The 144179-nt window shown below is 39.4% G+C and overlaps 4 protein-coding genes across 4 annotated transcripts; 1 reads left to right on the top strand and 3 right to left on the bottom strand.

Moving 5' to 3' along the window:
* Positions 1 to 4401: 4401 nt before the first annotated feature.
* Positions 4402 to 26574, bottom strand: LOC124880460 (fibronectin-like). Its single transcript, XM_047385582.1, has 26 exons — positions 26396 to 26574; positions 24376 to 24633; positions 23915 to 24172; positions 23365 to 23622; positions 22912 to 23163; positions 22351 to 22608; positions 21890 to 22147; positions 19870 to 20127; positions 19409 to 19666; positions 18859 to 19116; positions 18406 to 18657; positions 17845 to 18102; positions 17384 to 17641; positions 13574 to 13831; positions 13113 to 13370; positions 12563 to 12820; positions 12102 to 12359; positions 8305 to 8562; positions 7844 to 8101; positions 7283 to 7540; positions 6827 to 7084; positions 6056 to 6310; positions 5459 to 5716; positions 5109 to 5114; positions 4826 to 4905; positions 4402 to 4731 (listed from the first exon to the last, which is right to left on the bottom strand). Exons 1-26 carry the CDS (start codon positions 26436 to 26438, stop codon positions 4669 to 4671), a joined length of 5853 nt encoding a protein of 1950 aa, XP_047241538.1. The 5' UTR covers positions 26439 to 26574; the 3' UTR covers positions 4402 to 4668.
* On the bottom strand, positions 26549 to 44405 carry LOC124880308 (receptor-type tyrosine-protein phosphatase H-like). Its single transcript, XM_047385354.1, has 8 exons — positions 44402 to 44405; positions 37808 to 37978; positions 32624 to 32881; positions 31627 to 31884; positions 31102 to 31359; positions 30641 to 30898; positions 26966 to 27114; positions 26549 to 26653 (listed from the first exon to the last, which is right to left on the bottom strand). The coding sequence occupies exons 1-8, from the start codon at positions 44403 to 44405 to the stop codon at positions 26549 to 26551; spliced, it is 1461 nt and encodes a 486-aa protein (XP_047241310.1).
* Positions 44406 to 48352: 3947 nt separating this feature from the next.
* si:dkey-183c6.8 (protein O-GlcNAcase) lies at positions 48353 to 80013 on the top strand. Its single transcript, XM_047386817.1, has 18 exons — positions 48353 to 48473; positions 48542 to 48610; positions 52925 to 52976; positions 59672 to 59769; positions 60960 to 61090; positions 61176 to 61347; positions 61437 to 61535; positions 65256 to 65525; positions 67181 to 67267; positions 67440 to 67906; positions 67994 to 68168; positions 68902 to 68958; positions 70064 to 70149; positions 70277 to 70381; positions 71480 to 71571; positions 72424 to 72613; positions 73985 to 74144; positions 75263 to 80013. The coding sequence occupies exons 1-18, from the start codon at positions 48467 to 48469 to the stop codon at positions 75397 to 75399; spliced, it is 2454 nt and encodes an 817-aa protein (XP_047242773.1). The 5' UTR covers positions 48353 to 48466; the 3' UTR covers positions 75400 to 80013.
* A 987-nt stretch (positions 80014 to 81000) lies between these two features.
* Positions 81001 to 120836, bottom strand: si:dkey-183c6.7 (urea transporter 2). Its single transcript, XM_047386818.1, has 8 exons — positions 120566 to 120836; positions 120019 to 120208; positions 119451 to 119579; positions 118552 to 118741; positions 104640 to 104787; positions 85345 to 85479; positions 82146 to 82195; positions 81001 to 81669 (listed from the first exon to the last, which is right to left on the bottom strand). The coding sequence occupies exons 1-8, from the start codon at positions 120690 to 120692 to the stop codon at positions 81487 to 81489; spliced, it is 1152 nt and encodes a 383-aa protein (XP_047242774.1). The 5' UTR covers positions 120693 to 120836; the 3' UTR covers positions 81001 to 81486.
* Between the last annotated feature and the right edge of the window lie 23343 nt (positions 120837 to 144179).

Below are 144179 nucleotides of genomic sequence, written 5' to 3' on the forward strand. Positions count from 1 at the left end.
TTAACAAGTTAAAAGATGTATGATTGAAATGTGGTTAAGAACTGAGAATTAGAGGAAAAACATTAAGGTTTGACATTCTCAATCAGCTATATATGAAAATAAATATAACATTAATCATTTGTGAAGCATGAATACAAAGAATGAAGTGATGGTTTTGTAACTGTGTTTTAAAGTAAATGCTGAAAGCTGAAGAATGGAAAGTGTAATACTGTGTAAAGTTTAAAACTGAGCAGATTAGGGAAAGAACTGGAGGATGACTAGGAGAGACGAGAGCCAGCTGCATGCTGACAGCGACGCGAGGATGCGACTACAGACCAGCGTGGCTATTATTGGCATCTCCAAGGCTGAGAAACAGAATCGGTTGGTCACAGTGACCATGACTAAAGTATTGAGCAATAATCAAGAAGCTGAGCTGAATGGGTTGAATAACTAAGAAGCCTAATAAGGGCCTGAAGAGAAGAGCAGAAACGCTGCAGAATCAAAATTGGAAGAAGAGATAGTTGGAGATGTTCTTTAATGAGGTAGATTTTTAAATATATTTGTTAGAATTATGATTATTGATTAATTAATCTTTATCAATAATTATAAATAAAAATCATAATTTGACTAAATTAATTTCTTAACCAAAAATCCTCATTTATGAATCAAAACCAGAGATGTCTTCTGGTGAGGTAATTGTGGCTCAACGCCTTTGATAATTACAACCGTTAAATACTCGGTAATAATTGATAACTATTACCAGATATGTCACTGTTTAATCAACCGTTTCTGCCGAAATGTGTGGAACTTCAACCTTATCTTGACTGATGAATCACTCTTGCACAAAATGAACACAAAACTCCTTCTGTTTATCTATGTGAACATTTATTAAATCACAGCCCTGATACAATCCGTTCTTCCGATTTAATAATCTTCACCTACTCAAACATGCAAAGTTCTACACAGAAGGAGTAAAATATCTAACTAAACAAAATAAAGCAAACCAGCAGTTATGGCAAAAATGATAATATGACAAAGGGGTGTGGTGGTGAGTGGAGGTGGGGGCGCAGCTCAAACTGTAACTCAGTTATACTCAGTCATAAAACATCCCCCAACGCTGGGCGAGGTGAGCAGACAAAGAGTTATAAAACTTTTGGCAGCAAGCTAGTAAGCAGTAAGGTTAAAGACAAAGAAAATGGTGAATTTCACCATGAGGTTATTATAGCAGTCCAGTTACACAGCGCACCTGCGTGCAGGTGTTTGCACAGTAAAGAGACACTTGCGAGACACGGCGGCCTCCGAAAGTACCAGCAAGTTTCAAAACAATGGCATGCACATACAATACAGAACACATTAGACTCTAAATGGCGAATCTCATCGCACTAAAACCTCCTGTACCCTGCCCAGACTTTCTAAGAAAGAAAGAAAAATAAAGGAGGGGTTTTACTTGTCGTTGTCTTCCTTCTGAGCAGAGTTGAAGAGAGGGAAAAAAGGTTGGAAGTTAATGTGCGTACACAGTTAACTTCGGGAAGGGCGGTTAATTTCGTCCTTTGTCCTCCTTGGCGAAAAGGAAAAATATGATCTGACCGTCAGAGTTGACTAGAACCAGACAAGGAGGGAAAGTTGCGTCCCCTTGAAACTCCGTGGTTTTGGTTACGTGTTAAACTCACGTCTTCGATCGGCAAAGTGAAATTTCTGGCCTTCTTATTCCAGAAACCTCATTCATGAATTTTTTTCCTAGGCCAACGAAGGAGAATAAATGAAATCCACTCGGGACTCTTCTCCAGATGATGCTTCAGATGTTGGTAACCGTGTCACGGTCTCCAGCTGAAGGCGAGTGTTCAAAATGGGCGCCTTCCTATATAGCGTCCTGTGACGTCAGACTTGGGACGCCCCGTCATATCAGTCGTAGTGTCCGATGGGTTCTGTAGGAACGGACTGTCCTGGATACAAAATGGCCGATGACGTTGGAAAAGCATAGTGGGGTCCAGCAACGTGCAAATGGTCCAATATTCAGCAAACAAGTGGTCCAACATATTTCTATTGACATGAAATTCACAGCAGATATTGGTAACAACTCAAGTAATCCACCCATAAAAGGATTTCAAAACAAATGGATCAACAAGGGATAAGTATTGAACATATAAAGGAATATACAACAGGGCTTAGAAGGCCAAGAAACCAGCTGAAATCTGAGATAGAGGCAGAGAGTGACATGGGAACCAGGTGAGTCTATTCAGTGGAATGTTGAACAACAAAAATGTACAACACAGAGAAATGAATTGAATCCAGCATGCCCTTACAGGCAATAATAAATCCAGAAACATCAGAAAACAAACAAAGTACAAACACCAGTGGATAATGTGTGAGCCAAAACAAAGGGGCCTAACCTACTTTATTTTAAACAAGCAACAACAAAAGCAAGTTTCAACCACCATGACATTAGCTCATTCATCGACATATTGATTTTATGTTTTACATTTTATGAAGTAACCATCAACACCATCTTTATAAAAGATATATTATATTTTCTTGGAGAGATCAATTCAAAAAATGCAACAGCAAATCAATGACTCGAAAAACTTATTAACCTGTAAATATGTACAAAATCCCTCACTTAGGTGCATTTTATAGTGTATTCTTATTCTGAGCTCAGCTGTCAAAGATTACTGTTATTAGTTAAATTGAATAACAATTAACTTTTACTGGTTCAGATTAATGGTGTAAGTTTTATACATATTATACAGTTCATTGCAGCTGCCTCAGGCTGTGTGTTATGTGACGCAAATGGGGAGGGTTTTAAAATGGAACAGGTTTGAACAGGTGAAATCATTTTTTGACTGATTCCTTTGTGAGACAACACGAATGTTTGTTTACACCCATTTTCAAGAGCTTTAAAAGTTTACAATGTGCTTTGTCAAAAGAGCCCATGGATTACTGACTGGTTGTATTTCTTCTTGCAGGTTGAAGATTGACTTCACATATTTAGAGCAAAAACAAATACAAAGCCGTGCCAAAAATATCTTCCAGTCCTTGCCTACAGCCATGAACCTGTAAGTAGAGACTGACTAAATCTGACTGTCCATAGAAACAGCTGAGATGAGCTTCCTTCAAAGTGTAAGTTGGTTGGTTATCAGGGCCAAAAGGTAGAGACTTGGACTATTCAAGAGAAGCTCAAATAGCCAGACTATTTAGGAATAGCTCAGAGCGTAGTCACTGCTGTTCTTTGTTACAATTGATAATGAGCATGAGAACACCACAGAGTGGCCCTGGAACACTTTATTTCTTCTTTTGTGGTAATTATTCAGTTCTTTTTGTATCCCTAATGTCCTTTCTTTTATAATATTCTTCTCTGGCAGAGGGGACATGATTTCTTTATCCTTTTTCCTCTGCATGCATCAAGATGATTCATACATTTGCCAAGTAAATTTTTGTTTCCATTATCAATATAACAGGCCTACTTTTTGTCCCCAGTAACATGAGTATTTGTTATATTTGGCTGTAAAGCTGTACTTATTAACAAATGTTACTAACTGGGAAGGGACATGGAGTTTTGTATCTTCATATTTTTATTTTGCTTAGGACTTGGAGTATGCAGCACATAATGTGGCACATTAGTTTACAGGTTTTCTTTAAGCTATAGTTAGGATAGAGAAAGAAAGGTGGACCGAACCAAGGCTTTTTGTCAACATTTTCCAAGAGATTTAATCTACAATGCTCGCCCTACACTGAATTTAATTACTCAGATGAATGTAAACATCTGTGGTTTGATCGAAATTCAGCTAAGGTGTAAATCCAACTGCCTAAAGCATTCAACCAGCCTCAAATACCTCAGGAGTTTTGGTAACAGTAAAAATGCAACCACACACCAGCTCTGGTCAAGAGGGGGTGTCCATCTGTGTTTTCACCCTCAAGTGTGCTGGTGCATTGCAATCAAGTACAACTCATACACCAGATAGACTGTTCATTAAAACAACTCCAAAATAATGAAAGCACTTATTTTATAATCAAATGTTGGGACAGTTATATTCTAATATTCAAGAACAAATGTGGCCATTTTCAAGAGGTTTTATAGTTGTGAAATGTTTTCATTAATTAACAATATTAAACCAAATGTTCTCTCAGTTCAGGCCACTTTTTAATTGCTAGAAAATATTGTTAAAGTCAAATTGTTGTCTGAGAAGTTAAGGATTCTTGGTTTACTGTTGAACAAATGAAACAAATGTCAATATTTGTTTGTTTCTTTTGATTGAAATATACCAAAAGTATACCATAAACTGACTTCAAAACCGAGGTGCATTCCGCCCTGTGATTTGTGTGTACCATCACACAGCGAGTCTTTTCTTCACATGTTTTTTCAGGCTTTTGCATCTAGATTTTCAGTATTTCCTCTGGTCATTTTTTCCAGCACAAAGCAAACAATTCATATTTCCCAAAACTTTATTTAAAGGCAACAAAATCACAAAACATATGTACATACTTGACCTATGACAATCCAACAAGATCTTAAGTGAAGTTGTGATTAACAAAAACAATTAAAAATGTCCCACCAGAGAAAAACTGTAAATGACAAGCTACATCAATTTCAAAATTTGTACATAATCTAAACCAGTTCAGATTTTATATTAGGGAAAAGAAACACAATAATGTTGATGATGAATTCTCTGTCATTTTACTTTTCCAGTGGTTTCATGGTTTTGAAGAAACAATTTTCATTGAAAACTGTGGCGGCAAATTATATTTTCTGAAGAGCTGGATTTAAAAACACAAATATACATGGGTCAAAGGGTAATAAAGACATAAACATCAAATAAAGTCAAAAAGTTGAAAGTGATACTGGTCTCACCTCTACCAAAGCATCTTCAACCTCTGATTCTGACATTGTGCTGCGACGCCTTAACCTCAAGTTCACTGACAAAACATAGTCTGTTGACAAGAAAATACACAATTCTAAGTAAAATAAAATTTTATAACATGATAGAAATCAAATAAATTGCATCAAGCATAATACAATAATTTCTTTTACATAAAATGTAAATGTTTGCAAATCAAATATTTCTAAATAAAAATATAATTATTTAAATAAGAAAAAGAAAAAGCAAGAAAAAACAACAAATTAATTTACTCACTTGGACCTGTTTGTTGGTCAAAGGAATGTCATGTTTTTTTGTTGACATAAAAACAAAGAAAAACATTTGAGTTTGATATCAGGTCCTTTTCCTTAATTTAAATCCCAAAATACAAAAATGTAAACTAATCCAAATTAAAATGAGAATCAATTGAGGAACAACGGAAAGATACTGCTCAGCACATAATGATTGATGGTGCTACAAAGAAGACTTTAAACAACAGTTTCCAGGGTCACAAATCATTCACAAAGAGCTACAATGAAATTCAAGCCATTAAAACCACTGAAACTTTCAATTCATGACAAATAATAAGTAGATCTGTTGCATTATGATGAGGTTAACGTTCTTACCAGTAGCTGCAAGGGTGCTGAATCCACTGCTTCTGACGTTCTCAAACACAGAGAAGAGAGTGAATGTGTAGTTTGTACGAGCAGTGAGTAATGAGACTGTGTGAGTTACTGGTCCATCTCCATCTGGTGAACTGATGAATGTTTCTGTGCCATTAAACTGGAGAACAAAACTGGTGGTGTTGTTGACTTTATTCCACTGCAGAGTGATACTGGTCTCATTTTGTGCTGATGGTCTGAAACCTTTTGCATTTGAAGGAGCTGAAAAATGATACCCAAATTATAAACAGATAACCACCATACCTATATTTCAAGTTATACCATAATTTCATTTTGCTCTAGATTGTTTTTAGCTTTTTTCTTTTTTTTTTTTACCATCGCCATATTAAAACCATCCCAGTTGTTAACTAAACTCAAAGGCCATTACAACATGTCGAGATACCTTTAGAACATAGTGCCTTGAAACTACTTATGAAATAAAGGTATGGAGCTAAACCACATGTTTATTGGCTTTGCATGTTGTAAGCAAATGTAAAAGATTACAAATTAAAAAATTAAAATATGGACAGATTTATGACACGGTGATCAGGAGGATCTTACCAGTGACTGTGATGATTCTGACTCCACTGCTTCTGACGTTCTCAAACACAGAGAAAAGAGTAAACGTGTATCTAGTTCCAGCAGTGAGAGATGAGACTGTGTATGTTACTGGTCCATCTCCATCTGGTGAACTGATGTCTCTCTCTATACCATTAAACCGGAGAACAAAGCCGACGTTGTTGATTTTATTCCACTGCAGAGTGATGCTAGTTTCATTTTGTCCTGATGTTCTGAAGTTTTCCGTATTTTGAGGAACTGTCAGAGAAAGGAATAAAACCTGGGATAGTTATTTAAACAACGCTGAAAAAAATATCCTGAATCCATTATAATTTAATAACAAACAAGTCGCTGCCATTAAAATCAAAAGTAAATTTACAATTACTAAAGAAACTTTTATACACATTTTTCATATGTGTGATGTGCATGAACCCTTGGAATGCAAGTTCTCTTATGAATGACTGCTGCATTAGGTGTGTGTATTATCCATGTGTCAATATTTGTGTGAACTGAATGTATACACAATATGTTGTTGAATATATAAAGCATGTGCTGATTGATAATGATTGTACTCGTACTCTTACTCATACTCGTCTTGTTCTGCTTGTCTGCGAACTCAGATTCTAATTAGAGAAATTATTTTGATCTTTGGAGTGTTGAGATTAATGGATGTAACAGTCTCTCCAAGGTGAAACATTAAGATTTCAAGTAAGAACTCTCCAACATCACTAACTGTGAAACATTTCAAAGCTTTAATGAAAGTAAATATCTTACCAGTCACCACAGCAATGCTGACTCCACTGCTTCTGACGTTCTCAAACACAGAGAAGAGAGTAAATGTGTATCTAGTTCCAGCAGTGAGAGATGAGACTGTGTGAGTTACTGGTCCATCTCCATCTGGTTCACTGATTAATGTCTCTGTGTCGTTAAACTGGAGAACAAAGCTGGTGTTGTTGTTGACTTTATTCCACTGCAGAGTGATGCTGGTCTCATCTTGTTTTGATGCCCTAAAGCCTTCAGCATTTTCAAGAGCTAAGAAGAACAATAAGATTAGAAATTATTCAACATAGAGTCTCAGATTCTGACTACAGAAATTATTTTCTTCCTTTGACTGTTGAGATTAATGCAAGCAACAGTTTCTCCAAGGTGAGCCATTCAGATTTCAGAACTCTCCAACAACATCACTAACTGTGAAACATTTCAAAGCTTTAATGAAAGTAAATATCTTACCAGTCACTGCAGCAATGCTGACTCCACTGCTTCTGATGTTCTCAAACACAGAGAAAAGAGTGAATGTGTATCTAGATCCAGCAATGAGAGATGGGACTGTCAGAGCTAGTGATCCATTTCCAGTTGGTGCCGCTACATTCAACTCTGTTCCATTATATCGGAGGATGAAGCTGACATTGTTATTGACTGGATCCCACTGTAGAGTGATACTGGTCTCATCCTGTCTCAACGATCTGAAGCCTTTTGCATTTTGAGGGGCTGAAAGAAATCAAAATGAGCCAAGTTTTCTCTTCAATTCATTCAACTTTTAGTGTTCCATTACATCGTAACATGTTTTATCTTAAAATCTGGGGTCATCAGCTTTCAATCCCTGCTGGTTGAAGCCTCTATTTTCTGGTTGTTTTTTCTCTCTCACCATTATGAAACTCTTTCAACATCTATTAACAATTTGGTAATAAATTCCCTATTTATGACCAAGGTGCCTCAAAGGACGGTTAATGATTCGGGAGGTAACACATTTTGCCTCGTTTGTTGACATATTAATGTGCTGAACATTCTTACCAGTGACAGCTGGGAGCTGAACTCCACTGCTTCTGACGTTCTCAAACACAGAGAAGAGAGTAAATGTGTATCTAGTTCCAGCAGTGAGAGATGAGACTGTATAGTTCACTGGTCCATCTCCATCTGGTCCACTGATGTTTGTCTCTGTGCCGTTAAACTGGAGAACAAAGCTGATGTTGTTGTTGACTTTATTCCACTGCAGAGTGATGCTGGTCTCATCTTGTTTTGATGCCCTAAAGCCTTCAGCATTTTCAAGAGCTAAGAAGAACAATAAGATTAGAAATTATTCAACATAGAGTCTCAGATTCTGACTACAGAAATTATTTTCTTCCTTTGACTGTTGAGATTAATGCAAGCAACAGCGTCTCCAAGGTGAGCCATTCAGATTTCAAGTCAGATCTCTCCAACAACATCACTAACTGTGAAACATGTCAAAGCTTTAATGAAAGTAAATATCTTACCAGTCACTGCAGCAATGCTGATTCCACTGCTTCTGATGCTCTCAAACACAGAGAAGAGAGTAAATGTGTATCTACTTCCAGCAGTGAGAGATGAGACTGTGTGAGTTACTGGTCCATCTCCATCTGGTGAACTGATGAATGTCTCTGTGCCGTTAAACTGGAGAACAAAGCTGGTGTTGTTGTTGACTTTATTCCACTGCAGAGTGATGCTGGTCTTATCTTGTGCTAATGGTCTAAAGCCTTTAGCATTTTCAGGAGCTGAGAGAAAAGAAGAACAAATAATTCATGCAATTTCCCTAAAATACCTTACGTCCTCATAAAATAAAAAATATTAAAATAGCCACTCCTTGATCCGCCACCTTAACGTGGTGGAGGGGTTAGAGTGCTCGAATGATCCTAGAGGCTATGTTGTCTGGGGCTTAAATGCCCCTGGTAGGGTCTCCAAACTTCAACAGGCCCGAGGTGACGGATCAGAAAAAGAGCTGTTCAAGACATCCTCTTTAGGACCATTATATCGAGGCATGCGAGGTCGTCTAGTACAACAGAAGCGGGTCCCACCCTGGAACCAAACATGGGGTCGGGACTTGTCGGAGAGCGCCTGGTGGCTGGGTTGCTCCTCGCGAGACCCGGCCGGGCAAAGCACGAACAAGAGACGCGAGGCCATCCCCCAGTGGGCCCAACACCTGCAGGTGGAACCATGAGGGATCAGTGCAAAGAGGATTGGGTGGCGGACGAAGGTGGAGACCTCGGCGGCCCGATTCCCAGATGCATATTGGCTCTAGGGACGTGGAATGTCACCTCGCTGGGGGGAAGGAGCCTGAGCTTTTGCGGGAGGTCGAGAGATATCAACTAGAAATAGTCAGGCTCAACTTCATGCACAGCGTGGACTCTGGAACCCATCTCCTTGAGAGGGGTTGGACTCTCTTCTACTCTTGAGTGACCCAAGGGTAGAGGCGGCCGGCTTAGGTGGGTTTGCTTGATGCCCCCAGCTCAGATGTCTCCTGTTGAGGTTTACCCCAGTGAATGAAAGGGTCGCATCCCTGCGCCTTCGGGTTAGGGACAGGTCTCTGACTGTCGTTTTGGCCTACGGGCCGAGCAGTAGTGCAGAGTACCCTGCAAACTTGGCGTCGCTGTCGGGGGTGCCGAATAGTGCCCTTCTCAGGGACTCCATTATTCTGCTGGGGGACTTCAACGCCCACGTGGGAAACGACAGGGACATCTGGAGAGGCGTGATCGGATGGAATGGCCTCCCCGATCTGAATTTGAGAAGTGTTTCATTATTGGACTTTTGTGCTAGTCACGGATTGTCCATAATAAACACCATTTTCAGCATAAGGGCGTCCATCAGTGCATTTGGCACCAGGACACACTAGGTAGGAGGTCAAGGATCGACTTTGTTGTTGTGTCGTCAGACCTATGGTGACATGTGCTGGACACTCGGGTGAAGAGAGGGGCTGAACTGTCCACTGATCACTACCTGGTGGTGTGTTGGATCCACTGGAGGAGGGGATAGACGGACAGACTTGGCAGGCCCAAGCGCATAGTGAGGGTCTGCTGGGAATGTCTGGCAGAGCCATCGGCCAGGGATGTATTTAACTCCCACCTTTGGGAGAGCTTTGACCAGATTCTGAGGGATGTTGGAGACATAGAGTCCGAGTGAACCATGTTCTCCGCATCTATCGTCGACGCTGTTGCCTGAATCTGCGGCTCTAAGGTGTACGGTGCCTGTCGCCGCAGCAATCCCCGAACCCGGTGGTGGACACACCACCCGGCAGTAAGGGACGCTGTCAAGCTGAAGAAGGAGTCCTATCGGCTGTGGTTGGCTTGTGGGACTCCTTAGGTGGCTGACGGGTACTGTGAGGTCAAGCATGCCGTGGTCCGGGCTGTGGCTGAGGCAAAAACACGGGCCTGGAATTAGTACGGTGAGGCCATGGAGAAGGACTACCGGTTTGCCTTGAAGCGATTCTGGCAAACCGTTCGGCGACTCAGGAGGGGGAAGCAGTGCTTCACCAACATTGTTTACAGTGGGGGTGGGAGGCTGCTGACCTCAACTGGGGACATTATCGGGCGGTGGAAGGAGTACTTCGAGTATCTCCTCAATCACGCATTCCTTGGCGGAAACAGACTGGGGACTCGGGGTTAGACTCTTTCATCACCCAGGCTGCAGTCACCGAGGTAGTTAAAAAGCTCCATGGAGGCAGGACTTCGGGGGTGGATAAGATCCGCCCTGAGTACCTCAAGTATCTGGATGTTGTGGAGCTGTCGTGGGTGACACGCCTCTTCAACATTGGGTGGCGGTCAGGGACAGTGCCTCTGGACTGGCAGACGTGGTGGTGGTCCCCCTTCATAAGAAGGGTAACCGGAGGGTGTGTTCCAACTACAGGGGGAATCACACTTCTCAGCTTCCCTGGTAAGGCCTAGGGTAGGGTTTTGGAAAAGGGAGTCCGGCCGATAGTCAAACCTCGGCTTCAGGAGGAGCAGTGTGGTTTTTTTAACACTGGACCAGCTGTATACCCTCTACAGGGTACTCGAGGGTTCATGAGAGTTTTTCCAACCGGTCCACATGTGTTTTGTGGACCTGGAGAAGGCATTCAACTGTGTCCTTCGTAGTGCTTTGTGGGGAGTCCTCCAGGAGTATGGAATTGGGGGCCATCTGGTCTCTGTACAAGCAGAGCAGGAGTTTGGTCTGGATTGCTGGCACTAAGTCAGACCTGTTCCCAGTGCATGTTGGACTCCGCCAGGGCTGCCCTTTGTCACCGGTCCTGTTCATAACTTTTATGGACAGGATTTCTAGACGCAGCCAAGGGCTGGAGGGAGTCTGGTTTAGGGACCAGTGGATTTTGTCTCTTCTATTGCAGATGACGTGGTCCTGCTGGCCCCCTCTAGCCAATACCCACAGCATGTGCTAGGGCGGTTCGCAGCCGAGTGTGAAGCGGCTGGGATGAAGATCAGCTCCTCCAATGCCGAGGCCATGGTTCTCGACGGGAAAAAGTTGGCTTGTCCTCTTCAGGTTGGAGGGGAGTTCCTGCCTCAAGTGGAGGAGTTCAAGTATCTCAAGGTCTTGTTCACGATTGAAGGAAGAATGGAGCAGGAGATCGACAGATGGATCGGTGTGGCTGGAGGAGGTGTCTAGGGAAAGGGACGTCTGGGGGTCTCTGGTGAGTCTGCTGCCCCCACGACCCGGTCCCGGATAAAGCGGAAGACAACGAGTACGAGTACTATTAACATAGATATATAAATATCTATTTACATGAACTGTCATTCTATCTTTATCCATATAACATTTCACTTAAATACAAATCTTCTGCAACTAACATATTTTCATTAAATTCTAATATAGGCAAACAAATCTGGCAACAAAACACGCTAAGTTCAAAATTTAAACAATGCAGGTATTTAAGATTACAGAGATTTTCATTTTTTTTAATCTGCTACCAGAAAGTAAAGAGGTTGATTTTCAGACACAAGAGGTATTTGCATAATGATATAAAAAGCCATATAATAATGGAGCATGAAGTCTCTTACTAAATAACTTGATAAAATACCCAAAGAATATGTATAACTATCAACGGTATACAGACGCTTTCTATCTTTTAAACCTGAATGTTTCCATTTTGCATCTAAACACAATTTTATTAATGCACAAAGATGAGTTCTTCAAGACTGAATCAAAGTGTTGCTGTCAATATGAATATCTGTGGCTCACTGGATTTTATCAAAAGGAGAAAGGAACTGGACAATTAACAATAATGTACATAGAAAATATGTGTTTAGTGTAAAGCTAAGAGTTATCTCACCAGTAGCAATGGTGATGTTTACAGCACTGCTTCTAACATTCATAAACACATGGTAGAGTATGAATGTATATTTAGTTCCAGCAGTGAGATATAAGACTGTGTGAGCTACTGGTCCATCTCCATCTGGTGCACTGATGTTTGTCTCTGTGCCGTTCAACTGGAGAACAAAGCTGATGTTGTTGTTGACTTTATTCCACTGCAGAGTGATGCTGGTCTCATCTTGTTTTGATGCTCTGAAGCCTTCAGCATTTTCAGGAGCTAAGACAATTAATAAGATTAGAAATTATTCAACATAGAGTCTCAGATTCTGACTACAGAAATTATTTTCCTCCTTTGACTGTTGAGATTAATGCATGCAGCAGTTTCTCCAAGCAGAGACGTTCAGATTTCAAGTCAGAAATCTCCAACAACATCACTAACTGTGAAACATTTCAAAGTTTTAATTAAATCAAATATCTTACCAGTCACTGCAGCAATGCTGACTCCACTGCTTCTGATGTTCTCAAACACAGAGAAGAGAGTGAATGTGTATCTAGATCCAGCAGTGAGAGATGAGACTGTCAGAGCTAGTGGTCCATTTCCAGTTGGTGCCGCTACATTCAACTCTGTTCCATTATATCGGAGGATGAAGCTGACATTGTTATTGACTGGATCCCACTGTAGAGTGATACTGGTCTCATCCTGTCTCAACGATATGAAGCCTTCGGCATTTTGAGGGGCTGAAAGAAATCAAAATGGGCTAAGTTTTCTCTTCAATTTATTCAACTTTTATTGTTCCATTACATCGTAACATGTTTTATCTTAAAATCTGAGGTCATCCCTGCTGGTTGAAGCCTCTATTTTCTGGTTGTTTTTTCTCTCTCACCATTATGAAACTCTTTCAACATCTATTAACAATTTGGGAATGAATTCCCTGTTTATGACCAAGGTGCCTCAAAGGACGGTTAATGATTAGGGAGGTAACACATTTTGCCTCGGTTGTTGACATATTAATGTGCTGAACATTCTTACCAGTGACAGCTGGGAGCTGAACTCCACTGCTTCTGACGTTCTCAAACACAGAGAAGAGAGTAAATGTGTATCTAGTTCCAGCAGTGAGAGATGAGACTGTGTGAGTTACTGGTCCATCTCCATCTGGTTCACTGATGTTTGTCTCTGTGCCGTTAAACTGGAGAACAAAGCTGATGTTGTTGTTGACTTTATTCCAATGCAGAGTGATGCTGGTCTCATCTTGTTTTGATGCCCTAAAGCCTTCAGCATTTTCAGGAGCTAAGAAGAACAATAAGATTAGAAATTATTCAACATAGAGTCTCAGATTCTGACTACAGAAGTTATTTTCTTCCTTTGACTGTTGAGATTAATGCATGCCACAGTTTCGCCAAGGTGAGCCATTCAGATTTCAAGTCAGATCTCTCCAACAACATCACTAACTGTGAAACATTTCAAAACTTTAATGAAAGTAAATATCTTACCAGTCACTGCAGCAATGCTGACTCCACTGCTTCTGACGTTCTCAAACACAGAGAAGAGAGTGAATGTGTATCTACTTCCAGCAGTGAGAGATGAGACTGTGTGAGTTACTGGTCCATCTCCATCTGGTGAACTGATGAATGTCTCTGTGCCGTTAAACTGGAGAACAAAGCTGGTGTTGTTGTTGACTTTATTCCACTGTAGAGTGATGCTGGTCTCATCTTGTGCTGATGGTCTAAAGCCTTTAGCATTTTCAGGAGCTGAGAGAAAAGAAGAACAAATAATTCATGCAATTTCCCTAAAATACCTTACTTCCTCATAAAATAAAAAATATTAAAATAGCCACTCCTTGATCCGCCACCTTAACATGGTGGAGGGGTTAGAGTGCTCGAATGATCCTAGAGGCTATGTTGTCTGGGGCTTAAATGCCCCTGGTAGGGTCTCCAAACGTCAACAGGCTCGAGTTGACGGATCAGAAAAAGAGCAGTTCAAGACATCCTCATTAGGACCATTATATCGAGGCATGCGAGGTCATCTAGTACGACGGAGGCGGGTCCCACCCTGGAACCAAACATGGGGTCGGGACTTGTCGGAGAGCGCCTGGTGGCTGGGTTGCTCCTCGCGAGACCCGGCCGGGCAAAGCACGAACAAGAGATGCGAGGCCATCCCCCAGTGGGCCCAACACCTGCAGGTGGAACCATGAGGGATCAGTGCAAAGAGTATTGGATGGCGGACGAAGGTGGAGACCTCGGCGGCCCGATCCCCAGATGCATAGGTTGGCTCTAGGGACGTGGAATGTCACCTCGCTGGGGGGAAGGAGCCTGAGCTTGTGCGGGAGGTCGAGAGATATTGACTAGAAATAGTCGGGCTCAACTTCATGCACAGCGTGGACTCTGGAACCCATATCCTTGAGAGGGGTTGGACTCCCTTCTACTCTGGAGTGACCCAAGGGTAGAGGCGGCCGGCTTAGGTGGGTTTGCTTGATGCCCCCAGCTCAGCTGTCTCGTGTTTAGGTTTACCCCAGTGAATGAAAGGGTCGCATCCCTGCGCCTTCGGGTTAGGGACAGGTCTCTGACTGTTGTTTTGGCCTACGGGCCGAGCAGTAGTGCAGAGTACCCTGCAAACTTGGCGTCGCTGTCAGGGGTGCCGGATAGTGCCCCTCTCAGGGACTCCATTATTCTGCTGGGGGACTTCAACGCCCACGTGGGAAACGACAGGGACATCTGGAGAGGCGTAATCGGATGGAATGGCCTCCCCGATCTGAATTTGAGAAGTGTTTCATTATTGGACTTTTGTGCTAGTCACGGATTGTCCATAATAAACACCATTTTCAGCATAAGGGCGTCCATCAGTGCATTTGGCACCAGGACCCACTAGGCAGGAGGTCGACGATCGACTTTGTTGTTGTGTCGTCAGACCTATGGCCACATGTGCTGGACACTCGGGTGAAGAGAGGGGCTGAACTGTCCACTGATCACCACCTGGTGGTGTGTTGTATCCACTGGAGGAGGGGAAAGACAGACAGACTTGGCAGGCCCAAGCGCATAGTGAGGGTCTGCTGGGAACGTCTGGCAGAGCCATCGGCCAGGGATGTATTTAACTCCCACCTTTGAGAGAGCTTTGACCAGATTCTGAGGGATGTTGGAGACATAGAGTCCGAGTGAACCATGTTCTCCACATCTATCGTCGACGCTGTTGCCTGTAGTTGCGGCTCTATGGTGTACGGTGCCTGTCGCCGCAGCAATCCCTGAACCCGGTGGTGGACACACCACCCGGCAGTAAGGGACGCTGTCAAGCTGAAGAAGGAGTCCTATCGGCTGTGGTTGGCTTGTGGAACTCCTTAGGTGGCTGACGGGTACTGTGAGTTCAAGCATGCCGTGGCCCGGGCTGTGGCTGAGGCAAAAACTCGGGCCTGGAATTAGTACGGTGAGGCCATGGAGAAGGACTACCGGTTTGCCTCGAAGCGATTCTGGCAAACCATCCGGCGCCTCAGGAGGGGGAAGGAGTGCTTCGCCAACACTGTTTACAGTGGTGGTGGGAGGCTGCTGACCTCGACTGGGGACATTATTGGGCGGTGGAAGGAGTACTTCGAGTATCTCCTCAATCACGCATTCCTTGGCGGAAACAGACTGGGGACTTGGGGTTAGACTCTTTCATCACCCAGGCTGCAGTCACCGAGGTAGTTAAAAAGCTTCATGGAGGCAGGACTTCGGGGGTGGATAAGATCAGCCCTGAGTACCTCAAGTATCTGGTTGTTGTGGAGCTGTCGTGGTTGACATGCCTCTTCAACATTGGGTGGCGGTCAGGGACAGTGCCTCTGGACTGGCAGACGTGGTGGTGGTCCCACTTCGTAAGAAGGGTAACCGGAGAGTGTGTTTCAACTACAGGGGGATCACACTTCTCAGCCTCCCTGGTAAGGCCTAGGGTAGGGTATTGGAAAAGGGAGTCCGGCCGATAGTCGAACCTCGGCTTCAGGAGGAGCAGTGTGGTTTTCGTCCCGGCCGTATAACACTGGACCAGCTGTATACCCTCTACAGGGTACTCGAGGGTTCATGAGAGTTTTTCCAATCGGTCCACATGTGTTTTGTGGACCTGGAGAAGGCATTCGACTGTGTCCTTCGTAGTGCCTTGTGGGGAGTCCTCCAGGAGTATGGAATTCGGGGCCATCTGGTCTCTGTACAAGCATAGCAGGAGTTTGGTCTGGATTGCTGGCACTAAGTCAGACCTGTTCCCAGTGCATGTTGGACTCCGCCAGGGCTGCCCTTTGTCACCGGTCCTGTTCATAACTTTTATGGACAGGATTTCTAGACGCAGCCAAGGGCCGGAGGGGGTCTGGTTTGGGAACCAGTGGATTTTGTCTCTTCTATTGCAGATGACGTGGTCCTGCTGGCCCCCTCTAGCCAATACCCACAGCATGTGCTAGGGCGGTTCGCAGTTGAGTGTGAAGCGGCTGGGATGAAGATCAGCTCCTCCAATGCCGAGGCCATGGTTCTCGACGGGAAAAAGGTGGCTTGTCCTCTTCAGGTTGGAGGGGAGTTCCTGCCTCAAGTGGAGGAGTTCAAGTATCTCAAGGTCTTGTTCACGATTGAAGGAAGAATGGAGCAGGAGATCGACAGATGGATCGGTGTGGCTGGAGGAGGTGTCTTGGGAAAGGGACGTCTGGGGGTCTCTGGTGAGTCTGCTGCCCCCACGACCCGGTCCCGGATAAAGCGGAAGACAACGACTACGAGTACTATTAACATAGATATATAAATATCTATTTACATGAACTGTCATTCTATCTTTATCCGTATAACATTTCACTTAAATACAAATCTTCTGCAACTAACATATTTTCATTAAATTCTAATATAGGCAAACAAATCTGGCAACAAAACACGCTAAGTTCAAAATTTAAACAATGCAGGTATTTAAGATTACAGAGATTTTCATTTTTTTTTATCTGCTACCAGAAAGAAAAGAGGTTGATTTTCAGACACAAGAGGTATTTGCAGAATGATATAAAAAGCCATATAATAATGGAGCATGAAGTCTCTTACTAAATAACTTGATAAAATACCCAAAGAATATGTATAACTATCAACTGTATACAGATGCTTTCTATCTTTTAACCCTGAATGTTTCCATTTTGCATCTAAACACAAATTCTATTAATGCACAAAGATGAGTTCTTCAAGACTGAATCAAAGTGTTGCTGTCAATATGAATATCTGTGGCTCACTGAATTTTATCAAAAGGAGAAAGGAACTGGACAATTAACTATAATGTACATAGAAAATATGTGTTTAGTGTAAAGCTAAGAGTTATCTCACCAGTAGCAACGGTGATGTTTACAGCACTGCTTCTAACATTCATAAACACATGGTAGAGTATGAATGTATATTTAGTTCCAGCAGTGAGATATAAGACTGTGTGAGGTACTGGTCCATCTCCATCTGGTGCACTGATGTTTGTCTCTGTGCCGTTAAACTGGAGAACAAAGCTGACGTTGTTGTTGACTTTATTCCACTGCAGAGTGATGCTGGTCTCATCTTGTTTTGATGCTCTGAAGCCTTCAGCATTTTCAGGAGCTAAGACAAACAATAAGATTAGAAATTATTCAACATAGAGTCTCAGATTCTGACTACAGAAATTATTTTCTTCCTTTGACTGTTGAGATTAATGCATGCAGCAGTTTCTCCAAGCGGAGACGTTCAGATTTCAAGTCAGAACTCTCCAACAACATTAGTAAATGTGAAACATTTCAAAGCTTTAATGAAAGTAAATATCCTACCAGTCACTGCAGCAATGCTGGCTCCACTGCTTCTGATGTTCTCAAACACAGAGAAGAGAGTGAATGTGTATCTAGATCCAGCAGTGAGAGATGGGACTGTCAGAGCTAGTGGTCCATTCCCAGTTGGTGCCGCTACATTCAACTCTGTTCCATCATATCGGAGGATGAAGCTGACATTGTTATTGACTGGATCCCACTGTAGAGTGATACTGGTCTCATCCTGTCTCAACGATATGAAGCCTTCGGCATTTTGAGGGGCTGAAAGAAATCAAAATGAGCTAAATTTTCTCTTCAATTCATTCCACTTTAAGTGTTCCATTACATCGTAACATGTTTTATCTTAAAATCTGAGGTCATCAGCTTTCAATCCCTGCTGGTTGAAGCCTCTATTTTCTGGTTGTTGTTTCCCTCTCAGCATTATGAAACTCTTTCAACATCTATGAACAATTTGGTAATAAATTCCCTGTTTATGACCAAGGAGCCTCAAAGGACGGTTAATGATTAGGGAGGTAACAAATTTTGCCTCGGTTGTTGACATATTAATGTGCTGAACATTCTTACCAGTGACAGCTGGGAGCTGAACTCCACTGCTTCTGACGTTCTCAAACACAGAGAAGAGAGTAAATGTGTATCTAGTTCCAGCAATGAGAGATGAGACTGTATAGTTCACTGGTCCATCTCCATCTGGTGCACTGATGTTTGTCTCTGTGCCGTTAAACTGGAGAAAAAAGCTGACGTTGACTTTATTCCACTGCAGAGTGATGCTCGTCTCATCTTGTTTTGATGCCTTGAAGCCTTCAGCATTTTCAGGAGCTAAGAAGAACAATAAGATTAGACATTTTTCAACAGAGTCTCAGATTCTGACTACAGAAATTATTTTCTTCCTTTGACTGTTGAGATTAATGCATGCCAAAGTTTCCCCACGGTGAGCCGTTCAGATTTTAAGTCGGAACTCTCCAACAACATCACTAACTGTGAAACATTTCAAAGCTTTAATGAAAGTAAATATCTTACCAGTCACTGCAGCAATGCTGACTCCACTGCTTCTGACGTTCTCAAACACAGAGAAGAGAGTGAATGTGTATCTAGATCCAGCAATGAGAGATGGGACTGTCAGAGCTAGTGATCCATTCCCAGTTGGTGCCGCTACATTCAACTCTGTTCCATTATATTGGAGGATGAAGCTGACATTGTTATTGACTGGATCCCACTGTAGAGTGATACTGGTCTCATCCTGTCTCAACGATCTGAAGCCTTCTGCATTTTGGGGGGCTGAAAGAAATCAAAATGGGCTAAGTTTTCTCTTCAATTTATTCAACTTTTATTGTTCCATTACATCGTAACATGTTTTATCTTAAAATCTGAGGTAATCCCTGCTGGTTGAAGCCTCTATTTTCTGGTTGTTTTTTCTCTCTCACCATTATGAAACTCTCTCAACATCTATTAACAATTTGGGAATAAATTCCCTATTTATGACCAAGGTGCCTCAAAGGACGGTTAATGATTAGGGAGGTAACAAGTTTTGCCTCGGTTGTTGACATATTAATGTGCTGAATATTCTTACCAGTAACAGCTGGGAGCTGAACTCCACTGCTTCTGACGTTCTCAAACACAGAGAAGAGAGTAAATGTATATCTAGTTCCAGCAGTGAGAGATGAGACTGTATAGTTCACTGGTCCATCTCCATCTGGTGCACTGATGTTTGTCTCTGTGCCGTTAAACTGGAGAACAAAGCTGATGTTGTTGTTGACTTTATTCCACTGCAGAGTGATGCTGGTCTCATCTTGTTTTGATGCCTTGAAGCCTTCAGCATTTTCAGGAGCTAAGAAGAACAATAAGATTAGACAATTTTAAACATAGAGTCTCAGATTCTGACTACAGAAGTTATTTTCTTCCTTTGACTGTTGAGATTAATGCATGCCACAGTTTCGCCAAGGCGAGTCATTCAGATTTTAAGTCAGAACTCTCCAACAACATCACTAACTGTGAAACATTTCAAAGCTTTAATGAAAGTAAATATCTTACCAGTCACTGCAGCAATGCTGACTCCACTGCTTCTGACGTTCTCAAACACAGAGAAGAGAGTAAATGTGTATCTAGTTCCAGCAGTGAGAGATGAGACTGTGTGAGTTACTGGTCCATCTCCATCTGGTGAACTGATGAATGTCTCTGTGCCGTTAAACTGGAGAACAAAGCTGGTGTTGTTGTTGACTTTATTCCACTGCAGAGTGATGCTGGTCTCATCTTGTGCTGATGGTCTAAAGCCTTTAGCATTTTCAGGAGCTGAGAGAAAAGAAGAACAAATAATTCATGCAATTTCCCTAAAATACCTTACTTCCTCATAAAATAAAAAATATTAAAATAACCACTCCTTGATCCGCCACCTTAACGTGGTGGAGGGGTTAGAGTGCTCGAATGATCCTAGAGGCTATGTTGTCTGGGGCTTAAATGCCCCTGGTAGGGTCTCCAAACGTCAACTGGTTCGAGGTGACGGATCAGAAAAAGAGCAGTTCAAGACATCCTGATTAGGACCATTATATCGAGGCATGCGAGGTCGTCTAGTACGGCGGAGGCGGGTACCACCCTGGAACCAAACATGGGGTCGGGACTTGTCGGAGAGCGCCTGGTGGCTGGGTTGCTCCTCGCGAGACCCGGCCGGGCAAAGCACGAACAAGAGACGTGAGGCCATCCCCCAGTGGGGCCAACACCTGCAGGTGGAACCATGAGGGATCAGTGCAAAGAGGATTGGGTGGCGGACGAAGGTGGAGACCTCGGCGGCCCGATCCCCAGATGCATAGGTTTGCTCTAGGGACGTGGAATGTCACCTCGCTGGGGGGAAGGAGCCTGAGCTTGTGCGGTAGGTCGAGAGATATCGACTAGAAATAGTCTGGCTCAACTTCATGCACAGTGTGGACTCTGGAACCCATCTCCTTGAGAGGGGTTGGACTCTCTTCTACTCTGGAGTGACCCAAGGGTAGAGGCGGCCGGCTTAGGTGGGTTTGCTTGATGCCCCCAGTTCAGCTGTCTCGTGTTGAGGTTTACCCCAGCCAAGGGCCGGAGAGGGTCTGGTTTGGGGACCAGTGGATTTTGTCTCTTCTATTGCAGATGACGTGGTCCTGCTGGCCCCCTCTAGCCAATACCCACAGCATGTGCTAGGGCGGTTCGCAGTCGAGTGTGAAGCGGCTGGGATGAAGATCAGCTCCTCCAATGCCGAGGCCATGGTTCTCGACGGGAAAAAGGTGGCTTGTCCTCTTCAGGTTGGAGGGGAGTTCCTGCCTCAAGTGGAGGAGTTCAAGTATCTCAAGGTCTTGTTCACGATTGAAGGAAGAATGGAGCAGGAGATCGACAGATGGATCGGTGTGGCTGGAGGAGGTGTCTTGGGAAAGGGATGTCTGGGGGTCTCTGGTGAGTCTGCTGCCCCCATGACCCGGTCCCGGATAAAGCGGAAGACAACGACTACGAGTACTATTAACATAGATATATAAATATCTATTTACATGAACTGTCATTCTATCTTTATCCATATAACATTTCACTTAAATACAAATCTTCTGCAACTAACATATTTTCATTCAATTCTAATATAGGCAAATAAATCTGGCAACAAAACACGCTAAGTTCAAAATGTAAACAATGCAGGTATTTAAGATTACAGAGATTTTCATTTTTTTTTATCTGCTACCAGAAAGAAAAGAGGTTGATTTTCAGACACAAGAGGTATTTGCAGAATGATATAAAAAGCCATATAATAATGGAGCATGAAGTCTCTTACTAAATAACTTGATAAAATACCCAAAGAATATGTATAACTATCAACTGTATACAGATGCTTTCTATCTTTTAACCCTGAATGTTTCCATTTTGCATCTAAACACAAATTCTATTAATGCACAAAGATGAGTTCTTCAAGACTGAATCAAAGTGTTGCTGTCAATATGAATATCTGTGGCTCACTGGATTTTATCAAAAGGAGAAAGGAACTGGACAATTAACTATAATGTACATAGAAAATATGTGTTTAGTGTAAAGCTAACAGTTATCTCACCAGTAGCAACGGTGATGTTTACAGCACTGCTTCTAACATTCATAAACACATGGTAGAGTATGAATGTATATTTAGTTCCAGCAGTGAGATATAAGACTGTGTGAGCTACTGGTCCATCTCCATCTGGTGCACTGATGTTTGTCTCTGTGCCGTTCAACTGGAGAACAAAGCTGATGTTGTTGTCGACTTTATTCCACTGCAGAGTGATGCTCGTCTCATCTTGTTTTGATGCCTTGAAGCCTTCAGCATTTTCAGGAGCTAAGAAGAACAATAAGATTAGACAATTTTAAACATAGAGTCTCAGATTCTGACTACAGAAGGTATTTTCTTCCTTTGACTGTTGAGATTAATGCATGCCACAGTTTCGCCAAGGTGAGTCGTTCAGATTTTAAGTCAGAACTCTCCAACAACATTAGTAAATGTGAAACATTTCAAAGCTTTAATGAAAGTAAATATCCTACCAGTCACTGCAGCAATGCTGGCTCCACTGCTTCTGATGTTCTCAAACACAGAGAAGAGAGTGAATGTGTATCTAGATCCAGCAGTGAGAGATGGGACTGTCAGAGCTAGTGGTCCATTCCCAGTTGGTGCCGCTACATTCAACTCTGTTCCATCATATCGGAGGATGAAGCTGACATTGTTATTGACTGGATCCCACTGTAGAGTGATACTGGTCTCATCCTGTCTCAACGATATGAAGCCTTCGGCATTTTGAGGGGCTGAAAGAAATCAAAATGAGCTAAATTTTCTCTTCAATTCATTCCACTTTAAGTGTTCCATTACATCGTAACATGTTTTATCTTAAAATCTGAGGTCATCAGCTTTCAATCCCTGCTGGTTGAAGCCTCTATTTTCTGGTTGTTGTTTCCCTCTCAGCATTATGAAACTCTTTCAACATCTATTAACAATTTGGTAATAAATTCCCTGTTTATGACCAAGGAGCCTCAAAGGACGGTTAATGATTAGGGAGGTAACAAATTTTGCCTCGGTTGTTGACATATTAATGTGCTGAACATTCTTACCAGTGACAGCTGGGAGCTGAACTCCACTGCTTCTGACGTTCTCAAACACAGAGAAGAGAGTAAATGTGTATCTAGTTCCAGCAATGAGAGATGAGACTGTATAGTTCACTGGTCCATCTCCATCTGGTGCACTGATGTTTGTCTCTGTGCCGTTAAACTGGAGAAAAAAGCTGACGTTGACTTTATTCCACTGCAGAGTGATGCTCGTCTCATCTTGTTTTGATGCCTTGAAGCCTTCAGCATTTTCAGGAGCTAAGAAGAACAATAAGATTAGACATTTTTCAACAGAGTCTCAGATTCTGACTACAGAAATTATTTTCTTCCTTTGACTGTTGAGATTAATGCATGCAGCAGTTTCTCCAAGCGGAGACGTTCAGATTTCAAGTCAGAAATCTCCAACAACATCACTAACTGTGAAACATTTCAAAGTTTTAATGAAATCAAATATCTTACCAGTCACTGCAGCAATGCTGACTCCACTGCTTCTGACGTTCTCAAACACAGAGAAGAGAGTGAATGTGTATCTAGATCCAGCAATGAGAGATGGGACTGTCAGAGCTAGTGATCCATTCCCAGTTGGTGCCGCTACATTCAACTCTGTTCCATTATATTGGAGGATGAAGCTGACATTGTTATTGACTGGATCCCACTGTAGAGTGATACTGGTCTCATCCTGTCTCAACGATCTGAAGCCTTCTGCATTTTGGGGGGCTGAAAGAAATCAAAATGGGCTAAGTTTTCTCTTCAATTTATTCAACTTTTATTGTTCCATTACATCGTAACATGTTTTATCTTAAAATCTGAGGTAATCCCTGCTGGTTGAAGCCTCTATTTTCTGGTTGTTTTTTCTCTCTCACCATTATGAAACTCTTTCAACATCTATTAACAATTTGGGAATAAATTCCCTATTTATGACCAAGGTGCCTCAAAGGACGGTTAATGATTAGGGAGGTAACAAATTTTGCCTCGGTTGTTGACATATTAATGTGCTGAACATTCTTACCAGTGACAGCTGGGAGCTGAACTCCACTGCTTCTGACGTTCTCAAACACAGAGAAGAGAGTAAATGTATATCTAGTTCCAGCAGTGAGAGATGAGACTGTATAGTTCACTGGTCCATCTCCATCTGGTTCACTGATGTTTGTCTCTGTGCCGTTAAACTGGAGAACAAAGCTGATGTTGTTGTTGACTTTATTCCACTGCAGAGTGATGCTCGTCTCATCTTGTTTTGATGCCTTGAAGCCTTCAGCATTTTCAGGAGCTAAGAAGAACAATAAGATTAGACAATTTTAAACATAGAGTCTCAGATTCTGACTACAGAAGTTATTTTCTTCCTTTGACTGTTGAGATTAATGCATGCCACAGTTTCGCCAAGGCGAGTCATTCAGATTTTAAGTCAGAACTCTCCAACAACATCACTAACTGTGAAACATTTCAAAGCTTTAATGAAAGTAAATATCTTACCAGTCACTGCAGCAATGCTGACTCCACTGCTTCTGACGTTCTCAAACACAGAGAAGAGAGTAAATGTGTATCTAGTTCCAGCAGTGAGAGATGAGACTGTGTGAGTTACTGGTCCATCTCCATCTGGTGAACTGATGAATGTCTCTGTGCCGTTAAACTGGAGAACAAAGCTGGTGTTGTTGTTGACTTTATTCCACTGCAGAGTGATGCTGGTCTCATCTTGTGCTGATGGTCTAAAGCCTTTAGCATTTTCAGGAGCTGAGAGAAAAGAAGAACAAATAATTCATGCAATTTCCCTAAAATACCTTACTTCCTCATAAAATAAAAAATATTAAAATAACCACTCCTTGATCCGCCACCTTAACGTGGTGGAGGGGTTAGAGTGCTCGAATGATCCTAGAGGCTATGTTGTCTCGGGCTTAAATGCCCCTGGTAGGGTCTCCAAACGTCAACTGGTTCGAGGTGACGGATCAGAAAAAGAGCAGTTCAAGACATCCTGATTAGGACCATTATATCGAGGCATGCGAGGTCGTCTAGTACGGCGGAGGCGGGTACCACCCTGGAACCAAACATGGGGTCGGGACTTGTCGGAGAGCGCCTGGTGGCTGGGTTGCTCCTCGCGAGACCCGGCCGGGCAAAGCACGAACAAGAGACGTGAGGCCATCCCCCAGTGGGGCCAACACCTGCAGGTGGAACCATGAGGGATCAGTGCAAAGAGGATTGGGTGGCGGACGAAGGTGGAGACCTCGGCGGCCCGATCCCCAGATGCATAGGTTTGCTCTAGGGACGTGGAATGTCACCTCGCTGGGGGGAAGGAGCCTGAGCTTGTGCGGGAGGTCGAGAGATATCGACTAGAAATAGTCTGGCTCAACTTCATGCACAGTGTGGACTCTGGAACCCATCTCCTTGAGAGGGGTTGGACTCTCTTCTACTCTGGAGTGACCCAAGGGTAGAGGCGGCCGGCTTAGGTGGGTTTGCTTGATGCCCCCAGTTCAGCTGTCTCGTGTTGAGGTTTACCCCAGCCAAGGGCCGGAGGGGGTCTGGTTTGGGGACCAGTGGATTTTGTCTCTTCTATTGCAGATGACGTGGTCCTGCTGGCCCCCTCTAGCCAATACCCACAGCATGTGCTAGGGCGGTTCGCAGTCGAGTGTGAAGCGGCTGGGATGAAGATCAGCTCCTCCAATGCCGAGACCATGGTTCTCGACGGGAAAAAGGTGGCTTGTCCTCTTCAGGTTGCAGGGGAGTTCCTGCCTCAAGTGGAGGAGTTCAAGTATCTCAAGGTCTTGTTCACGATTGAAGGAAGAATGGAGCAGGAGATCGACAGATGGATCGGTGTGGCTGGAGGAGGTGTCTTGGGAAAGGGATGTCTGGGGGTCTCTGGTGAGTCTGCTGCCCCCATGACCCGGTCCCGGATAAAGCGGAAGACAACGACTACGAGTACTATTAACATAGATATATAAATATCTATTTACATGAACTGTCATTCTATCTTTTTCCATATAACATTTCACTTAAATACAAATCTTCTGCAACTAACATATTTTCATTCAATTCTAATATAGGCAAATAAATCTGGCAACAAAACACGCTAAGTTCAAAATGTAAACAATGCAGGTATTTAAGATTACAGAGATTTTCATTTTTTTTAATCTGCTACCAGAAAGAAAAGAGGTTGATTTTCAGACACAAGAGGTATTTGCAGAATGATATAAAAAGCCATATAATAATGGAGCATGAAGTCTCTTACTAAATAACTTGATAAAATACCCAAAGAATATGTATAACTATCAACTGTATACAGATGCTTTCTATCTTTTAACCCTGAATGTTTCCATTTTGCATCTAAACACAAATTCTATTAATGCACAAAGATGAGTTCTTCAAGACTGAATCAAAGTGTTGCTGTCAATATGAATATCTGTGGCTCACTGGATTTTATCAAAAGGAGAAAGGAACTGGACAATTAACTATAATGTACATAGAAAATATGTGTTTAGTGTAAAGCTAAGAGTTATCTCACCAGTAGCAACGGTGATGTTTACAGCACTGCTTCTAACATTCATAAACACATGGTAGAGTATGAATGTATATTTAGTTCCAGCAGTGAGATATAAGACTGTGTGAGCTACTGGTCCATCTCCATCTGGTGCACTGATGTTTGTCTCTGTGCCGTTCAACTGGAGAACAAAGCTGATGTTGTTGTCGACTTTATTCCACTGCAGAGTGATGCTCGTCTCATCTTGTTTTGATGCCTTGAAGCCTTCAGCATTTTCAGGAGCTAAGAAGAACAATAAGATTAGACAATTTTAAACATAGAGTCTCAGATTCTGACTACAGAAGGTATTTTCTTCCTTTGACTGTTGAGATTAATGCATGCCACAGTTTCGCCAAGGTGAGTCGTTCAGATTTTAAGTCAGAACTCTCCAACAACATCACTAACTGTGAAACATTTCAAAGCTTTAATGAAAGTAAATATCTTACCAGTCACTGCAGCAATGCTGACTCCATTGCTTCTGACGTTCTCAAACACAGAGAAGAGAGTAAATGTGTATCTAGTTCCAGCAGTGAGAGATGAGACTGTGTGAGTTACTGGTCCATCTCCGTCTGGTGAACTGATGAATGTCTCTGTGCCGTTAAACTGGAGAACAAAGCTGGTGTTGTTGTTGACTTTATTCCACTGCAGAGTGATGCTGGTCTCATCTTGTGCTGATGGTCTAAAGCCTTTAGCATTTTCAGGAGCTGAGAGAAAAGAAGAACAAATAATTCATGCAATTTCCCTAAAATATCTTACTTCCTAATAAAATAAAAAATATTAAAATAGCCACTCCTTGATCCGCCACCTTAACGTGGTGGAGGAGTTTGAGTGCTCGAATGATCCTAGAGGCTATGTTGTCTGGGGCTTAAATGCCCCTGGTAGGGTCTCCAAACGTCAACAGGCTCGAGGTGATGGATCAGAAAAAGAGCGGTTCAAGACATCCTCATTAGGACCATTATATCGAGGCACGCGGGGTCGTCTAGTACGGCGGAGGCGGGTCCCACCCTGGAACCAAACATGGGGTCGGGACTTGTCGGAGAGTGCCTGGTGGCTGGGTTGCTTCTCGCGAGACCCGGCCGGGCAAAGCACGAACAAGAGACGTGAGGCCATCCCCCAGTGGGCCCAACACCTGCAGGTGGAACCATGAGGGGTCAGTGCAAAGAGGATTGGGTGGCGGACGAAGGTGGAGACCTCGGCGGCCCGATCCCCAGATGCATAGGTTTGCTCTAGGGACGTGGAATGTCACCTCGCTGGGGGGAAGGAGCCTGAGCTTGTGCGGGAGGTCGAGAGATATCGACTAGAAATAGTCGGGCTCAACTTCATGCACAGTGTGGACTCTGGAACCCATCTCCTTGAGAGGGGTTGGACTCTCTTCTACTCTGGAGTGACCCAAGGGTAGAGGCGGCCGGCTTAGGTGGGTTTGCTTGATGCCCCCAGTTCAGCTGTCTCGTGTTGAGGTTTACCGCAGTGAATGAAGGGGTCGCATCCCTGCGCCTTCAGGTTAGGGACAGGTCTCTGACTGTCGTTTTGGCCTACGGGCCGAGCAGTAGTGCAGAGTACCCTGCAAACTTGGCGTCACTGTCGGGGGTGCCGGATAGTGCCCCTCTCAGGGACTCCATTATTCTGCTGGGGGACTTCAACGCCCACGTGGGAAACGACAGGGACATCTGGAGAGGCGTAATCGGATGGAATGGCCTGCCCGATCTGAATTTCAGAAGTGTTTCATTATTGGACTTTTGTGCTAGTCACGGATTGTCCATAATAAACACCATTTTCAGCATAAGGGCGTCCATCAGTGCATTTGGCACATTGTTGTGTCGTCAGACCTATGGCCACATGTGCTGGACACTCAGGTGAAGAGAGGGGTTGAACTGTCCACTGATCACCACCTGGTGATGTGTTGGATCCACTGGAGGAGGGGAAAGACGGACAGACTTGGCGGGCCCAAGCGCATAGTGAGGGTCTGCTGGGAACGTCTGGGAGAGCCATCGGCCAGGGATGTATTTAACTCCCACCTTTGGGAGAGCTTTGACCAGATTCTGAGGGATGTTGGAGACATAGAGTCCGAGTGAACCATGTTCTCCGCATCTATCGTCGACGCTGTTGCCTGTAGCTGCGGCTCTAAGGTGTACGGTGCCTATCGCCGCAGCAATCCCTGAACCCGGTGGTAGACACACCACCCGGCAGTAAGGGACGCTGTCAAGCTGAAGAAGGAGTCCTATCGGCTGTGGTTGGCTTGTGGGACTCCTTAGGTGGCTGACGGGTACTGTGAGTTCAAGCATGCCATGGCCCGGGCTGTGGCTGAGGCAAAAACCCGGGCCTGGAATTAGTACGGTGAGGCCATGGAGAAGGACTACCGGTTTGCCTCGAAGCGATTCTGGCAAACCGTCCGGCGCCTCAGGAGGGGGAAGCAGTGCTTCGCCAACACTGTTTACAGTGGGGGTGGGAGGCTGCTGACCTCGACTGGGGACATTATCGGGCGGTGGAAGGAGTACTGCGAGGATCTCCTCAATCCCGCCATCACGCATTCCTTGGCGGAAACAGAGACTGGGGACTTGGGGTTAGACTCTTTCATCACCCAGGCTGCAGTCACCGAGGTAGTTAAAAAGCTCCTTGGAGGCAGGACTTCGGGGGTGGATAAGATCCGCGTTGAGTACCTCAAGTATCTGGATGTTGTGGAGCTGTCGTGGTTGACACTCCTCTTCAACATTGGGTGGCGGTCAGGGACAGTGCCTCTGGACTGGCAGACGTGGTGGTGGTCCCACTTCGTAAGAAGGGTAACCGGAGGGTGTGTTCCAACTACAGTGGGATCACACTTCTCAGCCTCCCTGGTAAGGCCTAGGGTAGGGTATTGGAAAAGGGAGTCCGGCCGATAGTCGAACCTCGGCTTCAGGAGGAGCAGTATGGTTTTCGTCCCGGCCGTATAACACTGGACCAGCTGTATACCCTCTACAGGGTACTCGAGGGTTCATTAGAGTTTTTCCAATCGGTCCACATGTGTTTTGTGGACCTGGAGAAGGCATTCGACTGTGTCCTTCATAGTGCCTTGTGGGGAGTCCTCCAGGAATATGGAATTCGGGGCCATCTGGTCTCTGTACAAGTAGAGCAGGAGTTTGGTCTGGATTGCTGGCACTAAGTCAGACCTGTTCCCAGTGCATGTTGGACTCCACCAGAGCTGCCCTTTGTCAACGGTCCTGTTCATAACCATTATGGACAGGATTTCTAGACGCAGCCAAGGGCCGGAGGGGGTCTGGTTTGGGGACCAGTGGATTTTGTCTCTTCTATTGCAGATGACATGGTCCTGCTGGCCCCCTCTAGCCAATACCCACAGCATGTGCTAGGGCGGTTCGCAGCCGAGTGTGAAGCGGCTGGGATGAAGATCAGCTCCTCCAATGCCGAGGCCATGGTTCTCGACGGGAAAAAGGTGGCTTGTCCTCTTCAGGTTGGAGGGGAGTTCCTGCCTCAAGTGGAGGAGTTCAAGTATCTCAAGGTCTTGTTCACGATTGAAGGAAGAATGGAGCAGGAGATCAACAGATGGATCGGTGTGGCTGGAGGAGGTGTCTAGGGAAAGGGACGTCTGGGGGTCTCTGGTGAGTCTGCTGCCCCCACGACCCGGTCCCGGATAAAGCGGAAGACAACGAGTACGAGTACTATTAACATAGATATATAAATATCTATTTACATGAACTGTCATTCTATCTTTATCCGTATAACATTTCACTTAAATACAAATCTTCTGCAACTAACATATTTTCATTAAATTCTAATATAGGCCAACAAATCTGGCAACAAAACACGCTAAGTTCAAAATTTAAACAATGCAGGTATTTAAGATTACAGAGATTTTCATTTTTTTTTATCTGCTACCAGAAAGAAAAGAGGTTGATTTTCAGACACAAGAGGTATTTGCAGAATGATATAAAAAGCCATATAATAATGGAGCATGAAGTCTCTTACTAAATAACTTGATAAAATACCCAAAGAATATGTATAACTATCAACTATATACAGATGCTTTCTATCTTTTAACCCTGAATGTTTCCATTTTGCATCTAAACACAAATTCTATTAATGCACAAAGATGAGTTCTTCAAGACTGAATCAAAGTGTTGCTGTCAATATGAATATCTGTGGCTCACTGGATTTTATCAAAAGGAGAAAGGAACTGGACAATTAACTATAATGTACATAGAAAATATGTGTTTAGTGTAAAGCTAAGAGTTATCTCACCAGTAGCAACGGTGATGTTTACAGCACTGCTTCTAACATTCATAAACACATGGTAGAGTATGAATGTATATTTAGTTCCAGCAGTGAGATATAAGACTGTGTGAGCTACTGGTCCATCTCCATCTGGTTCACTGATGTTTGTCTCTGTGCCGTTAAACTGGAGAACAAAGCTGGTGTTGTTGTTGACTTTATTCCACTGCAGAGTGATGCTGGTCTCATCTTGTTTTGATGCTCTGAAGCCTTCAGCATTTTCAGGAGCTAAGACAAACAATAAGATTAGAAATTATTCAACATAGAGTCTCAGATTCTGACTACAGAAATTATTTTCTTCCTTTGACTGTTGAGATTAATGCATGCAGCAGTTTCTCCAAGCGGAGACGTTCAGATTTCAAGTCAGAAATCTCCAACAACATCACTAACTGTGAAACATTTCAAAGTTTTAATGAAATCAAATATCTTACCAGTCACTGCAGCAATGCTGACTCCACTGCTTCTGATGTTCTCAAACACAGAGAAGAGAGTGAATGTGTATCTAGATCCAGCAGTGAGAGATGGGACTGTCAGAGCTAGTGGTCCATTCCCAGTTGGTGCCGCTACATTCAACTCTGTTCCATTATATTGGAGGATGAAGCTGACATTGTTATTGACTGGATCCCACTGTAGAGTGATACTGGTCTCATCCTGTCTCAATGATCTGAAGCCTTCTGCATTTTGGGGGGCTGAAAGAAACTTTAAGTGTTCCATTACATCGTAACATGTTTTATCTTAAAATCTGGGGTCATCAGCTTTCAATCCCTGCTGGTTGAAGCCTCTATTTTCTGGTTGTTTTTTCTCTCTCACCATTATGAAACTCTTTCAACATCTATTAACAATTTGGTAATACATTTCCTGTTTATGACCAAGGTGCCTCAAAGGACGGTTAATGATTAGGGAGGTAACACATTTTGCCTCGGTTGTTGACATATTAACGTGCTGAATATTCTTACCAGTAACAGCTGGGAGCTGAACTCCACTGCTTTTGACGTTCTCAAACACAGAGAAGAGAGTAAATGTGTATCTAGTTCCAGCAGTGAGAGATGAGACTGTATAGTTCACTGGTCCATCTCCATCTGGTGCACTGATGTTTGTCTCTGTGCCGTTAAACTGGAGAACAAAGCTGATGTTGTTGTTGACTTTATTCCACTGCAGAGTGATGCTGGTCTCATCTTGTTTTGATGCCCTAAAGCCTTCAGCATTTTCAGGAGCTATGAAAAATAATAAGATTAGAAATTATTCAACATTGAGTCTCAGATTCTGACTACAGAAATTATTTTCTTCCTTTGACTGTTGAGATTAATGCATGCAGCAGTTTCTCCAAGGTGAGACGTTCAGATTTCAAGTCAGAAATCTCCAACAACATCACTAACTGTGAAACATTTCAAAGTTTTAATTAAATCAGATATCTTACCAGTCACTGCAGCAATGCTGACTCCACTACTTCTGACGTTCTCAAACACAGAGAAGAGAGTAAATGTGTATCTAGTTCCAGCAGTGAGAGATGGGACTGTGTGAGTTACTGGTCCATCTCCATCTGGTGAACTGATGAATGTTTCTGTGCCATTAAACTGGAGAACAAAGCTGGTGTTGTTGTTGACTTTATTCCACTGCAGAGTGATGCTGGTCTCATCTTGTGCTGATGGTCTAAAGCCTTTAGCATTTTCAGGAGCTGAGAGAAAAGAAGAACAAATAATTCATGCAATTTCCCTAAAATACTTTACTTCCTAATAAAATGAAATATATTAACATAGATATATTAATATCTATTCATATGAAGTGTCTTACTATCTTTATCCATATAACATTTCACTTAAATACAAATATTCTGCAATTAACATATTTTCATAAAATTCTAATATAGGCAAACAAATCTTGCAAAAAACCACAGTAAGTTTCACATTTAAACGATGCAGGTATTTAAGATTACAGAGAAGTAAATATTCTTACCAGTCACTGCAGCAATGCTGACTCCACTGCTTCTGACGTTCTCAAACACAGAGAACAGAGTGAATGTGTATCTAGTTCCAGCAGTGAGAGATGAGACTGTATGGTTCACTGGTCCATCTCCATCTGGTTCACTGATGTTTGTCTCTGTGCCGTTAAACTGGAGAACAAAGCTGGTGTTGTTGTTGACTTTATTCCACTGCAGAGTGATGCTGGTCTCATCTTGTGCTGATGATCTGAATGCTTCTGCATTTTCAGGAGCTGTAATGAAATGGTTGTTTTGAAATATCTCAATGGAATTGGTCAAGAAAATTACTTTCTTAAAAGCTCAACTAAGCATGCAAATATGCCCAGTGGCATACCAACGACAAATATATAATTTTCAATGCTATTAATATACCCAATGTTGTTTTTGCGGTCCCCATAATATTTACCCTAACTTCACGTCATTAGTTGTGATATTTGAATGTCTCGAGACTTGCATCTTGACAGACAAAATGGTTCTTGAGCTCAGCCTTTGAGATAAGGTGAGGAGCTTTGTCATTTACGGGGAGCAATAAAGCTGCTGCTCCTCTACATCGAACAGAGTCAGCTGAATTGGTTTGGGCTTCTAATATGAGGCCCCTTTAGCTCCACCATTTCGAGGAATTCGTGGTAGGTTTTACAAGTAAGACACGGTGAATTTGACAGTGTAATGATTGGTGTTGCTGTGGTTTCATGAGTAGAGACGAGGAAGGGAGGAGCATAAATTAATTATTGATTTGAATGGTGAACTGAACTGAGGGAGCAGCAACCAATCGATGACACTGTCTCAAAGAACCAGGTGAGAATACTATAAAGGTGAGTAAACTAACTGACTACGTCACAGCTATGGAGAGGATAGGACTGAGAAGAGGAGCAAAACTAAATAGTCAAATAACTTAAAAAATGAAATAAGATGGGACACAACTCAAAACCAACAGATCACAACAGCTGAATGGGCTAAATTATATTTCTCTTTCCGCCTGGGAATGCTTCACAATTCCCCAAAATGAGCTGAAGAGAGATGTCTGGGTTTTCCTCCTGGACCTATTACCCTTGTGACCAGTGGATATTTTCAGAATGGACCATATAGGCAGTTGTCCAGGGGGTACTAAAAAGGGTTCACATGGCAACACTTAAAAAATAGAAATTATCTGTCTACTTTCACTTTCTATCTACAAATGTTCACTGCCTAGTTAACTTACCAGTAGCTGCAATGATGCTGACTCCGCTGCTTCTGACAGAGTCAAAAACAGAGAAGAGAGTGAATGTGTATTTAGTTCCAGCAGTCAGAGATGAGACTGTGTGGTTCAGTTGTCCATCTCCATGTTGTGCACTGATGTTTATCTCTATGCCATTAAACTGGAGAACAAAGCTGGTAATGTTGCCGATTTTTTTCCACTCCAAAGTGATACTCGTCCCATTTTGTTCTGAAGCTCTGAAACCTTCAGCATTGGGTAGGACTATAAGAAAAGGACAACCAGCTGTGAGAAAGAGACGACATGAAACACACGAGGAACATAATAGTCATGCTTTACTGACATATTTTATGATTTGCCAACCTTATATTCAGATTTTTCTGTACAATGAAAACTGCAACTGTACTGAAAACCCTAATGTCCCCTTCAAGCATGGAAAACTGGTGGAGCTAAAAGGCCCCCCTCTGGAAAAAAACATGCTTTGCCCTTAAGACTGTAAACAAAACCTATTTTGTGTTTTCAGCAAGTTTCACTGGGAACTTAAGCCATGAGTTTACAATTTTAGTTTTTTAGCAAGTGTTAACATATGTTCTTCTTATCTAAAAAAAAAAAAAAAAAAAAAAAAAAAAAAAGTTATATTACAAACATTACTTGGTTTGTAACAGATGAATGGCAAACTCTGAGTGCAGGGTTCATCAGACCATTTTCCCATGTCGTTGAATGAAGCAGCAACACACTGTGCATAATTATTGTCTGGTTGACCGGTCACCCAGTGTTGAAACAGGGAGGTGCTGTTATCAGACCATAGTTTTTCCCGATACAGTCCAATCCACACTTCAATGCCACCTAGAAGAGTTCTGACGTCATTATTTTCTGCCTGGTTTCGTATACTGTGAAGAAAGAACTACATTAACAACAAAGAAAAACACAGGAAAAACTCCATTGTAAAGTTCTGTAGACTGAAACATTTCTTGTTTTGGAAAATTATTATTACCTCTTGAAGTTTTTAACATATTTTCACATTTCATCCACAAATTTCAGTATATTTTATTTGGATTTTATGTGACAACCATAAAGTAGCACATAATGGCAAAGCATAAAGAAAAGGACAAACTTTTTTTTTTGTTTAAATCTGAGAAGTATGACATCTATTTATATTGAGCTCCATCTATTCTTTCATCTCTAAATAAAATCTAATGTAATCAACTGCTTTTAGAAGCCACATAAATACAGTCCACCAATAATTTAATTTCAGCTGTTCTGTGTCAGAGGTTTTTTTAGAGAAAATTAGTAAACAAACAGCATCTTGAAGACCGAGGGACACAGCAGACAGGTCAGGGAGAAAGCGTTGGAGAGGTTTAATGCAGAGATAGGTTATACAATTATTTCCCAAACGCTGAAATTCTCAAAGTTCACTCCACCATCTAAAAATGGAAAGAGTGTGACACAACTACAATCCTACCAAGACATGGTCAGACCAAAAGAGTATTAATCAGAAAACCAGCCAGGACGCCCATGATGACTTTGGATGAGCTTCGGTGATCCCCAGCTCAGGTGGGAGAATCTGTTGCCATGACAGCTATTAGTTGCAAGAAGAGAGCCACTGTTTAACCCTTTGTAGACTATTTTTGTGAATTCGCCTCATACCACCATACAGCCAAGTTTGTGTAAGTATACCACTAATGCCCCGAGATGCATATTCTAAACATATCAAAGTTTGTATTAGAAGTACTTAACAACCCAAGACTTGCCAAATTAGGCCTAATTTTGCTCATTTCCATACTAACTACTTATATTTATGTTATATTCAATATGCTATATTCTATTTATCAATCTCTATTTAAAGTTGAATCTGACAGAAAAAACACAACTTTACCTTTTTTCTATAACCTTGAATAAGTAATGTCAGTCAGGGGTTAATATTTGGGACAAAGCAAACATTTGGAAGGTGTTCTGATCAGATGTATGCCAAAATGAATTTTTTGGCATACATGAAAAATGTCGTGCGTGACTTGAAACTAACACTATTCTTTATCCTCAAATCCAAGGTAAGAGCCTCAAGCTCTGAGGATAATTTTCTTTAGAAGCGAAGGAGAAGCTGGACAGAGTTAAAGAGAAAATGGATGGAGCTAAATATAAGGCAGTTCTGTAAGGAAACCTGCTATATATTGCAAAAGACTTTGGACTGTGGTGGAGGTTCATCTTTCAGCAGGACAGCAACAGTAAACCTACAGCCAGAGCTATAATGGAATGGTTTAAATTAAATACGATTTATGCATTAGAATGGTCCAGTCAAAGTCCAAACCTAAACCCAATTTATAAGCTAAAGCCTGATTTAAACATTGTGGCTCAAAGATGCTCTCCATCTCATAAAACTGCACTTGAGCCATGTTACAACGAAGGATAGACACACAATTATCTTTCTAGATTTGCAAAGCTGGTAAAGACATGCCATCAAAGACTTGGATCTTTTACTGCAGCAAAAATTGTTCTACAAACTATTACCTGGACAGCTGAATAAAAGAGGTGCACACAACTTTATAGGTTTCTGTCAAATCATGAAAACTGTGTATCCATCTTCATCCACTCCCCAATTATGCCTTTCTTTGTGTTGGTTTATAAAATCCAAATAAAATAAGTCGGCCTTTGTTGTTGTGATTGGCAAATTATGGAAAGGTTTGGAAACTTTTGGAAAACACTTTATAACTCCATAGTACTCTTGTATCATTAGACTATTATTAGACATAATTAAAGAGCACAGAAAGGAAAGAAAAAACACACACAAACAAAGTTGCTGCTGAATTGCTGAACTGACATAAACACATGCATTACTGCATTACATATTACTTGAGAGTTTGTTTTGATATAATATGTAGCGTCTTCATTACCTGGCAAGGTCAATATAATTCTCTCTGCAAAATCGCTGCGCTTCAGTCCAATTCAGTGATTGGCTACTGACAAAATAAGATGGTGAGCCCCCTACTGTACCTGTAAATGAGTGGAAGAAAAAGAAACTTAACAGGGTTAGGAAAGCCACTTTGGTAAAACATGTTATTAAACAGTGTTAGGGATCTCTAATAGCAAATTTGACCATTTATAAACAATTGTGTCATTGTCATTCATAGATGGTGAAAGGAACCAAATGCAGACAAACTGATGGCAAGTTCAGGATAAAAAAAAGAGTCAGCAACGTTTTGATTACAAAACCAAGGCAGAAAAAAACAAAACAGTCAACATGGTGAGGAAACCAGTAATAAGCAAAGATTTAACAACTGATTGCAGGAAAACATGGAGTTTTTATTTGGCTTCTGAATGAGCATCTGGAAAAATGAGGAACTCACGCCACCAAGTGGCATTAACCAGAATTACATGAAAAGAGTAGGAAACATCATAACAAAAAAAAACTGATCAAAATCCAATAAAAAACTCGGTTCAATATTTAATGACCAACACATCGGTGTTCAGGGGACTTTATGTAAGTATGTATTACAAAAACTTTACTCATACTTTCATTTGTAGTAGAAAAAGAACTTACCAGTGTAACACAAAAAACGTCTTAGGTCCGAGCACTGACGGTCATCCCACCCACCCAAGTACGTGTTGTCACTTAATAACCTGACACAGTACTGTTGTCCCCCAAGATTATTGGGTAAGCCAGATATCCAGTTTCTGAATGTATATTCTCCAACTCCATAGAAGCTGCTGTCATTTAGGGACCATTTCCAGCTGTTACTTAACTCATCATAGAGACCTATCCAAGCCAGACCTGTTGAAAAACAGGTTCAAATTATTAATGAGCTGCAGTGAAGCATGTGCTGTTTGATTTAAAAGATAACTTTATTTAATTTGTGAATTTCTCCAGACCTGATGAGTTCTTTATAAAAAGAAATAGATTTTGGTCTCAAGAAATGAGGTCTGCATCTGAAATATTGAAACATACATACAGTAGCCACAGCTAAAAATATACCTGGATAGTTTGAAGTGGTCCTGAGAACAGCATCAACATCGGCCATGTTTTCTATAGTGGCCAGGTCAGTGTAGTCACGTCTGCAGACACTCTGGGCATTTGTCCAGGTTTGTGGCGTGCTTACAAAGTAGTACTGGCGAGTTTGGCCAAAGGCGATGCTGACCAGTGCTCCTGAAACAAAACATATTAAGTTATGCATAGCTGTTAAGTATGGGTGCACTCACTGGAGACTTTATTAGGTACACCTGTTCAATTGCATGTAAAATGAAACGGATTTATCCAGTCAAATGGCAGCTCTTCAATGCATTTAGGCACCTAGGGGTGGCAAAGACAACTCGCTGTAGGGCAAATTGAACATCAGAATGGGAATGAAAAGGAACTAAAGTAGCTTTAAATGTTATATGGTTGATGCTGCCAAACAGGCTGATCTGAAACTGGTGATTTTCTGGGCTTCTTGTGCACAGACATCTCTTGGGGTTCCTGAAATAAAACATATTTCAGTGATGTGGTTTTGTGGATAACAGGAATATAGACAGACTGGTTTGAAGTGATAAAAAAGGCAACTGTAGCTAAAACAAAACAACCAAAGAATGCTAAATACCATCTCTGAGTGCACAACACATAAAACCTTAAAGCAGTATGAAACCACATCGGGCTGGTACCATTCCTGTTAGCTAAGAACAGAAAACTGAAGCTAAAAGCATAGGTTTATTAAAATTAGACAATAAAACATTGCTTGGTCTGAGACACTGGTTGAGCATTGTATAAATGCCACAACCTACATGAGTATTGTTGCTGACCATGTCCATCTTTTTATGACTACAGTGTTCCCATGTTTTGATGGCTGCTTCTGGTACAGATAATGTACCATGTCACAAAGCTCCTAGAAGCTGAAACTGGTTTCTCTAACATGACAATGGTTGTACTCCAATGCCCTCCACAGTCACCAGATCTCAATCCAGTAGAACACATTTGGAAAGTGATGGAATAGGAGAGGAGAACAAAAAGGAAGATACTGGATAAAATACATTTAATATAAACATTGTTTTCTTTAGTTTTGTGGTTTTTACACACAAAAAAATATAGATTTTACCACAACTGAACAGAACTTTGCTGCTGCTCACCTATATTGTTGTTAACATAAGGCAACATTTAGAAAAGTTAGGAATCCCCTTTAAACACGTTTCCTAGTGTAAAGTGTAAAATACTTTCTTTTCTCTTTACTTGTAATTTACTTGGCTTGTGTTGCTGAAATGTCAGTCAGTCATTTTCTACCGCTTATTCCATAGTGGGTCGCGGGGTAGCTGGTGCCTATCTCCAGCAGTCTATGGGCGAGAGGCGGGGTACACCCTGGACAGGTCGCCAGTCCATCGCAGGGCAAATATATATTTATGTATATATTCAAAAAAAACAGTAAGATGAGAGCAAGTATTGCAAAAGTATCATAAAATTCAGCTAAAAGTCAATAAACAGCAATGTACTTCAGGAGTGCCTTGCAAGATAATTTCATACGTCAATCAAAATCATTTATAGTCAAATTTAGCATTATGGGTAAGATAAATCACTTAATCACAAGAAATGTTTGTAACTCTGATAGACTGGTCAAAATTAAATTCAAACTATAGTAAAAACAACAGTGATAAAGTTCAATAGATTTGTTTGTTTATTTCTTTGATTTTAATATTTCAGTTTAATAATTAAAATCAAGAACTGAATGGATTAATAACATCATGTGTCCAGTCCAAGAAAACATCTGCTCCCCACTTTGGATACATTGAAGGATTGCAATTATCTGACATGTGATTTCAGGTCTTCTTTTTTTCAAGCACATTAAATCAGCTCATATTTGCTGATATTCTTGAGTGTATAAACACAGAGGACGTGTCCACGCCTTCCATAAAAATCTCTCCCCCAAAATAAATAATAATAATAATAATAATAATAGAGTATTGATATGATAAGGGTAATAAAAGTACAACTCAAGCGATTTAAAATTAAAAACGTAAAATGCGTTTCTTAGTTATTGAAATATCACGAAAGTGGTTTGGTCCGCATGTTTCCAACTTGAAACAGAGAGGCAGCTCCTCCGTGTTTCAGTGATGAGGAAGCTGCAGAAGCCAGTAAAGTCATTTATCATATCACTTGTTCAACGAGTGACATTTCTTCCGCTTTGTCCAAAAGCCTGTTTGTTTTCAGCTCACTGGTTAAGCAAATAACTTAGCTTATAATGGTTGACAAGTTCAAACTACAATAGTGACGTGGTACAGAGGAGGACACGAGAAGGAGAGGAAGAGGAAGAGAGAAGAGGACAGAGCGCAGGGAGGAGAGCGAGGAGGGAAAAGAGGAAGACAGGCGAACAAAGAAGAGACTGAGAGGAAAAATAGACGAGGGAAAAGAGGAAATAAAGAAGACAGATTTTTTTTTAAAAAGTCTGTCAGGATTTTAATGTCAGATATAAACCTAATTTTTATTGTAGTGACATTTTCGATTTGTTCCTGGGGAGATATCAAGATTTTGCAATGTAAGTATTTTGAATTTAAGTTTGAGGTCCGAGTTTTGATTATTTTTTTTGTGGGCTAGAAATCACATGACTCGAATTTCTTTAAATAAATACATTTCTATATAAATAAACTTGACTTGACTTTAAAAGTCAAGTCAAGTTTATTTATATAGAAATTTATACTTTAAAAGTGTTCAGTTTTGACTGAACACTTGATCATCATAAAAAAAATCATAATAGGTAAAAACTATTCAGTTCCTAAGATTAAGATTTTCTATTTTTTTTTTTTGTAATCTAACCTAAATTTGAAGTTGTCATTTCAGTTTTGGTGTAACACCCCAAGCCTATCAGTGGGCTCCATCAGGCCTGTCTTTACAAAACTTTGTGGAAGTGCCCCCAATCCACTGGAAAGCCCATTCTTAGAATAGATAATTATTTGACTTTAATAGGAACAAAGTTACAATACAAAGAGTTCAACTAATGTGCTGTACAGAGTATTTATAGCTATTCCTAATTTTCAGCTCTTGCCCCTAGTTGGGCTTCTACATAAAGGTGAAATGTGACTAAAATGCGCTAAATATTAGCTTTGAGAATTTAATCAAGTATAGATGTTATATCCCACTTCATGAAGGAGGGATTAATTAAATTCATTTTCATTATTGGTAACTTTTTTTCTTTGACTAACATTAGAAGCCTATTTAGAATAGAATAATAATTATTTCTAGTTTCTTACAGAAACTATTTAGAACAGAAAATGTCTGTTTTCATTAATCTTTCTCTTTGTATAAGCTTTCTAAGGAAAATGCAAGAAAAACACAACATAGCACCGAAAATAAAAACAAAAGGTACAAACCTGCAAGCCCAAAGTAGATCCATCTAAAATCCATGAGTCAAACCTTTGAAAAGACCAATAACACAAGTTATTCTTTTTTTAAAGCTCATACATTGAACTTATTTATATTGCAAAGTTGTAATTCACATCTCATAAATGCCACCAGTGACAAATATACAGACACCCAACATTAACCACTGTAAAGGTTGTCAGTTTTAGAAAGTACTCACCTTTAAGATGCTAAAATAATCATAAGTACTAATAATGTGTAATCATATTACACATTGAAGCAGTGTGGAGATGTTTGCTGCAATGATGCAAAACACTCAGAACAGAAACTTTAGGTGCTCTCCATTTTTAAAGCACCTACACAGGGCTGTAATAATAATGTGAGAAACAAGTTAGATTAGTTTTCAAGACACAGATGTTTTCTGACAAGGTTTTTCCTTGTATTGTCCCCAGAGACAAGAATGAGGATGTGATTAAACTCAACCCTGTACAGTTGAAAATGTGGTATCCTTTGTGTTACTTGGCCACGCACATGGTAGTGTCATTTGGATAAATGACATTTGGAAATAGAGCTCAGTTGTACCATGTGCTATAATGCTTTTTGTTAAAATGCTTGAGATAAGCATTACTTCATTTGAAAGTTAGTTGATAAAACACAGCTCTGTCAGCTAAAAAAATGCTTTTATTTATTTCTAGAAAACAAGATTTTATTAGTTATGAGCTTGCAGTTTTATAATCCTGTCTTATATCATTAATATGTCAGGGACTGCTGATGAAAATATGCATATATGGCTAAATCCTTGTAAACAACAAGACTATTTTGAGGTAAAAGGGGAGGAGGAGGGAGCAAGGATCCTCCCATTGGACCTCCAACCTGTAGGCCTTTCTCAAGATACTCCAGCATAGACATACAATCCATATACAGTGTTAAGTTATTTGGTGATACTTAACGAACCTTGACTGAAAGGGTGCTTGGTTGTTTTTTGTGTATTTCAGCATTGGCTTTGTGATTTAGCAGGGTGAGCAGTGTGAATAGGCTGGACCTTAACTCTTGTCTAATGAAAAACAAAACAAGCCCTGGCCTGATTATAACTCTGAATAGGACAAAGAGGAAAATGGAAATCAAAAAAATAAATGAATGTGGACATATTGTTGTAGGTTCTTGCCTAACTCATTTTAGTCACAAAACCTTAACAGTAATAAGATGATCAGCTCCTTGCTAAGGTAAAATTAAAGTATCCCAGCGTTTTATCCCTGTTTAACTTAAATGTATTTGTAATTTAAATAGATGTATTTTTATTTTTCCGACCCTAACACACATGGCTTGGACTTTTAAAAGCAGTAAAGGCGTACATATTAACAAAACAAGATAAACTGCCGCATTTAGATTAGTGGTAGCGATACTTAAGACGTGAAGTCCTTTTGTATGAAGGTTTTAAAGTTCCCTGGTTTGAAAGGGAAAAAGAGCAACTGTGCTCTGCATTTAACCATGAAGTAATATGAGAGGATCTGTTGTAAGCATTTGAACCATCGACTTAATAAAAGAATCTGGTGTGTCAAGAAAACTCATAGGTGCAGGTGACCCACAAAATGATGCAAAGAATATCCCAGATATGTCAGATATACATAATTCATCAATAACACAACGCTAGCTCTTGACATCTGTATGATTCGATTGAATTCACTTTGTAAAGTGTCTTGAGACGACACGTGTTGTGAATTGTTATATAAATAAAACTGAATCAAATTGAATTGAAATTCATTTGTTTTTGCTTACCAGTTTATAAGGGCTCTGATGACAGTATCTGAGCAAAAAAACAACTGACAACATAAACAATGTTCATCAGATTTAACAGTACATATAGGACAGAAATCAGCACAATCATCTTCACATAGTCAGTCAGTCATTTTCTACCGCTTATTCCATAGTGGGTCGCAGGGGAGCTGGTGCCTTTCTCCAGCAGTCTATGGGCAAGAGGCAGGGGTACACCCTGGACAGGTCGCCAGTCCATCGCAGGGCAACACACAAACAACCACACACACTCATTCATACACCTAAGGGCAATTTATAGTGACCAATTAACCTAACAGGCATGTCTTTGGACTGTGGGAGGAAGCCAGAGTACCCAGTGAGAACCCACACATGCACAGGGAGAACATGCAAACTCCATGCAGAAAGACCCCTGGTCAGGAATTGAACCCAGAACCTTCTTGCTGCAAGGCAACAGTGCTACCAACTGCACCACCGTGCAGCCCACATCTTCACATAATTCTCGCAAAATTTGAATTTATTAAGGAAACATAATTCAATCAGGTTCAGAGATCTAATTGAGTTTTTGTTTTCTTTTGGACATGAACTCCAAAATTTAGAGAAATACCGTCATTTTAGGGAATCTGAAATTTCCAGTTTAAATGCTCACCTACGTTTTTCCCTGTTTGTAGCTTTGTTCTTTTGATTTTACTTTGCCGCATCCTTTATCTTTTAGTTTAATGCTTAGAAAACTTTACAAGTAAAAAATAATTTATTTAAGATCAAGTTTCACAAAGTAACTTTTTTATGTTTGGTTGGGAAAACTAGATTATCAAGATTAGACAAAATACTTTTCTTCGACTAGCCAATCTTATAGGATAACTTTTGTGTTTGACCTTTAAATTCACATTTTTGTGATTAGCCACCTGTGTATGTTAATGTGAGATATGTGAAGGATGTGTAAAACATTTGTTGTACATATAATTTGTAAAACATGTACATTTCCGCATGAAACCCATACATTGCATGTGAAAAATACATGCTTTTGATGTGGTCAAATGAGGAAGGTTTGCCTACATAGGTTTTATATGGGGAAATCATTTTGTGTAATAACATGTGAAACACTTTTGGGAAAACCTACCACGCGTTGATCATTTCCTCACATATAAAGCACATGTTTTCTTAAATGAGTTACACATTTTTAAATGATCATTCCTTCTGTTTTTGTTGTTATGACATGTAGTATATATGGCCACATGTTTTTTCTATAGGAAATTTACATTATACTCATTATACTACTACATTATACTCTGTTTGGGACTCTAGGTAAATCTGATTTCCATAAACTGTATTTCCATAAAGGTATTTACTGTGATAACAATAAAAATGATGATAAAAATGTACTTACAACCACTTCTCAGTCTTTTTTGCAGACAACTGTATGGCTGTGACTACATGGCAGTCAAAGCTCACAAACGCAAATATGGCTCTTAAGAAACATACCCATTTTGAAACAGGCTTCTTCACCAGATATATAAAATGTGTGATTCTTATAACTAAACTGCACAAATAAACTGCATTTAATTATTCTTTCTAATTTATTTATTTATTTATTAATGCTCCCAAGGAACAAACAGTGGCGCAATATTTGAGGTTTTCAAACATCATTAATTGGAATTAATCGTCACGATAAGACAAAATTCTTATAATGATAAGAAATTTTTCTCAATGAATGACAATCCCTTATTGTGTAGTACTGTGTCTGATAATTACTGATAATTACACTGGATGTTCATGTATGATTAGTTTCCTCAGTATGCTGGGTTTCAGTGATAAGGATCAGCTCGTTTTTTTGCTTCACTCTTGTGACTCAAGTCTCTTTTTTTGTCTGCTTGTTGTTTGGAATTAAGTACTTTGTATTTCCTTGTTTGACAGTGCCCTGATTTTAGTTCTGATAGGTTAGTTTAGTTCCTGTATTGGAACTGTATCAGATTTACCAGTAAAATGGGTTTATAGTTACAGAGGTGCTAATATACACTGCTCAAAAAACTACAGGGAACACTTAAACAACACAATATATCTCCAAGTAAATCAAACTTCTGTGAAATCAAACTGTTCACTTAGGAAGCAACACTGATTGACAATCAATTTCACATGATGTTGTTCAAATGGAATAGACAACAGGGGGAAATCTTTGGCGATTAGCAAGACACTCAATAAAGGAGTGGTTCTGCAGGTGGGGACCACAGACCACTTCTCAGTACCGATGCTTTCTGGCTGATTTTTTGCTCACTTTTGAATGTTGGTGATGCATTCACACTCGTGGTAGCATGAGACGGACTCTACAACCCACACAAGTGGCTCAGGTAGTGCAGCTCATCCAGGATGGCACATCAATACGAGCTGTGGCAAGAAGGTTTGCTGTGTCTGTCAGCGTAGTGTCCAGAGTCGCATGACCCTCCATGTGCTCGCCAGAGGTAGCCTGACTGCCATTAGGTACCGAGATGAGATCCTCAGACCCCTTGTGAGACCATATGCTGGTGTGGTTGGCCCTGGGTTCCTCCTAATGCAGGACAATGCTAGACCTCATGTGGCTGGAGTGTGTCAGCAGTTCCTGCAAGATGAAGACATTGAAGCTATGGACTGGCCCGCCCGTTCCCTAGACCTGCATCCGATTGAGCACATCTGGGACATCATGTCTCGCTCCATCCACCAACGTCACGTTGCACCACAGACTGTCCATGAGTTGGCGGATGCTTTAGTCCAGGTCTGGGAGGAGATATCTCAGGAGACCATCAGCCGTCTCATCTGGAGCATGACCAGGCGTTGTAGGGAGGTCATAGAGGCACGTGGAGGTCACACACAATACTGAGCCTCATTTTGACTTGTTTTAAGGACATTACATCAAAGTTGGATCAGCCTGTAGTGTGTTTTTCCACTTTCATTTTGTGTGTGACTCCAAATCCAGGCCTCCATTGGTTAATAAATTTAATTTCCATTGATGATGTTTGTCTGATTTTGTTGTCATTCAACTATGTACAGAACAAAGTATTCAATGAGAATATTTCATTCATTCAGATCTAGGATGTGTTATTTGAGTGTTCCCTTTATTTTTTTGAGCAATTTATAATTGGAATGTAAAATTCAGCCAAGCAGTATGAGCAAAATCTGCTGCTTAATTACGGTTGGCAGACCAGCTGTTGGAGATCAAGGATGTGAAGGAAGTAACAGCAACAGAAGGGATGGAAATAGAATTAAGGACAATGGCTGTCAAATGTGAATTCACCCCTGTTGATGTTGATGATAATGTGACATTCATCTTCTTCTTTGGAAGATAATCTTTCTGTTGTGCAAACCTATTGAAGACAAGCAATAGTTGTCACATGAGCGTAATCAGTACTTGTTGGAAATTCTCAAAGCTCCATCAGAGTTGTTGTTAGCCTCTTGTACCTGTTGTCACCTGTTTTCTAGTTAAGTGTTACTGCCTTCACTGCGACATGGTGGATATATAAGTACAAACCAAAAGTTTGGACACACCTTCTCATTCAAAGAGTTGTCTTTATTTTCATGACTATGAATATTGTAGCTTCACACTGAAGGCATCAAAACTATGAATTAACACATGTGGAATTATATACTGAACAAAAAAGTGTGAAACAACTGAAAATATGTCTTATATTCTAGGTTCTTCAAAGTAGCCACCTTTGGCTTTGATTACTGCTCCGCACACTCTTGGCATTCTGTTGATGAGCTTCAAGAGGTAGTCACCTGAAATGGTTTTCACTTCACAGGTGTGCCCTGTCAGGTTTAATAAGTGGAATTTCAAGCCTTATAAATGGGGTTGGGACCATCAGTTGTGTTGTGCAGGAGGTGGATACAGTACACAGCTGATAGTCCTACTGAATAGACTGTTAGAATTTGTATTATGGCAAGAAAAAAGCAGCTAAGTAAAGATTAATGAGTGGCCATCATTACTTTAAGAAATGAAGGTCAATCAGTCCGAACAATTGGGAAAACTTTGAAACTGTTTGCAGTCACAAAAACCATCAAGCGCTACAAAGAAACCGGCTCACATGAGGACCGCCCCTGGAAAGGAAGACCAAGAGTCACCTCTGCTGCGGACGATAAGTTCATCCGAGTCACCAGCCTCAGAAATCGCAGGTTAACAGCAGCTCAGATTAGAGAACAGGTCAATGCCACACAGAGTTCTAGCAGCAGACACATCTCTAGAACAACTGTTAAGAGGAGACTGTGTGAATCAGGCCTTCATGGTAAAATAGCTGCTAGGAAACCACTGCTGAGGACAGGCAACAAGCAGAAGAGACTTGTTTGGGCTAAAGAACACAAAGAATGGACATTAGACCAGTGGAAATCTGTGCTTTGGTCTGATGAGTCCAAGTTTGAGATCTTTGGTTCCAACCACCGTGTCTTTGTGCGGCGCAGAAGAGGTGAATGGATGGACTCTACATGCCTGGTTCTCACCGTGAAGCATGGAGGAGGGGGTGTGATGGTGTGGGGGTGCATTGCTGGTGACACTGTTGGGGATTTATTCAAAACTGAAGACATACTGAACCAGCATGGCTACCACAGCATCTTGCAGCGGCATGCTATTCCATCCGGCTTGCGTTTAGTTGGACCATCATTTATTTTTCAACAGGACAATGACCCCAAACACACCTCCAGGCTGTGTAAGGGCTATTTGACCAAGAAGGAGAGTGATGGGGTGCTGCGCAAGATGACCTGGCCTTCACAGTCACCGGACCTGAACCCAATCGAGATGGTTTGGGGTGAGCTGGACCTATTTTCAGTTGTTTCACACTTTTTTGTTCAGTATATAGTTCCACATGTGTTAATTCATAGTTTTGATGCCTTCAGTGTGAAGCTACAATATTCATCGTCATGAAAATAAAGAAAACTCTTTGAATGAGAAGGTGTGTCCAAACTTTTGGTCTGTACTTTATATAATGTTGTTTTTTTTTTGTTTTTTTTCTTATTCATCTCCTGATTGATACTCTTGTACAATAAAATCCCTCTGATCTTTTATAACCTGTCTGCAAACTTTGACTTGTGCTAAAGGATGCAAATAACCAAAGTCTGGAACATCCTATTTGGACAACTGAACTTTATTTCCAGCTAATTTAAAGCAGATGTGAACTCAAGAAGACTGCATGCTGAACCTTTATGTGCTTCAACGAAGGTTAAGGGTTTCCACATTTATGCCATGAGGTAACCGCGGATATTTATTGTTTATATTTTTTTTTACCTGAGACCTTTGCATATTTTTCGCTTAAATTGTAGAGGATAAACATTTTGAAACAATACAGAACTACAATATTCTAAACAATAATTATGTAACGTCATCAATCCAACGACTAAGCATTACATATCCGAGAATTTGATGTTTCCGACGATTTATTGATAGGAGGCTAATTGCTCACTGTAGGAAACGGTTTAAAGCTGGCGCGTCCCGTTAGCACCTGAACGCAGCGCGGGAGCATCCGGCGGTGTAGTGAGGAGGAGGAGGAGCAGGATGAGAGGAAGGAGAGAGACAGAAAGAAGAGGAAGCATATGAACGGTAGGCATGAAGAACATTCCCGGAATCTGAGCTGATCGGCGGAGAAAACATCTCTCCTCTCTCGTTAGAGGTCGACAGGAAGCGGAGGGAGGCAGCGATGGAGGAGAAGAAACAGTTCCTTTGTGGGGTGGTGGAAGGTGAGAGCGATCGACTTTATCACTGATCTCCTACAAATCATGTGATTTCATTTTATTCTTATACACAGCGTGTTGATATTGAATAGAAATTAATATGACCTGACCTGTAATAAAAACAATCGTTTGCAGCTACTGAAAGATGGGTGTGGGCGTGTTGATAAATATATTTATGAAGGAAGAATAAGCTTGCATGAAAAGCTCTGTGGCAAATGATGTTGTGGGCATCAGCCAAGCTAGAAGTGGAGATCAAAAGGCAGGCAGTGGAAAGCATCAGATGATGTCTGTTTGAAATATCCTACTTTAGCTGCTTGAAAATAAAGACAGATATACTGATGACTAAAACAGAAATGATGGAAAGAATACAAATGATGTGACGAGGAGGTTTGAGCCTAAGATAATGTGTTGAAGTTTGATTGACACGATAATAACAGATGATGACAGAGATGGTGTGTGGAGGCTATGAGGAGGAGGAAGGCTGCTGTTATGGTGGGCAGTTAATGATGATGATGTTAAAAAAGGTAGAGAACATACAACTCAACAGATCTCCAAAATGTTTGACTCCAACTTTGATAAAGAGGAGGAAAATGATAGTAAAGGAAAAAGAGCTATGTAGAGTTCCATTTATTAATGTTTATAATTCCACAGGTAGCAAATATCACTGTACAGGTCCTTCTCAAAAAATTAGCATATTGTGATAAAGTTCATTATTTTCCATAATGTCATGATGAAAATTTAACATTCATATATTTTAGATTCATTGCACACTAACTGAAATATTTCAGGTCTTTTATTGTCTTAATACGGATGATTTTGGCATACAGCTCATGAAAACCCAAAATTCCTATCTCACAAAATTAGCATATCATTAAAAGGGTCTCTAAACGAGCTATGAACCTAATCATCTGAATCAACGAGTTAACTCTAAACACCTGCAAAAGATTCCTGAGGCCTTTAAAACTCCCAGCCTGGTTCATCACTCAAAACCCCAATCATGGGTAAGACTGCCGACCTGACTGCTGTCCAGAAGGCCACTATTGACACCCTCAAGCAAGAGGGTAAGACACAGAAAGAAATTTCTGAACGAATAGGCTGTTCCCAGAGTGCTGTATCAAGGCACCTCAGTGGGAAGTCTGTGGGAAGGAAAAAGTGTGGCAGAAAACGCTGCACAACGAGAAGAGGTGACCGGACCCTGAGGAAGATTGTGGAGAAGGGCCGATTCCAGACCTTGGGGGACCTGCGGAAGCAGTGGACTGAGTCTGGAGTGGAAACATCCAGAGCCACCGTGCACAGGCGTGTGCAGGAAATGGGCTACAGGTGCCGCATTCCCCAGACCTGGGCTACAGAGAAGCAGCACTGGACTGTTGCTCAGTGGTCCAAAGTACTTTTTTCGGATGAAAGCAAATTCTGCATGTCATTCGGAAATCAAGGTGCCAGAGTCTGGAGGAAGACCGGGGAGAAGGAAATGCCAAAATGCCAACTGTGTTTTATCAAGGGCAGGGTCAATGCAGCTAGCTATCAGGAGATTTTGGAGCACTTCATGCTTCCATCTGCTGAAAATCTTTTTGGAGATGAAGATTTCATTTTTTAGCACGACCTGGCACCTGCTCACAGTGCCAAAACCACTGGTAAATGGTTTACTGACCATGGTATCACTGTGCTCAATTGGCCTGCCAACTCTCCTGACCTGAACCCCATAGAGAATCTGTGGGATATTGTGAAGAGAACGTTGAGAGACTCAAGACCCAACACTCTGGATGAGCTAAAGGCCGCTATCGAAGCATCCTGGGCCTCCATAAGACCTCAGCAGTGCCACAGGCTGATTGCCTCCATGCCACGCCGCACTGAAGCAGTCATTTCTGCAAAAGGATTCCCGACCAAGTATTGAGTGCATAACTGTACATGATTATTTGAAGGTTGACGTTTTTTGTATTAAAAACACTTTTCTTTTATTGGTCGGATGAAATATGCTAATTTTGTGAGATAGGAATTTTGGGTTTTCATGAGCTGTATGCCAAAATCATCCGTATTAAGACAATAAAAGACCTGAAATATTTCAGTTAGTGTGCAATGAATCTAAAATATATGAATGTTAAATTTTCATCATTACATTATAGAAAATAATGAACTTTATCACAATATGCTAATTTTTTTAGAAGGACCTGTATACTGTAGCACAATACTATTTATTTTTTCCATATTTAGAATCAGCTGGCAGTCTGAGATTAAAATCGTAATGGCCTGAGTAACTCAGATAACTAGTAGCTGAAGTAATCAGAAAATAAGTCGTTTTAGGTATCTGGCTTCCTGAGGTGAGGGAGTCTTCATCAGGGCAGACAAAATGTTTGCACTGTGTTGCCTGAGATGAGATCATTGCTGTGATATTTGAGCAGTAGGTTTGTAAATGCTGTGGCAGTGGCACATGTGCTGTACACATGACGTGTAGAAGTGTCATGTCCAAAAACTCAGTGGCAGTCTGACTCAGCTGGTGTCAGTGTTGTATGTACAGTGTTAAATGTGTCAGAAAGGTCATGCTGTGCCAATAAATACGTAAAGTATCCTATTTTCTTCTTTTTTCAGGTCTTAAATGTTTGTCTAGGCAAGATGTTTGTGAAATGCTATCAAGTTTTTATAGCTCATCAGTGATATATGTGTGATAAACATTAGTACCTCAAGTAGGAAATTACTGTCTTTAAAACCCTTTATTTGTGACAAGCTCGTCAATATCGTAAATGAACCAAAACATTAAACAGGAGTCTCAAGCATCTAGCATTCCTGCTATGTTATTATTATTGAATCCATTTAAATTCAGAATTTTACAGTGCTAGTTCACAACACATGCCATCATAAATCCTGTTTATTCCAGTGCAGTCCAGCAGCTAATTGGTTGTTAGATTTTTATACTTCCTCTAAGCTCTTTTTCTCAAACCCTCTAGGTGGTTTCTACAGAGGTTTTTATTAATTTGGCTTAACAGGGAGGACTCCACTCATATCTAGAAATGTCACACGTCACACACATGCACACCAAAGCAATAATGAAGAAATTCCCCAAAGGCATGCAGAAGAAAGTGGTCTGGAATGTATTTAATTTACTTGTCGCTCTAACCCACTTTCTGTACTTGCACACATAGACACACTGCAGACTTATTCAGTAACATACAGGACTGGGAGGGACACTGGGGATGCTCCCATTTCTAAGAATAGAAAATGTGATGGAGAGTGTGCATGCAGATAAATTAGGCCTAAACCAAATACATTGGGGGTACGGCCGAGCAGGGACTGGAAGTTCTTCAATAATTTTGCCTTACTGTACGTTTTGCATTTTAGCTGCAGCAGCCAGTTATCAGTGACCGAAAACTGAAGTTTAGAGGTCTCACTTATCAGATTTTCTTTCTAGTTACTTAACATGTACACTAATTGGTCTGATGTTGTTTTCAGTTCTTAAATTTTAATGCACAAACTTTTAACCATAAGAGAACGATGTGCTGTAAATCCTTTAGAAGAACTAAGTTTTAAATCCAGCTGAAAATAAAGGGATTAGAAGAGTACTACCATTAATCCATCAAAGTGCTTGTCCCTAATCTTTGTTAGTTTTTTAAATCTCAAAACATTACAGTGCATTAAATGAGATGCCTTTTGGATATATATCCAGCTAGAATTGATTAAGGGAATAGATTTTGGTACCCTTCTACAATCGTCTCACAAAGGTTTGCTGGAATTGAAGCCCAGTCTTCTGGAGACAAATGATGAGTCATTTTTGTGGGCTGTCTTGATCGCACACACCTGTTCAACTCTGCTCCAATATTTTCTATGGGATTGAGATCAGGACTTTGTGATGGTCTCTCCAGAACATTGACCTTGTTTCTAAGCCCATTTGTTTCCAACTAGAGGCTTCTGGCAGATGGCTGAAAATCTTGCTTTAATATATTCTTAATATATAAAAAAAGGAGCAATATATTCCAACAACATGATAGTGCTATGCCAGTATTTCACAGTTTTGATGATGTTATCAGGCTTGTAAGCTTCTTTCTTTTTTCTCCAAAATGTCAATATAAAACTATAAAAATGTAACATGTTACAAACAATCCAATTTGACTTCTTTTAGTCACCTAGTACTGGGTCACATATGGAGCAATCCAGCCCTGGGTTTAATTATTGCAAAGGGGTTGGGTTATGTGTTTGCACACTGTGTTAGGCTTTTTACCCTAAACATAGGCTAATGTAGCTAATGTCTAATAATAGAGCTCCCTATGAGCAGGTAAACCCAGCATTTATTTTTGTGTGAATGTATTCACCTCATATTTGATTTTCCTCCAGGTTTCTATGGTCGTCCTTGGTCTATGGATCAGAGAAAAGTTCTCTTTCAATGGTAAGCAGATAAATAACTCTACTTGTTAAACATAGTCTGATGAGTTTTGGGTTTTTTTTGCAAGCCAGTTCATTTTTGGTGTGTTTGAACTGTCTGTGTGATCATGGGCGATGTGTTTGTATTGTTTTAATGTTTTACGTTAATAGTTTTCACACAGAGTACCTTGCAAAAGTGTTCATTCTCTCTAAACGTTTTCACATTTTAACTTTACAACTTAAAATTTTGCTTTTATTTGCATTACATGTGATAGACCAACACAAAAAAGTGCATTGTGAAGGTGAGGGTAATGACACATATTTTTAAAATACTTTTACATTATAAATTTGAAAAGTGTGTTGCAATAGAATTCAGCCTACCTGAGTCCAAACTTAGAACCACCTTTTACTGCAATTACAGCTTCAAGTCTTTTGAGATTGAGATTTGCTCAGCTTTGTAATACCTTTATTTTTGTTATAAAGTGCCTTGAGAAGACCTTTTTTGAGAATCAGTGCTATCGAAAGATATTGAACTTAATGTAATTAAAATTTTTGTCGATTGACTATTTAATTTTTTAGTCTTGCCACAGACTACATTTGCATTTCAATCTGGACTTCAACTGGGCCAATTCTGACAATATGTTTTACTTAAACCAGAAACGTCAAACTCAAGTACTCGGTACTCAAGTACTCTGTCATGCAAGTTTTTGATGTTTCCCTGGTACAACACACCTGGTTCAAATGGCTGAATTGCCTCCTTAGCATTCAGTCAAGTTTCTACAGATTCCTGCCATTTACCTAATTATATCATTTTGAATTCAATTCAATTCAATTCAGTTTTATTTATATAGCGCCAATTCACAACACATGTTGTCTCAAGGCACTTCACAACAGTCAGGTACATACATTCCAATTAATCCTAACAATTGAACAGGAAAGTCAGATTCAGTTATTTATTCAAATTGGATAAAACGTTTTTCTATCTAAGGAAACCCAGCAGATTGCATCCAGTCAGTGACTTACAGCATTCCCTCCTCCCAGATGAGCATGTAGAGGCAGTGGACAGTCACTGGCGTTGACTTTGCAGCAATCCCTCATACTGAGCATGCATGTAGCGACAGTGGAGAGGAAAAACTCCCTTTTAACAGGAAGAAACCTCCATCAGAACCAGGCTCAGTGTGAGCGGCCATCTGCCACGACCGACTGGGGGTTTGAAAGAACAGAGCAGAGACACAAAAAGAACACAGAAGCACTGATCCAGGAGTACTTTCTATGGGAAGGAAAAGTAAATGTTAATGGATGTAGCTACTTTAGTCATTTCATCTATAAAGAAAGAACAGATAAACTCTGAGCCAGTTTTCAAGGTTAGAGTCTGAAAGAGAGCACATATAATTAGTTACAGTAAAAGCTCAGTCAATTTCCATGTCTAGGAGAGAGAAAGGGTTAAACACTAAAAGACAGGGCCATGTGGATCATCGGTAGAGGGTGAGCATTAAGTTGTTGCCAGCAGAAGCTCGTACGATTCCCCTCTCCAGAAAGGTGTCACAGGCAGACACAGAGTCAGGCCAGGTGTAGCTTCTAGGAAGAGAAAAGAGAGAACAAAGTTAAAAGCTGAAATAACAGCAAATAATGCAACATTGGAGAGTAGTGTGAGAATGTAGCGAAGAGGGTGAAAGTGGTCGTTATGTCCTCCAGCAGCCTAAGCCTATAGCAGCATAACTACACAGATAGTTTCAGTTCAGATTATTTAGTTAAACGGCGCTTATTTACAACAATGTCGTCTCAAGGCACCTCACAAAGGGTCCCACTGATGGTCATTGTTATACTAAAAACCACAATGATTGGGATACCTCCCTCTGTCAGACTGATTATAACCATTGGAAAAGAGAAGGGGTCATACAGGTAGCAGAAATGGAGGGTGTGTTTGCACCTCAACCATAACTGAGCCGGTTTAGGCTAAACCTGACTCCCCCTTACTCCAACCAAGAGGGAGGGAGGAAGGCTCCCTCCCTGATAACCAAAGCCACTCTAACTATAAGCTTTATCAAAAAGGAAAGTTTTAAGCCTAGCCTTAAAAGTAGACAGGGTGTCTGCCTCACGGACTAAAGCTGGGAGCTGGTTCCACAGGAGAGGAGCCTGATAACTAAAGGATCTGCCTCCCATTCTACTTCTAGAGACTCTAGGAACCACCAGTAAACCTGCAGTCTGAGAACGAAGTGCTCTGTTAGGAACATATGGAACAATCAGATCTCTGATGTATGATGGAGCTAGATCATTAAGGGCTTTATATGTGAGGAGGAGAATTTTAAATTATATTCTGGATTTAACAGGGAGCCAATGAAGGGAAGCTAAAATAGGAGAAATATGATCTCTCTTTTTAATTTTCATCAGAACTCTTGCTGCAGCATTTTGAATCAGCTGAAGGCTTTTAACTGCATTTTGTGGACATCCTGATAGTAACGAATTACAATAGTCCAGCCTTGAAGTAACAAATGCATGGACTAGTTTTTCAGCGTCACTCCTGGACAGGATATTTCTAATTTTGGCAATGTTCCAGAGATGAAAGAAGGAAATCCTAGAAACCTGTTTAATATGGGATTTAAATGACATGTCCTGGTCAAACATAACACCAAGGTTTTTTACTTTATTATCAGAGGTCAATTTAATGCCATCCAGGTTAAGTGATTGACTAAGCAGTTTCTTTTTTAAAGACTCCGGTCCAAAAACGACAACTTGTCTTGTCTGAATTTAGAAGCAAAACATTTAATGTCATCCAAGTTTTTATATCTTCAAGACATGCTTGTAGTCTATCTAACTGGTTGGGCTCATCAGGATTCATGGATAAGTAAAGCTGAGTATCATCAGCGTAACAGTGAAAATGTATCCCATGCTGCCTGATAATTTGACCTATTGGAAGCATATATATATATATATAGTAAAGAGAATTGGCCCAAGTACTGAGCCCTGTGGTACTCCACAATTAACCCTGGAGTTTAAAGATGATTTATCATTTACATGAACAAACTGGAATCTGTCAGACAGATAAGATTTAAACCAGCCTAGCGCTGTTCCCCTGATCTCTACAGCATATTCCAGCCTTTCTAAGAGAATTTTGTGATCGACTGTATCAAATGCAGCACTGAGGTCTAACTTAGAATTAGAGACACTTCTAAAAATAGCAGAAAACTGACCCTCGAGGACTGGACCTGCGATCTGAACCATTAAATTTTAGCTCTGGCTGAATGTTTATGTTGGTGTCCTGCTGGAAGGTGAACCTCTAACAGATTTTCTTGTAGGATTGCTCTGTATTTAGCTCCATCCATCCTCCCATCAACTCTGACCAGCTTCCCCGTCCCTGGTGAACTAAAGCTTCCCCACACTATGATGCTGCCACCCCTATGTTTAATATTGCCGACAGTGTGTATACTCTGAGGAGAAGTGTTGCGTTTTCCATGCAAGCCATGAAGTTCAGTTTCACTCTCATCTGACCACTTGTTTGCTGTGTCCTTTACATTTTGGTAAACTGAAAAAATGAACAATGTCTTTCTTCTTGCTTTGGAAAGCCAGATTTCTGGATTTGGACAGTGGACAGATTTTCCCACCTAAGCTGTCGATCTCTGCAGCTCCTTCAGAGTTACCATGAGCCTTTTGGCTGCTTCTCTGCTTAATGCCCTCCTTGGCTAGGCCTGTTAGTTTAAGTAGATGACAATGTTTTGGTGGATTTGCAGATGCACCATGATCTTCTTTTCGTCAGCTGAGGGATTGAACCATCCTATGAGACGTTCACAGTTTGGCATACTGTTTTATAACCTAACTCTGCAACTCAGGTTTAGACTGCAATTTAATTTGAGTCACAGCCCCGGGAAGTAACTGCATTCCATTTTAAGTGCCAAAGATTTTTTCATTAGCAGTTTCCTCTGTGCACAAAGAAAAAGAAGCTGTGTATGACTCAGCTCCCTACGCAATAAACACGCAAATTTAAAAAAAGGATCAGTCATTCTTTCATGAAAATAGAAACAATCATATAAGTGAACAATGAGGAGAGCAAACATGCTGTAAATTAATGCAGATATCAATTAATTAATTAATGTAAAACTTACAAAGGATTTTAATGCCCTCTCATTACCCTCAGGCATGCTTTGTGGCTGGAAGGGAACCAATTATTTCAGAATGCCACACTGATCTTACCTTTAAGAATAAATGATTAAATCCAAACCGAAAACTTGGATAAAGTACTATAGTTTAATTGCTAATAATAAAACACTTTGAGAGTTACTCCAAAACTGCACCAGCAGCTGAGTGTGTGGGTTCCAAATTTATTTATAGAGACGTTTTATTTGGGACAGTATTGTGGGATGCCGACAGTTATTTAGTGTTTGATAGGTTTGGCAGAGAGGTGCCTAGATTTATACACAATATCCGTGTTTGTGTGATTGCATGTAAGTTGGCACTTTGTGGAGGCGACTTACATGCCATCTGTCCAGGAAGTGAAAGATGAGATCACTTCCCTACCAGAAATGAGCAGGAAGAGGGACATGGCTGAATGAATGGCTTCTGATGCAGATTTAGTTTTATAATTCAGAAGCTTATTTATCGTAATTGACGTGGCCTTGGGACTTCGTGATACAGACAGTTGATATGTTTTCATTATGATTTCAGCAGTTCTATTTTTTATTTTATTTTTTCTCTTATTGTCCTCTTCTCCCTCTCAGTGCCAAACATCTCTCTGTACTAAGTTATATCTCTGACGAAGAGAAGTTTTAAAGCTTGGAAAGGATGGATGTGAAAAATGCTTTATAAAAAAGACAATAAATTAGTAAGTGATACATACTCCAGCAAATCAGTCTTGGCTCTTTAAGTCATAGCAAATAAAGATGGCGAGAAACCGGCTTTTGATGAGAATCGGATGATTCTAAGCTTAGTTGGCTCTGAATGGTAAGTGGCTGACCGTAAACTTAAAACAGAATCCATTGTTTTCATTAACAGTCAACACACCAGTGCTACCAGGTCAGTCTGACAACATTTTTTGGTGTGGCCGCTGTTACTGAGGGAAGAAATCCCAATGTCAACTACGTTTCTTTCCAGTATATACAGGCAGGAATAACAAGGGACACCTGTAAAAGCCTGTGTTTTTTAAATATATTTGAACATATATTTACAGATATTTAATTTTAAACTTAACAAAACTGAAGGTAAGCAATGTGACTGAATGATTTAGGTTAGTGTAAAGATGTTTTAAAACCTTCTGTAAAATACTATTAAAAATCGTATTATTAGTCAATATGCATGTATGGACAGTTGAAATGACTAAAACACACATCGGGAGCGCATCATTAGATGTTATTCAGCATTTCGAAGGGGGTTTGAATTTTTTAAACCTCAGACACTTTATCTGGTGTGCTCCAGGTTGTTGAAGGAAGAGTGAACTCCATGTTCTAAAGAAAAGATCTAAAGAGCTGTTTTATAAGTAGATTGTAGCAAATATTGAGTCTTTTAAGGAGTTTAAAAGGGGTCTGAAACGTATTCAAATCAGGTTTTCCTCTGTCTGGAAGATAATCTACTAATGGAGGATTGCAAGATGCTAAAATAAATCTCCAAAACCATGTCATCACCGCACCTACAGCAGATTCTTGCTACTGCTGATATGAAAATGCATGCCTGTACAAACAGAAAGAGGAGGTGGGAGGTGTCTAAGGGGGAAAACTTTGCTTCGTAAAAAAAACATAAAATTAGTTAGAGAAAGTATAGTGACAAGGACCTCTGGATCCATGTGTTTTGCACCGATGGGTCTAAAATGTAATGTTTTGGACCCCAGAACAGAGAGCACGTTTTGGTGTAAACATAATACAGCATAGGAGGAAAAGAGCCTCATACTAACTGTGAAGTATAGAGCTGGAAGTGTCACTGTTTGGGTCTTTGCTTTAGCAGGACCTGGCCAGCTCATCATCATAGAATCCACTATGACCTTTACCATGTAGGGTGCTTGAGTAAAATACAAAAATAAAGCTGGAGCAGAACTGGACCCTGCAGTATGACAATTGCCCCATAATTACTTATGAATCCTTGTAGGACAGCATGATAACTAAGAAATAGGAAGTCTGGGGTCAAGTCCAGATTTTGATTGAGATGTTGTGCTGAGACTTTAAACGGGGTGCAAATGCAGGAAACCCCTCAAACATCTCACAGATGAAAGTAAGAAGTGGAGCAAACTTTCCTCAAACTGATCTCAGACTGGTATATGGCTACAAGAAGCATCCCATTGAAGCAATTTCTACAAAACAGGGTAACATACTCCATTAGCAGTTAGGGTATCTTCATTTTTTTCCTCAACATACACATTTTTGTAGATGACTTTGTTCATGAGTAAATGACGGTTAATTTCTGTTGTTTACCTTATGTTAAATCCCTTTCTTTTCCAGGGATGAGTCAGAACAAGATTGGACATCCATTTTTTGTGTCCTAATTATTACATGACTTTACAAAAAGGTCAGAGGAAGCAACAGAGATGTTAGACGTTATATAAAAGTAAATACATTTCTACGAGATGTCTGTAGTTCATTTCAGAGGATAACCAGACATAGAATTATCATCGGTACATCTCTACAATTATCCGACCTCTATCAGCCTCTTCAAACCATTTAATTAACTTCCTTTTGTCTTTCTTTTGCTCAACATTTTACAGTATTGACAAAAAAAATCTCCTTTCCTCATCTCCCTCAGGATGCAGCTGTGGGGATTGAACACCTACCTGTATGGTCCCAAAGATGACCTGAAACACAGACTGCTGTGGAGGGAAGTCTATTCTCCCGAAGAGGAAGGTTTGTGCATCAGTTATTTCCTTCCATCAAGGTACTCACTCACCCAGCCATTTGTGCAACTCTGCTTATTTAAAGTAAGAAAAAGATTGTGTTATACCAATTAGAGAAAAACTGTTGAAGCAAAAACAAACGCTGCCACTACAATACACAGTCACAGGTCTTTGTGTCTTCCATTGCCATTAATTTGAGATTGGCTCTTTGATATTTTTGGAAATGCATTATTATTGCTAACATAAGGGCATCAAAATGTTTATTCTGTCCAGTGTATCGTGATTGTATTATGCCATTCCCACAGCATAAAACTAAATATCCACATAAAAAGAGGAGAAAATAAATGAAGTTAACGCCACCAACCATTGTTTACAGTTCAACATTGTGGGATGGAATATGCACAGACAAAATGCAAGCAATTACTGTGACAAAATCTACAGTTGATCTGAAGAGTCTCATGCTTTTTCTTCCTTTTGACTCTCACTCTGCCCTGATAAATCTCACTCCAAAAAAGAAAAATCCTTGTGCAACAAAGGAACATCATTTCCTACAGCCCTGATTGGCCTTCTTGACTGTCTCACTCTTTTAATGAGCAGATCTCACCAACAGGATGTTTCTATCTGTTGGTAGCGGACCAATAAAAAGGCACTGTCATACTGGCTTGTGTTTTGAGTTTGAGTTTTTGTTATATTACCTGGTCTAGTTCTTTGTTTTTTGTCTCCCTGCACCCCAAACCCACACCTGTTCTGTGTTTTTCCCTGATTTTCTGGTCACGTTTGTCATTAGCTCCCCCTGCTGTTCAGTTATGTATTTAAGCCCGTTTGTTTCCTTTGTTCCCCACTGGTTCCTCATGTGTGTTTCCTTATGTGCGTTTACTACCCTGTCTGTTCGTGCCTTGAGGATTAAAGACTCGTCAACCTGCAAACCTCGAGCTACTGGAATCCTCCTCTGCGTATTGGTCCTTCAAAAAACCCTCATTATGACAGGCACACTATAACATTAGCCTCTGCATAGACAAGAAAAAAGTTTATCCCAAAAGGTTTTGAAAAAGCAGCATTTGGCTTTATGATGAGAGAATGTCTTTTCAAATCAGTTTTTTGAGACTAACCACACATAGTTATTTTATTTTTCTAATTTCTCTCCTTTTAACCCTCATATTTATGACTTGTTCCTCCCCTTTACCTTCTCTTCTTTCACAGCTCAGTTGCGCACTCTTATAGTGGAAGCCCAGTCCAGAGGTCTAAGATTTGTTTATGCAGTCTCCCCTGGTCAGGACATTGTCTTTTCTTCTTCCTGTGACTTGACGCTGCTCAAACGCAAACTGAAACAGGCATGTTATGCTCAGCAAAATATGTCAGAAACAAACCTGCATGTTTAGTCCCACTTTCCGAGCCTCCTTTGTTCCTCTCTGCCAGGTATCAGACCTGGGGTGCCAGGCGTTTGCCATTCTCTTTGACGACATCGATCACTCCATGTGCCAGGCCGACACTGAGGCCTTCACTTCATTTGCCCGTGCTCAGGTCACAGTAACTAATGAGATTTATTGCTTCTTGGGGGAGCCACCTGTCTTCCTTTTTTGCCCTACAGGTAAAACTCAAAGTCAAGGCTGCATAAAACTCCACCAGTCAGTTTATTACTGCATGAAACATTATTTTCTCTTTCTTTCTCACGGTTAGAGTACTGCGGTTCTCTGTGCTCCCCAAGTGTGTCTAAATCTCCCTACCTGCAAACAGTTGGAGAGGACCTATTGCCTAACATAACAGTGATATGGACAGGTAAGACGAAAATCAATGAAAATGTGTTCTTACAAGTTGTGTAATTCCTTACATAATTTGAAAAGAACCCAATTTGTTCTTTACTTGAAATGCAACTTCTTGCCTGATAAATGCACTAATAAAAGCACATCTCAGCATGCACACATGCAAATTAGATTTTGCACAAACCCACTTAACCTCCTCCACAAACCATAAAAGGATTTAGGTGCACATCCTCCCACGTGCATATGGAACTACAGTATGAACACAAGCTCGCCCACTCACTTTTAGATCATTTCTTCAGTTTTGGTTTTGTCTCAGTTTAGGTATATTTCAACATTGGAAACTAAAAAAAGATTGTTTCATTATTATGTTGTTATTACTATTATTACTATTATTTATATTTAACATAGTACCTTACTTGCATTGTTTAGTCAGGCTGCAGGCATCTGGCAGAACAGATTATGTGTTCAGGCATGTGTCTTCTCAGTGCCATTTGTTTTTGATTAGTTAGATGTTGCCAAAGGCATGAGGAAGTTACAGTACAGACCAAAAGTTTGAACACACCTTCTCATTCAAAGAGTTGTCTTTATTTTCATGACTATGAATATTGTAGCTTCACACTGAAGGCATCAAAACTATGAATTAACACATGTGGAATTATATCCTGAACAAAAAAGTGTGAAACAACTGAAAATATGTCTTATATTCTAGGTTCTTCAAAGTAGCCACCTTTTGCTTTGATTACTGCTCCGCACACTCTTGGCATTCTGTTGATGAGCTTCAAGAGGTAGTCACCTGAAATGGTTTTCCAACAGTCTTGAAGGAGTTCCCAGAGATGCTTAGCACTTGTTGGCCCTTTTGCCTTCACTCTGCGGTCCAGCTCACCCCAAACCATCTCGATTGGGTTCAGGTCCGGTGACTGTGGAGGCCAGGTCATCTGGCGCAGCACCCCATCACTCTCCTTCTTGGTCAAATAGCCCTTACACAGCCTGGAGGTGTGTTTGGGGTCATTGTCCTGTTGAAAAATAAATGATGGTCCAACTAAACGCAAACCGGATGGAATAGCATGCCGCTGCAAGATGCTGTGGTAGCCATGCTGGTTCAGTATGCCTTCAATTTTGAATAAATCTCCAACAGTGTCACCAGCAAAGCACCCCCACACCATCACACCTCCTCCTCCATGCTTCATGGTGGGAACCAGGCATGTAGAGTCAATCTGTTCACCTCTTCTGCGCCGCACAAAGACACGGTGGTTGGAACCAAAGATCTCAAACTTGGACTCATCAGACCAAAGCACAGATTTCCACTGGTCTAATGTCCATTCCTTGTGTTCTTTAGCCCAAACAAGTCTCTTCTGCTTGTTGCCTGTCCTCAGCAGTGGTTTCCTAGCATCTATTTTACCATGAAGGCCTGATTCACACAGTCTCCTCTTAACAGTTGTTCTAGAGATGTGTCTGCTGCTAGAACTCTGTGTGGTATTGACCTGTTCTCTAATCTGAGCTGCTGTTAACCTGCGATTTCTGAGGCTGGTGACTTGGATGAACTTATCGTCCGCAGCAGAGGTGACTCTTGGTCTTCCTTTCCTGGGGCGGTCCTCATGTGAGCCAGTTTCTTTGTAGCGCTTGATGGTTTTTGCGACTGCACTTGGGACACTTTCAAAGTTTTCCCAATTGTTCGGACTGACTGACCTTCATTTCTTAAAGTAATGATGGCCACTCGTTTTTCTTTACTTAGCTGCTTTTTTCTTGCCATAATACAAATTCTAACAGTCTATTCAGTTGGACTATCAGCTGTGTACTGTATCCACCTCCTGCACAACACAACTGATGGTCCCAACCCCATTTATAAGGCTTGAAATCCCACTTATTAAACCTGACAGGGCACACCTGTGAAGTGAAAACCATTTCAGGTGACTACCTCTTGAAGCTCATCAACAGGATGCCAAGAGTGTGCGGAGCAGTAATCAAAGCCAAAGGTGGCTACTTTGAAGAACCTAGAATATAAGACATATTTTCAGTTGTTTCACACTTTTTTGTTCAGTATATAATTCCACATGTGTTAATTCATAGTTTTGATGCCTTCAGTGTGAAGCTACAATATTCATCGTCATAAAAATAAAGAAAACTCTTTGAATGAGAAGGTGTGTCCAAACTTTTGGTCTGTACTGTATGTCACGCAGCTTCAGGGATAAAGGAGCTCCCTTTCTCTCTAACTAGTACACAGATCTAGCATCGTTTATCTAGTTCTTTAGATTCAGCGATCAATGAGAGATGAAAGTAAACACTCGATTATCTGTGATTTTAAACATTTGGAAATTTGCTGAAGCTGTAACACCGTTGCTGTGGTTTCTTATAGAAGAAAATTGCTTCCTGGAGGCCTTTCTGGAAAAAGATGCCCAGCTGACCTGCCTGCATAAAATATGAAGCAGAACTGCTGGCAAAAATATGCAAAGTTGCTGTTGTGTGAACAAGCAATCATCTTGTGCCTCCCTTGAGGAAACAGCTTTCTCCCACAGCACATTTAAAAATAGCTAAATTTAAAATTGCTTTGGCAAATCCCACTTATAAAGCAAGCACTGTATACATACACATAACACTGTAAAATGTCTGGCTTAAAAATAACCCAGTTCAGGGTTAAATATAGACCAATACAACCCAGGATTTAACACAACAGGTTGGTTATGGGTTTAAGTCAGCATACTGGGTTACAGCTGAGTTCAAATATCCAATCTGTTGCTTGATCAGGGGATCCATCCTCTCCAAGGCAAAGATCAGACACTTGGTCTTCTCAGAGATCAGTTGAAGGCAGTTATTTTTTTAACCAGGTTGTAACATCTTTAAGGCACTTAAGTAATGCAGACAGTTTGAAAAAGGAGCTGTACAGCTGTTTGTCATTAGCATAAATCGATAGTAAATATGGAAATTATTGATAATCTGTCCATGGGTGTGTGTGTGTTTGTGTGTGTATAGCAAAAAGGTGACTAATGTCTAAGATTAAGGCTACCAAAGAGTGGGTTGAACATTTTTTATGAAATATTATCAAGCAACTAATGTTTAGGTTAAATGAATTATTTTTATTTGTTTAATTTATTTGACTAAAAACAAACAATTTAAGTTCAGTTACAAAATTCATGCTCGGTATGAACAGCTGCATAAAATATCATATCTGTATTGATTTAATTACATTTTTTGGACAAAGTGTGAATATTGAATGTAGATAGCGTAACTGGAGCTAGCTACATTGTAGGTAAAACGCTAAAGTTGTCTTAAGAGAACAAGCCTGCTCTCCAGTGTGAACTGAAGTTATTGATACATTGCACTTACCTTAATGATACTATACAGGATAATTGTGCTATCTTACCACTTCATTTTTTTATAAATAGCTTTAGTGAATTCTGGACATGGCACTGTGTAGTCCTAAATGGCAGTTTTTGAAGAATGATAGGTGTCCTCCTAGTCTCTTCTTTAACCCAACAAAATGGGTTAATTTTTGATCCAAAGTTTGGTAAAAACATCCTTCCCAACAGTATAAAGTTAGCATCTGGGTTTAGTATAAACCCAGTTTGTTTTTGTGTAGGGATAGCTGAAAAGCAAACTGAGTAAACTAAAAAATCTGACATTTCAAATGGACACTCCTAACATTTATCTAGACAAAGAAGTAAATTTTATGGGACCAGTTTTATTTCTCAAACTTTAAAACTACACGTGAAGCCTTTCTATCCATCACTGTGTCCCACAGGTAGCAAAGTCATCTCCAGGCAACTGTCGTTAGACTGCCTTGCTGAGTTGGAGTCTGTCCTCCAGCGGCCCCCGCTGATATGGGACAACCTGCACGCTAACGACTACGATACCCGACGTCTCTTCCTGGGGCCTTTCAAGGGCCGTGACCCTCAGCTAAGAAGCCACTTGAGGGGTCTGCTGCTCAATCCCAACTGCGAATTCGAAGCCAATTACATCCCACTGCATACTCTGGCAAGCTGGTACAGAGCTGAAAAAGATGACATAAAAGGTTTATAAAATTTACAAAATTGTTTATAAATTAAATTAAATTGAAATGTAATCATTGCAACCTTTGTGTTTTTTTAATGAAATCTCACTCCCTATAGGAAGGTAGCAGACATGACTCTGTGGAAAGGACAGTTTTCTTCTAAATAGCGTCTTACATATACAATATGTATAGTTTTGTGATTTGTTTTCACAAATCTATTTTACATAAAGTGTTTATTAAAGATTTAGATCAAATGCACGGGCAAGAGAAATATGTTATAATATCAAAGTAAATGACATTTAACAGAACTGTGACTTTGTTTTAGAGAAAACTATCTGCAAATAAAATGCACTAAAGGAACATTCTAGAAGCTATGCACAGGCTCACTCACATCTCTTCCAGTGCCCCATCTGACACAAGCATCTATGACACTTAACAAAGCTAAATTGTAGTCTAGTACACATGGTGACAACTAAAACACTGATAAGTGTTATTGTTGGTGGGGCCTTCACTTATTGGAAAAAAAAAAATCAGCTTTCAACCATACGGTCACTGGTCAAGCTGAAATTTCTATTTACTACCTCTTGTTATTCAAACTATTGCTACACAAAGTTTGAATAGCTCCTCAGTAGGTAAAACAATATTTTATGTAGTTTATGTAAAGTTTGAGTTTTTATCTAATTCTATGCATGACATGTTAAAACTAATAAATTAAATTATGAGATGGTTGTAAGTCTGTTTTGCATACAATCTATTATTGTAAAGATGCTGTTTTCATGATATAAACTCAAAATGGCTCAGTTTTATTACACAATGGGAAATGTAAAAAGAAATCCAAGCCATCAAGGAAGAAAGGGAGTTGGAGAAGAAACAATAAAAACAAAGGCTGCTCAGGAACACTGAAGCGTGTGAAGTTCTGCTCTCTGTTTGTTGAGAGGTGGCAGTGGAGGGGAAACTATGCAGTCTCATAATGAGAAAAAATGATAGGAGAGTAGAATCCTCTTGTATGGGAAAATAAGGTGGATGCTGGTGAATTAAATATCTTTAAAACTGATAAAAACAATAAACACTGAATCATTGTAGGAAATTAAAGAAAATGATAATTCTTACATAAAGGTTTGCTGTTAACCTGTGGATATATCTTGGTGGGAGGCTTCAGACTGTGGCTTCCCCTTGCAAGGTATATTCTTTGAATTAAGATAATTGTCCTCACAGATGTTAAAGCTAACTCAAGCTGAGTCATCTTTGTTTATACAGTAAATCTCATACATTCATAACTCAGTGTGCTTAAAGATAATATAAAGCTACGATATAGAAAGAGCAAAGATAATTAAAAACAACACATTTTTACAAACATAAGAATAAAACACTCATATTGAGATTTTAAACATAAACTGTAAAATTACAAATTAAATCAAAAGAGTAGACATAATGCCTAATGAAAGCTCCAAGTGGGAGAATAGATAAAAGAAAAGAGGACTAAGAAATAAACCTTGAAGAACTTCATGAGAAACATTAATTTGATCGGATTCAAAATTAAAAAGTTCTACCAGTAAAATCTGAACAAGGCAATTAGATTGAAGTACCTTTTAAACCCAGTAGTTTTAAGAACATAAATAGAAATGATGTTTTTTGGGATAATTTTCAATTTATTTAACTGAAGGTATATATTTCAGACGAGGAGCACGAGTACTGTCCTGAGAGAGCTTTAACTGCTGCACTCCATGACTGGATGGAAGAACTTAACCAACCTCTGCAAGCAGGTAAAGATTTTATAAACCCAAGTACCTGGTGACGTTTAAGCATCTATCACTGTTACTGTTTGACGCTTTCGCCTGATTTCAAATAACTCACATTTTATTATATCTCAACCCTTGAAGTTTCCGCACTGTGATTTATGTTGACCCCATCGCTACGTTTGAACCAATATTTCAGGTCGGCAGAGCACAAGAGCAGACCATCGTGCCTCTGTCTCATCTTCGCGTTCCAAAACTCCTGACAGGTCCGACTGTCCTTCCACCTTCAGAGCCACCCATGCTGTGGCCAAACTCCCAGTCTTCCCTCTGAATTCCAGCTCTCCACCCTCATCCCCACCTATGGGCAAAGCAGAGAGGGAGGGACAAGAAGCGGAAAAAAAGAGGTCACACCAACCAAGTCAGCAAGTTTCAGGATCGAGGTCAGGAGCACCTGTAGGTGGGGGCCGGGTACAGCGGGCACAGGGTCGTGGGCTCTGTGGTGGGAAGGGCTTACTAAGTGAGGCCCAGGTGCGGCTGCTCGTTGGTCTTCATTACCTCCCCCATGAGCATGGTCCTTCGGCCCAGAAACTGCTGCAAGATCTAACTTGGCTAAAATCAAACTGCCACCTGGTTGGGGCAAACAGCAAGAAGGCACAGCTTCAGAAGGTCAGTCAGAACATTTCTTTTGTCAATGATTATTTAAATATAGAGCTCATCACTGATTAATATAACTCAGCGTCCTCTTATCTCCAGGTTGACGAGTGGCGTGGGCGGGCATCCAGTTTCCTATCTTTGTGCGAAGACATAGCTCAGCTCCACTGCAGCGTAGTGGGAGGAGCTAACAGGGCTGTGCTCTATGACCTTTACCCTTATGTGTGGGACCTGAGGAACACAGCTCTGGTGGCAAAAGCCTTCATATGCTGGCTGGGTGAGGACACAGGGCAATAGAGGAAGGAAAATACGGAAATAGAATAGAATAGAATAATCCTCTTAGTCCATCAATGGGGAAAATGGTAGCAGTAATAAAGCTTAAAATAAAATAGAGATGCAGACAGCTGTGTTTGATGGTTTTGTTTGTTTATCTATAAGAAACCACTATAGAGGACCAAATTTGCCACTATGCAATTAAAACAAAAATGTTATATAACTTTTTATATATAAGACCACAAACGATAGAGTTATCTGATGAATTTATTTAATAAAAATAAAAAAATCACATATAACCACATATAATCACATATCTGATATATTATTTCAGTAGTTATTGAATTAGGCTACAGTTTAAACTGTTCATCATTACGTTGAGTAATGTACTGTTAGCCCTGCTCTCTGATATGCAAGACTGAAAATATTTTATGATGTGCTGCAACACAGGATTATGAAATAATTAAATAAATAAACTAATAAAATAACACTGAAAGAGTTACATATGCTTTTAACATATAGTAAATACATATTTTAAAGGCATTTTTTCATATATATTATGTATTTAATAATTTTTAAACAGCTAAATAATTGAAGATACATTTATTAATTTATTTATTTATCATATATAACTTTCATAAAAAATTGTAGTCCCATCTTTGGCCCTTTCAGACCACCTGTTGTACAGTAACAGGGCTCTTTAGTTACTTGAATGACATTTTCTTTGTTTCCCTCAGATGGGCGAGTGCTGAGTGAAAGCTCAAGTCTCGCCACCTGGAGGAACTGCTTTCACTGTGAGTAGGCATGGATGCTTCACTTTGTCACTGTGCAGCTATTGCAAGTTAATTTAGTCAGTCAGTTGTCACTCTTCCAGAAAACATTGATGTATATGTTCAGATTATGGGGCACTGAGAACTAATACACTACCTTTGTTTTAAAACTTTAAGAAATAGGCCTATATTCCTATTTGAGTTGTACCACAACGCCAAGCAGGAAATACACTATTGACCCTAGAGAAGCAGCTGTTGCTGTTGAGGAAATCGTTCAAGACAATTTCTAAATTATCTGAATTCCATGATATTACAGAGGAAAACAAGGGAAGCATTTAGGACAGTTACATATCGTCCCAGGAATAGATGTGCCATTCACCTCCAGATTGGACCATGCAATGCTCAGAGAAATTAAAGAAAACCGCCCCAGACTCTGATAGAGTATTAAGTATTAACATTTATGAATGTACAATTAAAGAAAATCTATGGTTTGTTTGGACACGTTGCCAGAAGAAAATCTCTTGGCAGCAAGATGCTGCGTGATCCTCCATTTACAAGATTGCACCTACGTGAACCACAGAACTTCTGCAATGATTGCCTTTAGACAGATAACAGATAAAATTAGAGATGTTTTGTCACAATGCATCTGGCCATGTGCCCATTGCCAGCACAGAGGTGGAGGTATGATAAATTGATTTATGTGGCTGCCCCAGTTGCTGAGACCTTTATTCATTAAGTCAACTACTAACTCATCAGTATAGTAAACTGTTTTTAAGTCAAATGTAAGGCTATCTGTCCCAGAGATCTTCATAAACAGAATAATATTTCTAAATACAGCTGGAAATGTCCAACACAATGACTGAAAAAGAAAATAATCTAGGTGCAATGTTCCAGTCAAAGTCCATACTCCAACCTAATATTAAAGAAGATTAGGTCAAAATTACTCCATAGTAATGGAGACTGATAAAGTGATTTAAAAAAATTAGTTACTGATGCTAAAAAAGTCTTTAGAATCATAAGACTTAGGTTTTCGAATGCCTGCTCAGGACTCACTGATAAGGCTTCTTGTATTTCAGTGTACCTAACCTATGCTGTTGACTGAGGGACATTTTTCTCTTGTCGCTGTCAGGGTGTGGGAAGACCACAGGAGCAGACCTGCTGGGAGTGGACCCAGAGCCATGGGTCTTCAAAGGGGGAGTGTCTGGGGAGGTGCAGGTAGTTTTCCATTTTTTATGTGTACTTACTTGTCCTCCTTAATTTTTAGTCGTTCCTGATTTATGTTTGTCAAGTTCAATCCTAAAACCCATTCAAACACTAATTGTGGTTGTCATTTTGTGAACAGATGCTCCTCCCAATAGGCAGCAGCAATGAACTTTTCACTCATCCCCCTCCTCTCTTTCCTACCTCTCGTCTCTACAACATTAGGCCCTACCACAGTAAAGACAAGGTATGATATGAGCTATTGTTTCTACCACTAAACAGAAATACAAAATTATTTATTAAATATATTCTCATTAGAGATGCAACAATCTGAGTTTTATGGTGTGTTTTTGATCTCTGGATTTGGGAAGCTTTGACCTGCTATTATTGATTGTAGCAATATGTTTTTTTATTTAAAAAACGTTAGTAACATTCAGAATAATAAACATTTTATCACCTTCCTGCAGTGATTAGTTATTATCTATTATATTAGAAGTAAAGGTGATATCACACTGTGTGTGAGAGCACTTTCAGTCAGGGTTTTACTATTATGTTACAAAAATAAAGACAAAATTATCACAGAGTTGACACAGAGTTTTTGTCCATCATTAGCAAATTAGATTAGCAGGCAGTGTGGTTAATAAAAAACTTTCTGCACTCAGCTACCTGTTTGTATTTGCTAAATAACATAGACACTTACCTTAAATCCTAGATGTCGAAAAGTCTGCCAACATTTCTTAACCCAGCATATTCCACGACAGAAACAGTTTGAAAACTCAAAAGGATAAATCAGAACAACTTTACTGTAATACGTTCCCACCTTCCTATTATCTATTGCCTTACTTAATTAGTAGCTTGAATTAACAGCATAGATGCCTCCATTGAAAATAGTTTACTATTTTCAATGGAGGCATCTATGCATAGACTAGGCATAGACTTATCACTTCTTTTGTGGTTCCTCTGACTTAATTTTTACAACCTGCTGATACTTAAAATAGGCTATTCCGAATCCATTTCTCTCAATAACTACTTCCAAGTTGACTGTTGTTGTTAGTGTGGCCTTTTAGTATTTAGGTATGTTGTATTTACTAACCATAAAACATAGAATTACTGAACTCCCAACTGGCTGGGCAAGTAGAAAACTTCCTTTTTGACATTTTACATAAGGTGCTCAATAAAGATTTTTAGTACAAGCAAGAGAAAGGCTTAAATCAGAGGAAATCTGATGCACTACAAAATTACCAGCAAAATTACTTTTTAGTCCATCGTCTGCAAAGCAGATCTTCAATAATAACCAGGTGTGAAGAGAAACATGGTGATAATATTCTGAGTGATGTGCCTGTAGGTGGAGCTGTATCGGATGGTCCGCCAGCTTCACCTGAGAACTCAGGGCGGCCAGGAGTCCACTATGGCTCATCCAGATGTCATTGGAGACAGGTTTGTTAGCTTATGTATGATGGGTTTACTTGTTTACTTTAACCTTTATGTGGTGTTCGGGTCTGTGGGACCCATTTTCATAATTTACTTAAGGAATAATGATACAATTAATGTAAATTAATTAAAAATTTGTTTACACTCATATCATGATTTTAATTAATTTTCTTATGTTTTAAATAAAAGGTTATAAATGTGATCTAACAAAGGTAAATGGCAAATATTAACCACACATTTTCTTTATAATACTTGAAATTGGGATGAAGTAAATATCTGTTGAGTATTTTTACATAAAAGTGTTTGATTTTGAGGCATTAAAAATCACAAAATGCAACGGGGAATCCAGACCCAGAAACATTGGTTGAGTAAAAACAATATGAACACCACACAAGGGTTAAGCAGGCACACACATTTGATGTGTTATGTATTCAGAAACGGTGTTCGGCATACCTTGGTTGTAATGAGTGGTAATGAGTTGCTATTCTATCATTTTCAACAAGTCTCCCCTTTTTACGACAACAACACAACATTGTCATCCACAGAACTGCTGCTTGCTGATTATTTTCTCTTTCTGGACCATTCTCTGTAAACCCCAGAGATGGTTGTGTGTCAGAATCCTAGTGAATCAGCAGTTTCTGAATTTCTAAGAGCAGACACTTGATTGATGAAAAGTCTCTTAAATCCATTTTCTTTGATGTTCTGATCCTTGGTTAGAACTTCAGTAAGCAGTTTTCTCCTCGTCTGGATGTCAAAATGCATTGAGTTGCTGCCATATGATTGTAACTGTACTGGTGTACATCATAAAGGGAACAATAAGTGTATATTTATGTTTAATACCTTCTTTCACCCTGCTAGATGTCTTGGCCCATGTCTGGCACTGAGCCCTGAGTACTGTTTCATCCTGGAAGATGAGCTAGGCATTTGCGGCTGTGTGCTGGGCATCGTAGATGTCCGCTCCTTTGCCAAGCGATGCCAGGCCAGCTGGATTCCTGCCATGAGAGATAAATACCCACCCAAAGGGAACAGCTCACACTTAAACACACAGGTGAATATGTGGAAATCAGGCAGAGGAACTGCTTTTATTTGTTTCATTTTAACAGACAGAACACAACATGTTTAGATCCAACCAAGAAATAAAGCAAAATCATGCACACAATTGTTTAGAGTTACTGACACCTCCTGTTGCACCATCTGGGTCCCTCCTGTCAAAGATTAATTACTCACTGGAAAGATGCACAAAAACGTGTTCGTTCACCGAGGCATTTGGGATGGCTCATGTTGGCATGTAGTTCAAGCATAAGCTATGGGGTGCCACCAGGGACATAAATCACAGTTGCCTTCCATATACACATATGAAATTAAACTCTTCCACATACTATACTCAAAACCTTGCACAAACACTAGTGAAACGCTCCCACATAAACTAGTGAAAACATTTACCTTACGCTTTTCACCAGTTTGTATGAAGTGGTCACTACTTTGTATAAGAGCTTTTGAGTAGATTATATAAGAGGTAAATGTTTTCACTAGTTTTTGTGCAAGGTTTTGAGTATAGTATGTGGAAGAGTTTAATTTCATATGTGTATATGGAAGTTAACTGTGATTTATGTCCCTGGTGGCACCCCATAATAAGCTGTGCATACTGTGCATATTGTGCAGCAGTAAATAGATTTTTACAAGAGCAAAAACGTCATCTGTCATAATGGGAAAGCACCTTCTATTCAGGTTTAATTGTTAAAAGGTAAAGATTGTTGCATAACACAAAGTTACAACACCAGAAGTCAAACAATCTCTGGCAATGAATCAATCCACAACAAAGGTGAGCAACAGACACAGTCAGACCGAGTCATTCTGTGGTTGTCTGATTTTTCTGCTAAATGAGTCACAGTGCATGCCAAGAGCCATGCTTTTGAATGACTGCCAATTTTAAAACTGACTCGTGTTTGAAGGCAGAAAGTGTTGATTCATTTTTGAGTGGTAGAGAAAATCTGATAGGCATTTGTAACCTGGTTTACTGCATTCTAATTGTTTTAGAGGTAACTCCTGCAAAACTGTTTTTACTTCCTCATGCACCTTTATGTGTAGGTCCTATGTTGCAGGTGTTTGATAAGTTGAAAAAAAGGTGGAGAAAATACTGTCCAACTTAGGATGAATTTTTAGAGGAAGTGTTAGCAAGTTTTTTTTTAATTCCAGGTCTTTAATCCCACAGATGCTCAAAGTTGACACTGAGAAATAAAAATCAGTTTTGTCGGCATTTTTATGATTCAAGTAACCATTCTGTCTTTGGGAGCTCATCTAAAGTGTTGTATTGTCTCTCAAATACCAACTCGTGTAAGATGTTTACTGACGAGATAGATCAACATTTTCCGTCACCACCAATAAAAGTAAACCTGTGTATCTGCTTTCCTCCGAGTAGAACTTGGTCCAATTGATGGAGGAAGACCAGGGTGAGTACCCAGATTCGCTCCTCTATCACTTCCCCTCTCAGCTGCGACTGGATGCCCTTCCTGAGCTGGTGGACGTCAGCGTCAGCCGAACCCTGCTCACCGCCCTACTCACTGCGCTCAAGGCCAACGGTGAGCTCACAGTCAGACAGGATTCCTTTCCGATGTTTGTTAAAATGGGAAAATGCAAATCTCTTTAGATTGGTACAGACTGTGATACCCTGCTGGATTTTTTTTTATTGCCTTTTAAAGCTTTAAGTTGTAGTGTCCCGCAAGACTATGCGAACAACTTGAACGTTTTCACATTAACATGCCACAGACCAAAACAAAATATAGCATAATTGTGATGTAGAAGAAAATGATAATATTTTTTTATGTTTGGTATCAATTTTTATTCATTCTACCCGAGAAAGGATAGTTTGCTACCACCAAATACAGTTCTTTTGGGATATATTTCTACTAGCTTTGCATGTCTACAGACCAAACTTATTGCCAATTATTCTTTGTAATATAGCTCAAGCTCATATAGATTGGATGGTAAACATATGTGAACAACAATTTTAAAGTCTTGCCACAGATTCTCGGTTGGATTTAGATTTTTAAGATTTTAAAGACCTAAAGGTAATTCTAACACATGAATATGCTTGGATGTATACACTTCTCTTGTGGGTTTAAGATTGTCATCGTGCTGGAAGGCGGACCTCCAGCTAGCCACTTTCAGTGGACAGGCTTGCAGTTGTGAAATTCTCTTCCCTTGCCTAACTTAAAATTTCTTTAAAACTTTATCTCCATCTCTGACCTGTGTTCCATGGTCTTCCCCAATGTTCTCTCATAAACCTTATAGGCCTTCCCTGAATTTATACTGAGATTAAATTACAGACATGCAGACTCTATTCATGAAGTAAGTTGTAAAGGAAGATGAATACAAAAACACCACACTTTTCTAATCTTGATTTGCACAAAGAAATGTTAATAACTACACATCCATTTTCTTTCCCTTCTTTCCCTTCATGTACTATGTTGGTTCATCACATAAAATCCCATGAAAGTTTTTTAATTAAACGTGACAAAATATCAGTTTGTAGGGTGTAAATACTTCCCTAATGCACTATAAATTACATTATGTAATTATGTTTGTTTAACAATTATTTCTAGAAGAATATTTCATTGTGACTTTTTTTTTTCTGTGTTGCAGTTAATTTTACGTGAGAAAAGGCTGTTGGATGTTTCATGTTTGTGTCCTTGTGCAGGTTCTCAGGGTGTCTTCTGTGAGGTGCAGCCCACGGACCATCAGAGGCTGGAGTTCTTAACCAAACTGGGCTTCCTGGAGATCCTCAGAGGAGAAGCCAGGAGCAGAGAGGGGGTAGTGCTCGGAAGGCTGCTCTGAAAACAACCGCATACAAACACTCGCACAAGCCATCACCTGATCACAATTTAAAATTCCACTTAAAGTGCATGGTTAGGTATAATGCTTCAGTTATTTTCCTTAGTGAGTCAAAATGCTTGTTTTTAACAAAATGTGCCATAAATGCCACCTTGTTCAATCGGCTTAAAGTGTCACTTCTCTAAATGTATCAGCATTTTGAATGTACTATCGTTTTTTTACAAAGCTTTTGTTGTATTTGTTCTCTTACTTTGACTAGGAATTGTTTCATGTCTGCAGCCCCATTCAGAAGTATTTAGTAAATTGTCAACATTTTATTTTAAGTCGTGTGGCCTAAGATCTTCCAACACAGTTAAGATGTTCCATAAAAAACACACCAAAGGAGGACAACATTATGGACTTTATTTACCTTAAAAAGGGTTATCAACTGTAAGATTTTATTGAAAAAAAAGGCTTATTAAAAAGCCCTTCTTCAGCCTTATCAGATCTCTGGGTAACTGCAGAAATTCTGACTTATAGTAAACTAAGTGATAGTAACTAGAGCCCGTCTATCAACTAATTGTAGTCTCAAAATGTTAAACGTAAAGCATGAAAGGGGGTAATTTACATGCCATATGGTTGCCCTCATATTAATGTAATGCACTGCATGATGAGAAGGGGCTACAGCATTATATACATTATTAAAAACAACAGACAGACCCTCTTAGAGCTTAAACACTAACACAAAAGACTGTTTAAGACACGGTGTGAACACTATTACAGAAATCCCCAAAGCTTTGATAAGAAACTTAATAAAATGGATTAAACATGTTCTGATTCCTTTAAATCAATAACAGGCATGAACCATAATACATTTATAAACTATAAAATTTAAATTAGGTTTTAAATCTAAAGCACTGCTGTGCTGATACTTTTAAAACTCCTCAACTGGTTTAGCACATCAAAGGTTTTTTCAAACTTAGCAACAAGTATTTCAAATGGGGCCACAACTCAACATCTAAGGAATTGTATTAAATGTACATTTTATGACATGAATACTAAATGTATTCTTTGCATTGCAGGCCCAAACAAATATTTCAAAAGGGTCAGGTGTATTTCTCAACTCTGTGGAGATTTAGCAACCTTTCTGGTCTGATTGTTCATGACTGCTTTCCTTGCTTTTATTTGAAAAGAAAGTAAGCACAGCATTTTAGAAAACAAAATGAGAAAACTGTTTGTGGAAAACATTCTTAGCAACAAACTGCAGAAACACAATGTTAGTAACCAGTTGACTTCACAGAGCAAAATTGTGGAAAATCAGGAAGTAAGCAACTCTTACTTTTGAAGTGATGTCTTTGGATTAGCATATTTCTCATGTGTTTTTGAAGGGTTAGTTTAGGACATTTGAAGCAAGCAAACAACCTCTTGGCATCTTCATTTAGCTAAAATCCAGATTAGTTGACGCCAGAGGCTGAAAAGTTAATAAGTTAGTCTAGGACGGCCCAAGACTAAAGCCAAGTTCCACCATCTAAAAACAAGTCAAACAATCAAAAACTGCCATTGTGCTTTATGAAAAGTCAATTGCATGAACTTTTAAACAGTTTTCACATTTGCATTGGGCAATTATTTACACAGAACCCAATAATTATTCACACAGGCAATAGAGGTCTGAGGAGATGTGCCACCGATGATCTTTCATCTGCTTAAATGCAAACATGAATCCTGTTTAAAGGTTTATAAAAATGGCCTTTTGCATTGACCACTCTGACAATTTTGAGATCGAGTTACTTTAGGACACTAGAAGTCTGTTTTTTTTCCTGACCCCTTATTTGTAAATAAATGATGGTTATAGGCACATATAAGTTTCCCTCCATTATGGATACATATAGTTAAAGTTACAATTTCTAACCCTAACCGCTTCAGTCTTGACCTTGGTCTGGATCTCCTGAAAGCAAGATATTAACCTTTGGATATCCTTTTAACAAAAACTCACTTCAAAATGCTCAAAATATCCCTTAGGTAAAACATTGCAAATGTATATTAAGCTATTTTCTACTATCTCTAAAGCTAGCACGACCTGTTTACTGGTGTGATAAGTGACCTGACTATCATTAGCATTTGAAGCTATTAACAAAATGCATATAATTTCAAACAATGCAGGAACATGTTCACGTATAGATGTGTGTATACATCTGAGTTTAGAACTTGTAAATTGAGAGAACTGCAAATACAGAAATATTTTATTAGTGCAGCTAATGCTGGAGAAGCAGCCATGTCACATTTTCATGTCTATTCTGGTAATAACTACTTTGACCAGGCTTTTCAGCTGCTATTACTGAGAACTTGAAAATTTCAACTTTCAAGTTCAAATGGAACATACTGTTCAGGCTCCTGTTTACAGTTGATATTACTTTCTGCAAATGGTAACTAGATAAAAACCCTTGGGGTTTTATTAAGACTGTTAACCAGGTAGTTCAGTGGAGCTTTTTGTACCAGCGCATCTAGTAAATTACATTTAAGCTGTAAATTCATAAACATGGCATGGTAGGCAAGTTTTAAAACAGTTGTACAGGAATAAATTATGTGCTTTCCTGGTTTATGGCCATGCTCAGATAGTTGTAGCAGCATCCACTCGGATCATGTCAAACAATCCCTAAAGGCTGGATAAAAAAATTATCTGGTTCATTTTTTTTGCTTTGTAAATGAAGGATAATTTCCTTAATTTGTTCCACATTTTTGTTAGATTGGTAGCTGTTTTTTTTATTTTTTATTACTGTTCCTGTTGGTTAAATCATCTGACAACCTCAAACGCCAGGGGCGTCACTGTTTACTATTTTTCTAGATCAGATTAATGTTTACATGCATGAGAAACATTGTGTTGCTTTTACCAATTACGATTACATGCATACTAACACAAAGACATGCAAGGAGAATTGCAATGGCCGGCGCTTACCTGCATTAACATACATGAAGATTTTCTACTGGACATTAATCCCCATACAGTTGTAAAAACATAAGGAGATAGGAGGAACAATTTAAATGTGTGCATGCTAGAAGTCATTAGAAAAACAGAAAATAAAAAAAGATAGAAACATATGTATAAATGCACTCAATGTAACAAAGTTTACACTTAGTTCGTTTTTTTTTTTTGCAGATACCTCTCCCTAAATATACATCACTTACAGAGCTGCCTCATACTTAAAGCATTGCTACTGAGTGATAGGTGTGACATTCATTTGAGGCGGATGCATGAGTGGGCATGCGATAAATGAACAAATTGCTACAGCAGTGTCACCCTGCCTTCATTCCAGGCATAAACTCACCGTTCACACTCTGACACACACAGACACTAACTCAACCATGCAAAAAGAAGCACAAAAGCACCCACAGTCAAACCTTCAACTGATAGTTTATAGAACAATGAATGTTCTTTTTTTATTTAGATGTGAACATACACAACAATTTGTGCAAGGATTTATATTTAAATGTTTTATTTACAATTATGTTCAATCAGTAGACAGGCACTTTTGTACAATTCTTGTTAAAAGTCTCTTGTGAGGTGCTTTCTAATAATAAATAAAAAACAAGGTGGTAATTGCATAGACTGAGAGAAAAAAGCACCAAAATCGAAATGCATGTTGTAAAGCAAAAATAAAAGATGGATGTGTCTGTTGCAAGGTTTTTACGGCACCTGTAAGGGGGTTGGGGTTATTTGTTTCCTTTACTGTGATAATTATTTAAATATGTGTGTGTGTAAAGTTAGGAAAGTGTGTTTTAAAAAACACAAAAGTCAACAGATATGAAACATTTTTACAGTCAACATAAAGCACTGTGAAAAGAAGCCAGAATTAACCACAAGTTGTTGATTTCAGACAATTGTAACAACCATGTCTGTATGAGCATTTAAAATGATTGCCTTTGAACACCAGAAGCATTGTCCGTTTCATGAAATCATTACAAGTTTCAAGCTGGTATAAACTGCCTGCATAGAGTTACATTGAATGTGAGATTTTTGTTTGCAATAATTTTCAGTGGAGTGCATTGTAGCACATCTATGCAGGGTAAAAAACTAAAAAGTTGCAAGAATAATACTGCTCTTTAAATCTTTTATTTTAAAACAATGATTATGAGCAAACGTGTTTTCATGTTTATTAAATGAAATTTTCTTTCTGATTGGAAATGCCTCTTCTTTAGTTGAAGACGAGAGACTGGGAGTGAAAATGTTACACAAACAAATTCTACAAAGGATTGCATTTGAATACCTGGGCTTTGGGTTTTCTTCTACACATTACCATTGACTGCTGAAAATACACTGTACTGTTCAATTAAATTGTATTAATTATTTTTAGTTCAATTGTTCTTCATCCATTTTGAATTTCTTTTGGACTTTTGAAATTTTCCATCCGTGTTCACGCCGTTACCTGACAGTTTTTATAGAAATATTTTTATTTTGGTTTTGAAGCAATGCTAGTCTAATCTGACTCAATAAGCAACATAAAGACTAAAAAGAGATAGACCTGTGTTGTGTCTAATCAAACTAATCTTAAATTGTATCCTAAGGTCCCTGTCCTAGCATTTCCTGTTTCATGTAAATGGTAAGTAAAGACATGCTTCTTTAAATAAATAACACCCAGGCAACACCTTTGTACACGTCTGATCTTATAGTATAAATAATTAGATCACCAGCTAAACCAGGCTGCCACTGTTTTTTTTTTTTAGACATTTAGAATCAGGGCTGCACGGTGGTGCAGTTAGTACCACTGTTCCCTTGCCGGGGGGCCTTTCTGCATGCGTGGGTTCTCTCTGGGTACTCCAGCTTCCTCCCACAGTCCAAAAATATGACTGTTAGGTTAATTGGGCTCTCTAAAATTGCCCTTAGGTGTGACAGAGTGTGTGCATGGTTGTTTGTCTGTGTTGGTCCTGCGATGGACTGTCAAGGGTGTACCCCCCCTCCCGCCCATGGACTGCTGGAGATAGGCACCAGCTTTCATGTTAATCTGCTGTCACAATTTTTCTTATTTTGCTACAGATGCTAAAGAAAAACATTTTTGATGTGTCTAAATTAAAAGTGAAGCACCTTTTGTAAAACATCACGTTCTGCCACCTCTATGAAGTATGTGTGTTGCCTATGCGGTAGAAAATGACTGACTGACTGACATTTAGAATAGCTCCATGGTATAAGTACTCAAAATTATTGATAAAATGTATATCTCACATATGTGTCACTGGTACATAATTTGAAGAAGTGCAACTCAAATGCCTTAGCAATAACCCAATAATAACCTTACTTAATGTCTTTCTATGTTATGTAATCACTTAGTCTCCACAGACCAAAATTCACCTACCTCAACTTGGCGGATGCTTGGAGCAGCTCCAGTTGCAGGGCAGTTGGACCTCAGATGGTCATCAAGTATGGATCAAGAGAATCATAGGCAACACACATACTTCATAGAGGTGGCAGAACGAGATGTTTTACAAAAGGTGCTTCACTTTTAATTTAGACACATCAAAAATGTTTTTCTTTAGCATCTGTAGCTAAAGAAACATTGTGACAGCAGATTAACATTTGCTTCCATTTCTGTAACTGAATCAATGAAGAATGCTAAAAAAAAACAGTTTGTCAGACAGAAAATATATATATTTTTTATTCCTAAAGAGTTATTTTGAAAACTACAAAAAAATAAAAACTATAAAAAAAACCTAATGATCATAATTTAGTCTTTTATGGATTTCTTTGTTTCTCAAAGGCATGAGTTTTAAATGCTGTTGGTCTGTAAATAGCTTATTAGCCCTCTCATTTCTTCTTTTGCCTCCTTTTGTCAAATATACAATTTTGTCCTCAACACAATTTTCTGTCATGTTTTGGTGCACAGACTAGACCAAAATGAGTGAAAATAACAGCTGAAAAGAAAAGACCATCAGAAAGACTTAAAAGATTGAAGAACTATACTGCCAGCATGTGGACAGTTTCAGTAGCAGCTTTTGAAGTGTGTTTGCCATTGTCTTTGAATGTCTATAAAAAGTTCATTATAAAAAATGACATCATAATTGTATAGATTAAAACCATCTCCTTTTGGTCCATTTCACATAAAGCGCGATTATGACCACACACTACACATCCGTGCTCTCCCTCTCTTCTGTGTTTCCGGCTTTCCACTGGCTCCTTGAGCGAAGGTTGCATTCAGGCGCCTTGGCTTGACCAATGGGGATGCGGTATGCTGCTAAACTGCCAGTCAACAGCAACATGAGTGTGGCTGTTAGAGTAGCTGCCCAACTGCATGCTGGTAGACCCACCTAAGCACAGGGAAGGGGTATTTATTAATTAATTTGAGGATTGGGGTGTTTGAATGCTAATTTTAAGATATATGTTGAATGTAGCTTAAGCCAAGTTTTCCTACATAGGTCAATTTGTTTATTAAAACTACAGTAATCATTTATTTCTACATTTAAAGCATTTTAGTAAGATGGTGAATTTTCTTGCTTGATCTATCTAAACCAAATCTTTAGATTGTCCGAACACTAACAAGACCCAAAAACAAATACTATCATTGCTGACATGAAGGAATTTTGGATGGTGAAACAAAGTCAGTTGAACCTAGACAATGTTGATGTTGGTCAAAAGCATTACCTATTCTTCCTACCTTGTTGCAAAGAATTGGTGATGAGAATTTTAAATACAGCAAAAACTACAACAATGCTTTTTTGTCAAGAATAACAAAGAAAATAAAATGTTCAAATGAAAGAATTTAAAAAGCAATGTGCACACTTACAGTTCCTAGCATGTTGCTCAGGGCGATGTCAGAGTATGCAGAGAGAAAGGCTGCAAATAAGAAAAGATTAGTTCATACAAAGTATTCTCCACACATTCACACCAGCTTCTCAGTGCAGAGCAGCAGCTGTTTGCTATTTTTTCCCTCATAACTGTCAATTAAGGTCAAAGCTCACAATGGGAGCAAATTAGATTCATGTCAAGCTGATCAGTGCTAGTGTCTCTGAGGTCTGTGCCTGCTACAGTCTGCTCCTCTCCTCTCAGATATTAGTTAAAGTGGTCAAATAGATTTGCAGTCTGGACGGATTAATCAAATTCAATTCAATTCCATTCAAAAATACTTTATTAATCCCAAAGGGAAATTAAATGTTGTAGCTCATTGTGAAGGTTTCCACAAAGAGCCGTTGTAGATGCTGATGGCTGTGGGCAGGAAGGATCTCCTGTAGCGCTCCATCTTACAGCAGATCTGAAGAAGCCTCTGACTGAAGACACTCTGTTGTTGTAGGACAGTCTCATGAAGAGGATGCTCAGGGTTCTCCATAATGTTCTTCATTTTATGAAGAATCCATCTTTCCACAATGATCTCCAGAGGTTCCAGAGGAGTTCCTAGAACAGAGCCAGCCTTCTTTATCAGCTTGTTGAGCTTTTTTAAGTCCCTGGCTCTGATGCTGCTTCCCCAGCAGATGATGGTAGAAGAGATCACACTCTCCACAACAGACTTATAGAAGATATGCAGCATCTTGCTGCAAACACCAAAGGACCTAAGCTTCCTCAAGAAGTACAGTCTGCTCTGTCCCTTCTTGTAGATGGCTTCACAGTTGCATCTCCACTCTAGTCTGTTGTCCAGGTGAACACCGAGGTATTTATACTCCTCCACTTCTTCTCCCATGATAGAAATAGTTTTTGACTTATTCCTGTTTCTCTTAAAATCTACAATCATCTCCTTTGTTTTAGTCACGTTCAAAATGAGATGATTGTTTCCACACCATGCCACAAAGCGGTCCACCACCTTCCTGTACTCAGCTTCTTGTCCATCTCTGATCCACCCCACGACTGCAGAATCATCTGAGTATTTCTGCAGATGACAGGAGTCTGTCTTGTACTGGAAGTCTGAGGTGTACAGAGTGAAAAGGAATGGTGAGAGTACAGTCCCCTGTGGTGCTCCTGTGCTGCTGACTACTACTAAATTAACCTTTGTAAAAAAAAATAGAGCTAAATTACTGTTCATGATTTAAATAAATGAATGCAAAAGAAACATGATATAAAGGGAGGCACTTGGATTGAAAATAGAAATGTTATAGGAAGGTTCTTGGTCTGAATGGGAGTCAGAGTTAATGTTTTTAAAAGCAAAATTAATGCAAACAAAACAAAAAAACATATTTTTTGTCTTTTTGTTATATTTGAACTCCAGTAATTTTGTGGCATTATATTTATGTTTGTCATATTTTAAGTAATTATATTTTTGGTTTTATTTTATTGCATATTTTATTTATTTATTATTATTTTTTTAACCATGGTTCCTAATTTAATTAGTAGTATTTTTTTTTTGTCTTATGTTTTAATTTATTCTTTTTTGGCTTTTTTGAATTTCAGAATTTGAATGTTTTTATATGGGTCATATTTGTCAATGACATTTCCTCATTTATACATTGTGATGTTTTGTTCAAGTTGTCCTAATATTAATATGCTAGTCACCTAGTTTAGCATAATTTGTGTGAATTGTGATTATTGTTTAAATGGTTGTTACGTCAACTTCTGTAAAGCACTTTGTCTCACATTTTATTGATTGGTTGGCTGTTCATGAGATATAAACACAAGTAAAGTGTGAAAAATATTTTTAAAAATTTGTCAAGTTGTATCATACTATGGTTTGCAGGATAGCTATAACTTTCAGCACCCTGGAGAGAGATGAAGTAAGCTAACATCTAAAACTGTACAGAACATATGAAAACGCATAATTTTGTCTCTGTTTGCATACCTGAAGCTCAAAGCTTTGGGTCTAGACAACAATTCTGTGGTTTTTCAGCATTGTTTTTACACCTGGGGGATGACATTTCAGCTGAATCCCAGTTCCTATTGTTATTCCCACAAATAGCACTGCCCCCTGAACCCATCATGCAATATTTGATAATATTAACATAGAATACATAAAACCCAGAGAGTGATTCTGTTCAGTTACTAGTAAAAAAACAACTCATTATTTTCATCTGAACAAGGTTCATTAAAAGGTTACTTTGGGCTGGGTCACTTAATGCCTCTTTCTCTTGTAAAACATTTGTACGCTATATTAAACAATAAACGTCATACATTTATTACTGGCATACAGAGCCTCAATTCAATATGGTTGTTCTAAAATAGCAGGCTTTAACAAGCATGCGAATCTTTAAAAATGCCTTCAGTACACTGACGACTAATCTGACTGCAAATGTCCTTAAGTATGTTAAAACTCCAGTTGTTCTTGTCACATTTGAAACTGAAAAATACTGTTCTGTTTTGGGTAGCTTTTTTTCTTTTTTGCATGCTTTAGCCTGTCTTCTAATCGTTGGAGGTATGGTAAAATATTTTAAGTTAAGAAACATATGATCTTTACATTTTTTTATTGATTAACAATAATAATAATAATAATAATGGTGAGAAATATAGCAATGATGCCAAACATAATACATCAGAACATTTAAAATTAGACATTGTAGTGGTTACTTACATTTCTAAGAGAATTTCCAAGAGCAGCTACTACCTCTATGTTTAACTTCTACACCAATAAGGCACAACAATACAACCACTGACAGAAGAGGTGACTAAAAGTGATTACTTCTTTATCATGGCACCTGCTAAAGGATAGGGCATGTGGCAACAAGTGAACATTTTGTCATCAAAGTTGATAAGTTTGAAGCAGGACTGAGTCAGAGCTTCTTGTAAAACTACAGCTCTTACAGTGGACATCTTTAAAAAAAATGGTCCAAGTAAGACTGGCCAGTATGGTCAGATCCAACAGACTACAGGCTACTGTAGCTCCAAACGTTGAAGAAGTTGATGCTGGTTTTGATAGAAAGTTGTCAGAATACAAACTGAATTGCAGTTTGTTGATACTGGGGCTGGATAGCTGCAGACCGTTCTTCATGCTCATGTGCTCTTAATGTTATGCTTGATTGCTGTATGTATGTGTGTTTGTGTGTGCAGTATTTGTAAATGTTTGTCACCGCTAGCGATGGCAAAGAGGTTGGTCCTCCAGCTGAAGGTGAAGAAGAGTCCTCCAACAGTCATGCAGCCCAGAGCACCATTGAACCCCGACAGGCCAGAGTAAAGTGAATCATGACGTACAGCCATGGATAAACCTGTTAGCACACACACAAAAAATGTCATTGCATAAACCCATGAGTCAGACCTGAAAATCTTCCTGAATGAGCAGTGCCCTACTTGTCCATGCGGTGGGGCTAGACACATACTTTTGTGCTTGTACCCTCTGTGCAACCCTGGATTTGCATGTAACCTAATAAGGAAATTCTTGATTTGTGCGTCAACAAACCGAAAATGGGGACAAATGGTATAAGTGCTAGAATTTTCTCAACACATCATGTAACTAATTAGTCCTGCTTTGCTGGGACGAACATCTCTTAGAAGGATATAATGAATCACTTAGAAAATTACTGTCAATTAGCTAGGACATCTGTATTCAGCTTTTGATCATATAAACGACTGCCAGGAAAAAATAGACTTTTTGTCTCTTTAAGCTAAAACCATATTTTAAAAAAAAATCCACTTCACTAGTTGTGCTTGCATCACCCAGTCTCTCTGAGGGGCTTCAACAGGCGTCTGAAGATACAGGTAAACCTTACCTCTGACTCATACCCACAGCAGACAAACATCACTCTGAAACTATAAACTGATTACACAGGGGTCATTCTGACCCAAACAGATCTCAGCTCAGCTGGATGCTATTTGGCTCTTCCACCCAAACATGAAGGAGGATAATAAATTTACACAGTAGTCAAAAAGAATATGGCAGCAAAGTTCTGGTGCATTGGTTAACATATTTTACCTGAAGATTAGCCACAACGCTGATCAAATCTCAGGGACGTTGTCTCAGAAATATTTGTAAAAGACAAAAGAAAGCTAACTCAGGTAATTATGTACTTCATTGCTAAATATAGACTGAAAGATTAAAAAAAACATATATAGCAACATCCTCAATTTTAAATAAAATTGAAAGAAAAATCCAACCTTTTTTGTATGTATTCAATAGGAAAAATGCATTCCACTTCAAGCTTAGGCCCTCTATCAGAGGCCTTGGATGTGGAGGGTTCTGTGCTCTTCCTAGGACTGCAATCTTTTGAGCAGGAATCTCAGAGGTTGTTTCCTGGAATCTGCTGGAGCCTCTCCTGTAATTTGGGAGTTACAGCTTCAAGTGCACCGCTTAACACTGGCACCAATGAGCCGCTGACTCAGAAAGCCCTCCATTTCCTCCATAAGACCTTAGTATTTGTCAAGTTTCTCATGTCCCTTCTTGTTTATGTTGCTTATGTTGTTTGTGTCATTTGGCATTGCTTATTGCTTTAACAAAACTACAAAATTACCACACTTGTCTCCCTAACAAGGCTAGCACCATATGCTCCTATTTATGTACGGTGATGGATCTTTGATGCAACAAATTGCAATGGGTCATCGAAATTGGACATTTTAAAAAGTGTTGCTTGGTCTATAGGGTCTTGATTTTACCTGTGACATTTAGATGTTTGAGTCAACATGAAAGAGTGTTTCCATCACACCTTGTATCAACATTTTAGGTCGATGGTGGAGATCAAATGTGGGACAGATGTTTCCTTGGTCAAAATGGCTCAAATTTTCTCAAACGGTTTTCTTCTGCATGACAATGAGTTTAGTGTCCTCCAGTAGCCTCCACGGTCACCAGATCTCAATCCAAAAGAGCATCTTTGGTACGCAGTGAGCAGGAGATTCACTTCGTGGGTATCCTGCCGACAAATCTGCAGGATCCGTGCAATTCTATCATATGAATATGGACCAAATCACCAATGAATGTTTCTGACACCTTATTTAGTCTATGTCCCAAAGAATTAAGATGGTTTAGAAGACAAAGGTGTGAAAAACTAGGTACTAAGAAGGGGTACATAATAAAGTGATCAATCAGTGTACATGGGAGTACAAAAGCTGAACATAGAAACAACACAAATCGGACTCTTACACCCAACCATTTTACACCCTCCCACTTGAAAAGGCTGCCTAATCAGCATTGGTCCATTAATCATATTATCGGACAAATTACATTTTGAACCGGTGCTGGCTGCAACGTAATAAAGCAAATAAAACAGGCCCATCCTGAGGGGTTATACATGTCAGTACCAACTTTCATGGCAATCCCTCACAGTGTTGTTAGCAGCAAACAAGAATCTCATCACTGCACTGTGGAAATGTCAACCGAACGCCGCAGTCGTTAAGATTTATCAAGTGAGGACGATGAATGTGAGAAATGTCACCAACAGCCTATCCAATTATTGCTGATATATTTCATCTTAACACAGAAACAGTAGCTCATCTATAAATTAAACTCTAGTTGATTCAGCCTCCTTGTTTCAGAGTCCACAAAATCTGCACCATCTGAGCTTTTCAAAGACAAACCGCACACAGTCGATTTGCTGAGATGTGTGCTTGACAAGGTGGTCACTTGAGGTAGCTGCAGGCAGGCTGTTCTTTTGAGTTAATCAAAAAACATCTTAAATGTTTGCTCCATGCTTCACACATTTTCAGCCACTACTCACTGACTTACATTCATAGATACGAGCATCAGTGCCTGCAGCAGGAACTGTATTTTTAACATCCTGGGTAACCATAAGATCATTAACAATTTAAACTACAAGGCAGTCCAGAGAAAGGACCATCTAACACCACTGTTTCCTATATTGATGATTTTTTCTTTTCCAATGAAATACCTATTAATGTTTTCAGTTGTAAATCTTGGGTGATGGAAAAGCCTTAAAAAAAGCCAAAGCAACTCTGAAATACCCGAGCATGCATGCTGAGCACAGATAGAGGACAAAAACAGTCTGGACCACTTCACATCCTTCTGGTATGAAAGCAGCAGGTTTTCACTGAGAAACATGGAGTTTGGTAGCTCTCCTGTTTAAGCCAGCATTGTGAATGATTTACTCATTACGCTGTAATAGAAGCTGCAGTTTAGCAGTCATGTCCTGGAGGAGACAGACCACACCCCTCTGCTGCCTCCTCGTGATGTGTGTCTGCTGGAGCAGTCTGCCAATAGTAAGCTCTTCTCGTTTATTTGTTCACACTCACAACTACCTTCTTCTGCAGTCCATTTTTCCATTTATTGTTTTACCCTTTTAATTCTTGGTCTTTGTTATGTTCCTTACCTATAAAATGGTATCATTAAAGACTAATATGGGGAAGAAGGATGCTGTAGTCTTGACTAGGATTGACTATCACTGGGTGTGTATGTGTGTGCATGTTGTATTTTCTAACAGGATGGCTTCCATCATATCAAATGCAGTACGTCTCCTGTTCTCTTTTACTTTCTCTCCACCTGTCTCCTGTATCCTTTGTTAGCAAAAAGCTCCACACTGAATAGAGAACAGTGTAATAGTTATGAAACAGCTAAAATACTTTATAGTTATACATGACATCTTTATCAAGTGCTGCTATGAAGTTACTTAGCCTGTTGACTCTTCTTATTTATTCAGTCGATGAATCCATCACCGCAGTTTGTATTGCATTTCAGGAAAATAGATGTTTGTGTATATTGGTTAATTCAGTTTCCTACCACAAACCTGCTTTCAAGAACACTCATAAAATGTTCAATAGGGTTGAGGTCAAGGCTTTAGGAAGGCTATTTAAGAAGTTTAAAAATAACGCCTATTTCACAAGCAGTTATGATTTTTATTTATTTTTTCACCTTGAGCTCATCATCCTTTCATAACATTTTGTCATGTTGAAGTTTAAACTGTCTAGTTGCTGGGGACGAGGGAAGGAGGTGAGGAGGTGAGGAGGTTAAACAGTGTAAAAATAAATGGATGAATAAATAGATTTCTTAGAGCCCAACATGAGCATTACTTTAGATTGGCTTGTCCAAAACTAAAAAATGTGGTCGAGCTTAAAGGTGTTTTTTTAAAGCAGGGGCTTATTTCATGTTGGGCACCCTCTGAGTTCATTGGCATGTAAAACTCGCCATACTGTGGACAGTGATCCTGGTGTTCAAGCATCCTACAGTTTGTGTTGGACTTCAGCGTCTGTGGCTCTTGGATTGTTCTTGAACTTTCTGACCAGTTTCCTTTCGTCTGCAGAAACATGGACACAATTGAATGTTCTAATAGGATCATAATCCCCGCTACAAATCAAAACTGATTTTGAAATGGATTAAGAAGCAGTAAGCTAATTTGCCTTCACCAAAGCCCCGACCAACCAAACAAAACTACAGAACAACACACACACACAAAAAAAAAAAAAATAACAGAAAAATATCCAGCCAGAAGCAACCTTCTAAGGGACATTAAACCAAATATTAAAATTAGTGTATGTATACATTCAGCCTCTCTGTATCATTTTGACCAGATCCAGATAAATTACAACAGGTAAACCCAGTTATTGCTTTTAAAATAAATGAATGAATTATCTTATACATTCATTTCACACTTTCAAAAACAGGTCGAAGGAATATCTAAAGCCATAAAACTAATGTGGCATTCCTGTCATGATGAGTGGATGTAAACTTCGATCCAGAGCTGTCTGCTAACAACCTTATAGTGATAATATTTATTTCAACATTTACCTTGCATGATATTCATGCATTGGTATGCATATTTAAAAAAATGTTTTAATACCATGACAACAAACAAACAAAAATTTGTTTTAAAAGGAATTGAATTGCCCAAAATTATCTACAAAACCGAGGCATTTGATCCCATTAAACCTAGAAGAGATTTGTCTCTTATCAGTACTTTTGAGGCTTAAATCAGATGAGCTTTGTCAGTTGGCATTATCTTGTCTTCTTACAACGTTTCCTCCATTAATTGCCAATGCAGCGACCAATGCAGGCCACTAAACAGCAATATGTATAATCAGAAATGGACAAAATGTAATTCTAAATTTAGAAAAATATGCTCTAATATTTTCTCAATAAACCTCAGATGACGTCTATAACTCTCATCTCTCTTCTTTCAGATCATGATTGCACCACCAAACATTTCTTTATTTTCCTACTAAGGGGACCTAGCAGGTGCAGGCTTTGGCCTACATTCGGCCCCTGCTCTTCTCCTCTGGAAACCCCTCGTGGTAACAGTATACACCTCTTTGTTTGAGTGACAGCTCTATATATGGGTACAAAATCTGTCCCTGTTCAGTTTTACACTTGTCTTTTTCTTTGACGGAGCTCTGATGTACTAAAACTCTTTTTTTTTTCTTCTCTTGTTTTAATACAAAGCCTTTTTTAAAAATATGCTACTTATGGGCAGATACCTAATTGGCTCCCATGTGTCACACAGGGATTTTTGATTGTTATAATCATTGTACACCCTCCTAAGTTTATGTTTTGTAACTACCACTGACTTCTAAGTCTAATGATTGAGAAATATACATTCAATTGGTTAAGCAAAAAATTTGTATCCAAACCAACCTGACCCTGTGTAAAAACCTTTGGACAGTGTGCATCCAGTTACATGTGTTATAAGACTAAGACAGGATTACAGAAAAAAAACATCAGCATACCTGCAATCACACACACGGTGGTATTAGTGTGATAGTCTAGGGTGCTCTGAACTTTGGGACCTGGATGACTTGCTTTCATTGATGGAACCATAAATACTTTTACACAGAACTGTATGCAGACAAACTAATGATGATTTACTCAGTATGGAGTATGCTTGGAGTACTTCAATCAGCAGGATGCGTTAAGCTAATTTATTCAAAATAGTTAAAAATAATTTCACCACTTTGTGGGATTCATAGACTTTGTACAGTGTTTTGCACTTCATCACTTGAGGGTCATTAAGTATAATGTGATGTGAGTTGACAGGATTTTAATTGACATGACGTCTGTGACATTATGGAGAAGGGACTTACTTTGTCTTGATGCCGTGGCAGACTTGTACACATGCAATATACATAACAGATGCACATCTGATAACACACTTAAGTTGAAAACATGACAGGACTCGATGTGTCACAAACTCTTTACATTTCTTCATATTTAGATTAACATCAAATGTGGTTTCTTAAAGGAAATCACAACCAGAAAATCATCCAGGATTGTGTGGGAAATTTAATATAATTGGTTCAACAGCAGACTAATGTTAGTGAAAAAGACACTGATAAGATGATAAAGATGAAAACCTGACAGAAACTAAAAAGGAAAAGGCTGTAAATGAAAAAAAAAAAAGATGTAAAACTGAGGAAACACCTTGAAGTGTCAAAAAATAATAGTGATGGATAAAAAGCACAAAAAACATTAATTTTCAGATCTGCCATTTAAGGTTTTTTGATTTACTTTTCGAAGCCAGGTATTTTCTGTTCATCCAGGTCATTAGATTACTTCTGTTAGTTAGTTCTTGCTAGATTATGTGTTTCATGTTTTTATATAGGTCAGTTTTTCCCTTGGTTCTGTTATTTAGTCTAGTTTCCTTGTTTTCTGTTCAGTTCATGTCCCTGCCCTGCTCATTAGTCTAATTAGACACATTCCCCTCATTCTCCCCCGCAGCCTGTTCCACACCTGTGTCATGTTTCCCCTGATTACCTGTTTCCCTGTTTCAGTGGTTCATAGTCCACGTCCCTTAGTATATTAGCTTCCTGGTTTTCGTTCTTCCTTGCTGATTCCTCTTGTTAACTACCTTGTATCTTCCCGATTTCTTCCTTGTGATTTATTTTCTGTTTGCCTCCTGAACCTGTACTCTTTGAATGGGCTGCCTGTACTGAGTAATCTGCCTGCCTGCCTGTCTGTAAGTCTATGCATCTACAATATTAAAACTTAATCTACTCATCATGAGGCCTCCTCGCCATGTTCTGTGCTGTGGTCCTACCTCCAAACCCTCGGCCATGACACTATTCTGCATTTTTAAGCATTGCTGTCTTCTTTTCTGGCTGATCTCTCGCCGCCTGCAGTTTATTCTACAACTTTTTGTTCCAATCTCCTAATCCCTTTGACCTGTAATTCAATTGCCTGTGGCATGAGTTCTTGTCTCTTGATAGTGATCTTTCTGTTCCTTGCATATCCACTTTCAAGCAGAATTAAGCTCAGATATCTGACATTGCAAATTTATTTCGTACTTCCAACTCTCTCACAATATTCCTTCTATATCTGGGAAACAGAAGAACAAAGTAAATCCAAATGCAAAGTCAAAATAAAGGGGGTTTTTCATTTTTTGACATGCAGTTAAAAGCCTTCAGCTGATTCAGAAGGCTGCAGCAAGAGTTCTGATGAAAATTAAAAAGAGATCATATTTTTCCTATTTTAGCTTCCCTTCATTGGCTCCCTGTTAAATCCAGAATAGAATTTAAAATTCTCCTCCTCACATATAAAGCCCTTAATGATCTAGCTCCATCATACATCAGAGATCTGATTGTTCCATATGTTCCTAACAGAGCACTTCGTTCTCAGACTGCAGGTTTACTGGTGGTTTCTAGAGTCTCTAGAAGTAGAATGGGAGGCAGATCCTTTAGTTCTCCTGTGGAACCAGCTCCCAGTTTTAGTTTGTGAGGCAGACACCCTGTCTACTTTTAAGGCTAAGCTTAAAACTTTCCTTTTTGATAAAGCTTATAGTTCGAGTGGCTTAGGTTATCAGGGAGGGAGCCTTCCTCCCTCCCTCTTGGTTGGAGTAAGGGGGAGTCAGGTTTAGCCTAAACCGGCTCAGTTATGGTTGAGGTGTAAACACACCCTCCATTTCTGCTACCTGTATGACCACTTCTCTTTTCCAATGGTTATAATCAGTCTGACAGAGGGAGGTATCCCAATCATTGTGGTTTTTAGTATAACAATGACCGTCAGTGGGACCCATTGTGGGGTTCCTTGTGACGACAATGTTGTAAATAAGTGCCGTTTAACTAAATAATCTGAACTGAAACTATCTGTGTAGTTATGCTGCTATAGGCTTAGGCTGCTGGAGGACATAACGGCCACTTTCACCCTCTTCGCTACATTCTCACACTACTCTCCAATTTTGCATTATTTGCTGTTATTTCAGCTTTTAACTTTATGTTCTCTCTCTTTTCTCTTCCTAGAAGTTACACCTGGCCCGGCTCTGTGTCAGGCATCGTCCGAGCTTCTGCTGGCAACATCTTAATGCTCACCCTCTACCGATGATCCACATGGCCCTGTCTTTTAGTGTTTAACCCTTTCTCTCTCCTAGACATGGCAATTGACTGAGCTTTTACTGTAACTAATTATATGTGCTCTCTTTCAGACTCTAACCTTGAAAACTGGCTCAGAGTTTATCTGTTCTTTCTTTCTAGGTGAAACGACTAAAGGAGCTACATCCATTAACATTTACTTTTCCTTCCCATAGAAAGTACTCCTGGATCAGTGCTTCTTTGTTCTCTTTGTGTCTCTGCTCTGTTCTCTCAAACCCCCAGTCGGTTGTGGCAGATGGCCGCTCACACTGAACCTGGTTCTGCTGGAGGTTTCTTTCTGTTAAAAGGGAGTTTTTCCTCTCCACTGTCGCTACATGCATGCTCAGTATGAGGGATTGCTGCAAAGTCAACGCCAGTGACTGTCCACTGTCTACATGCTCATCCAGGAGGAGGGAATGCTGCAAGTCACTAACTGGATGCAATCTGCTGGGTTTCCTTAGATAGAAAAACGTTTTATCCAATTTGAATAAATAACTAACTCTGACTGCCCTGTTCAATTGTTAGGATTAATCGGAATGTATGAACCTGACTGTTGTGAAGTGCCTTGAGACAACATGTGTTGTAAATTGGCGCTATATAAATAAAACTGAATTGAATTAAATCTCTGAGACTAACAATCAAGTAGGAAAAGATTTTTATAATTTCACCTATTCTATTTGATAAAAATCTGACTTTTGGCCAAACACTGACCAATTTGTCGTTGGCAGGACTTAAACTCAATTCGTTGTGAACGTTATCCTTAGATTATTAAGGACTTTCTGACATATTGACAGACATCAACACAAAAAAGTCTCATAAAGGGAAAGTATTCACATAAGATGCTTCACAGAAGAACGTCCCGTCTGGACAAGAGGGTTCCCCTTTACCCTGTCTTCCTGTCGAGCAAATTTCATCGAATGCATTGAGAGACCAGCTGACCAAATCCATAATGAACAAATTAGTAGGATATGTGAACAGAGGCTCTAAGAAAAACATAGACAAAAAGCTGAAGCAGGGCAAAAAGTGGTGGGGGATCAAGGAGAGAGTGGAAAAGCATCTGACCCCACTGAGAGCAGAAGAGAAAGTGAATCATCTATGATACAGATTAGTTATTGTATCTATTAAATGCTCTTATTTGTTTTAAAATGTCATGGAAAATAGGTAAGCCTTTTGTTTGAAACTGGAATTAGTCTGATTTAAACTTCTGTGTATTTTTGTTATTAGGCAGCATTTAAGGCAGCTTATTGTTGTAACAAAAATGTAATGTTCCATATTAGTGTGCCCGATGACATTGCTGTAAAATTCTTAATTTGCATCATAATAAAATTGCCACGATGAAAAAAGTTACTCTGGAAATGAAGAATGCTTGTCGGATCACCATTACTTTCTCCTAGTAAGTAAGGAAAACAGCTTTTACCATCCTGCAAGCCACAAAAAGGAAGTAAATTGTAACCTAATTTGCATAAATGGGTATCCAATTGTAATCGTGAACACTTTAGAAGAGATGAATAATATTGTGGGAACAACAATAAAAGATGAGACACACACACTCGTGTGTGTGCGTGTGTTTGTGTGTGTAAAAAAAATATAAAATATAAAAATATATAATATATACAGTACAGACCAAAGGTTTGGACAGACCTTCTCATTCAAAGAGTTTTCTTTATTTTCATGACTATGAATATTGTAGCTTCACACTGAAGGCATCAAAACTATGAATTAACACATGTGGAATTATATACTGAACAAAAAGGTGTGAAACAACTGAAAATATGTCTTATATTCTAGGTTCTTCAAAGTAGCCACTTTTTGCTTTGATTACTGCTCCGCACACTCTTGGCATTCTGTTGATGAGCTTCAAGAGGTAGTCACCTGAAAATGTTCTCCAACAGTCTTGAAGGAGTTCCCAGAGGTGCTTAGCACTTGTTGGCCCTTTTGCCTTCACTCTGCGGTCCAGCTCACCCCAAACCATCTCGATTGGGTTCAGGTCCGGTGACTGTGGAGGCCAGGTCATCTGGCGCAGCACCCCATCACTCTCCTTCTTGGTCAAATAGCCCTTACACAGCCTGGAGGTGTGTTTGGGGTCATTGTCCTGTTGAAAAATAAATGATGGTCCAACTAAACGCAAACCGGATGGAATAGCATGCCGCTGCAAGATGCTGTGGTAGCCATGCTGGTTCAGTATGCCTTCAATTTTGAATAAATCCCCAACAGTGTCACCAGCAAAGCATCCCACACCATCACACCTCCTCCTCCATGCTTCACGGTGGGAACCAGGCATGTAGAGTCCATCCGTTCACCTCTTCTGCGCCGCACAAAGACACGGTGGTTGGAACCAAAGATCTCAAACTTGGACTCATCAGACCAAAGCACAGATTTCCACTGGTCTAATGTCCATTCCTTGTGTTCTTTAGCCCAAACAAGTCTCTTCTGCTTGTTGCCTGTCCTCAGCAGTGGTTTCCTAGCAGCTATTTTACCATGAAGGCCTGATTCACACAGTCTCCTCTTAACAGTTGTTCTAGAGATGTGTCTGCTGCTAGAACTCTGTGTGGTATTGACCTGTTCTCTAATCTGAGCTGCTGTTAACCTGCGATTTCTGAGGCTGGTGACTCGGATGAACTTATCGTCCGCAGCAGAGGTGACTCTTGGTCTTCCTTTCCTGGGGCGGACCTCATGTGAGCCGGTTTCTTTGTAGCGCTTGATGGTTTTTGCGACTGCACTTGGGGACATTTTCAAAGTTTTCCCAATTGTTCGGACTAACTGACCTTCATTTCTTAAAGTAATGATGGCCACTCATTTTTCTTTATTTAGCTGCTTTTTCCTTCCCATAATACATTCTAACAGTCTATTCAGTAAGACTATCAGCTGTGTACTGTATCCACCTCCTGCACAACACAACTGATGGTCCCAACCCCATTTATAAGGCTTGAAATCCCACTTATTAAACTTGACAGGGCACACCTGTGAAGTGAAAACCATTTCAGGTGACTATCTCTTGAAGCTCATCAACAGGATGCCGAGAGTGTGCGGAGCAGTAATCAAAGCAAAAGGTGGCTACTTTGAAAAACCTAGAATATAAGACATATTTTCAGTTGTTTCACACTTTTTTGTTCAGTATATAATTCCACGTGTGTTAATTCATAGTTTTGATGCCTTCAGTGGGAAGCTACAATATTCATAGTCATGAAAATAAAGAAAACTCTTTGAATGAGAAGGTGTGTCCAAACGTTTGGTCTGTACTGTACATATAAATAATTATTTTGCAGTTAGGATGTGAAGGGAGTTGCTCTGACTGCAGCTGGGAGGGGCTGCCTTACCTAGAGTGAGCCGTCTGTGAGTGATTCGAGACATGGAAGGGGACCCTGGTTGCTTGTTCTGTACAATGAAAACAATATCTGCTTTCTCCAGAAATCTCAAATAGTCTCCAACCAAACCTCAACAATGTGTCACTCATTTGTGACAGGGGGTCTGAAAACTCACTACAAATTTGGCAAAAGAGTGAAGTATGGTTTTACAGATAAAAAACTCAACCAATACTGTTATTGACACATTCAATATTAGTATGTGATGCTAGTTATTTTCTACAATAGTTCTAACTTTTCCTTAGCATATGCTGGTGTCTCAATCACCTTCAGGTATCTATGACTTAATGAGAAATGACAAGATCCATCTCTGAATAAATCTTTAAACATTGTAAATGAGAAAAACAAAGCTTCACTTTTTGCACAACAGTAAATAATCCAATTTCTTTCATTCTGTTCCAAAAACATGGACAGTGGGAAAAAAATTTAACCAGACTGCAAATCTGTGAGAAAGTCATATATAATAAAGTGTGGATAAAAGAATATGCAACAAGAGAGATCTTTACAGGTCCTTCTCAAAATATTAGCATATTGTGATAAAGTTCATTATTTTCCATAATGTCATGATGAAAATTTAACATTCATATATTTTAGATTCATTGCACACTAACTGAAATATTTCAGGTCTTTTATTGTCTTAATACGGATGATTTTGGCATACAGCTCATGAAAACCCAAAATTCCTATCTCACAAAATTAGCATATCATTAAAAGGGTCTCTAAACGAGCTATGAACCTAATCATCTGAATCAACAAGTTAACTCTAAACACCTGCAAAAGATTCCTGAGGCCTTTAAAACTCCCAGCCTGGTTCATCACTCAAAACCCCAATCATGGGTAAGACTGCCGACCTGACTGCTGTCCAGAAGGCCACTATTGACACCCTCAAGCAAGAGGGTAAGACACAGAAAGACATTTCTGAACGAATAGGCTGTTCCCAGAGTGCTGTATCAAGGCACCTCAGTGGGAAGTCTGTGGGAAGGAAAAAGTGTGGCAGAAAACGCTGCACAACGAGAAGAGGTGACCGGACCCTGAGGAAGATTGTGGAGAAGGGCCGATTCCAGACCTTGGGGGACCTGCGGAAGCAGTGGACTGAGTCTGGAGTAGAAACATCCAGAGCCACCGTGCACAGGCGTGTGCAGGAAATGGGCTACAGGTGCCACATTCCCCGGGTCAAGCCACTTTTGAACCAGAAACAGCGGCAGAAGCGCCTGACCTGGGCTACAGAGAAGCAGAACTGGACTGTTGCTCAGTGGTCCAAAGTACTTTTTTCAGATGAAAGCGAATTCTGCGTGTCATTCGGAAATCAAGGTGCCAGAGTCTGGAGGAAGACTGGGGAGAAGGAAATGCCAAAATGCCAGAAGTCCAGTGTCAAGTACCCACAGTCAGTGATGGTCTGGGGTGCCGTGTCAGCTGCTGGTGTTGGTCCACTGTGAGTTATCAGGGGCAGGGTCAATGCAGCTAGCTATCAGGAGATTTTGGAGCACTTTATGCTTCCATCTGCTGAAAAGCTTTATGGAGATGAAGATTTCATTTTTCAGCACGACCTGGCACCTGCTCACAGTGCCAAAACCACTGGTAAATGGTTTACTGACCATGGTATCACTGTGCTCAATTGGCCTGCCAACTCTCCTGACCTGAACCCCATAGAGAATCTGTGGGATATTGTGAAGAGAACGTTGAGAGACTCAAGACCCAACACTCTGGATGAGCTAAAGGCCGCTATCGAAGCATCCTGGGCCTCCATAAGACCTCAGCAGTGCCACAGGCTGATTGCCTCCATGCCACGCCGCATTGAAGCAGTCATTTCTGCAAAAGGATTCCCGACCAAGTATTGAGTGCATAACTGTACATGATTATTTGAAGGTTGACGGTTTTTGTATTAAAAACACTTTTCTTTTATTGGTCGGATGAAATATGCTAATTGTGTGAGATAGGAATTTTGGGTTTTCATGAGCTGTATGCCAAAATCATCCGTATTAAGACAATAAAAGACCTGAAATATTTCCGTTAGTGTGCAATGAATCTAAAATATATGAATGTTAAATTTTCATCATGACATTATGGAAAATAATGAACTTTATCACAATATGCTGATATTTTGAGAAGGACCTGTAGAGGCATTCAGCTCTCATACATCAAATTGCCATGCTCCGGCAGGCTGCTTCATCTACTTTCTGATGCCTACACAATCTCATTAGAGCTATATCTCTTTAATGACTTTCTTGTCACTCATTACAGCAGAGTATGTTTGTATACCTACTGCTGTTAGAAGCCCAGTGTCCCCAGGTTTTCTGCTGGCATACTTGTGCACCAGCTCACTCCCACTCTCTTTTTTACAGCGTGACTCACAGCTTGTCAAAGTATTTTAGGACGTTGTGCTGGAGTTTCAGTGGCCGTTGGTGGCATGGCTTGAATTGCATCATTTATCATTTCTTATATGAATATTCATAGTACAGATGTATGCCCAGTATATAAGTGCCAAGGATGACTTGTCCTGCTTCTTATAACAGCTTCAATTATATGTCTGCTGCTGAGAACAGGTGTAAATAGTAAGAGTTTTCATAATCCCTAGATGACTTTAATCTTGTTGAGCTTTACTATAGTTGAACGTGTGCCTTGCAGAGAGCCAAGTCCACAATCTGATTTAGGTTCTGCGTAATTGTTTCAGAAACGGACATGACACGGGCAGGGTCTCATTTGTCTCATGAAACGATACGTTATGTGGCATGCAGTCACAGAATGACTAAAGTTACAGGTACTGTTGAGTTTTTTATTCATCAAATATGGACATTTTAGCCTGGCTTAATTTGCACAAGGCAATTACTGCTGTGCTCATATTTCATTTTGGACAAAAAAAGATTTTACCAATGCACTAAATGGTGCATATGAGAAAACTTCACTGAAGTAATTTTTCACAGTTGCTGTACTCAATATTCAAAGTCACACAGGAATTGCTAAATCTTTTAACATAGGCACTTTGTCCCACAGTCACGTTTATGGCAACATCATGCAAACAACTATAGGTTTTATAACAATCTATATTTCCCCAGTGATTGATTAGCAACCTAAACTCTTTGTACTGGATAGGGTTAGGGTTAGTTCTGTTTTTCAGCTACGCTACATTTTTGAAATGCAAACACTCTTTGAGATGCAGATGCTTGATTTGCACTTTACATCACAAAAATAGTTCTATTGACATTTTTCACAAAGTGGTATATGGTAATGTTGAGAAAATAATACTATGAGCTTGTGTTAAAAATAATTATAACTTCTATAATTAACAAAATTATCAAGAGTGTTATGGCCATTGCTGATAGAGTGAAATGATTTGTTTACGATGTCAGGATTAGCTATCCATCTATTTCCATGTTCCAATTTCAGTGTCATGTACTGTATTGTATGATGCAGAATACCTAAATGTGGTGGGGAGAACAGGGTAGAAAACTCAACTCCTTCTGTAACGGTACCTAAAGAATAAAACTTACAGGTCCTTCTCAAAATATTAGCATATTGTGATAAAGTTCATTATATTCCATAATGTAATGATGAAAATTTAACATTCATATATTTTAGATTCATTGCACACTAACTGAAATATTTCAGGTCTTTTATGGTCTTAATACGGATGATTTTGGCACACAGCTCATGAAAACCCAAAATTCCTATCTCACAAAATTAGCATATTTCATCCGACCAATAAAAGAAAAGTGTGTTTAATACAAACAACGTCAACCTTCAAATAATCATGTACAGTTATGCACTCAATACTTGTTCGGGAATCCTTTTGCAGAAATGACTGCTTCAATGCGGCGTGGCATGGAGGCAATCAGCCTGTGGCACTGCTGAGGTCTTATGGAGGCCCAGGATGCTTCGATAGCGGCCTTTAGCTCATCCAGAGTGTTGGGTCTTGAGTCTCTCAACGTTCTCTTCACAATATCCCACAGATTCTCTATGGGGTTCAGGTCAGGAGAGTTGGCAGGCCAATTGAGCACAGTGATACCATGGTCAGTAAACCATTTACCAGTGGTTTTGGCACTGTGAGCAGGTGCCAGGTCGTGCTGAAAAATGAAATCTTCATCTCCATAAAGCTTTTCAGCAGATGGAAGCATGAAGTGCTCCAAAATCTCCTGATAGCTAGCTGCATTGACCCTGCCCTTGATAAAACACAGTGGACCAACACCAGCAGCTGACACGGCACCCCAGACCATCACTGACTGTGGGTACTTGACACTGGACTTCTGGCATTTTGGCATTTCCTTCTCCCCAGTCTTCCTCCAGACTCTGGCACCTTGATTTCCAAATGACATGCAGAATTTGCTTTCATCTGAAAAAAGTACTTTGGACCACTGAGCAACAGTCCAGTTCTGCTTCTCTGTAGCCCAGGTCAGGCGCTTCTGCCGCTGTTTCTGGTTCAAAAGTGGCTTGACCCGGGGAATGCGGCACCTGTAGCCCATTTCCTGCACACGCCTGTGCACGGTGGCTCTGGATGTTTCTACTCCAGACTCAGTCCACTGCTTCCGCAGGTCCCCCAAGGTCTGGAATCGGCCCTTCTCCACAATCTTCCTCAGGGTCCGGTCACCTCTTCTCGTTGTGCAGCGTTTTCTGCCGCACTTTTTCCTTCCCACAGACTTCCCACTGAGGTGCCTTGATACGGCACTCTGGGAACAGCCTATTCGTTCAGAAATTTATTTCTGTGTCTTACCCTCTTGCTTGAGGGTGTCAATAGTGGCCTACTGGACAGCAGTCAGGTCGGCAGTCTTACCCATGATTGGGGTTTTGAGTGATGAACCAGGCTGGGAGTTTTAAAGGCCTCAGGAATCTTTTGCAGGTGTTTAGAGTTAACTCGTTGATTCAGATGATTTGGTTCATAGCTCGTTTAGAGACCCTTTTAATGATATGCTAATTTTATGAGATAGGAATTTTGGGTTTTCATGAGCTGTATGCCAAAATCATCCGTATTAAGACAATAAAAGACCTGAAATATTTCAGTTAGTGTGCAATGAATCTAAAATATATGAATGTTAAATTTTCATCATGACATTATGGAAAATAATGAACTTTATCACAATATGCTAATATTTTGAGAAGGACCTGTAAAGTTGTGCAGATCCAAATCTGCAGAAAAATTTTGCAAGAGTAACACACATAAGTGCATGTAGGTTAATTAAATCAGTCAGAACTTTGACATTTTGTCACATTACAACCAAAAACTTCCATGTATTTTACTGAAATTTTAGTGATAGACCAGCACAAAGTAATGTATAAAGGGAAAGAAATAATATGTAATTTAAAGTGTTTTTACAAAAAATGAAAATTATTGTGGCATGCATAGGTTTCAGTCGCCATACTTTGTAAAACCACCTTTTTTATGCAATTGCACCTGCAAGTCTTTTAGTCAATGTCAGATTTGCAGATTTACAGATGGCAATTTATGGCCACATTTCTTTGCAAGTTAAATTAAACTCACTTAGAATGGATGGAGAGTGTGTGGAAAGTTTGCAACTTTTGCCACAGACGTTGGCCTTGGGTCTAGGCCATCAGACATGATAATGCTTAATTTAAACCATTTGCTAGAGGCAGCAGCAGAGGCAGCAGGAGTTGAGACTGGGTTGGAAATTTAACCAGTCTCAGTCTCAACCCAGTCTCAACTCCTGCTGCCTCTGCCTCTAGCAGGTTTTCTTCAAGAATTGGTCTGCACGTAGCCCCATTCATCACCCAATCAACTCTGACCATCTTCACTGGCCATACAAAAGAAATACATCCCCACAACATGATAGTGCCCTCACTATATCTGCTTTTAGCCCATAAAATGTCAATTTTGTATCTAATCAGACACCTTCTTCCGCATTACGTGTTCCCTACATGGCTTGTGTTTAACTAAAGAGGGGACTTCTTATGGATTTATTTCACCAATCTTGCCATAATTTCACAAAAGTCCATATTGAAGAGTGCAGAAGAAACTTTATTCACCTTATCCAGAGTTCCACTGTTGCTCTTGGCTGTTTCTCTGATTCATGTTATTCTTCTCCAGTCTTTTAGGTTACAGCCGAAGTAGGACTCTTTCCATTGTCTCGGTGAGATGCTTAAAGCTCAGGAGATTACTTAAAACTTCTTCATAACCTTATCACTGTCTGCTGTGCTACTTGGTCTATATGGGGAGTTTCAATCTGATATATAGACCAGGTGTAAAACACAGAAAGCAAGAAAAAATGCAAAGAATAAAGTAGGTAATTGAGTTTGGATCTGAAGCCAAAAACAACACAAGTGAAACAATTGTTTTCAAATGTTAAAATAACTTGAGAAATGAAGAACATGCCAATTGAAGTAGTAAGTAGGAGGATTTCAGAAACAATCAGTCTAAAATGATAAACCAGGAGAAATCCTAAGAAAACCAGAAGATAAAATGCCTAATAAAAACCAAAGCCCAACAGACCTTTCCTAATTAGCTCTGACATACATATGTTCTGAGAACATAACTTGCCCCACGTTTGGGCTGAGGAATATTGCTGCATCTTTGTTTCACTCCCCTAACTATCTTTAATTAATACTCAGTCTGTTCAAACAGAAGCTATAAACAAATCAGCCACAGAAGTATAACAACATGCTATCATTTTACAACTTTGGTGATTTTTCCAAGTCAATATCAGTCTGCACTTTATTTTTAGGAACATCTCTGAAGACAAAAATAAACTCCAAAGCCTGTTTTTGAACCAATCTTCTAAACACACAGAGCAAAGAGAAATAAATCATAGAAAGGAAGGGATAAAGAATCTGATCGGTTTCAAACACTTTCACTTAAATGCAGCATTTCAGATTTCAACTTAACATCCCAATAAAAAAGCATATCATATTTAGGAGTGTCTTAGAAAGGTAAAGGACCTTTATTTTTCTATGTGCAAAATGTACACTTTGTCTGAATGCAACATGAACAATTAAGTGTTTGTAAATTAGGCAGACAAAACAATGTACTTCTGAACTGCTTTTGGTGTTGTTTGAACAAGTTCAAAGGATTTAACAAACTAACCAATAGTGCATCCATCCATCCATTGTCTATCACTGATCCAAGATCAAGATATGGGCACAACAGATCCAGGAGTCACACCTGGATATCCCTCTCCACAATGATACTATCTAGCTCTTCAGGGAGAACCCAAAGTCTTTCTGGCCAGAAGGGATATACATTCCCTCCAGTGTAATCTTGGCCTGCACCGGAGTCTCCTCCCAGTGAGTCTTCTGCAGAAAACCTCTAAAGGGAGGATCCGAGGAGACATCCTGATCAGTTGCCCAAACCACCTCAACTGATTCATTTTGATGTAAAGGAGCACTGATTCTACTCCAAGCGGCTCTTGGTTGATAGAGCGCCTCACCCAATCTCTTATGGTGAACCCGGCCAACAGAGGAAGCTTGAACTTGGATCCCATCATTTGGGTCATTATCCTTATCCCATGACCACAGGTTAGAGTTGGAATGTAGACAGACTGATAAAGCCAGAGCTTTGCATTTTGGCTTAGCTCTTTTGTCACCTTGACAAACAAGAGCAACACCTGCATTACAACAGACAAGGTTCTAGTTCGTCTTTCTATCCCCTATTCCATTTCACCTTCACTCATCAAAAACACATCATTGATGTGTTTTTCTTTTTCTTTATATATATATGTTCTATATTTATACTTAGTGTCACTGTACACTGTGAATGCATGAAATCAAAGTCAAATTTCTTGTTTGTGTACACAATCTTGGCCAGAAAAGCTGATTCTGACTGATGCCAAAGAGAAAGCAGGACTAACCGGCTAATGTTCCGACTGCTGACCCCAGCACAGCGTGGACGCACAGCAATGGGGAGTAGAGAACAATGGCCCCCAGGATGAGGAGGGAGGGTCCCAGGGCTCCAGTAGCATAGATCTGACCCACACCAAGAGGGATGCCACGGATCACCTGGGCAAATGTAAAGATTTGAGGAAAGTTTGTCAAAATGTTAAAACAAGAATAGAATTAATATAATTCTAAGAACAGAAAGACAGAAAACATAATAAACATGCTGCAGCTCTTTTATTTTATAAATCAGCCTCCCGTTCCCCCATCCTACTTAAACAGTTATAATGATAAATGCTGCCTTCCCAGAAATCAGTCAGAAAAGGAGAGTTGCCATGGTGATGTAAAGACTGCACGTCGCTGATATTTACAAGTCTTTATTTCCATGTCAGCTTGCCTGTAAGATTTAATATGGTGTATGTGCAGGCTGAGCTCTTTTCTCGGCAGAGAGACTAAACCTGAGAGCATTAAATATAAATAGGACAGACGTCACCCCCCCAACACACACACACACACACCCCACCCTATCTCAGGAGAGGACCAGAGGAGAGGTGGAAGGAAGGGATGGAGATAGCTATAGAAAAAAGAATAGAAGAGAGAAACGGAACAGAAAAATGAGAAACATTGGCCTGTTTTACTAGAACCATAAATAAAACCAATTACTTCAACCATCTCTGTACATTGACAGCATAAATTGAGCTGCTTTATAGGGAAAGAGGGATAAATAAATAAAAAAACGACAGAGATGTGGAAAATGGGAAGGTGAAAAAATGAAATGGCAGAAACTACCACAAGGGAAAATTTTAAGCAAGAAGAAAATTAAAGAGATAAAAATAGAAAGATTTAGAGATTTGGGTCTTATGTTAGACAAAATAAGAAATATTTAAACGAAAGGGAATGTTTTATTAGGCCACACAGACTTAAAATGAAACAAACTGAAATGAACTAGGAGTAGATAAGGACTAAATGAATAATCATTCATGAAGGGAGTCAAAAAGATTAAAAAAAAATCTGAGATGGTGGAGCTGAAATTTGGGGAAAGTGGTTTAGTGTGAGGAACACATTATTCTAAGGGCTGTGATGCTTCTTAAGAGGATCACGCCTACAGTTTGATATTCAGGACACCTAACAGCATTGAGAGGGTTCCGATTGCTCAGCTAATCAAAGTCCAGAGTCACTTTGGAAATCATCCTTCAGAGAGAAATGTCTGCCCCTCATTACTCTCTCTAAAAAGTCAGCTTGATGCAAAAAGGCCTGCTTACAAATCAACTTAGCTAATTATGTGAAATGGGGAAAATAATGAGGCATACATTTTTGGTAGAAACTAAAGCTTTTGCAGTTTCATAAAACCTACGGAATACTTATTCTAAGGCAAAAATCATTTTAATATAATCATCAAAGTAAAATATATTTATTTGGAAACCACTATTTTAATGATATAAAACAAAATGCTAGGCTAGATTCGTAAAAGAACCATATTTTTTCTCCACAATTTCATCCATTGGTTGACCACAGCTCTAAACTTTGATTCAATATTAACTAATTAATGTTTTCTTTTGACATTAAACATTAGTGACAGTTTTTAAAACACAACACAACCTTTACGGTTTGAAAATAGAATTGGCCCCATCTAGATAAGGACCACTTCCTCTCAGTGTACTTTATTGAGACTGATAGCAGAATGAGGAAAAATGATCTAGAAACCTTCTTCCCTCTGTTGTAATTATGAATATGAATATATATTTGATATTAATATTTTATTAAATAATATTTTGGTCTGTTAAGGGTTGTCCTGTGAATACCAGCCCAATAAGGCGGTGGCATTAGGACAAAATCGAAAGGGATTATTGAACAGCAAAACTCTGCACTCACATGGAATAAATTCACACAATTTCTTAAAATACAAGAATTTATTAACAAAAATAAGTCAACTCAAAGTCAGACATATTTCAATCAACAAACTTTTCACCATGCTAAAACAATCCAACTAAACTACCAAGCAGAATTAGAGAATAAGGAAAACTAACGGGCTATGTACAATATAAACAAGTTGAAGATGGTTGAAAACCATGACCAAAAGAGTGATGCAACATTACCATGCAATGTTATTTATGTTTGAGAACCAAAGATTATCTTGAAGAACCTGGAAATGAAGTGAAGTTAGTCTTGGAACCAACTTAAGCAATAATCAGGATACCTTTAAACAACCATTCCCAATGCAAGATCAGATAAAATATTATTTTAATAAAATAATGTTTTAAGAATGATTTGCTGAATAAAACAAACCTTCTGGATGACCAATTCTCAACAGTGTTTAATTAGCTGCCTTTATTTATTAAAATAATATTTAAATAAATATTATTAAGGAAATAGTAAAATAATATTTAAGGAAATATTATTTTGAAAAAAGAACCAAATCTTTCTGGAGAAATCGGGCTTAATGGTGTTTACTTAGTTATCAAGTTTAGTTAAATAATGTTTAGGGAAATATTTTACTAGATTGAAAACCAACAACCTTTTTGGGTAAATGATCTTTAGCAGGCAAGCACATGTTCTTAGCTGTTAGCAGTTAAAGCTAACAAAAGAAGCTTATAGCTCATCATCAGAATCAAACCAAAACAAAACCAAACTTCATAAAATAAAAAAAAATATGTTTGATTATTTCATCCTAAATTACTTCTCTCTGCTCAAACCTAACCTCTCAGTTGAAAAGTGCTGAGGAGAAGTTGTCCAGGCGATGAAGTTTGAAGAAAGCTTCTACAGTGAACAAAAGGGTTAGCTTCCAGCTAACCTCCATAGCTGTGGGTGAAGAGGCGGCTCGCTCTGTCGGCCGGCTGAACTGCACGCTGCAGCTGCAACCACGGTGCCTCCTTCAGACCGGGAAAACCGCATCACTCGGCGTCGTAGAGACAGGGTCTCTGCTGGGAACTCTCTGGAACACAGTTTGATTCTGTTGACTTCAGAGAGAAAGTCAAGCAATGCTTGTACCTTAATTACCCCCGTTCATGAATGAATACCGGATACACAAACAGCAATTCATTCGTACTTAACGTAGTGCATATGATCAATGATCTTATGACACCCTTGGACCCAGTTTGAAGACTTATGTCTGTTTGCCAGCAAAGAGACATTAGCACGCTGTTCTATCCAGATCCTCTCGAGATCAGTGTGGAAGAGGTCAATTCATTGGAAAGGGGGGGTTTTTATACGGACAGTGACATCACGGGAAGTCCGATGTCTGGCTGGAAGTAGGTTAATGCGATTTATTTTGAAAGTTCCAGAAAAGTTTGTACCGGACTTTCATGTTGTAATCCATGGCTGCGGGTCCCAACACCTCTATTTATGCATTATTTGTAATTAATACTAGTAATACTATGAACACTTTCTCTCTGTTTTACTTTCCATAGAAGGTACACCTGCTAGGGTGTACATTCTACCCTAGTATTTTTGTGTTTAGCTGTGCTTCTTTCCTTGATGAAGCTGTTGATAAGACAATTGTCATTACCTCTGTGCAATCTTTGCTTCTTTTTTTTTCCACTGAAAGTACCAATGGTTCATTGCTTCTAAGCTGGGCTGTGTCTCTTTCCAGGACAGATCTATTGATTGAGCTATTACTCCCATTACCTTGTGTCCTCTATTTTTTCCATGTAGAAAGTACTCCGGTGTCTCTATTAAATGGGCCTCTTCTGTCCTCTCAGTTCCCTGCCAGTTCCAAAAGGTCTCTACTCATACTGAGCCTGGTTCTACCAAAGATTTCTTCCCTTAAAACAGAGTGGTTTCTGTTCTATAATACTTTCAATTGAATTAGTCTGTTGGTCATTGGTTCTAAATCTGATAATATGACTGAACTGTACTGGGATGGACTGATTTAAACTGAATTTGATTTCATATAATTAGATATCAACATATTTGTCACCAGCTTTTCCGCGACCCACTATGGAGGAATCGGTACAGAAAATGACTGATTGACATATTAGTAAAGTGCCTTTGAGATGGGATTTCAGGTAATTTAATACATTCTAACCAAACTTTACTGGACTGATATGTCTCAGTTACCCTCCCTTTATGGATGTTGAAAAGAGCAAGCATGTAAAAAGAACACAAAATGAAAGACAGAAATAAACCTGACCTCAGAAAACATGAGAGTCATTCAATATTTGGACATGTGGAGTGATTAATGAAGTAAAAGATGGACTAAGAAATTTGTTTTAGTTTCAGTAACAAGGATTAAAATACATTTGTATGGAAGTCATAATGCCTAGTTTTGCTGAAATTTATAAATATTGTTAAACAGTTAAGAAGGTGTTCTTTAATAGCTCCACGCGGCTTTCAAATCAATGTGATGATAGAGTCCTTAGGTGCAGCCATGCCTGATGTGGTCAAATTATTAATTTTTAGGAAATGTTGCAATGCCTTTAAAAGTCAACAAACCCAAGGTTTTATTTCTAGGTGCTTCACTTAATACGAAAACCATTATTTTAATAATAATGTAACACCATTTCTTGATTATTTTTTTGTCTTAGTACTGTAGCACATTGCATTGAAGGGATATTTACATATAAAAATAGAGCTGAATGATCACACAAGAACATTGTACACAAACTCCTTTGGGTGGGATTTTTCAAGCTGCAAAAATACGTAAAAATGTTAAGAGGGAAAAATTAAACTGATAAAAAAAAAGTCAGAAATGAAAGTTATGATCACTTAACCATCAGTATTCATCACATTCCTCAAAATACTGGGCGAGGAGGAGGAGTAGCAACCATCTTTCAGTCCGATTTATTGATTAGTCCCAGACCAATCAATAGCTACAACTCTTTTGAATATTTAATCCATAGTTTTCCTCATCCAAATTGCAAAGCACTAAAATCACTTCTGTTTGTTGTTTTGTACCGTCCACCAGGCCCTTACTCTCATTTTTTAGATCAGTTTTCAGACATTATCTCTGATTTAGTGTTAAATACAGATAAGGTTATTATAGTGGAGGATTTTAACATGTTGACACTGAAAGTGATAATCTAAATATAGCCTTTAATGCTATCTTATACTCAATTGGCTTTGCTCAAAACATTAACAAACTTACCCTTCTTTGTCTTCATTCTCTGGACCTTGTGCTGACATATGGCATTGGGTGTAAAGACATAACAATATTTTCTCATAACCCTGTCCCGTCTGACCATTTTTAATAACCTTTGAGTTTAATTTAACTGAGTACTCCACACCTGAAAGAAAATTTCATTATAGTAGATCATTATCAGACGATGCTGTAATAACCTTTAAATAATCTGTCCCACATTTAATTTCCTCATTATCACAGAAAAACACAGTGGAGGGCAATCATTTTGTTTCTGCCCCTTCACAAATTGATTCTCTTGTTCATAGTGTTTCTTCATCATTGCGTGGTGCATTAGACAATGCAGCCCCCTTGAAAAAGAAGGTAATTATTCATACGAGGCTGGCTCCCTGGTTTAATTCAGAGCTGCGTACTTTAAAGCACAATGTTGGAAAACTGGAGAGAAAATGGCGCTCTACACACCTAGAGGATTCCTGCTTAATCTGGAAAAATAGCCTACTGTTGTATAAAAAGACACTTCGCCAAGCTAGAACAGCTTATTTCTCATCATTAATAGAAGAGAACAAGAATTTCTCTTTAGTACAGTTGATAAACTTACACAGAGTCATAGCTCTGTTGAGCCATCCATTCCCTTAGCTCTTAGCAGCCATGACTTTATGGGATTCTTCTTAAATAAAATTGATTCTATTAAAAATAAAATCTTTGACATACTCCCAAAGATGATTACTTCATCCTCAGCAAGTGAGACAACATTGGAAATAACTGTAGAACCTGATTTGTGTTTGGACTGTTTTGATCCTGTGAAGCTTCCTGAGTTATCAGAAATATTAGTTTCATCTAAACCTTAAACTTGTATGTTAGACCCAGTCCCAACCAAATTATTTAAGGAAGTGTTCCCTCTGATTACCAGCCCCAATTTAGATATGATTAATCTATCTTTAGTAAATGGATATGTACCACAGGCTTTTAAGTTAGCTGTAATTAAACCTTTACTTAAGAAACCTTCGCTTGATCGAGATGACTTGAAAAATTACAGACCTACAGGTCCTTCTCAAAATATTAGCATATTGTGATAAAGTTCATTATTTTCCATAATGTAATGATGAAAATTTAACATTCATATATTTTAGATTCGTTGCACACTAACTGAAATATTTCAGGTCTTTTATTGTCTTAATACGGATGATTTTGGCATACAGCTCATGAAAACCCAAAATTCCTATCTCACAAAATTAGCATATCATTAAAAGGGTCTCTAAACGAGCTATAAACCTAATCATCTGAATCAACAAGTTAACTCTAAACACCTGCAAAAGATTCCTGAGGCCTTTAAAACTCCCAGCCTGGTTCATCACTCAAAACCCCAATAATGGGTAAGACTGCCGACCTGACTGCTGTCCAGAAGGCCACTATTGACACCCTCAAGCAAGAGGGTAAGACACAGAAAGACATTTCTGAACGAATAGGCTGTTCCCAGAGTGCTGTATCAAGGCACCTCAGTGGGAAGGAAAAAGTGTGGCAGAAAACGCTGCACAACGAGAAGAGGTGACCGGACCCTGAGGAAGATTGTGGAGAAGTGCCGATTCCAGACCTTGGGGGACCTGCGGAAGTAGTAGACTGAGTCTGGAGTAGAAACATCCAGAGCCACCGTGCACAGGCGTGTGCAGGAAATGGACTACAGGTGCCGCATTCCCCAGGTCAAGCCACTTTTGAACCAGAAACAGCGGCAGAAGCTCCTGACCTGGGCTACAGAGAAGCAGCACTGGACTGTTGCTCAGTGGTCCAAAGTACTTTTTTCAGATGAAAGCAAATTCTGCATGTCATTCGGAAATCAAGGTGCCAGAGTCTGGAGGAAGACTGGGGAGAAGGAAATGCCAAAATGCCAGAAGTCCAGTGTCAAGTACCCACAGTCAGTGATGGTCTGGGGTGCCGTGTCAGCTGCTGGTGTTGGTCCACTGTGTTTTATCAAGGGCAGGGTCAATGCAGCTAGCTATCAGGAGATTTTGGAGCACTTCATGCTTCCATCTGCTGAAAAGCTTTATGGAGATGAAGATTTCATTTTTCAGCACGACCTGGCACCTGCTCACAGTGCCAAACCACTGGTAAATGGTTTACTGACCATGGTATCACTGTGCTCAATTGGCCTGCCAACTCTCCTGACCTGAACCCCATAGATAATCTGTGGGATATTGTGAAGAGAATGTTGAGAGACTCAAGACCCAACACTCTGGATGAGCTAAAGGCCGCTATCGAAGCATCCTGGGCCTCCATAAGACCTCAGCAGTGCCACAGGCTGATTGCCTCAATGCCACGCCGCATTGAAGCAGTCATTTCTGCAAAAGGATTCCTGACCAAGTATTGAGTGCATAACTGTACATTATTATTTGAAGGTTGACGTTTTTTGTATTAAAAACACTTTTCTTTTATTGGTCGGATGAAATATGCTAATTTTGTGAAATAGGAATTTTGGGTTTTCATGAGCTGTATGCCAAAATCATACGTATTAAGACAATAAAAGACCTGAAATATTTCAGTTAGTGTGCAATGAATCTAAAATATATGAATGTTAAATTTTCATCATGACATTATGGAAAATAATGAACTTTATCACAATATGCTAATATTTCGAGAAGGACCTGTATATCCAATCTTCCATTCTTATCTAAAATTCTTGAGAAAATAGTTGCTAATCAAATGTGTGAGCATTTACACAGCAATGATCTTTTTGCAGAGTTTCAGTCAAGTTTCAGAACTAATCATAGCACTGAAACAGCTCTGCTGAAAGTCACTAATGATATTCTTATGGCCTTAGATAATGGACTTGTGTCTGTACTTGTCCTGTTAGATCTCAGTGCTGCATTTGATGCAGTCGATCACAATATTCTCTAATAAAAGCTTGAATATGCTGTAGGGATCAGGGGAACAGCGCTAGGCTGGTTTAAATCTTATTTGTCTGACAGATTCCAGTTTGTTCATGTAAATGATAAGTCATCTTTAAACTACAGGATTAATTGTGGAGTACCACAGGTTTCAGTACTTGGGCCAATTCTCTTCACTATATGTATGCTTCCAATACGTAAAATTATCAGGCAGCATAGGATAAATTTTCACTGTTACGCTGATGACACTCAGCTTTACTTATCCATGAATCCTGATGAGCCCAACCAGTTAGATAGACTACAAGCATGTCTTGAAGACATAAAAACTTGGATGACTTTAAATTTTCTGCTTCTAAATTCTGACAAGACAGGAGTTGTCGTCTTTGGACCGGAGTCTTTAAAAAAGAAACTGCTTAGTCAATCACTTAACCTGGATGACATTAAATTGACCTCTGGTAATAAAGTAAAAAATTATGTTAACAGGTTTCTAGGATTTCCTTCTTTCACCTCCAGAACATTGCCAAAATTAGAAATATCCTGTCCAGGAGTGACGCTGAAAAACTAGTCCATGCATTTGTTACTTCAAGGCTGGACTATTGTAATTCATTACTATCAGGATGTCCACAAAATGCAGTTAAAAGCCTTCAGCTGATTCAAAATGCTGCAGCAAGAGTTCTGATGAAAATGAAAAAGAGAGATCATATTTCTCCTATTGTAGGTTCCCTTCATTGGCTCCCTGTTAAAACCAGAATAAAATTTTAAATTCTCCTCCTCACATATAAAGCCCTTAATGATCTAGCTCCATCATACATCAGATAACTGATTGTTCCACATATTCCTAACAAAGCACTTTGTTCTCAGACTGCAGGTTTACTGGTGGTTCCTAGAGTCTCTAGAAGTAGAATGGGAGGCAGATCCTTTAGTTATCAGTTATCAGGCTCCTCTCCTGTGGAACCAGCTCCTGGTTTTGGTCCATGAGGCAGACACCCTGTCTACTTTTAAGGCTAGGCTTAAAACTTTCCTTTTTAAATAATGCTTATAGTTAGAGTGGCTTAGGTTATCCTGAGCTATCTCTGTAGTTATGCTGCTATAGGCTTAGGCTGCTGGAGGACATAATGACCACTTTCACCCTCTTCACTACATTCTCACACTACATCATTTGCTGTTATTTCAGCTTTTAACTTTATATTCTCTCTCTTTTCTCTTCGTAGAAGCTACACCTGGCCCGACTCTGTGTCTGCCTGTGACACCTTTCTGGAGGGGCGCATCGTCCAAGCTTCTGCTGGCAACAACTTAATGCTCATCCTCTACCAATGATCCACTTGGCCCTGTCTTTTAGTGTTTAACCCCTTCTCTCTCCTAGACATGGCAATTGACTAAGCTTTTACTGTAACTAATAATATGTGCTCTCTTTCAGACTCTAACCTTGAAAACTGGCTCAGAGTTTATCTGTTCTTTCTTTCTAGGTGAAACAACTAAAGGAGCTACATCCATTAACATTTACTTTTCCTTCCCATAGAAAGTACTCCTGGATCAGTGCTTCTGTGTTCTTTTTGTGTCTCTGCTCTGTTCTCTCAATCCCCCAGTCGGTCATGGCAGATGGCCGCTCACACTGAGCCTGGTTCTGCTGGAGGTTTCTTCCTGTTAAAAGGGAGTTTTTCCTCTCCACTGTCACTACATGCATGCTCAGTATGAGGGATTGCTGCAAAGTCAACGCCAGTGACTGTCCACAGTCTCTACATGCTCATCCGGGAGGAGGGAATGCTGCAAGTCACTGACTCGATGGAATATGCTGAGCTTCCTTAGATAGAAAAACGTTTTATTCCCATTTAATAAATAACTGAATCTGACTGCACTGTTCAATGGTTAGGATTAATTGGAATGTATGTACCTGACTTCGTGTAGTGCCTTGAGATGACATGTGTTGTGAATTGGCGCTATATAAATAAACTGAATTGAAAATAAACTGAATTGAATCAAGACTGATGTTGCGTATTCAGTCTTCCCCGAGCACAGTTTTGTTTTCAATTTTCTGAACAGCACAGTACATTTTCATTTTTCTAAAAATATATTCAAAGAGGAGCCCAGAGAGGAAAAAAACTCACACTAAATTAGTTTTAAAGCAGACTGGTAACTAAGTTATTATCTTAACATTTTCCTCATGACAAGCGTGATCCCATGCTTTCCCTGTTAACTTACACATTCAGTATAATAGTATATAGTAATATAGTATTCAGTGCACCCAAGCTATTGAAACTGAAAAAAGGGTAAGAGCACAGTTTTGCTCAAAATATTGAAATGCACACAACATTATGGGTGACATACCAGAGTTCAAAAGAGGACAAATTGTTGGTGCACGTCTTGCTGGCGCATCTGTGACCAAGACAGCAAGTCTTTGTGATGTATCAAGAGCCACGGTATCCATGGTAATGTCAGCATACCACCAAGAAGGACGAACCACATCCAACAGGATTAACTGTGGACGCAAGAGGAAGCTGTCTGAAAGGAATGTTCGGGTGCTAACCCGGATTGTATCCAAAAAACATAAAACCACGGCTGCCCAAATCACGGCAGAATTAAATGTGCACCTCAACTCTCATGTTTCCACCAGAACTGTCCGTCGGGAGCTCCACAGGGTCAATATACACGGCCGGGCTGCTATAGCCAAACCTTTGGTCACTTATGCCAATGCCAAACGTTGGTTTCAATGGTGCAAGGAGTGCAAATCTTGGGCTGTGGACAATGTGAAACATGTATTGTTCTCTGATGAGTCCACCTTTACTGTTTTCCCCACATCCGGGAGAGTTACGGTGTGGAGAAGCCCCAAAGAAGCGTACCACCCAGACTGTTGCATGCCCAGAGTGAAGCATGGGGGTGGATCAGTGATGGTTTGGGCTGCCATATCATGGCATTCCCTTGGCCCAATACTTGTGCTAGATGGGCACGTCACTGCCAAGGACTACCGAACCATTCTTCAGGACCATGTGCATCCAATGGTTCAAACATTGTATCCTGAAGGCAGTGCCATGTATCAGGATGACAATGCACCAATACACACAGCAAGACTGGTGAAAGATTGGTTTGATGAACATGAAAGTGAAGTTGAACATCTCCCATGGCCTGCACAGTCACCAGATCTAAATATTATTGAGCCACTTTGGGGTGTTTTGGAGGAGCGAGTCAGGAAACGTTTTCCTCCACCAGTATCACGTAGTGACCTGGCCACTATCCTGCAAGAAGAATGGCTTAAAATCCCTCGGACCACTGTGCAGGACTTGTATATGTCATTCCCAAGACGAATTGATGCTGTATTGGCCGCAAAAGGAGGCCCTATACCATACTAATAAATTATTGTGGTCTAAAACCAGGTGTTTCAGTTTCATTGTCCATCCCCTGTATATTTACCATGACAGATGGCCCAGCGAAATGCCACTAATGCCAATCTGTCAAGTGTCCTTGCAAATATCTATTGAATAACATGTTTCAGCTGAGTAGTATGCCATTTCAAAACATGTGCTAGGATTGGTTATTAAGTACAAGAGCAATATGCATGCTGTGCTTAAAAATACATGCCCTGAATAAAACAAACTGAAATCGCGTTTTGTAAAATTAAGGATCACTCAGTGTAAACAGTAATTTCACAATAATATTCATTCATTTGGGTTTTCAGATAGAATAATAGTTATTTATTTAAGGTTGGCCTGCACTGACATTAATGCAAAACTGTCAAGATGTACCCAGTCTAAGTTGGACTAATGTGCAGAGCAGTACAAGGGAGCCGCATGGTGAGTAGTAAAGGTTAATGACAATTAAGCTCAAACTTACAAAAACACAAGTCTTGGAACACAGGCAGGTAGAAAAGGCTTGAGGAAGGATATATCAGGGGATGGAACTGGTAGCAAACAGGGTAGTTACCAGGAGGAACAACGAGTACCGGGGAGTGTATATACTGTGGTAGGGGTAGAGAAATGACAAGCAAACCAGAAGAGCTAATCAGAGGGAACGGAAACAGCTGAGGCAGAGAGAAGGCCGAGCAATCTGGACATATGTGGACCAGCCGAGAAAGAAGGAAAGAGAAGGGAAAGAAGGAATGGGAAGCAAAAAAAAACATGAATGGAGCTAAACAAGACACAGTGGGGAAAAATGTCAAACTGATATTGAACAGAAAACTAACTAAAAAGGGTTTTACAAGAGAAACACAAAGTAATGAACTAAAGGATTACACCTAACAATGAGCACAAAGAAAGAACAGTATGGCAAAACCCAAACGGGAACAATTAAACACAATACGGCAAACCCTTTAGAACATAACCAAGCAAAATGCTGAAGAAACTAAACCTAACAGAGATGGATTGTGACATAAATTCTCTAAAAAATATTGTGTAGTTTAGCAATGGAAAAAGACATGATGTGATGGGTCCTAATTTGTATTTAGATGCCGACAATGAGCATGTGTATAAAAGCAATAATAATATCTCAGTGAATTTTAAAATAACAGAATATTTGTTACGTTATCCCTGTTATGAGTTAAACACAATTCAACTTGGTTGTGGATGTAGTATAAAAAATTGTTTTTAGGTTTATTTCAAAGTAAACCCTAATGATATATTGCAACCATGGCATTTTGTGATTGCAGCTTGGTTTCACATTATAGAGCAAGCAAGTTCTTCATGACAGAAAAATACTATAGCTTAATCAGTCTACTGTATAATAGTTATCTGGATTAATGATTCTTTTTTTTAAATTGCCTAAAAATTAAACATTACAAATTCCCTACAGGGATTTATTGCTGGAAAGTTTTTGATTTAGCAAAGTTAACTCTATATTTTAGAGACAGAAGGAAGAAGGGACGGTTGGTTTGTTAATAAGTGTGACTGTCTGAACAGAGTTAATTTTTATGCCGAATATTCACTGCAAACTCAAAGTGAGGCACTGGGAGAGCATACATTTTAAACTGTACCCGCACAGCGGTCTCTCAAACAACTTTGAGTTTTTGAAATCTGACTCAGGCAAACTAACATACCACTTGTCAAAGCAATATATGTCAAATTTAAAACAAATAATTATGTCACTTCATTAAAATGTTTCTCATTATTTTCTCAAGTAAGGCTTCTTGTTCCTGCAAAGGATTCTTCTTCAGATGAAAAGCTCTAACAGAATCTAGGTTGACCTTTTCAGCTGACAGAGGCTTGCATCTTTATACAAGGAAGCGTTAACTGATTTTTATTCCACTTGTCAAGGTTGCTGTATGTTGCTGTATGCTAGTCACACATTTTAATGTATTATGTGTCTGTAATACAGGGAACTATAGCTGTCAAAATTATATCATCATGAATACACCCAAATTTACTAACTCTACAGTCTCATGTTCTTTGTTAGTCTTTTACACCCTCAGTATTCATGCTCACTAAAAGCCCACTTTTAGTTACGTATTTGAATTTATAAATTCTGTGCTACAGCTGATGACGATGGACCAAACAAGTCTAGAAGGTGACAACTTTTGCAAGTTGATCTTTTATCAGGTAATTAGATTGCAAATATTGGGTTTTTATATTAAATCAATTTTAATCGTATTAAGCTAAAAAAAAATGCATTGATCTTTTTAACCAAGCAAATTTCCAAAGCTCCAAATAGATGAATCCCCTCACCTTTGAAAAAGGAAAAAAATGTTTCAGAAGTATATGTATGTTGCTTTAATCTTCATGGCTATCAAAAGGGAAAAACATTAGGATGATGTATTTTATCATTTTTATAAGCCTGGGTTGTATTTTTGTCTCTGTACTTAAACAATGACTTTAACAATGTTATGACTTTTTGGCTTTGTTTAGGTATTTGAAACTTTTAGACACTATCATCCCTTAAAAGCTTACATTACTTTGAACTCAGTGGACATGCAGGACATTGTTGTGTCATATTGATTTGTTTTGTTCTCACCTCGACCGCTATGAGGTCTGTGTCATTTGGCTTTAGCACCCCCGGTGGTATTGCCGGGTTGTGAGGAAAATAGGGGTTGTTCGTTCCAGTACATAGGAGGTAAAGGACGATGATGATGTTGAAAGGAAACACAGCAGCAGGCAAGTCCCAGTGGTTCAGGAATGTGGTGAGCCCACTAGACAGAAAGACACTGGAAAAATAAAAGAAAATGAACGGAGGGATTATAAGATTTTAGTATACACATTATGTATATTTAAACATACTATGCTAAAGTAAACGCGTTAATGTTTTGAAATGCATTAAAATCAAACTATATTTAAAGTGTATTCACAGTTTCTGCTGAAACAAGATTAAAAACAGGAATATAAAATGCCTGCCAATTTGTTTCCCTTGATGTAAAGAGAAAGAACAATGGTGGGTTGTACTCTTTGGAAGGGAAAGGTTTAGTCACTAAAGAATGTGTGTTTAAAATATTTTTTTTAAATTAATTTCTTGTTAACTTATAATTTGAGCACTGGTGAGAGCTGCAGTGCTGGTGAGAAGTTTACGTACACACATCAAGGCCATTAGTCCCATTCATCTTGATTTTACCAGATACAACTTTAACAATTAAAAAAGTATACATTACTAATATTTACAAATAGTTTAAATTCTAAGCACTTGTTCAAATAGTCATATTCAATAAACTGGAATATTATTGAAAAGTACATTTATTTTAATAAGTCAGTTCACAAAGTGAAACACATTATATCGTTTAATTATACAAAGACTGATGTTTTCAAGCCTTCGGAAAACCACAGATGCGTCTCTTCATGTTTAATATTGTTATTATGGTGATTTTTTGGGGCACTGGGCATGAATCTGGGCTAATATACAAGCAGTATGTGTTAGATTCGTACCACGTAGCTGACCCCAAAATGACAGGCAGCAGTAGCCACCAGTACCAGTCTCCAGCTGAGCTGAACACTCCCATCAGCAGAGACACCAGCATGCCGTTGAATCCGTGAAGACCTCCTGCTACATCAGCACTGCACACAAAGACAGGGCCTTATATAAACCTAATTATTATTAAACATAAGTATTATCATCATTCCTATCAAGATCAAAACACTCGTTATGGATCTTCATAAAACAAACTGCTCTGTTTTAATGAGCAATAACTCCAGAGTCAAGGGAAATGTATGTAGCATCTCTAAATTAAACAGAACCATGACCTCCTGGTAAGAAGAGCTTGTTTTTGAAAAGTAGAACAAGGATGCACATTAGCATATTTCACAGTGCGTGGCGTACATTTTAGTGCAGCTTTAGAGTAAGATCTGTAAACCAAGGGGTGCAGTCAGACCTAATTCAATTAGATTTACTAAAATATAGATATGCATCACAGCTTTTTTTGCAACAAATTTTAAATCACATCAAGGTTTGCAATTTTTGTGTGAGTTTGCATCTTTAGGCTAGTGTAAACTCCACCTGTCCTGTCCAATGATGACAGCTGTGAGCGTCGAGGCCAGTACCCCCAGAGTTCCCAGCAGGCCCTGCCAGGGGGAATCCCAGTACAGGGCAGCCAGGATGAGAGCACCGCTCACTGGATTGTTGGCCAGAATCACCCTGGCCACCCCTCTAAGTCCCCACACAGGCAGCTGCAGCACAAACGACATGTCTGGTCAAAAAACAAGGAGAAAACAGCCAGATGTTCACAGATGTTAAATAGCTCTGTAATACATTTGCTGTATTGTTTTCCTACCAGTTCAGGGTTTTTGATAAAATGACTGGAATTAGATTTTAATAATGAAAATGTTGTGTTTAAGGCAGAATGGATAGTAGTGCTTTAGGAGTTGTGTAATGATTACATGTACATATTTTACCAGAACAGTAAGCATTTTTAATTGGGATTCTTCAGGTTTTACACACAAGTTTTATAGTTATTCTCCCTAAGAAAAGATTTAATGAATTTATATATTTTTTAAAGTAACACCAAAATCCAACTTTTTGCACAGATTCAACAACATTTTCCTACCCTGTATGTGCTTATCCAGGTGCTCCATGTCTCCTGTGCACAACATCACACCATCCAGCACTCGCCGACTAAAGCTGGCCCGACTCCTGCTGGTCTCCTCCATCTCTGTTTTGGTCTCAATCCACATACTCACAGCTGCAGGGTCTACTCACTTTGAAAAAAATGTTTTCCTAATCCAGAAAAAACTTCAAGTTTTTTTTTTTTCTTTATGTTCCTCTTACTCCTGTGTTTGTTACTCTGCTCAGTCTTTCTCCTCTTCCTTCTGCTTCATTGCTTCTCCTCTTCCTCTTCCCTCTCCGTGAAGCTGTAAGGAGTGACTTATAAACTGGTGGGTGATGTATTCCCTGAGCCTCATGCGCCAGAGTAGAACAAAGTTCAACACTGTCAGCTGTGTGTGATTGCAGAGAGAACCATTACTCCCCAAGCCTGCTTCCACCCTCTTTTTACTTTTCCGAAACACCCTGTTTGCTCTCTCTTCTGCTTCAGGCCCAAAGTGACAGTTCCTCACTTACTGTTTGTCCATTTGAGTTACTCATCCACTTTTTATTGCACCATGCTGATGAATGTTTGTCTTTCCTTCATTTATAAAGCCATTAGTGGGCGTTGTTCCAGAAGCCTTAATTTCAAACACAGAAATCCTTGCTGCTTTTACAGAAACAAATTTTTTCAAGGAAATATTACAGCGTTGGGCATGAATGTGATCAAATCAGTGCATTTATCGGTGCCATTAGTCGCTTTGAGAACTTCGAAATGTGAACTGGCAATTTAAACACAGTGTAACACTGCTACTTGCTAGCACAATGTGAAACTCAGCTAAACAAGCATAGTTTAATAGTTTCAGACCATTCCTCGAGAAGATGGTCCATATTGCCATGATAGCATCAAACACATGCTGCAGATTTGTTGGCTTGCCATCTATGAGTCAAACCCCTCACTCAACCACATCCCAAAGGTGCTGTCTTGAAATGAAATCTGGTGACTGGTGATGGAGTTGTTCCCAGAAACTCCTGCGTGCTCGTTTGTTTTGGTAAAGCTAAGTCCTATGCTATACTGTTTTAGTAAAACTAAATAATAAAAGGAAACACAGTTTATTTCGCCCGGCCGGGGAGACGTGTTCCAGCTGAGTCACCAGAACACTTCTGACTTTTCCTCCCCAGAACAGGGTTTTTATTCAAAAGCAAGGCGTGTACAATTATAAAGAAAAAACACATATTTTTAGCTGAGTGTCAATTGAACTCTTACACCTGGCATTCAGCTGTCTGTTCAGACCTTCACAACATTCCTGTTATTCTACTTTTGGCTGTTATTTTGAGACATGTACAGAAATATCTTCACTGGTGCCGGGCAGACCACAGCCAAGTCAGACACACACATACACAGCTGTTTTGAGCAAGCCACTAAGTTACACAATACATTTTATTTCACACATTATTAAACCTAACTTGAGCACAGCAATGCAGACCCTATTAAGTATTTTAAATATTTTCCAACACTGGGCAGTGAACTCGGTGCCATGTTCTGGAAAGCCATTTAAGATTATTTAAATTTTGTGACATGGTACATAATACTGCTTTAGTCAAGTCAAGTCAAGTCAAGTTTATTTATATAGCGCTTTTCAGGAACAAGGCACTCAAAGCACTGTTAGCTTTCAGTCTCCATTAGTAGATTTATACAGTTATGGACAGGTGGATATGGCCAGAACAATAATCCCATTAGGCTGTGATATTTTGAACAATGCTCTGTCAGTATTAGCCTGTTTGGATTTTCACCTCAGTTTCTTGTTCTTTCCCGACAAGGCTGGCACAAGGTGTGATTTACTACTGCAGAGAATCTGCATCTGTATCTTTTAGATATGGCATTCTGCTTAACGTGTTCATAAAAAAATATATATTTTAGCTGCTGTTGCCTCTTTATCATCTCAAACCAATCTGTGCATTCTTCTCTAGCCTCTGACATCAACAAAGTATTTTGGTCCTTACAACATTTTCTCTTTTGATGACCATTCTCTGTAAACTTGAAAGACAGTTGCCCATGAAAATAACAGGATATCAGCAGTTTCATCCATTATGAACACCAAGGGCACGTTTAAAGGAATCCTTCTTGTTGATTCTAATTCTAAGTAAGTCCGTGAAGCACTGTCACAGAGGCCATTGTCCTTGATGATACGATGGAAGGTTCATCAACCGGCCACACAGTCCTGAGCATGTCCACAGGGAAGGGAGGGGGCAGAGCGTCATGTTTACATAACTTCCATGAGAAGTTGAAGATAGCCGGCTATCTAAGGCTGTGCAGGGGAGCCAGATTCAGGGTTAGGCTGACTCTTAAGCTTCCGTCAGCCTTGACAGTCTCGCTAGTGCTTCTCAATTGTGAATCCAAATGGCCAAATTCCAGGTCTTTTCCGCCAGATCCGAGCGAACAACTTTCTCCAAGATTTATCCCATTTCACCCCTGAGTCCAGGAACCGCAACCTGCCTGCAATCCTGTGTAAGGATCACATCCAGTCTGCAATTCAGCTCACGTAACATCTCAGTCTGAGTGTTGATCGCTCTGCAGATCCCATCATACATGCCAGGCAGCCTCACAATCACCGGAATAGCTGCCGATGTTTTTCAAATTTCTCGATATGCCAGGAAACCACCAACTCCAAAAAGCAGAAATCCTGTTATCAAACATCCAATTGTGTACATATCTTTGACATCCTCGACTAACAATATCGACAGACACACAATCCTCCACTTCTGCCAGGAGTCCACGTGTATCCGGAAAAAAATATCCCGTTTGGACAAAAGGGTTCCCCTTCACCCTGTCTTCTCGTCGAGAAGATTTGATCAATTGCATTGAGAGACCAGCTGACCAAATCTATAACTCAGAATTGTGGAAGATATGCAAAAAGATGCTCCAAAAAGAAAGACAAGACACAGAGGTGAAGCAGGGCAGAAATGGGAGGGTGCGGGAGACAGAGAAAAGCGTCCTCCTCCACCGAGAGCAGAAAGAAAAGTCTCTGATTTTTTCGACTGAGATAACTTGATGTAAGTTCCTACACACAAGAAAAAAATGTTCCATTGTGTTTATTTTCTAGAAATACTTAGGGATGACAATCTTTGTGGGACCAGTGATTTTGCTAAACCTAACTTTTCCCTTGTGTGTTTCTTTCTCCACTGAATAAATTGTGTCAAATTTAAGGTTGGATTTTTCAAGATTTTTCTGTGAAAGATTATGCTACTGTAATAAAAAAATTTACTTTAGGCCTGTTTTAGGCCTTTTCACATGCCCTTATTAAACAACTAAACGGCATAGTATTTTTGTTGCCGCTGAGATGGACTGATATGAAAACCCAAAGGGAAAAAGTAAAGACAATAACAGCTTGTCAGGTACAATCACTCTGTCAGAGTCAGAGCAACAGGGAAATAAAAGCTTTGTTTTTCCTGATGGAAACTGCTGTGGCATTCAAAAAGCTCTGACATCTCATCTCTTTTCTGCTTCACCCTATTTCATTTATGTTTTGTAAGCCTCAGTAAATATGTCATCCACCCCGCTTGCTGTATATGCTCCCAAACACATCTCGTCTATCACAGCAACAAAAAAGCTACAGATAGGCACATACCACAGAGTTGTCTATATTAAGAGAAAGGATGCAGATCCATGGTGGAAATTTGCACTCGGATCAGTAAATGAGTTGGCTTTACTGAGGTGATAAACAAAGTCACATGTCATTGCACATCTTTATCAAATGTTAGTTAAGTCAGATACAGACTTTAAAGAGGCAGGGGATTGCTGCAGCAGACTCAGCAATGTGTGTTGGTCTCCTAAAATATGTTACTGTTGTGTTTATAGTAACTGAACTCTGATACCAAAGAAAAACCATTTACTATAACTTTTTTTTAATGGTAATTAGATTTACCAACTTGCTTTTTTCTAATAAAATTAAACAAGGAGCTTTGCAGATGGTGACTATTTCTAACTGCATAATGCATGTGATTCTAGTGGCATATCACAAATAAAACAAAATGTTGAATAAAGGTTAATTCTACGTACAAATAAAAGCCAATAATCTTTTTCTAAAGTTTTTCATTCAAGAAGCAATATACAGGTCCTTCTCAAAATATTAGCATATTGTGATAAAGTTCATTATTTTCCATAATGTCATGATGAAAATTTAACATTCATATATTTTAGATTCATTGCACACTAACTGAAATATTTCAGGTCTTTTATTGGCTTAATACGGATGATTTTGGCATACAGCTCATGAAAACCCAAAATTCCTATCTCACAAAATTAGCATATTTCATCCGACCAATAAAAGAAAAGTGTTTTTAATACAAAAAACGTCAACCTTCAAATAATCATGTACAGTTATGCACTCAATACTTGGTCGGGAATCCTTTGGCAGAAATGACTGCTTCAGTGCGGCGTGGCATGGAGGCAATCAGCCTGTGGCACTGCTGAGGTCTTATGGAGGCCCAGGATGCTTCAATAGCGGCCTTTAGCTCATCCAAAGTGTTGGGTCTTGAGTCTCTCAACGTTCTCTTCACAATATCCCACAGATTCTCTATGGGGTTCAGGTCGGGAGAGTTGGCAGGCCAATTGAGCACAGTGATACCATGGTCAGTAAACCATTTACTAGTGGTTTTGGCACTGTGAGCAGGTGCCAGGTCGTGCTGAAAAATGAAATCTTCATCTCCATAAAGCTTTTCAGTAGATGGAACCATGAAGTGCTCCAAAATCTCCTGATAGCTAGCTGCATTGACCCTGCCTTTGATAAAACACAGTGGACCAACACCAGCAGCTGACACGGCACCCCAGACCATCACTGACTGTGGGTACTTGACACTGGACTTCTGGCATTTTGGCATTTCCTTCTCCCCAGTCTTCCTCCAGACTCTGGCACCTTGATTTCCGAATGACGTGCAGAATTTGCTTTCATCCGAAAAAGGTACTTTGGACCACTGAGCAACAGTCCAGTGCTGCTTCTCTGTAGCCCAGGTCAGGAGCTCCTGCCGCTGTTTCTGGTTCAAAAGTGGCTTGACCTGGGGAATGCGGCACCTGTAGCCCATTTCCTGCACACGCCTGTGCACGGTGGCTCTGGATGTTTCTACTCCAGACTCAGTCCACTGCTTCCGCAGGTCCCCCAAGGTCTGGAATCGGCCCTTCTCCACAATCTTCCTCAGGGTCCGGTCACCTCTTCTCGTTGTGCAGCGTTTTCTGCCACACTTTTTCCTTCCCACAGACTTCCCACTGAGGTGCCTTGATACAGCACTCTGGGAACAGCCTATTCGTTCAGAAATGTCTTTCTGTGTCTTACCCTCTTGCTTGAGGGTGTCAATAGTGGCCTTCTGGACAGCAGTCAGGTCGGCAGTCTTACCCATGATTGGGGTTTTGAGTGATGAACCAGGCTGGGAGTTTTAAAGGCCTGAGGAATTTTTTGCAGGTGTTTAGAGTTAACTCGTTGATTCAGATGTTTAGGTTCATAGCTCGTTTAGAGACCCTTTTAATAATATGCTAATTTTGTGAGATAGGAATTTTGGGTTTTCATGAGCTGTATGCCAAAATCATCCGTATTAAGACAATAAAAGACCTGAAATATTTCAGTTAGTGTGCAATGAATCTAAAATATATGAATGTTAAATTTTCATCATGACATTATGGAAAATAATGAACTTTATCACAATATGTTAATATTTTGAGAAGGACCTGTAATGTTAATATTTATGTGTTCTTTTAAAAGGCTTTCATGTGGAGGATATATTCTTGGAGCTTTGTTCCACTAGGCCATTTTTTCAAACGTTTCCATTACAGTTTTGTTCCATACCGGCACCTACTTTTTTGGTCCCTGCTCCTAAGCAGGTACGACCAATGCTGGCCATGGGACCAGGAGAAATGAGAAGGTTTTCGATGAGGTAGCACAGACAAAAGTTAATAAAAAGAGCGACTACAAATATATTAAGGGCAACAATGGCCGGAGAACGCCTAATCAAAATATAATTGTACTATTTACAAATCATAAATCATGCCTGAAGGCTGAGAGAAAAGAAAACGAGCAGCTGTCTCTAATCAGACTGCCTGCATGGGATCAAACGGGAGGAAGACCCAGCTGTATCCACGAAACACAAATATCAAATATCCAACCTAAAACCAACTTCTCATTGTCAAATGTCCGCGGTTTAGCGCTTTAAAGGCCTTGTCCTCACTATGGCTATGGTTGAGACAAAAACATTATCATAAAGCCCAAAATTGTAACTTCTTCAGGCGAACTTTGGAGCATCATCAGTCCAGACAGCATGTCTCTCCTGCCACACCCCCTCACATCAGAACCTCTGAGCCTTTTTATTTAGTTCTGGCTGGGCTGTGGTCCAGATAATTATCCCAGTAGATCATTTTATGCATGACAAAAAAACATATATAAAAAATTCTAGTATATACAATAATTCAACCTGAAAAGACTCACAAATGAGAGAAACACAGGAGATGGCAATTAGAGGAGTTTATTACCTGATGTTTGTTTTCTTTTGGCGCTCGGACCCCGGTGGAAGAAATGGATGCTGATAATGAAATGAGCTTGGATGAACATCTTAGGGTTAGAATTAGAGAAGTCTTCCCCCCGGGTTCTTTATAGTGGTGGTGGAGTGGAGGCCTGAGGAGACAAGGGAGTCGGAAGGATCTTGAAGCCTGATGGTGGAGATAGTGTGGAGGAGGGTCGAAGGTCGGCTGAAGAGCAGGAGATTCTGTGTATGACGGTCTTTTAAAGCGAAGCCTTGAGGGATGATTGGCTCAAGAGGAATGCGGACCAGAAGCTGACTGGTTGGAGCGGAGAACGTGGTGGAGTAATTAGACGGAGCCGGAAGTAGAGGTGAGTCTTCCAAGTTGAATTTTTGTCTAAACTCCATTACAAACAATTTTTGTATTTCATTTATTTATGTTGTTACGTTCTATTTATTTATTTATTTATTTTTTTAATCATTTCACACCGATTACCTTAATGTGACAGTGTCAGATGGTAACCTTATTGGAGGCACACTGATGGCTGGAGGCGAAGCTTCAAGCCAGAACTCCAGTCGTCAGTGGGTCGGTGGAAACACAACAGGTTATGTTGCGAGTGGAGAGAGACGGAGTGGAGTGGAGCCACGAAGCGTAAATAGAGCCAGTGGGAAAGGGAGGCAGAGGAGCAGTGAGCCTTCATTAGGGTTTGCACAAAGTCTAGATCCTTAAAAGTTAATCTTTAGAAAACATTGTATTTCTTCTGAACTCTCATCGTTCTTTTTGACTCTGTCAAAGTGAATGACTGTAAATGCTTTGGATAAGTGTGTAACATGTGGAATTACAATGCATGAGACAGCTGAAGCAGTTTTGCCTGTCCCAAGATGCCTCTTCTGAAAATGTGCAAACGTTGAAAAAACGCTTACCTTATTTTGTCATCACAGCATGAGTTTGAATGTCTGACAGGCTGCTGCTCTCAAAGGTAGAACAAGTACAGTGCATAACAGATGTAAGTATACCCCTAGCAGCTTAGGTGTCAAACTAAAGATATATTACCAAGCAATGTTTTTTTTTTTTTTTTACTATGTTACCATATGTTGCTTATAGAGAAATCCAAAGCCATTACTTACAAAAGAACCATAACAGGTACAATCAGGTATTTGCATTTTTTACAAGTGTTGTTCATTAATGTTATGATTGTCCAAAAACAGAACAAAATGGTAGTAATTCCTCTGAACACTGGAAGGAACCTGAGGCAGGTTTGAAAATAAATGATAATATAATATCGGGAATAAAACCAACACCATTGCAAACGTGTTTACCATTTTTCAGAAATTCCCCAAAGCCTCTGAAATATATAATTACTAAAGTTTTGTTCAAAGAATCCAATTTGTAAAGCTAATGAAGCATGAGGCTCAGATAATATCACAAACGAGTAGCTGAAATCACAGCCCATCTGGACATCTAGATACAATTTTCACACAGTTTATTGCTGTTTGTTCCCAGAGGCCATCACTGAACAGGCTAACCATCTTCTAATATTGTCAACGACTAAATTTCCACATAAGTTGCACACATGACACCAACTGATAGGAGTAAGGACCCAGATGATTTTGCATAAAAAAGGGATGAGAAAAAAGAACAGAGACAAGGAAAATGAGAAGGGATTTCTTCCTGTTTCCATGGCAATTGGCATTTTTCTCATTGTGTTTGCACACAGCAATATACACAACCTTTTATTTAGTTGTTATGGGAATAATGATATTCTGATATCTACCTGCACCTTTGACAAAGGTGTAAAATATCCAAAGTTCATTGAAAAACTCCTGCTTCAACATCTGGATATGCTGTTTTGAATCTGAGTTTCATTAGAAGATATGCACAAATTACCTAAATTAAACCCATAGACGCTTTTAAAAGACACTGTCTGACACAAGTTGGATTTAAAATCAAAACATTTTAGTTTTAATTTTTCCATCTGCTAAACTTTCCTACTTGCAAATTAGGTAAGACATAATAGTTAAACTCTTGTGTCTAATATTAGAACGACAGACATTAGTTTAAAACTCTACACAGGGAAAATGTAAGTATTAAGTATTTATAAAGAGATAAATAAAAATACAATAGTTATATTTTTTTAGAGCTTTGTTATATAGAGAGCATATCAAATATTGACCTTAAATGTTTAAACAAATGTTAAATATTCTTATTGTTTTATTTGTTCACTTGTGATCTGTATTGCTATCACCGTTACATGTTGTGTGTGCATGTCATTTTTAACAACTGTACAATTATTACTAAAAAACAGCAAAGTACAAAAATTCTGCATTTTGAATACACAATCTAACCAAAATGCAGAGATTTCCTAAAGCAGGCTGGGAGAAAAGACAAAAAAGTTATGTTTTTGCTGAAACATCTGGGTCAGCTGATGTCACAGGGGGTCATGAGGATAGAAAGTAGATGGCTATTATAGAATGTTTATTTTAAAAACTCTTTCACTGAGGAATTTAACTCTGATAAAAAGGAACGTTTCAGCTTCATGCTTATATAAGTCTAATGATCCACAAGCCAGATGCTAATGTGGAAACTCAGGGTGAAGTAATGATAAAAGGGTGGGTAATGATCCTCTTCTGAACTTAAACTCATACAAATTTTTTTATTTTCCTTTTTATGTTTTTCAATTGACAGATTTGGGCGCATGTTTGCAATTTATAAATATCACATCCTGATAATATTGTCAGGTTTCTCAGTTTGATTCTGTTGCAGATTTAACCACGGACAAACAAGGCCTTTTTAAGTGTTTTATTGTATATTGAGATTGTGATCTTTCTCTTCCAGGTTTAGGAGGACCAGGACCAGGATTCAAAGGTAGAAGAATGATTAATGATATGTCCAGGAGAGCAGAATTAAAGAATAAACACATGAGATGTTTTTATGCTACTTGAATCTTGAGTGTTAAGTTCTGTATAAAAGAGTTCAGAATACCTGACAGGATCTGAGTTTGGCACAAATGGTGGCATGCTCATTTTGTTTCTTGACTTACACGAGTCAACTCTGGAGTTTACAGAGACACCAAGAACAATCAGGCCACTCTTTCCTGCCTCAGCCCGTCTTGTGAGAAGCCTCCTCATGAACTTGAAAAGCTGCATCTGTAAATAATAGAGCCTGCTAGCCAAGCACACATACAGACACACACACGAGGTTAGCACTTAGACCAGCAGGTTTGACCAATATTCCCTCTGTTAAGACACACAACACAGCATTCAACACTCTAAAGGGTGCATTTTCAGTGCAGATGATTAATTTTGGGACTTGTGCATAACTACATATTTGTCATTGCAGCAATAAATCAATAATGACATTACCATGTCTCATGTTTTGCCATGAAGATGGCATCACCTTCAGATTCACCCTCAGCGGCTCCAACTGCAGCACTGTCAGGCCTGTATTCCGACTAATTTAGCTACATATTATTTCAGTATAAAAAGTATGAAAGAGAAATTGAATCAAAAGTTAAATACCCTTTATTACGCTATAGCATTTATATTATATGTCAGGGCTCTGAATAATTTCCATTTGTTCAGACCCATTTAAAACAGTTTTTAGAAATGCAAATGTAGATGGCAAGGTAAAGCAGCTTTAGCACATACACAGTCCCAAACATCTGGGCTGCACTTGGTCATAAGGCTTTTAGAAGGACGTGGTAAATTGAGGCTGACAGGTAGATATGACAAGAATTTTGTCACACAGACCTTGCACTTAAAGGCTGACAAACAAATTGACGTCAAATAATATATTAACAAATTAGCCTTCAAAGATACATGTTTTGGGGATATTTTATAGACATCAACAAGTGATAATTTATTAGATTCAATCAGTTAGTTTACTCCACTTAAGATAAACCTTAGCTATAATTTTGCTTTGGTTGACAGGACTCATAGACCTCAAATGACTTTTGAAACGATTTTATTTAACTTTTCCTCTGAAGTTTTCAAACTCAATGACCTCTCTATTCAGATGTCGTGCAATTTTAAGCTCCAAAATGAATAACCTTAAAAATCAAGAATCAACTGATACATGTTTATACTTCATTTTTATTTAGCTCTATCAAGGGTTCCACCTTTACCATTTCTAGAGTACACACACACCAGCAATATCCTACTTTACATTAACTAAAGCTTTTTTTTTATTATTAAAAGAAGCATTAGACAGAAATATGTATGATAGAGGAACAGAGGCATAAATGACTAATGTCCTAATGTCCTGTTTGAAAGTGTTGAGGACGATGAGTTTAGTTCCTTCTTCGTCCGCCAGTTACTCCTCTCTCTTTTTCGTTGGTTCTTAAGCCTATACCATTTCACCCATTTCCCTCTTATTGTATATGTAGTCAAAAGACTGAAGTGCAGAGCAATACCAAAAGATGCTAAACAACTAAAACAATAGGTTAAATATAAAAAAGAAGGATTTATATTTTACACCAAAAGTATTTTATAAGTTTTTGATTTTTTAAGCACTGCCTATGTCTAACCTTGTTATGATCTTTGTGTCCCCATGCTTCACTTTGTAAATAGATCTTTATGCAATAAGACAAGCTGTAATATCTTCTTGGTAAAGTAATTTAATTGTATCGAAGCAAGTATTTCTTCCATATAATTGGGGAATATGAAACATGATCATAGTTTGTTTATAGTTACTGATTTGTAATTTGCAAATTTTGACGACACCAAGATTAATTTAATCAAAGGATCATTTCTGTTTCATAGGTATTAATTTTTTTAATGCACTTCAAATCTAGCTCTCTTCATTTTATGAATTCAATGAGGCACCAGCTGGACATAAAGAAAAATCATCCCTTCTTGGACAACAATGACATTATTCATTAAGAAGAGTGTCTGAACAACAAGGGTAACAACAAGGTTACGTATTGTGCAGTCATTCTTTTGGGAGAAAAACTTAATTTTGTTCTCTCTGTACAAAAAGCACATGTTTATGTTAATTTGTTTTTTTTTATTCCTTTTATTGAAATGTCAGTGTGTCAAGTGACAACCCAGAAATGTACTACAGGTGACCCTGTTTACAACCCCACTAACTATCATCCAACTGAGCAGTTTTTTAAGGTGTTTTAAAAACAGCCCTGCTCAGCATACTACCTTATTTGGCTTCAATAGAAATAAAGACATCAAAAATGACCCAATCCGATAAATTCACGTCATAAATTGAAAGGAGAACAAACAGCATGAGTGATTGCTGAGTGGTCACTCAACACATACAACCATGAGTTCCTGATGCAACCGAGCAGCTGAGTGCTGTGCAGATGAAAGTCTAATTTGGCTGTTTATGCTTTGTGAGCAAAAGCCTGTCAGATTTGATGAAGAGAACTAGCTTTTTATCAAGAATACTAAATTAAAAGATGTCAGTGGCTGCCAGTTGTAAGCTGTGAGAACATAGACTTCAATTTATTTCATACAACAGTTACTTGTTACTTTGACTGTTCTTTACAACTTTTCCATTACCTGCATGTTCATTTACACTGTGTTGTGTATTGGGGTTTGGTCACCTTTCAAAATGTCTATGTGAAATGTCCCAAGAATAAGACTATTGACACAGACTTAGTTAAACAATGTAGCACTCTACACCCAAAGACACATATTTCTTTGAGTTGAGTATTCTGGTTACCTTTTTAATTGTCCATAATTGTTCAGTCTTTCAAATTGTACTGCCATTAACCTTAGCTCAAACACATACTGAGTGAAGTCCAGAAAAATTATCATGGATAATTTTTTAGGTTTAACTTCTAAGATAGTTACGCATTCTGACCTTGGGAAACATTTGCCAAGATGTCCACTTCTGGGTAGCTTGACAACACTGCCTCTGTAGATTGAGGGAAGTCAAATTGTATGGAAATGGCTCATACCTTATCCCAGAGTGATGAGCAGCAAGAAGTGCTTCTCAAAGGTTATTCTTGATGTTTTTCCTTTCAGCACTTATCTGTGTGTTATCTGTGTGTTATCCTGTCAATTACGGCTCACACCGAGAAAGGTTCTGGTGTGTTTCTTCTTTCCTTTTCTACAGTCACATGCATGCTCAGCATGAGAAATTTCTGCAAATTTAAACTTAACAAAACTTTACCGCATTGTTTTATGACTAGGAACGAGGTGGAATTTATGTAACTATATGTTTTATATATTTCTATAAAGCTTTTTCAATTGATATTTATAGAATCTCTAATTACATGGCAGTGATTTTGAAAGAAAATCCAGGCTTGTGCAAAACTGTCCTTTATTACATCTCAACTAATGTCATTAACTATTGCACTGTTTACAGTTAATTTAGTTTATCCTCACTGAGTGTATCATTTCATGCAGTTGCAATCATTTTTCCTTGAGCTATTTTGCAATATTTAGGTTAATACGATTATATTAGGAACCTAAAGGAAACTAGGTGATGCTTCTCAGCGTTTGTTTTTTTGTGGTCGTTCACTTGGGATTTCCATTGTAGATTCAGTTACCATCTCCTTCAGCATGCCCTTGAACATAATACCAGATAAAGGCACTCTGACCTCCCTATGTGAATTTCATTAATATTTGATGTGCTGAATAATGGCCCCAGATCATTTAATGTATTACTTTAGTTCCCTGCTATCAAGAGAGAGCTCTTAAATGAGTTTTATGTTTCTAAAATACTTCGCTCTAATTGTCTCACTAAATTGCAAATACACTGCTCAAAAAAATTTTAAATAACCCTCAAATCTCAAAAGGAAAGAAATTATGCTGGGTCATGCCATATCCCTATAAACTGTCATAATTATCCTACTGTTTCAGCTGCAATCAACTTCTTATTTCTTCTACCTGTTCTCTCTGTTATTTAAGCTCCCTCCAGACCATAGTTCCTTGCCGGATTATCAAAAGCTCTTGCCTGTAGATGTCCAGCGTTTCTTCTTTATCTTCATAAGGATAAAGAAGAAACCCTAGGACCTCGTTTATGTGCCCTGGATTCCCCCTTTTTGCCTTGCCCTAGACTGTTTTTTACCAAGCTTCTGTTCTCTGGACATTGACCTCGTTTCTGAACCCTGACCGCCTAATTCCACCTGACTCATTGAAAAGGTTTTTGATCGCTGCCTCTTCGTGACCCTTGCTTGTCTCCTGACTAACCCGCTGAACACCGGATTCATTTTATTTTTATTTTTTCGGCACTAGTGGCCTTCATTACCTTTAGTAAGTCAACAGGAAAGAGGTGAAGAGAGGAGGAAGACATGCAGCAAATGTGCCTGGACCGGGAGTTGAATCAGCTCACAGGCTGCGTTGAGGGGTCATGGGTCATGCATTTTTACCCCTGTGCATCCACCATGTCCCACCGGTTTCATTTTTATTAGATTACTGACCTCTGTGTTTTAAACCTGATCTGTCTAGGATTTCAGTTTCCAGCAACCTTGTGATATCATTCACCTTGCCTTCCACATCCTGGTTTTCCTCCTGACCTGTTTCAATGCTTCCACATGCAGGCAGAATATAAGTTTTTCTACTGCCAAAACTATGTCATTTGTTTGAATCCTTACACTAAACTAGGGTATCGCTGACCTCCTGAACAGCCTGAAGCATGACTTAGCAGAGTAAGAAATCCTGACAATGTAATGGGCGCTGGACTGTCACTGTCTAGATGGAAGAGGACTGTGTATACCTTCATGAAGTCATCTCCAATTACCATCACTGACCCATAACTAAACCTGTTAGGCTAAATGTTTTTACTGGTAACATTCTCTAACACTTCTGTGTCAGTCACATGTCCTCAGGGTGAACCTGCTGTCTTTTGTCAAAAGGACGGTGTGCCAGCAGACCTCCCCAATTTTGGTATTTTGTAGGACATGCAGATTGGGCTCCACAGCGCTGGGTATGAAGCATAGGACCCAATGAGGACATAGGGCCCCTTGGGCCATGCAAATCAGTTTTGTTTCTGGTTGTTTGGCTCAGATATTTATTCCAGTGAATTGAAGTTCATTTTATAGTGCTCATCTGGTTTATCCTTGCAGAAAGGAGCAGTTACTGTTCATGTCGATGGGTCAAGGACCTCCTACGTAACTGTTCAGCTCTACTAGAATCTTCTCCATGCTATTTAAACTGTGCTGATAGACATATGAAACCTTTTGGCAGGAGCTGGATCAACCCAGCAACATCTGTAGGATTCAAGTGTAGCTTCCTGCTGCCAGTAGTGACACTGATACTAGCCAAATGTGAAACTAGGGAAACAAACACTCAGACTAGATGAAAGGGTAAAATTATGGTTGCACCTCTACAACTATTTCTGTTTTTGTGGTTGTGTAAATGTCCCCCCTCAGGTTCCCTTGTTTTTAATTTAATGAACACCAAAACTGCTGAAATTGATTACCAACCTGTTTTGCCACTTATTAGACTAACTCAGTTTCCTGATGTTTAACTGACTTGATCCTACGCTGTAGGTAGAACATATGAAATAGCTTAATATGTTATTTAACAATGGATTTAAAGACTGTTCTTCTTGTTGGTCAAAAGAAAACTCAGTAAAGTGCTGTGTGTGCTGAGTCCTAATTGTCTGTGTTATGTAAAACAATGAAATTATTCTCTTTTCCCTTTTAAAAATCAAAGCTTTTGAATAAAGTCCTTGATCCTGAAATAGATTTTACAAAGTTCATGCCAGATGTCTGATCTGAAGCTCTGCAAACAGCAGTTTTTCATGAAATCTCAACAGGAAGTTTAGGTTTGCTTTTCCCTAAAGGCTTAATGTCAGATCAGCAATTTATCGTCCCTCCTTCACGCTGCTGATAAAATAGAAGGGAAATAGCTGAATCTTCTAGAGGCTTGTATGAGCAAAAATAGATGTCCTCTGTATTTTTACAATGCTAATTCAGCAGACAAGTTAAATCCTAACAGATGATGAGATACAAACCCTGAGTGGCTAATCGGGGGAACCAGGAGAATTCATGGTGTGTTTTAGGGTTAAACAAAGAAGGGGGTCAGTTAGGCTGGTTTTGCACTCTCATACACCTTTCACAATAGGTCGGGTGTCAGCTATTGCACCAAATACACAGGTTATAGAGCGATTACCTGATGTGATTCTGTAAAACCCATAATTTCAAAACAACAGTGGAAAATGATGCTGTCAACTGTGCCAAACTGGAAACCAATTTTTTAAATGAAAGCTGTTATCTCATCAGAAGGTCACTCTGCTAATAGCTCCTATAACTTCTCTGCAATATGTTTCATCAGTCGATTCATATCTGCAGCTTTCCAGTTTGTCTGGTTGATAAAATATTGCCACTATTGACAACAGGTACCAATTACAGCACTGCCTTTTCTGAGTTTATGGATGAGGTTGATAAAATTTCACAACATGGCATATATAATCTGCATGATAAGAACAAGCACTACAAATAGCCTTTTACCGTGCCACCTATCCAATTCACATAAGTTGTTACGGAGGGAGCCCCTCATCAGCATCCTGCAGCATCAACCCAGGTTACTGTTAGGGACACAGAAGGGAAGCAGCAGATTGCTTACAGAATATGGTGATAAAGTATTTGGTAAATATTTTAGTGTAAACTTATGAAAATGCCCTGCGATGGACTGGCGACTTGTCCAGGGTGTACCCTGCCTCTCGCCCATAGACTGCTGGAGATAGGCACCAGCTCCCCCGCGACCCACTATGGAATAAGCGGTAGAAAATGACTGACTGACTTATGAAAAACAATCTGGGCACTAAAAAGCAGCTACAGATTACTGTATTATTTGGTATCATAAATAAAGCTAAGTTGATTTAAACAGGAAACATTTTGAAGTGGGCTAAATTGGGCAAAAATCTCATTTGCTTTTTTAATATGCTGGAAGAATATGCAGAGACTGGAGGAAGTAATGTGTTAGACGAAATGTCTGCTGAAAGGTGCATCTCTGTATTGCACAGTATATAAGCAATCACATAATCACTTCAGCCACACTGTAACTACAATTTTAATCATCTTATTGCTATTGATTATACGTATGGTTTGTAAATACACTATTAAGGAGCAATATAATGTAAATAAATAAAGTTGTCTTTCACAGCTGAGAAAAATGCCAGTGGGGTTAGGGTCAAACAAAATACAAAGACAAAGCAAGCACTTTTAGGAGCAAAGTTTACTTTATTGTCCTGCAAGACCTAATTACAGCCATTCGAGGCTGAAGGTCAAGAAATATGGAACAAGAGCTTAAGGTTGGAGTATTATTTGCAGCACCCTCATAACATTTACTGGAAACTGTTGGAGGTTATGCTGCCCTATTTTGGGAAAATTCAGCCAAATATTAAATTGCCAAACTGCAAAAACACTTTTTTTTCATGTGACTCTAAATTTAGCAAGCTGTTTCTGTTTTCAAAATGTAAATAATGTGCTGAGTATATTCTTTAATACAATTAATAAAAGTGAATATCAGATGTATAGTTTTTAATCTAATTTACTAATTTATTGGAAGTATATTAGATGCAAAGGTGACTGGCAGTGTGTCACAAGTGGAGCTCTGAGTTGCTGTTCTCAGCACTTTTCCCTGAATAGTTGCTGAAGAGCAGAATAAGAGTCACGACTCAGGGTGAGCCTATTCATTGAGCCAGCTTGTATTCATAAATGAATTATGACCTAATAAAACCTTTGGTGTGTGGCAACCTTACTTCAGTGATTGAAAGACATGATTTAGGGTTCATGCCCATTTGCATGTTCAGCTGCTTTTAACATCTGCTTCACAATATTCCCTGTTAGTAAAATCAACATGATGCCAATTTTTCTGTCTGTATCATAAAATGGTGTGCCGAAAATGTAAGGCAAAATTGATTTTGGCAAAGAAAAACTTTCACTCATATAAAGGATTTATTTTCTTTACCATGAAGACTTCACAACATATCATCAGATTTCCAAGAAATTACTTGCAATGCTTTTTTTTAATGAATACAGATTATCTGAGGAAAGTAGGTACTTTAAATATCAATATCAATGACTAAGTTCAAAGTTATGAAAATCAAGTGAATGCAATTAAAATATTTTAGCTTATTTTGTGTCAGCAGGATCTACTCACCCCAAATATAATGGTGAGGTGTCCATGAACTAATTTTCAATGGACTCCATATTTTATAGGGTTTCTGAGTGGTGTATGTTGAAAAAAACAGTAAAAAAAAATAAAAGAAACCAAAAAGAAAAGAAAAGAAAAACTTTGATTTTTTTGGCTTGCTTCCCACCTGATCAAACTGAAATGTTTTATGTTGGTTGGAGCTTATAAATAAAACTTTATCCATACTAGGGTTTAAACTAGTTACAGCCTTTCTTGTGTTGTTAATAGTTTCCAAATTTGATTAGCTGTAGGTTAATCAAAACAACTCAGCCATACCATGCCAGCTAATGTATAAGGTAATAAACCAGTTTTTCCAACAATCTTTTCTAATATTCAAAGGAGTTATCAGAAAGAAGAGACATTTTGGATGCAAAAGTGGACTAAATACTTATTTGACATATTTGTCTGTTTTAGCCGTCTTTGGCAATATAGAACTGTTGGAGTCATCCATTTTGGACAGGTAGTTCAACATGTGTAGCTCAACGGACGTTGCAGCACTGACGTCACCCGGGATTATAAAACCCGCAGAAAATAAACTTTTGTTGCCATTTCCAGCGTGTGTCACGGGACGACGCAACGGAGGCGCATATCTAGATAGACAAAAGCTCGCAGGTGAACATTTCCTCCATGCGGCCATTCCCGGAAGAGCTTGAAAGCTGGAAATCTGTCTGATACAAGAAGGTCAGAAGATCATGTACCGATCAAAGACCACGCCGACACCCGGCGCAGGTGAAAACCCACAGAGGTTTTATTTCCAAGGAGATGAGTTTTCCCCCTCGTGATTCAGTCGACAAAACTGTTTTTCATTTTTCCCCTTTTGGACGGGGCAAAATGAAGAACCCCACCCCCCAACATCCCCGTTCTTCTTCAGACCTACCCATCCTCTGAGGATGAGAGTAGAGAGAAGAAATCAATGTCAAAGTAATTTCATTCTTTTCTTTTTTTTTTATTAAATCTGATGAGTGCATTTAGAAGTCTGGGCAGGATGAGGAATAGTTAAGGTGATTTAGAATAACCAGTAGTTAATCCAAAGTATCAACTTGTTGCATGCAATACGGATTCAAATGTTTTACGCTGAGCTGTGTTTCTGATTTGCTGCGCAAAGTGCATGTTCATGTTTTTGTCCGGCTGATCCCAAATCAGCCATGAATTGGAACTTTTAAAGTTTTCCATTCAAAGCAGCAGCAATCCGGGCCTTGCCTGACCACTCCTTTGCTCCAGTTTTATTACTCTAGTTTTTCCACTGAGTTCCCGCCTCAGAGTTTTATGACTCATTGATCGAGATTTGGGGCAATCAGCTGCTAGTGGCTATAGGCACAGCTCACCGTTCTACCAGCTGATCGCTGCAATCGAGACATCAGCACACCAGGAGGATTTCTCTTTCCATTTAACCCAAATTGCACATTTTGTCCATAAAACTGCTGGTTTGATCTTCATAGACACTCGATGCGCATATATTTTATTATTATTGTTAGGTAATCATTTTTATCCCCTTTGTGTAGAATAGTACTTGTTAGTTAGGTGAAGGTTTATGGACCAGAATAATGGTATATCAGAATTATATGGCTTCGATAAATCTTCATATATATCATTAAGAAAAGCGTGATTAAGAGAAGAGTGATTTATCCGTCAAAACAAGGTCCAAGTTCCCCCACCTTCAGTGAAGCGTTTGAATAAACAGTGACATTTTGTGGTTCTGGTTAATAATTTATCAATTATTAATGATGAATAGCTAATTGTAATTATTAAGAGCTTTGAGCCCATAATCACAACACCAGAGGATGATTCGTAAGTACATTTTTGGTTAAGAAATTATTTTCCTGAATTATGATTTTTTATTATCATTTTTGATAAATGTTAATTAATGAATAATCATAATCCTTAAAGAACAACTGAAAATGCTACACATTTTGAAAATATTTGCAATAATGGGATGATCTGTTATGTTAGCAGATATTAACAGTCTACAACAGACCGTTGAGATCTTTGATGCTGCTTTTTAAGTTGAACAACGTTTGTGTTTGTATGTGAAGTTGTCTTGGTTATATCTGCCAGATCAGCTGTTACTCCTCAGTGTGCTCTAGTACCGCTAGCAACTGAGCAAACTCTTGCATTTTGCTTCAGGGTATCCGTTGGCAGTAGCATTAACGATGGTTTGTTCCTGTGCTATCCAGGTCTATTGGTCTATTTATTGTTTATACTTCTGCCTACCTCCTTTTCAAACAAATGGTCACGCAAATATATGTGAAATGAATGTGAATGTGAATATGAATCAGTTTGAATTAAACAAATAAACAAACAAATAAACCAAACGATCCTGACAGACACACTATGAGATGATATGGGGGACTGACACAGTTTGCATCTGATTAGCTTATAGAATTTGTTTACTTTTCTGACAAACTTATAGTACTATGAAATTATTCTACTGTAGCTTAGGGAGTTATAACCAATAAAAACATTACAGAACCTCACTTGAAAAAGATCCAAACAAACTCTTTACCAAACATGTAAAGAAACAGTTTTGCCGTGTAACAGCATAACTTCAGAAACTATGACTTCTTCAGCACTTAATAAATAAGACACTTTTTCTTCAAGTTTTTCTTCAAGAATTTACATGTTTGGAGAGTCATGTGACTAAAATGAAAGTCAGTGTTGTGGCTGACTGGCTGATAACTATCCATCTTTTTTCCAACTGCTGATCAATCAAGTGGTGGAGGCAGACGACGTACACTTGGAATCTTTACAGAAACTTAATGATCCTGCATATGTGTGTTTGCATCGATTGGCTTGTTGTGTGTTTTTCATTGCCAATTCTTTTCACTTGGCAACTACCCCCCCATCACACACACACACACACACACACACACACACACACACACACACACACACACACACTTAAATCAACTCACCAGCCTATAATTGTTCTTTCATGGACTCTTTACCAGGGTGTGATGCTGAATCTTTAAATACGTCTTCACCATTTTAGTTGTGTTTTGTTCCCAGCATAGGAGTCTCAGAATTAATAAATGTTAGGGACATTTCTATCAATATCTCCATGATGGCATATTGATCTGTAACCAAGTCTGTCTTCAATTAGACCGTATCTGCACTTTGAGGCTTATTTTTGCAGTAAACCCACATCAGTTTTCTCCCTGGAGTTCTTGGCCCAGACCAATCCCCTCAAATCCAGGTTAACTTCGCCAAATCTGGAGAACGATGCATGGAGGACGGTAGATCAGTGGTGTCAGGCTGGGGTTTTAAATTACAAGAGCCACAAAAGAAATACAAGCAGTCAACCAGAATTGATTTGTCAGCTCAGTTTCCACCCACTTAGGCAAGAATATTGGCTTGTAAGAAATAAAAAAGACATTTCTGCCAAAGCAATGAAGGCTAAGCAGTCTTGCTCCACAATTAATTTCCTGAGAGTAGAAAGTATACGCCGGGAGATCAAACTGGAAGCCAGTTCTTGGTTTCAATGCAAATGTTCAGGAGTGAATGGCCGTGTGCAAGCAAATGGCCTGTTTAACACAAGCATGTGTGCCTGTTCTAAGTGGCAGCCAGCTTTAAAGCCATTATCTATTTCATGGTCAGATGTTTCTCATTGGCTGCTTACTTTATGAATGCCAGAAGATTTGTCTCATCTGGACACACCATAAAAGAGGTGGTGAGGTAGCAGAAGTAAAAGTGTACTGTTAAAACTGGCAAAAGTAATGAACTTTACAGTCTGTACTGAGGCATGGCGAGCTGCAAGATGTGTTTTCTATGGGGTTCAGGTCAGGCGAGTTTACTGGCCAATCACGGATACAGATACCATAGTAATTAAAGCTGGTACTTTTGGCAGGTGCTACTTCCTGATGGAAAATGAAACAGCATTTCCATGAAGTTTGTCAGCAGAGGGAAGCATGAAGCACTGTAGAATGTCCTGGTAGATTACTTTGGACTTTGGATAAAACACAGTGAACAGCAGCAGATGACATGACTCCCCAACACATTACTAGATGTAGCATACTTTAATCTGAAAAGAGGACTTTAGACCACTGATCCACAGTCCAGTCCCTTTAATGCTTAGTCCTGGTAGGATGCTTCTGATCTTCCCTCAAAAATCATTTGTAGTTGTCTTTTGTAATATTCTAATTGCATTGAAATTTTACTCCGACTAATACATCAGAAAATATTTCATGTGTTCATTTCTGCTAATTTGAAGTATGACTTACAGCTAATGAATAAAATCATTTATATTTTCTAACTATATATTTCTATAGGTATTTGGTGCATAGTTTGTTCTGTGTGCCTCTGTTTGCACCTTCTGCTCAATGACCGCTGGAGACAGGCACCAGTCCTCCCACAACCCCGCAAGGACAAGCAGGTACAGACAATGGATGAATGGATGGATCTATTTGGGTTTGTAGAGTTTCAGACCATTTTACTCATGATGTATGATTAGTTTGAGCTTACACATTGGTGACCCTATTGTGCCCATTTGTGTGTTAGCATCTGCACAGCATAAGCATTCACAAACTATATATTCTTTCTAAAGTCATAACAACATCCTCTGCAGTTATTTGTGTGTGGATCAAAGACAGCTGGATGCAATAATGTGATGAAAAAAGCTGACAAGAGAAAGAAGACTGAGAAGTGAGTGACATCGGTGGGGGGATGTTTGATTTTTTCTGTGGTTTCATAACAAGGTTGAAGATGTATGTTTGTAAGGAAGATGGGTCAGAGATCAAACTGTGTGTGTATGTTTGTGACTGATGCTGCTTAGAAGATCACATCTACTGGCCACAGGGAATTTAGTGAGATGTGCAGAAGGAAAAAAAAACGTTTGAAAAAATAATGATACAGGCAGGAAGGAGAGATATTTTCTTCAAAGAGGTGCAGTTGTAGTGGCTAACAGAGAATGATAAATAAAAATGAAGAAATTCATTGTGTTTAAAATGTAAAGGCAAATAAAAAATAGGAGGTAAAAAAGTGGGTGTGAGGGAGAGATCAAAAGGAATCTGCCTCCTACTCTCATCTCTTGCCCATGGGCTTTAAAAAGCACCTTAACAGCTTCAGAAAATTACACTCTTCCATCATCTCTGCAGACCATCAGCAACATTTTTCCTCAGCCTTTGCAAGCGACTGTGGAATGGTTGATAAAAATTAAGTGTCAAACTGGGAGATTTAATCAAAGAAACCAATTTGGCTTCCAAAGATAAATGTCTACATTTTGGTCACTGAATGGCTTTTATCGAGTCCATAACACATATTTCTCCAAAGATATCAGAAAGACCTTAAAATCAAGAACTACTTTAACAATAGAAAAACATTCTCCTGGTAAACGGGGAACTTGGGTTGTTCTGTTTCAGGTAATGTAAATTTGTATGGAATTGTGCATTAAACATGTTACATGATACAGCATATCAGTAAGACTCTGGTCAATTGGCAATTCCTACCCCCACATTGTTGCCATTTTGTCCCAGCCTTTCTAAATTTCATGCCCATACACAAACCATTTCATACCCATGTGCTAAATAATTGCATAACAGTTTATTTCTCTTGGTGGTCAAATAATCATAAAAACACTCAAATGTATAATTTACTTTGGTTGTTTTCTGAAGAAAGGTTGCACAAGGCACTTGGTAGCGCTGTTGCCTTGCAGCAAGAAGGTCCTGTGTTCGACTCCCGGCTGGGGGTCTTTCTGCATAGAGTTTTCATGTTCTCCTCATACATATGTGGGTTCTCTCCGGATACTCCAGCTTCCTCCCACAGTCCAAAAACATGACTGTAAGGTTAATTGGTCTCTCTAAATTGCCTGTGCATGGTTGTTTGTCCTGTGTGTGTTGCCCTACGTTGGACTGGCAACCTGTCCAGGGTGTACCCTCTCCCCCCATTAGACTGCTGGAGAGGCACCAGCTCCCCCATGACCCACTATGGAAGAAGCTGGTATGGAAAATAGATGGATAAATGGATGATTTCTGAAGATATTATTTTTACACTGTGTATCCACTGACCCTGGTTCTGATCCCCGTCTTGCTCAGTTGAGGGTT

Source organism: Girardinichthys multiradiatus, chromosome 14, assembly GCF_021462225.1.
Source record: "Girardinichthys multiradiatus isolate DD_20200921_A chromosome 14, DD_fGirMul_XY1, whole genome shotgun sequence".
NCBI classification, from domain to species: Eukaryota; Metazoa; Chordata; class Actinopteri; order Cyprinodontiformes; family Goodeidae; genus Girardinichthys; species Girardinichthys multiradiatus.

Bases quoted from the DNA above. Each gene is read 5' to 3' on its own strand.
- LOC124880460 (XM_047385582.1), bottom strand. From the start codon at position 26,438: ATGAATGTTAGAAGCAGTGCTGTAAACATCACCGTTGCTACTG. The intron at 22,148-22,350 runs GTAGGATATTTA...TGTTCTTCTTAG, and splicing joins CAGCATTGCTGCAGTGACTG to CTCCTGAAAATGCTGAAGGC. The intron at 13,371-13,573 runs GTAAGATATTTA...TGTTCTTCTTAG, and splicing joins CAGCATTGCTGCAGTGACTG to CTCCTGAAAATGCTGAAGGC.
- LOC124880308 (XM_047385354.1), bottom strand. The intron at 30,899-31,101 runs GTAAGATATTTG...TGTTTGTCTTAG, and splicing joins CAGCATTGCTGCAGTGACTG to CTCCTGAAAATGCTGAAGGC. The intron at 27,115-30,640 runs GTGAGATAACTC...CTTTTCTCTCAG, and splicing joins AAACATCACCGTTGCTACTG to CTCCTGAAAATGCTAAAGGC.
- si:dkey-183c6.8 (XM_047386817.1), top strand. The intron at 71,572-72,423 runs GTTTGTTAGCTT...TCACCCTGCTAG, and splicing joins CCAGATGTCATTGGAGACAG to ATGTCTTGGCCCATGTCTGG. The intron at 72,614-73,984 runs GTGAATATGTGG...TCCTCCGAGTAG, and splicing joins GCTCACACTTAAACACACAG to AACTTGGTCCAATTGATGGA.
- si:dkey-183c6.7 (XM_047386818.1), bottom strand. From the start codon at position 120,692: ATGTGGATTGAGACCAAAACAGAGATGGAGGAGACCAGCAGGAGTCGG. The intron at 119,580-120,018 runs GTGGAGTTTACA...CTTTGTGTGCAG, and splicing joins GTCATCATTGGACAGGACAG to TGCTGATGTAGCAGGAGGTC. The intron at 118,742-119,450 runs GTACGAATCTAA...TTATTTTTCCAG, and splicing joins ATTTTGGGGTCAGCTACGTG to TGTCTTTCTGTCTAGTGGGC.